Raw genomic sequence first — 140,206 nt, 5'->3', positions numbered from 1 at the left:
AGAGATCTTCACAGTGATGACCTCTGGGAAATGCATCACCTTTTAGTTACTTCCCACCTGCTGCAGTGTGCAAAGTTTCTGGTCACTGGGAAATAAGAAGTGCTAAGTTGGTGAGGTTTGGCTGCTTGAGATGACCAGGTTGAGGAGTATTGCCTCTGGATACACTTATCCAGAACAGGCTGGGTATTTGGTTTGACTCTCACACCTGAACATGTAGTCCTGATAATCCAAATCTGATTGGCTTCTCTTGCATTGTGGAGTCTTTGCTGCCACTTGAGACTGGAATAAGGTCAGGGAGGTTGCTTGAACATAAGCACAGTTAATTGTTTCCCTCAATTGCCCCTGCAGAAGATGCTGGACAGGTATCATTCCTAAACCACAACTTTGGGGAAGGCATATGAAAAACTAAAAGTCTGATCCTTATTGAGTTCTATTAGTCTTATTCCTTAGTAAAAATGTTTTAGTTTGCATACACAGAGGTGACAAGACTTGGTTTTAGAGTTAATGATTCTGGACAGCATAACTTCAAACAATTGAAGACTTCATAAGCAAAGTTGTTGATTCAGCAAAAATGCAACTTGTTGGTAAAATTGACCTCCCTGACTGAAAAAAAGTATGTAAAAGAAGAAAATTAGGAAAGAGCCAAGAAATTTATCATTTGTCCTAAATGTATTGGTGAGAAATTATTTTAAAGGTAGAATTATTAGGCATAGAAACAAGCATGCCTTGTTGAGAAACTTAATAATACAAGAAAAACAGACCAAGGATCTATCAAATACAGCTTCTTTTTCCAAAAGGTGGCCAACTGAATATATTCAGGAAGCCCAAAAGCCCATAACAACTGCTATTCAGTGGCTTTCATTTAGCTATCATACGCAGTCGGCATTGATCTATCCTTCATTAATTTTTATCATTTGTTTTAAAAATCACCTATGCTAGTAGCCATCTCCACATTTCAGAGCAGTGAATTCTATGAATTAGTGATGTGTTCTGTGCAGTATCGTCTTCTGTTTGTTCTTAATCTGCTGCCAATCAATTTCATTGGGTGACCCTAGGATCTACTATTGTAAGAGAGAAAATTCTTCATTTCCAATTTCTTTACTGCTTACGTAGTTTGAAAGACCTCTTGTACACTAATATGTTTTTCTACATTTATGAGAGCAATTGTTTTTAGCCTTTTCTCATAGGGAAGGTGCTCCAGCCTTTTGATAATTTTGATTGTACCCTTTCCAACTCTACAATACCTTTTCTGAGGTGGGGAAAGCAGACTTGTACACAATATTCAAAATCCAGCTACCTTTTAAATATATATAACAACAATATGATGCAGACAGTTTTATTTTCAGTAACTTTTCTCATTCTTAGCATGGATACCTAAAGGAACACCTTCTTCCGTATTTGCCCTCCCGCCCCCTGAGATCGGCAGCAGAAAGATATCAGGAGGCAAAGTTCCCGGAGGAGGGCCTTCTCTGTGGTGGCACCCTGCCTATGGAATGCACTTCCCAGAGAGGTCTGCCTGGCGCTGTCGTTATTTGTTTTTTGGCGCCAGGCTAAGACCTTTTTATTTCAACAATATTTTAATAACTTTTAATATTAGCTATATTTGTTTTAATCTGCAGCCAGGGTGGATCTGAAATTTTATTTGTATCATGTTTTATATTATTATCTTTATTTATTTATGTAAGCTGTCCTGAGGCTCTGCAAAAAGGACAGCATATAAATATTCTAAATAAATAAATTTAAAACTTTCACCTCTGCTGTACATTCTAGTGATGTTGTATTGACAACCGAGATATCAATTATTCATTCCATCATCCAGTTAATCTGTCTTCTGATCTCAGGTTAGCATGCCAACTTGACTTTTTTTTACAGAAACCTGAAATGGGAAGTTTATTTCTTTGTGACATATTTATATTTTATTCCTGCAAGAAATTGAGGGGAGCTTATAGAATTCTATTCCCCCTCTTAGTTCATCTCCACAGTAGCCTTGTGAGGTAAGTGAGGATGAGAGTCAGTGACTGGCCCCCAATCAGTCAGTAAGCTTCAAAGCCAAAGTGGGGAGGATAGAACCTAGAGTTCTCAGACCAACATCTGATGATCATGGAAGAAACAGGGTTGCTGTAGTTCAGCCTTCCACAATCCAGTGCCATCCAAACGTGTTGAATTACAACTCCCATCATCCCCAGTCAAGGGATGATGGGAGTTACAGTTCAATAAATCTGGACTGCAGTAGTCTGTAGGAATCCTTCCTTTCCAGGATCCCAGTTAGCCAGCCTAAGAGTAGGAATATTGAAGGGAAAAGCAGAATATATATATTCGGGTAATCAAGTTAGCAAGCAAAGGAGGACAAAAGATGAACAGCATTTACGACATACAGTTTCTATTAGCCTACTACTAGCATATCCAATTTACCTATTCAAAATGATGCCAGAAACATGCCACAGAAACTGTGGGTTAATGAACTTATGATCCACTGTCATGACATGCAAACAGTGCCATGGAATTGGAAAAGAACCTTGAGGATCATTTAATCCCTAGCTCAATTCAAAATAAAAGTACAAAGTACAAGGCAGGATAAAAGTTTAAGGAATCTCTTGTACCACTGTCAAATGGCCTATATAATTTCTACTAATGTTTAGCTAAAATCTGCTTCACTGAAGATTTTCACCCATTGATTTCCTGGTCTCTGAATCAACAAAGAATTTGACAGACCTTCAGAAATTTGGTGATAAGCCATCATATCTTTCCTTAATCTTCTCTTTGCTAAAAATTCCAGTTCTTTCACCTATTCTACATAAGACTTTGTTTCCAGACCCTTTACCATACCGGTTGTCTTTCCCTCAGTAGTGTAGACAAGTACTGCAACAAATTCACTACATGTTCTATGACGGTTTTTGTGAATCTTTAACATATTTGTTTAATGCAATGTAAATGTACGTTTTACACTTGGACTTTTACAAGTACCTGAGTTATAGCACTGGAAGGGAAATGAACACAAAATGTTCTTAACAAAAGTACATTTCTTTCTTCCTAACGGCTTTTAGATAAGATATAAGAAGCTTCAGCTTGAGAACTGAGGTGAGAAAACTGCAGAAAAAGCTCAGTTTTCAGCTTAGCTGTCAAAGACATCTTAAAGCATGTAGTTAAATGTATTCAAATAGCATTATGATAAAAATAAGTTACATTACAGACAGCTTCAAAATGACTTGAGTAATAGTTTACATCCATTTAATTGTGTTCCAATAATAAGAACACAATTGGTAAAAATAATACCCTGAAATTGGTAGGAATAAGCTTTACTACCAATTTATGTTTACTTTCTTATACATTGTCAGCACATATATCTAAACTAGCACTTTCAAGTTAATAGCCCTCAAAACATGTCACAGACCTGGAATTCCTTTTAGCTGTGCCTGACTTTCTTTTAACTCTTAAATCCCAAAGCAGGCATGTAATTAAAATAGCTGTTATATTTACTTGGTTTAGACTACTTGTTTTACATCCCCATCCCCCACTTATCTTTTCTTTCAGTGATTATAGGGAAGCAGGCTTGGAACAACACAGAAATATTTGTGCAATGAGAACAAAGGGCTGTGTGTTGCAAAAAGTATTTCCTCACTCTAAATTGATCCATTGGTCCTCAAATCAGATTCGCTATACGGCATAGCATTATGATAGATTATGAGCAGTATGCAGCTTTAAACTCTACCCTGCCTCTGAATTGGTTTCATTTGCCTTCAGGAATGCACCATAGAAAAGCAACCTGCCAAGAAATTTCACTGTTTAAAAAAAAAAGACCAAAGAAAAGGGGTGAGTGAAACAGTGCCAGGGCAGCAGTTAATCAGCAAAATGGTCTAAACAAGGCCATGTTCAGAAGCTAGAATTTCACACATCTTATTGTAGTGCTGGTAGCCACACACATTTAACTATGACGGGAAAACCATTAAATTGTCTTAGATCAACAGGGCTCTGTAAGTAGCAGCTGGGAGAAATCTTGTCTATTCAAATTTCAGTGAAAGTTTAAGGATTAATGAAATGTCTATAAAAGTCTTTTCTATTTCTGGAAATCTGTAGCATTTTTACACATTCTAGCCTGAATAATAAGGACAAAGTAAAGGGCAACTGCATTTTTTCTTAGGACTTTGCTCTTAATGTTAGCTTATAAATATTTTAAATGAATAAATATGTTATCATGAATATATTCTAATTATATTATAATGTAGTTATAATATTATTTAGGTGCATAAGTTGTGTTTCTTAGGGTTTTTTGTACGAAGTCAGCACATAGTGTAGAGATAATCTCATCACTCATTTAATTCACTAGCAATGTCCTTCCTCTTGCTATGATGGCTGTGGAATTTCCTTTAATTTATCCTGAATGAAGGGTTTTTTCCCAAATGAACAATGTTCTATTTCTCTTGGCATTGATGCCAATGTTCAATTTCTTTGGTGGGTGAATGGCCAGAGACTCCCATTTTAAAAGTGAGAGCTAGAATGGGAGTTGCATTCACATGTATGACTAAGCCATTTTGGTAATTTCTGAAGGGATGGAATGTTAAACATCAGGCAATAGAACAGTGTCTGAAAATGGAGCATCTAAACTTCCCTCCTCACAGCATAGTTTCATCCAATGCTTGTTGCAAATAAAAGTAGCAAAATGTGTCAGTTCACAAAAAATCATGAAAATATAAATATGAGCTATTTAAGCAACAATTTCTGCCTTATTTGTAGAAAGGATGAGACCTTAATGAGAATAAGCTTAGAAAAAAGCAAATAACAGGACACTTCACAGAATTGTACAAAATCATGCATTGTGTAGTGAAGTAGATTGGGGGGGAGGTGGTATTTTTCTCTCTTCCGTATAATACTAGAACTTCATTACATTCAGCTGGTTGGTAGAATATTCAGGGGGATAAAGGAAGTACATACAGTGTTTAATTCACTTCCACAAGATGTAGAACTGGTTACCTTTCTGGATAGTTTTAAAAGAGGATTGAACAGATTCATTAAGGTTACTAGTCCTGAAGGATATATGCTGCCTCCAGCATCAGAGGCAGTATACCTGTGTACAGCAGTTGCTAAGGGACATGGGTAGGACGAAGATGTTGCACCCGTATCCTGTTTGTGGATTCCCATGGGCAGCTGCTTGGCCACTGTCTGAAAAGAAATCTTGGTAAGATAGACCAAGATATTATCTTCTTATGCTTTTCTTATGCTCTAATACAGGGGTGTCCAAACCATAGCCTGCAGGCCACATATTGCCCAGGATGGCTGTGAATGTGGCCCAACACAAAATCATGAACTTGCAAAAAGTATTACAAATTTTTTTTGAGATTTTTTTTTGTAACTCAGTTGTGTGGTTCTTGAGTGTGAACTTTGTAGATGACAATGTCGTGCCTCAGTGTCACATAAAATAAATGTATGTATGCTCTTACTATATGTATGCACTCATGGCTTCAGTTTTATGGGGGTGTGCGGCTTCCATTTGTGAGCAGCTATTTTCAAGAATAAAGCATACTAAGAGTAAAATTAGAACCAAAATATCTGATGAGCACTTTGAAAACTCACTGAGAATTGCAACTACTTCCATCGAACCAGATACTGATGCATTAGTTTTTCAAATGCAATGTCAAATATCCCACTAGTTTTATGTTGCCTTTTTTCATTTACTTTTATAATAAAAATATCAAAAAAAAACAATGATGTTTCATTACTTAGATATGTTTATGTTCTATATTAGGGATTGCAAACTTGGGACCTGATCAATAATTTTAAAAGACTCTCCAAATGGGGTGCCGCATAATTAGGATTATTATGTGAAGACTTTTTTTGCTTATCTGTGGTGGTGGATATCATGAATATTATGCACAGACCTTTTTTTTTGCTCATCAACTTTCGTTAATGTTTGTGTATTTAATGTGTGGCCCAAGACAATTCTTTTTCTTCCAATGTGGCCCAGAGAAGCCAAAAGGTTGGACACCCCTCCTCTAATACATTAAAGTTAGCATTAGTTTGGTTAAGAAATTTAAAGGAGACACGAAACAGCAGGGAAGAAACAACTGTCCTTAATGTTACCCAGAACAGAATCTTTCTGCTTGCACAAACAAAAAGGACAGTCTGTCCCCATGCCATGTACAGCCGTTTTCATTTGGTTAATTGCAAGGGAGGGAAGTGTTATTTTGATTTATTTTTGCCTAGAACTTGGCAGAAACATCAGAACTCAGCTTTTTGATAGTCTCTTCTCCAGCATAACCATCTGACACATTTTAACTGATTCTGAAAAAATTTAATCTTTATCATTATAATCACGTTGATTCAATTGTAATTTTATTACCAGGAGCTGTTGATAGAACATGGCCTCCTTTACACACACACACACACACACACACACACACACACACACACACACAGAAAGAGAGAGAGAATGAGAGAGAGAGAGAGAGAGAGAGAGAATATGCTATGTTTGTGGAAAGCACTGGGAGAGTTTGCACATTTCTGTGTTGAAATACTTTTATGTAGTCCACTGGTGAAAAACAGTTTCTGAATTCTAAATTATTTCAGATTTAATGTGTTACAGAAAATATGCAAAAAATAAAACGGAAGTGCTTTTTATTTTTTTTTAATTCTGTGAATTGTGAAATTTGTTGGATTTATAACAAGCATAGTTGTAAACACTTATTTATAATCAAATATCTAAATACTGCTCGGGTTGACCACACATGTTATCCTTGTAATACTTGAGTATACTAGTTTCTTCAGCTCAGTATTAAAAACAGTACTAAATAGATTTCAGTCTTCTGAGAATGTTTCTTCTCTCCATGTCTTTTTAAAACGTGTGGCTTATGCAAACTTGCATCCCAATCCAGTAAGATCCTGCTGGTATCATGGTTCCAGTAACATATTTCAATATGCAAATTGAAGAATGCAAACACAAAGTTGCCATCTCTGCTGAAGTGACAGTATAATACATTTCTATTCCAGAAAGCAAACAACTTCTAGACTCCTTTTCAAGATTTTGAGTGGTATGCCTGTATTTACTACATGTTTATCTCACTCTTCCTCCGGAGCACTCAGGACAGTGATAAGGAGCTTGACTGATAAGTGCTGCTCCTAGGAAGGCATTTTCATTGGGGAACAGGCATGAAGGGGTGGGGGGGCTTAATCCTTTTGCCAATCAAAATCATCCCACAACTGCTATTAGCAACAAAATGGAAAACAGGGAGGAAGGATTAGAACACCACACAGGGTGCCCCTTCTCCAATCAAGGTTGCAGGTAACTGTTTTGAATATAAATAAAGATAGGAGATCCAGTGACATCATGCTGACATGTAACTGTTTTGTTTTAAGAAAAGACAGTGCTGAACATATAGCTTAAAATAAAATGAACATGATGCAATTTTCTGAAGGACTTTGGAAATGTTAAGAGGCATTATAATTTTAAGGCATCTTTCTACTATAGATTTTTTAGGGTGCAACCCTAAGCATGTTCAAAACAAACAAAACCAAACCAAACCAATCAACTCCCTGGACAGCCATGCAAAGTCATCAAGTAAATATCATGAAATATAATCTTCAATGCATATTGTTATTCCATAAAGAAATATCCCTAAATTGTATCCCCCACCCTCAATTTCAGAACCAGTATTGTAATATAAAATAAATTTAAAGTGATTGAGAATGTATCAGTTTAAAGAACAGTAGGTAGATTAGGCAGGCAGATAGATTAGAAGATTCAGAAATTAATTGTTGTCTTCCAAATGTATAAAAGTGTAAAGCCAATGTACACTTGTATGCTGTGAGCATACATTTAAAAACTGCAGTCATTAACTCCTTCAAATGTTGGTCTTCAGTTTTGGTGGTTTTAAATCATGCACACATGGGTATCTTCAATTTCCTGAACTACATCACATGACATCTACCCTTTGGCAATAAAGCATCTCCCCCAAACAGAAAGAGCTAATTAGTATACAATTGCAATTGCAAGTGATTATTATTTTTAACTAATTAAAATAGCAAACTTTCTATTTTATTTTATTTTATATGATGTCTAATTAAATAGCTCAAGTTTTAGCAAACTTTCATTCTTCTTATATAAACTAGTTTACTTTCACAATTGGGTTGCTGTCCTACAAATCCTTTCAGGGAAAGATTTCAAAACATGATGTAAACATTAACACTTTATGGAGAATGCCATCACTATGGTAAAAACAACCAAACCATTATCACTTAAATTTTAGATGTTAGAAAAGTGACATCAGTATAGGCACCAGATAAAAAGAAGTGAGAAAAGAAATCTAAATTGCTGGCAGTTAAGGTAAGATTCTCATGGCTGTACTAGAACTGCCATCTCACGCTTGGACTGCTCTCTTACACTTAGGTATGGATATTCATGATAATCTAACAATCAAAATATGCATTATAAGCAAAGGAAAGAGAATTGCATGTCTCCAATGATTTAACACTGATTTAACATAGATACTCCTGTTTGCTGAACAAACTAATTGACAGAGAGACTTATCTGTCACATGTAGGCAAGATTAAAGATTCTGCTTGCCTTTGTTTTATAAAACTACAGCATAAAGGAACAACCCCTATATGATTACAAGGATGTGCCAATTTTTGTAACTTGGCAAAGGTTACATTGTGCAGTGTCCCCACAGAAGCTCTGTTTGTGAACCTAGCAACAGATCACTCACCATTCAGAGCAGAAATTTCATACAATGCACTGAATTTAGAGCACAAATTAGACCTGAAGAATGAATGAAAGGTGGGAGAGGGGAGGGGAGTAAAACTTGGCAGCCTTGACAACAATCAAAATAGTTGAGAAACCACTTTGGTGGTATTATTGTCAGCTCCTTTCAAGGCATAAGAGAGACCTTGGGATCAGGAAAGCGTATTGGACATAACAGCATTTCAAACAAACAGCCTTGATCAAAAGTGCTCTCTACATACTTAGTCATTTTAATAGACAGGGATGAAGCTACCCTTGCCCACAGGCTTTCCTGTTCTAGTCTTCATACCATGATGGATTGTGTTTTCTGTGTTTGGACATTACAACAAGCCACTGTGATAGGGAGAATCCATAGAACAGACTGTTAATTCTGTTTGTAGTTTCTAAAGACAAAGTGTACCACACTGAAATACCACAACAGGGCTGAGATGACACAACAGACCAACAATGGTAACAAAACCGCTGTGTTTTAGTCTTGTTGAGCAAACCTACCCAACAGGTTTACCCATATGCCTGTCTGTCACCACCATAGCACAAAGACTCTAAAACCTGGAGACCTGAAACCTGGTATGCATACTAAGCAGTGTACACCTTGTTTTTGAAATGCCTTAATTTTAATTACTTTAAACATGTCTCTGTGGTTGAACCCTACAGTAAAGTCTTTAGTTTCTAGGAGTTGATTGCTCTTGGATGACCTCCATGATCCAATAAATGGCTGCCAATTAAATCAAGTTCATTATTGGTTTAATGGAATATTTTGACCACTCAATTGACCACTCAATTCAACACTATTTTTCTTTACATGCAGAACAATAAAAAAAAACTGACAGGTTTAATTTGGAATCAGCTTGCATAGAAACTAATGAGACATGGTTTAGATTAAATTATTTAAGATTAAGCTGTAACCTGCTCAAATAGTTAATAGTCTGATTTAATGCATATTACCTATCTTCTCTTCAATTCTTAGAGCATGTCAAAGTAATCAGTATAAGTTCTATAAATAAGTACTCTTTACTATGCAGAACGTTGCAGTAACTTCACACAATAGGTGAATTCTAATTTTTCATATGTAAAGGAGAAAAATCAATTCCAGTATGTAGGCAGGAGCAAAAGCTCTGTACTCCTCTGAAACTTTAGTTTGTGTTACATAAGTACAGGAGATATAAATATCTAGAAATCTTTGTGGATTTTTTTAGTAAGCACTGACACCCAAAATTAACAATCAAATCTTCTGTGGATTTATGTTATTTTATATAATTTTATGAAAACTAGCATATGATCAGATTAACAAACATATTATCAGGTTGATTAGCCATTCAACTATTCAACAAGTATTGTGTGTTGCTAATAAGTTGTAATATTTTGTAAACATTAATTAAAATGTCACAATCCATTGCAATCCAATTCATCTTTAATCCATTGCAATCAACAGGACTTTAAAAGGTAGTAAGCTTTTGCTGGTTTGTGTTTTTTTTCCCTCCTACATATTAAGTTATTGATTTACTTTATCTGTATTCATAACCTATTCCTTAAGAAATCATGGTATAGATTTTAGTTTTACTTTCACTTTGGAAAACTGATATGTGTGTCAACTACGGCAGCAGGAAAACATTTCCATGTGGTAGGATTCTACACTGCATCAGTAATATCTTATTTGGTAATGCCAAGGAACATTTCCTCTTTGCTAAACCATGTGCATTACTTTCTGAACAGTCTTCAGTTCTAACCAGAAGTGTCTTTGTAGATAGAATGAGACTAGTTGGTTAGCCTATGCAGGAATTGCAGCTGGAATCATTTCTGGCCTTGGACCACAGGTACTGTATTTCTTCCATAGTCACCACTTTCTCTACCAAATAGGTAGGGTTTAGTTAATTCCTATACCAAATGCCATAATTGAAAAATCAACATAGGCATCCCTAGTTGGAGAGTAGACCCTTTGATACCTTACAATATTACATTAATAGAAGAACTATATCGGAAGAGATAAAAGGATGAAAGATACCTATGGAGAAGAACCTGCAATATTATAAGTGAATTGAAAGCTGCTCTGAAAGGTTTTACAAGTAGTAAATAACTCAGAATAGACAGACTTTCAATAGAATATTCCAAGCTGCAGAATCCAAACCCTAAAAAGACTAAGCCAACAAATATGCACAAGAAAACAATGGCTCACAGACTGGAAACATTCAATATGCATTCTGATCCCTAAGAAAGGAAACGCTAAGGAATGCAGCAAGTACAGGATCATTGCACTAATTTCCCATGCAAACATTGTGATGTTTGAGGTGTAGGAACAAAACATTTTAGCCTACACAGAGAAATGCCAGATATTCAAGGTGGATTCTGATAAGGAAGAAGCAATTGAGATCATATTGCACATATATGCTGTCCACTGAAACACACCAAGAATTTCAGAAGATTAGTCTGTTTTATAGACTGGAACAAAGCCTTTGGCTATATGGATTGAGAGAAGGGATGGATAGTCCTGAAAGAAATGTGGGTGCCCAGCATTGATTGTCCTGATGCATAACCTGTACTATGGACAAGAAATTACTGTTAGGGCAGAATTTTCGGGAAACAGAATGGCTTTCTACAGAATGGCATCAAAACAGGTGTATATTATGCCCTATCTGTGCAGACTGTATGCAGAACATATCATTAGATCAGATGAAGGGGAGGTGAAAATTGGTGCAAAATACATACGTACTTTAAGATAAGCAGATGACACCATAGAGCTGGCAGATTGTAGCAATTAATTGAAACATCTAATTAAAGTGAAAGAAAAAAAGTGCAAAAGCTTGACTGCAGGACTGCAGCAAAGCTCCTGCAGGAGAATAAAAGGCATGAAGGATTTCTTGCAATAGAAAGCGGAACTTTGTACTCTTAGGCTTGGACAGATAAAGAGAAAAAACATTACTTGGGAGATTCTGTATTGTCTTCTAGTATTGTGACTTCTGGGTGTCTGAAAGGAATTTTGAGCCTTTGTGATTACCATTTATCTTTTGTATGATTCACATAATCCTTAGTTTTTGCAACAAAACTTCTCTGGGCATGTCTGTGAATATGCAAGCTTCAAAAGGTACTTCCTAAAGAAGCCACACCGTGGAATCTTCCCTTCTATTCAACTTATCAATATTACTACATTACATCCTTTTTCCTTTTGCAAAGAACCCACAGTGACTTACACAGTCCTTTTCTCCTCCAACCTGCAAGATAGGTTAGGCTGAGAGTCTGTGAAGGGCTCAAAATCACTCAATTAACTTCATGGTTGAGAGGGGACAAGAAGCTGGATCCCAGTTCAACACTCTAACCACTATACCACATTGGCTTTCAGGAGATGTCATCATAGAGCAAGCCCCACCTATTTGGTAGAGAAAGTGGTGACTATGGAAGAAATACAGTAGCTGTTGTCCAAGGCCAGAAATGATTCCAGTTGCAATTCCTGCATAGACTGTCCACCTAGTCTCATTCTTTCTACAAAGCCACTTCTGGTTAGAACTGAGGACTGCCCAGAAAATAATACACCTGGTTTAGCAAAGAGGAAATGGTGATGTATTAGAACAGCTTATCTCCTTCAACCATTGATACCTGCCATCCAGCATTAAATAAGGTGTGACAATCTATCAAATGGTTAATCTGTCTCCTATGCTATATTTAAGAGCCAAAAGGGTAGAAGAACAGAGACAGAATGGAACTGGAGAACCTGTGGGCCTCCAGATCTTGCTGGACTCGTTACTACCATTCACAGCTGGGCAGGCCAATTATAAGGAATGATGTAAGGAATTATTGGAATAGTAGTTCATTGACATCCAGACAGTCTGAGCCCTGATAAGAAATAGAGTTGAATAAAATGCTCTGTTACAGAGTAGCTTTTCCTGGTGTGCTTGCATTAAATATTAGTGATAGTGGGAAATGCAGATAATTTTCCAGTGTCCAACAGAGCAGCCATTCTGTTAAGAACCATTTAAAATGTAATGCTTAGGATACTGACACATACATCTGTTAACTTATAAAGATCAATGGTTACAGTTCCTCCAACCAAAAAAGCAGGGTTTCTAACCCTTTAGCAGTAGCATGAAAATTCAGCAGGTAAGCTTTTTTTCAGCACTGCATATACATGATGCTAAAAAACCAACAGTCCTACAGACTACCTGCTTAGCTTAGATCTTATCCTCACTCCAAGATATTATCTGATGCTTTCTGCATTCAGAAGTAATGCATTTTTCTATTTACCATTTTTAAGGTTCAAAACAACATGAGGAAAATTACTTTCTTTCCATATTTATTTATTTATTTATTTATTTAAAGCATTTGTATGCCGTCCTTCGCTATTGCATCTCAGGACGGCTTACAAGATTAAAAACAAAACCATAGAACAATCAATAAAACAGTACAATACGATAAAATTATCAAAACAAGTACAAATAAATCCAATCAAAACAAACAAAATAAAAGTGACGGTAAAATGGTAAAAATATTAACTGTTAAAATAATGATTAAATAAAAATGTTTTAAACCTGCTGCCACTGGGGAGCGTATTCCATATCTGGGCACCACTGCAGAGAAGGTTCTGTTCCAAGTAGATGTCCTTTTTACCTCCTTTGGGGAGGGTTCTCGGAGCAGGGCCTCTCCCACAGATCTTAAGGGGCATGAGGGCGTATACAGGAGACGTTTCTTCAGGTATCCTGGTCCCAAGCTGTTTAGAGCTTTATAGGTCAAAACCAGCACCTTGAATTGGGCCCGGACTTCAACTTAAAACCAGTGGAGCTGGTAGAGGACAGGTGTTATATGAGAATAACGACCTGTTCTTTACCAGCTGAAGTATCTAGACCATTTTCAAGGACAGCCCCACGCAGAGCGCGTTACAGTAATCCAACCAGGAGGTTACCAGAGCATGAATCACCATTGCTAGGCAGTGCTTGTCCAGGTAAGGACTCAGCTGATGGACCAGCTGAAGCTGCAGGAAAGCACTCCTTGTCACCACTGCCATCTGGATTTCCAGTGACAGCTCTGGGTCAAAGAATACTCCCAAGCTGCAGACCATGTCCTTTAGAGGGAGTGCTACCCCATCCAGGACAAGGTCAAAATCACTTACCTGAAACCTCAGTCCACCAACCAACAGGACTTCCATCTTACCTGGATTGAGGCTCAATTTATTGGCCCTTATCCAGCCCATTACCTCAGCCAGGCACCGGTTCAGTACAGCCACTGCCTCACATGTCATTGTAAAACATGCATGCTTGGCGAGTTACTTGAAAATAATTTTAAACATCTGTGTTGCCTGCACAAAGCTCTATAGCATGTTTAGAAAGTATCTAGTATCTACCTGTGTGTTTTCTGATGACATTTTATAAAGTATACCAAATGATTTGACACCTCCATGAGCTAGGTATATTTGATTTCTTCCAGACAAAAACACCACACCTAGAATTATTTTAAGAAAATTTGTGTCACTAGGATAGATAATTCAAGAAAAAAATACTATTCTCACATTGCCATATAATCCTCAGTGTTACAAAACAAAATGATAAAAGCACAATATGTTTCTTGCATAGGGACTCAGTTCTCAAGCTATTGCTGTGACACACGATCCATGAATTTAAATAGGACTTCCATGTGGATGTGTTCAGGCCCTACGGAAATGTGCTATAGTAGCATAAAAAGGCTTACATCCACAATAATTTGCATTTTCAATTTCTGAACACAGAGATTCCTTGCACTTTTCTTATCCAAACAATTCAGCTGATCTGTTTACACAACAATAATAATTGAACTGATAGTGTTGAAGCTTCTATTAATAATGTATTCAGAGGATCTCCAGAGAGCTCTTGGTTTCCCAGCTAAAAAATCTCACATTCCTTTAGAAAGTCTGGTCAGTCTGTGGAATGCAGAAATGACTCAGATGCTAGAAACAATTGTTCCTGAGCATTCTTTTTACAACACAGCTCATATGAGTCAATGGTATAACCTGGAACTGAAAGTAATCAAACAAACTGGTGGACAGCCTGAGTGCAGTTGGAGAAAAACCCCTAGTGGATGCAATCAAATCCTGGTGTGATTTGCTGGCTCAATTCTATCCTCTATCTGCTGCCCAGCAGAACTTTTAAAGGTTGTCTGGCGCCTATTACATGCTACCCTAAGAATAGAGACATGTGAGGCTCACTGTTACATATTTTCTAGGTGCTTCCAGAATAAAATATCTTGCATCTGCCTGGACTTAGGCTGTATTGGAGAATCAGGCAACATAATCCCAAAGTGTAACTTGGTCCAGTTTCCTAACGTGCTTGGACAGGTTCATGCAACCTCTTCCATAATAGATCCTTTTTTCTTTTTTTGCCCTGTGAAAAAAAGCAGAGGGAGGGAAGGGAGATTAATGCCTCTTTGTGAGAAGTGGTCCCATGTTGTCTGAAAGAGACACTGAAAACACTGCTGCTGAAGAAATCCTCTATGGGTCCAGAAGAACTTATAATAAATACCACGTAATAGTTCTCTTAAAGGTAAAGGTTTCCCCTTGACGTTACGTCCAGTCATGCCTGACTCTAGGGGGCGGTGCTCATCTCCATTTCCTGGCCGAGGGAGCCAGCGTTTGTCCACAGACAGTCTCGGTGGTCATGTGGCCGGCATGACTAAACACCAAAGTGCACGGAATGCTGTTACCTGCCCACCGAAGTGGTACCTTTTCATCTACTTGCATTTGCATGCTTTCGAACTGCAAGGTTGGCAGGAGCTGGGACGGAGCAATGGGAACTCACCCCATTGTGCAGATTCGAACCGGTGACCTTTCGATCAACCAGCCCAGCAGCACAGCGGTTTAAACCACTGCGCCACCTGCAGTCCCTCTTAAAATTACTTTAATTATAGAAATATTGGGCAAATAAGTTTTTGCCTGGTGCCAAAAGGAGTAGAGGGCCCCAGATGAACCTCTAAGGGGAGCTGATTCCAAAGTTGAAGTGCCACCATCAAGAAGGCCCTTCGCCTCATAGCCCCCCTCCTGCTTCCTTCAGAGGATACTCTGAGAAGGAGCTCAGAGGATGATCTTAGGTTCTAGGTAGGCACATATGCAAATAAAATATGAAGGGGAATTTATGCCAGGTGTCTAACACATCCAAATTCTTTTTAGCTGTTTTAAGTCCTCTTTAATTTTCTATATTGAGATGTTATGTATATTAAATATTATTTTATTATTTGTACTTGTGGTCTGTAATTTTATGAATGGGTGTGAACCATTCAAAAAGCTTCAGCCATTGCACAGTTCAGAAATACATGATGATTCCCAGATGTGTTTGAACCTGCAGTTCACACCTAGAATTAAATCTTGATGGTGATGATGATGCCCTCATAAATACTCCTCCATAGCTATTTGCAAGGGCCCACTGTGAAGCTCAGTTATGGCTATATCTTCGAAACTGAGTGGCTGTGTAATGCTGTTACATGATGTACAGTGGCCATGCCAGTTTTAAACGTGTTATTATATCATGGTGTTGCCTGCTGAAAAAAATATGACTTGCCTTCAAGTAAAGGTATAGAACAAACAAGCTTTGTATCTTTATAGCTTGTTACATGCTTGCAGACAGGTATTTTATTCTACCTGTTATGTGGAATTAATTTTGCAGTGAAACCAAGAAAGAACATCTATTGCATGTTTAATTTTTATTGTCTACTTGGGAGGATTTTGCTCCCTATTCTAATTTTAAAGTAACATAGCAAAACCTGACAAGCAATTAATGGTAATGACTAAACCAAGTAATGACTACAGAGATACACAGCAGGAAATATTTATATCATTAATTTTGCTGAAGTTAAACTTCAACAATACTAGGAATAAACAGCAGATATTTGCCAACATTGTATTGCCTCATTTCAGTGTTAAATTTCTTTATGCAGTATATTATGAAAACTATCTTTGCATGTAAAATATCCGTATTTTATTTTTCTTTAACATTATCCTATATTATAATCCCATTTTACATTCTTCAGAAACATTAGAGAACATGTTTACATTGTAAGCCATAAACATAATATACATCAGCATCTTGAATTCAATCTGCTTACTAATGTTAGGATAGGTTGTCATCTTTGGTGCTTTCTCTTTAAATTGCTAAATGACACTTCTGCTCATAAAAATAATAAATTATGTTGGACAAATGCAATGTCACATCAAAGTTGTTCTTTTCAGACCACAAGCATTTTTCAAATAACTGTTACATCTGTTAGTAAATGATGCTGTATTGTTAATTTTCTGACGTGTAGCCCTTTTTGGGATGGGGAGATAATTTAGTACAAATACCTTTGGTGCAATTTCTTCAGGCTTTCAAGGAGGGAGTGTTAAAATGATTCCCCTGCTGCCTAGCTGAAATTAGTCGGTCTAATTTGGAGACAGTGGAGCTCTGATCTTGAAAGCCTGGGGACTAGATCAACATACAAGTGATTTATTGAATCCTACAAACCCAGTTCCACAAAATGGAACTTCTTAGAGGGAGTGACATCTCAAAAATGTACTTCTTGATATCTTCCATTTGTGTTTCTCCTAATATACAAAGGCATTGAAATGTAGTAACATTGATATAACTCCCATCCAGATATGCAAAAGACAGTCTGAAAAACTGATTCTGTAAATGTTTCCCCTAGTTCTGAGTCAATCAAGGAATTCTTAAAAAGATTGTCTCCCTTGTAAAGATTGTACCACCTGCTAAATCCTACTTATTTTTTAGCATCATTAGAGCTAGCATAACCTCTGTTGCCCTTACATTTAATTAGATGAAAGGAAGTCAATGAGAAAAATTGACACATTTTTCAAAAAAGGAAGTATTTATTTATTAGATTTTTATCCCACCCCATTAGCCCCAAGGTTCCCTGGGTGGATTTAGTCCAACCAATCCTGCTCTTCTGTTATAAACAGCAAAATGTAGCCAACTGGTTACTCGCCCTGTTCAGTTTTTTCAGGTACAAGAAAATGGCCCCATTCACTACCAAATGTTGATGGTAGTGCCACCTTAGCATGAACAGCAGCTGCAGTATGAAGGAAAGGGGCTAGCATGCATCATAGAAATGTATTTTGTATAACCCTCAGATAGCCTGTTTTACCCAACTTTTAAAACAGCTCCATTGTCATTTAGAAATCTGTTCTAAGCTGGGTAAGATGTGAGATATTTTTAAGTTGATTCATTCATTTGTTACATAACCAAAGCTCTCTGAGCAATTTACAAAGAACAGAAACGTTCAAAATGTAATATTGCAAAGAATATAAAAACAGGTGATGCATAAATATATAAATGGATAATAAACAGACACATCTAGACATTTTCTTTAAAAAAAAACATTAAGTTGATGGATGCCTTATTTCAAAAATTCAGACCAACTGAGTCTCCTGTATCCCATTCTCAAGCCATCCAAGATGCTTTTGGTGGGGTTTATTCCACACTTTGTTTGAGAAACAAAATTAATGGCAAAATGATCATTCCCAGCTTGCTTTTCTCTGTCTAAATGTGACAATCATTTAGACAGAGAAAAAAATATTCTGTATTATTTCTACTCCCAATACTAAAAAATGAAAAGGATCCATCCAATTTATCAAGCAACTCCCAGGTGCTCCTCAGTATCTGAGGTCTATACAAAGTCTTCAGTAGCTCCCAAGCACTAAATGTAAGACCTCATCTAATGCGAAACAGTCCCAAGGAATAATGTCTTCCATGTACATAGACAATGGACTGTCCTTAGATTTCAGTCCTATATGAGCATTAAAATCTCCACGAGAGCATGGGTACATGATAGCATAGTTTCCAGAATCTAGTCCAGACTATGTCATAAAGGTAGCTATACTGGAGGAATATAAATATTAATAAAAGTAGTCCTTCTACCTTTCCCACTGAGAATAATCAGTCTGGCTGTACTGAGTAGTTTATTAATTGCAGTTATTCCACTACAGTCTTCAAACTGAGAGAAATCAAACCATCCCATCTCTCATTTTTTTAGTTGTAAAGGCTGATTTTTATTATACATGATAAATCCTAAAAGGTATACATTGGTATTCTCTAAATGCCATGCTTATTGTAGATGAAGATGTCATAACCCTTTAATTTTTTAAAAAACCTTCATACAAATGAATAGTTTCTTGTGTAACAACAAAGCAATTGTGTATGAATTTTACAAGGATTCCATGGAGGTGGGGGTAATAACAAAGATATGAATTACTATTCTGACTGAAATCATTTTAAAAACCAAGAAACCCTTTAATGCCATTATTTTATTAAATACAAAATTATTTCTAAAAGTTATAAATACAATTTTCATGTTTTCAGTCAGTAATTATATGCAACTTCATCAAACAGCACATAAATAAAATGAAATTATAAGAATGAATGCATATCGCCTGTAGGATACATAATATGGGAGGATGTTATACAATGCTTTTATTTTCAGTGAATTAAGCTCGCTAGACATTAAGCAATTTGAAAAAATAAAAATCAGGTTTGTGCACACAATGTCAATTGCATTTAAATAATAGTTGAAACCTATCCATATGGACTATTTTTGCAACATATTTTCTTTACAAGATTGCCCATAATGATGTCAAGAAAGTACCACATGAAAGGTACATTCTGCAATGATTTCCAATTACAGCAACTTATACGGACCCAAACCAGGCAAGTTGTCAGAAGACCCACAAACAAATCTCCCATGTCTTTTTATCTGAAAGTTTAAAGCAGGTACAGGCGGTTTCCAAAATGAATCAAGTCACTGCAGTAGGCTTAACAGTTCGTATCTTTTTACTTTAATTACATAACTTCCTCCAGAAAAAAGGGGGACTATATATCCTAATATACCATAATTATTACCTTTATGTTTCTCTCCATTGTGCAACTTCAAGAGGATAATTCTGATTAGGAAATAAGTTGGAGTAGAAAGCCTCTGTGCCCAGTGACAGCTTCTAACTTTGCATTCTCCACTGTATAACTACCTTTGTGGTGCAGTTTATACAAAAAATGACAAAAATGACCACATGACTCAGTCATTAGCTTGTTAAAATCCATCTCTGTGTTCAAAAAATGTCACAATGTATGTATATATTTCTTTGTAGGATAATTTATATTAAACCTATACTGTTTCCAATTTCAATTGGCAAGTTTTGAGGAATTTTTACAGTTGGCTCAAATCTGTATCTGTTTCACATTCAGTTTTCCATCTTTGCAATTCTCCAGCATCATTAGTATTCCAAAGTCTAGCAAATGCCATTAGTCTTTTTCTAAAAAATAAAAATAAAAAGAATGTTAAGTATTAGAATTTATGAAGCTATCAATTCATCAACATTTAAATCTCTCAGTAGAAATTTTATATACAACAATTGACCAGCCAGGTCATTTATTGTCCCAATTAAACAAAGCATTATTCACACAATTACAATTCATATCAAAAGGGTGATGTGGAAAGAAATGAGAACAAAATCTATCAGGAAGCTCTATGCAAGTCTCATTGAAATTGAGTTTTCACTGAAAACTTTATAACTACTGTTATTGTTGGTGCTTGTTTTTCTGAAGTATTATTACTAAAAGAGGAAGGGCACAATGTAGTCTGCATACTGCATAGGAAAATGGGAAACTTTAAGCAGTCATCAGGAATAGGATGACTGGGAGCAACTGGAGTTTGGATTACCCCTTGAATAGTTATTTCAGCCTCAACTTCCTACTATTGTCTGACAGGAATGAGTTTTCTCAACTCAGATGTTCATTTTTATAACTTTTTAAAAAATCTACATTATTTAATACTACTGTTAATTCACCTGCCAGAATTTACCTATAATTTTGAAATACTGTTTTTTCTCAAAATTGTAGAGCAATGTATCCCTGTCCTATACATGTAACTTCTACAACAGAAAAACAATGTGTTATATTGGCACAATCCTATACATTTTTAGACATAAGAAGGCCTACAACTCAAATTTTTCTCTGTCTTTTACCATTGGAAAACACATGAGATTCTGAAAACACAGGAGCCATAAAAATTGTGATTCTAAATTGCCTACTTCTTTCAAATCATTCAACTGCAAATCTACTAATTGTAAGCAATTTAATTTTGAATTAAAATGAATCCTTACATCACCCCCCCACTAATTATGTATGACAGGACAGCAGTGACTAGATCTTTTAAGGTTTTTTTGAAGTATTCATTTAATAATTTCTTCTTACCCTTGAACCTTAATACTCCTATGAATTATGCTAGTAGCAACTTTAAAATAAAGATGTAATTAATTTTATTATATTCTTTAAATCTTAAACTGTTGTTAACTATTCGGACCCTTGGACAAATGTGAGATGGAAACAAAAATGAATTAGTATTGATCTCGTTCACATGACACATGAGGTTCATGGGGCTTGTTTAACCCAGAACAAACTAGTGTTTGTGGGACAACCTTTTGAGAAGCTGGCCATGGAGGGTTATTTGAGCCCTCACATAATTCTGTTTGTGTTAGGTTTATATGAGAAATGATTCACCCTCAAATAACACGCATGGCCAGGCTTTCATAGCATGGGTTCTTTAAAATGGCACTAAGTACATATCATGAATCATCACTGTTTGAACCATCCCTGATGAGTCCTTTATGTCATGAAAATGCAACCATTTTACTTTTCCTCCAAATTTTTAAAGAGTAAAGCCCAGAAGCGATTCATATTTCTGAATCCTCACTTCAGAATTTAAACATTACATTTAAAGCTGGGCTCCTGTATTGTATCTCTAATATACTTGAGACGTGTGCTCTGGAGAAGGCGACTTCAGCACTGTGTATTTTCATGCACATAGATGACACTGGCCCTGATCCGTGCAATGAAATGTGGAAGGCATTACTAGCTTTAGTTGAGTAATAATTAAGTCTGACTGGATCAGGCTATTATACAAAAGCTCATCACAATTCGAAAAAAAAAACAGTTGCCTAAAAAATTGGTTTTCTTTAACAGAATTTAGGAATGATATCATACAGGAATCCTACTGAAAGGTGAACGGAAAAGAAAGAGAGCCCAGCTTCCACTAACTGTCCTTTCTGCTTTTTTCCTCCTCTAGGTGATCCTCTAAGCCTGTCTGGCTAGTCTGTTTTACCAAGGCTGAGGGGCCATAGGATAAAGCAGATCCAAGCCTCTCCTATCCCATTCCCCCACAATGCCTCTTTTATAACATCTATGAGCCAATTCAAGGTTGCTATTTCTACCCTGGAAACAGCTGTAGTAGTTCATTCTGTGGTGGTTGCGAGGAAAGGGATCAGATCAGTCTCTTTCGCAGCTTTGGGAAAAGCAATAAAAAAAAAAATCTTACATCCAAAGGGCTGCTCTCTTAATCTAATTTATCTGTTTAAATCATAGATCCCAACAGAAGCAACAGCTGCAGTAACAGCAACAACATTACTGTTATTGAGCATTTAGGCATCTCTCGACCATACTTTTTCTGGCTACTCAGAAAAGCCCATCTAGCTACAAAGTTTTATTAACACAAAAAATATGAATCAATTTACTCTAACCTCTTCATATCTGTTAATCTCTCTAGCTGTTTCGATTTTTGAGATGCCTTTTTAATAATTTCTTCAGGAACTTCTGCTAATTTTGCAACATTTAGTCCATAACTCCTTGAAGCAACTTCTCTTGTTAGTCGATAAAGGAAAGTGACAAATTCAGGATTTTCTTCACATTCTAGAAAAAAAATAAAGCACTTAAGCATAATTAAGTATTAAGCACAATTTAATTCAGTACAGTTTATATCAGAAATTTTTAATAACTCTGGAAGTCTCTGAAGTTACTTCTAGCTAAGCCCCAACTACAACCAGTTTTTCAATAACTAACAAGTAAAATTAATTGATGCTAGTAGCCATTCAACTAAACAACATTTAGGAACTACCGGAAAGAAACTACATACCCTTTTCTTGTTCCTTGGTATCTTCGCTCACCATAAAAGCCATATGGTAATTTCCAACTTGCCTTGGGTAGGCTCTTTCTAATTCACACAATGGAGGATAATGGGTGACAAATAGTGTCAATGAACCCACCTAGGAAAATACATTAAAAAATATTAAAAGAGATGTCATAAACAGCAATAATGGACCAATACTAATAATATTTTGTCACCTTTCCTGAGAAGCTGGAGGAGCTTCATCTTGTTCCTACTCCCTATTTAACAAATAATGTCATATCTCTTGCCCAAGCAATCTGATATAAGGATCATCATTAGGCTAAAGTCACATGGCTATCTCTTCCCTTTTCATCCATCCATGTCTTGCAGACTTTGGTTAGGATCCACAGCCCAAGAAAACTTTTCAGTGCTTCCTTTAGAGCAGCATGTATAACTCCCTTCCCTTTAAAGTCTTTGAAAGCTGCATTCTATGAACCACAAGATACTACTAATCAGATGAAAAAAATACCTTCTTCCTGTGTTTGCACCCTTCTGTGTACAACCTTCAATATAACCAATTGTAAGCAAGTAAGCCTACTGAAACAAGCTGCTGCTAGGGCAAAAAAGAAATGACAAACTGGATAAAATGGCTCTACTTGTATAAAACAGTTGGACATAAGCCCATTTTATGTTTAAAGTTCTGCAAGCAGTGGGCAAAAACCTATTCCCACACCTCACTACATGTGCAGTTCATAAACCACAGCCTTGTAGGAGCTGACCATGAGAGGTATAGTGGGTTAGTATACTGGATAGCAACAACTGGGTCAGCTCCTCTAGATCATGCAAGTTTACAGTCTTGTGCTCTGTATAAGCTTGTGAAAGAGTCAACTCGTGCAAAAGCAGTTACTTTGCACTACACCTTTGGCACATGTTTCCTTTTGTCTTTTGGGTGCTGGTCTTGACTTTTTAAGCCCTTAAATTGCTTGGTTCCAATATCCACTTTTCCTATAATTCAGAGGCCTTGTATATTTAAATCAGTGCTGTGCCATTGCTCACATGATCAAGGAATAATAGAATAAATATACTGCCAGTAACAGAAGGAATTTCTTGTTCAAAATACCTGGAATTTCTACAAGGTAGAGTGGAGCCAAAATTGCTCTTCCTCTAGTTTATATAAACCAGGGGACTATGATCTGAGAAGGCAGGTCACACCTGGTCTTAGTACAATAGTTTCAAATGTGATGATACATGTGCTCTCTTTTGTACTACTTACTGGGCCTTAACCGTTAAGTAATTTCTACAGTCATAAATGTGAAATGGAACAGACTGTAGTCATGTATTCTGTTTTTGCAGCAGATGAATTATGTAAGTTGTGCCTACTCACTTGGGCACTTACGGGTTACATTCAAGGTCTGATACACAGTGTGAACAGGTACTGAAACCCAAAACTTGCTGAGCTATACAAACCATAAGCAGCCTTCTGAGTAAAATCATAACTGTACTAATCTAGAAAGAAAAGACTACATACATAAAGAGATGGTTTCTGTGTCTCCTCCACATTTCAACACCCCAGTGGAAGTCTGAGAATCATTGAACAGCATTGCAGAATGAGGTATGAAGGTAGCTGGAGTGAACGCCAGTAGGCCCTGTTTTTAACATGTATTTCTACCTGTTTTACTTACATTAATCTTACTATGTGCTATGTCTTAAATGTGAACTATCTAGAGACTCCAAGCAGGACTGGCTAAAAAATTAAAACACTGAAGATGTTTTCTATATATCATCAGAGATCATTTTCACCCCAGCAATATTCAAAATGACAGATAACATACTTACGTCTCTAATAAAATGCTCCAGAGTAGCATAAGCAATTGCAATCCCATCATGTGTGCTAGTGCCTCTCCCCAGTTCATCCAATATTACCAGTGAACGTGAAGTTGCTTTTCTAATTATCTCAGCTGTATCTGTCAGCTCTTCCATAAATGTACTGTGACCTTTAAATATGTTGTCCGTGGCACCCATTCTGCAAAAGAAAACAAGACCATTCAATTTTATTGGGACCAAATTAAGCAACACTAAACAACACTATTTTGTTCTAGAAAACAAGCACTCATGCTCAAATGACAGCTTACCACCTTATGAACCTCCTCTAAATAATTTTGTTGTGTTCCCTGTCCATTATAACCTGATCTAGTTACTAGAATAGATAAATTTAAAAATAGTATGATTAAAATTTGAAACAAATATAAGGACTGCTATAGTCCTAACACAGAAAAGGGTTCTGAATTAAGAGTTTAATTCAGGTATCCCTACTGTGGTGTCCATAGGCAACCTGAACAATACCTCTGAAGGAATCTCAAATATGTTTACCATGGACACTCTTTTTATATGTTTCACTTCAGTATATGTACATAGATTTATTTGAATGCATACAATTTTCTAGCTATACTCTAACTAGGCTTCAACAAAAGTGGATCAAATATCCAAATAAGTATCTATATGAAGAATGCATTTATATGCCATCTATTAATATATCATATTGTAAGGTCCTTATACATTGTATTATAGGAGGTGTGTGTTTATCATTCCAATTTTTAATATCAGTCTTTTAACTATGAAAAGAACACAAAAATCCATTTCTCCTTTCACTTACTAATTTCTATGAAGCAGGCAAATAATTTTAAACTGACTGAATGTCAGTGAATATTAAAGAAGGTTCTAACACAAAATTATCTGTGTAATATAGTATAAAATGCATCCACCACATTCTAAAACATCATCAAAAGATTGTCATACAAAAATTTTGTTTTACATTTTATATGGCAATCATTTTATGATGTTTTATGATGTGGTATATTGTATACTGTATTTTAATGTGTAGAATGTGGTGGATTTTATACTGTATTCTTAATGTTTTGTAAACTGCCCAGCGAGTTTTGGCTATTGGGCAGTATAGAAGTTAAATACATACATAATTAACCTCCTCCTCCCAAAAAGAAGGAACCACTGGACATTGCCAAAACATGTTTAAAAGAAGCATTAGCAGTACTGCAGTGCCAGCAATTCACTGAATTAGACAATATCGAATTAAACAGACACTGAGGTATCCAACAGATACAAAATGTAAAATTTTGCTGAAAAAAAATACAATAACCAGAAATGTGACAGATGGACTCCAAAGTGGAGATCCACTAATTTTGTGGTGGTGCTGACAGCAGTTTATTAAATTTGCAAATATGCCCACAGGCTCAAAAAGACTGGAGATGCATGGGCTACACAGCAGACAGACTTAACAACAAAACAAAGACAGAAAAAGATGACATAGGGAGGCAGTGGTTCAGTTTGCATGATCAAAAGCCCACTGTGGTTTATTTAAGCAACAGTGAGCTGCAGTGAGTTTGGTGACTACTCTTATTGGTCAAACTGGGACCATAGCTTGTCATGTTATCTGAACCTAGGATCTACAGATAATGCAAAGGTTATTTCTCATAATTCTCACATAACCCTGAACAGGCCATGGTTTAACATTGGCACAACCCACTGCCTCTAGAACAGGGGTCTCAAACTCAACTTACCTGGGGGCCACTGGAAGTAGAGTCTGGGTGAGGCTGGGCTGCATCAAGTATTCCACCACCGTGGTGATGGTGGGCCGCTCATCCCACGGCCGGCCCGGGCGCCGCCGGAGCTTTGAAGGCCGCAGGGCCCCTTCCCCATGCCCCACCCATCCCGGCAATTGGCCCGCGGGCCGCGAGTTTGAGACCCCTGCTCTAGAATGACACTTTAAGGCTCGAATAAACATGTTCAAATCTCCAGGGCCTGATGAACTCCACCCCAGAGTCATAAAAGAGCTAGCAGAGGAACTCTCAGAACCACTATTATCTTTGATAAATCTTGGAAAACAGGAAAATTGCCAGACAACTGGAGAAGGGCTAACATTTTTCCTTCCTTATAAAGGGGAAAAAAGATGACGCAGGAAACTACAGACCACTCAGTCTGACATCAATCCCTGGAAACATTCTGGAGAAAATTATTAAAAGATCAGTCTGCAAGCACCTTGAAGAAAATGCAGTGATTAATAAAAGCCAACATGGATTTACGAGTATCAATAATAAATCCTGTCAGACTAATTTAATCTCATTTTTGGACTGGGTCACCTCCCAAATTGACAGAGGGAACACTGTGGACATAATCTACCTAGATGTTAGCAAAGCTTTTGACATAGTGCACCACAACATTCTGATAAGAATATTAGCAAAAACTGGATTAGTTAGAAAAACTATTAGGTGGATCCAAAATTGGCTGTTAAATCAGACACAATGGCGCATTTTCAAACTGGAAGAAGGTAACTAGTGGGGCACTGCAGGGTTCAGTCCTTGGCCCAGTGCTATTCAACATCTTTATTAATGAATTAGATTTATAATTACAAGGAAAGCTAATCAGATTTGCAAACAATACAAACTGGGTGGAACAGCAAACACCCTAAAAGACAGAATGAAGATCCAGGGCAATCTTGATAAACTTGAACTCTGGGCTGAAAGCAACAGAATCAGATTCAGTAAGGACAAATGCCAATTCCTCCACCTAGGAAAAAGAAATCTAATGCATTGATACAAGATGGGGAATACATGGCTCAACAGAAATGAAAAGTGATTTCATTTCAGAGTAAATTGTGGATAACAGGCTAAACAATGCAATACAGCCACCAAAACAGCAAATGCTATTTTGGGATGCATTAATAGAAGTATTACTTTCAAATCATGAGAAGTGGAAGTTCTCCTATGCTCCTTACTAATCAAACCCCATTTGGAATACTGTATCCAGTTCTGAGCACCATGATTTAAGAAAGATGTAGAAAAAATTGAAAGGGTCCAGAGGAGGGCAACAAAAATGATCCAGGGTTTGGAAACACTGCCCTATGAGGAGAGACTGAGAGAACTGGGCATGTTCACCGGAATAGAAGACTGAGGGGGGACATGATAGCCCTCTATAAGTACCTCAAACCTGAATGTAGGACACAAAATAATCAAATCACTTTGCAAAAGCCCAGGTTCAGGCTAGATATCAGGAAAAGTTTCCTCACTGTCAGAGCAATGTGACAGTGGAACCAGTTGCTTGGAGAAGTCATGGGCTCTCTCCCACTAAAGACATTTAAAAAGAAGCTGGACAGCCATCTGAGTGGGATGGAATACATTGGTGTCCTGCAATTCATACCATCAGGGGACCCAATGGCCTTCCTGACCCCTTCCAACTCTACTATTCTATGACTATGATCCAGCATGCCACCTATGGCACTGCAGCATCATGGCTTAAATAAGCCACAAAGCCCCACAGAAACCATGAGTACCCACTCATTGGTATTATTGACGTGACACGACACGACAGGACAGCCCACCACAGTGAGGCTACACTGCATGCAGCCACCATTTTGAATATGCAACCGCTGATTGGGGTTATGAATTTGGCAAGTTAATTTGGTTAAATTTCCTCACATAACCCTAAAACAGATCACCACTGGTTTTGTAAGGGTTTAACATTTGTATTCACATGCTTTGCCAAGTCTGCATGACATGACAACACCCAAGCCAGACTGCATACCCATGACAAGCTGCAGCATGTTATTAAAAACTGGCCAGCATATGATCTTTTGGTCTACTCCAAGTTCTCAAAATAGTTTACATCACAGTCAAGGAAGATTTTTTTTCAGAATTTCCTGAATATAACTGGCTTTTTTCCATGGTAAGAGACTGCTGTAAAAACAAATATTTCATTCATGATAAGTAACAACTATAATCTGTACTGTATATAACAGTGATAAAAGGTACAAATTATATACAAAAGTCACTGGATAAGAAATGAGTTTAGCTTTAGCATTTATTTCACATGGTATGAACTTGTCATAGAGAAGTGCAGTATTATTCAAAATCTGTAACTTTAACACTAATGGAAAATCTAAATATGTTAAACAAAAATAAGCAATTAACTACTTTATTCATTATTTGCATTGTGTCAAAAAGAATTTTAATTTTCCTTAGCAATTTGAATTAATTACACTCAACGTGTATTTTAAAAATAATTTGTGGAAAGTTAGGACAAGGCTGGATAAGGCCATGTTGCTAAAGCAGATGCTGTGCTTCAAGACTGTAGCACACAGATGAACCCTTTGCCTATCTGCAGATGAGAGAACAAATACCACACAAATTGGCAATACGAAGGGAACTATGGTATAAATTGGAAATAACTGTTTCTTTCAACTGGTTTGAAAACAATAGCAAGAAATCAGAATACACAACATTTCTAATATTCTTTGATACCAAAATATGCATGTTCCATATACATACATCATCTTCCATGTCTCTTTATACTTTTAATTAAAAAATTGTATGAACGTCAACATTAAGAAAACTAAGATCATGGCATCTGGTTCTATCACTTCCTGGGAAATAGATGGGAAGAAATGGAGGTAGTGACAGATTTTATTTTCCTGGGCTCCAAGATCACTGCAGACGGGGACTGCAGCCAAGAAATTAAAAGATGCTTGCTCCTGGGGAGGAAAGCTATGGCAAATCTAGACAGCATACTAAAAAGCAAAGACATCACCCTGACAACAAAAGTGTGTATAGTCAAGGCTCTGGTTTTCCCAGTTGCAAGGTATGACTGTGAAAGTTGGACCATAAGGAAGGCTGAGCACCGAAGAATTGAGGCCTTTGAATTGTGGTGCTGGAGAAGAGTCCTGTGAGTCCCTTGGACTGCAAGATGATCAAACCAGTCAGTCCTAGAGGAGATCAACCCTGACTGCTCTTTAGAAGGCCATATACTGAAGATGAAACTCAAATACTTTGGCCACCTAACGAGAAGGAAGGACTCCCTGGAGAAGAACCCAATGCTGGGAACAATTGATGGCAAAAGGACGGCAGAGAATGAGGTGGCTAGATGTAGTCACTGAAGCAGTAGACATTTGCTTAAGTGGACTCCAGGGGATGGTGGAGGACAGGAAGGCCTGGAGGAGTGTTGTCCATGGGGTCATGATTGGTTGGGCATGACTTCGCGACTAACAACAACAACAAATGAACATCAAAGTTACATTTATTGCCAATTATTTTTGACCTCATATTTTCTTACATGCACAAAGTAATACAGTCACATGTTGTAAACTGAGCAAAGATCCAATATAATGATTTTACATATTGATGAGAGACTTATCAGTTCAAAACAAATCAAATCTGGCTAGAAATAAGGACCTGGATTAAATAAAGTTTGAGCTAACCACTACACTTTCCAACAAAATAAAGCATTTTTAACTATCCAATATTTCAAACTTACTAAATTCAATAAACTATCTGAAAACAAAGTTTGTTTTCTTTGAACGTGAGTGACATAAACCTGTGTTGCATTAGTTTTGTCTTAGATGTTATAACACTGGGATATTACTTCTGACAGTATGGTCTTGTTTCTTTTGTTGATATACACCAAGGGTTAGTTTTCTTCATAAAACAGTGTAGGATAACTGGTTTCTACATTTGGATTAGATGTTGTTGTCAGTCGCGAAGTCGTGTCTGACCCATCGTGACCCCATTGGATTAGATAGCTTGTACAAAAGAGATACTCAGCAGGAATACAGAAGTCCCAAAATGATTAGTTGACATAGCTCTACATTATTTATAAGAATGTTCAATAATCATCACAAGCAATGGCATGCAACTTAAAAAGAACACTTAGGGAAATCCTAATTTCTAAGAAATCTGCTTCTCATTCAGCCAATAGGTATATATCACTTAATAAAATAGCCATGATAGAACCTACATGTCCCTTAAGGTTATTACAGACTACAACGAAAATGCGCTGATAATGTGTGAAGTGCTAACAATAACTCAATCTTTACAAATTCTATTTAAAGTAACAATAATTGCTGAATTTGGCTGCAAGCCAAATTTACACAGTGACAGAAACCTATGTGCAATGAAGCTGAATCTTCATCCAAACTCCAAGTAAATGATCCAGCTGGCACACTGGCTGGAGACCAAATCATATCAAGGGTGTAGCCATGCTCCTGACTTCATTCAGCCCAAGAAGCTGGAAGGGGTGTCATTCAGTCCCACAACAGAAGCAGTTTCCCCAGCCCTGCCCTACCTCGTAAACTTATCATTATCAAGGCTTTGGACGACATGATCTCCATGGTGCCTTCTAACTATAAAATTCTATGTGTCTCTGATGAGAAAGTTCAAATCAGGTTTGCTATGCTGAGTATTTTATTCTGCTGAGCAGCATTCATTCAGTCCTGCACATTTAAATGGGAATTGTGGCATTTTTAATGAATAAATACTAAAATAATACTTTTTTTTAACAGTTCAGTATTGTCAACTTGTCATATATAATAGAACTGATGTAACTGTTATTCCCTAAAACTAAAATAAACTTATATTCTTATACTAAAGTGAATTAATTTCTCCTTGAAATGGTGTAATACATTTTACCACCATACTTGTAATCGAACTAAATAACGAGTGAAAGACATAAATTTAAGTGGCAAAGTCAAATCATGCTTCAATTTGTATTATTCTAAAAAAAGGAGAATGGAAACACACAGGTGTATATACAGTTTACAAATGAAAATTAAGATATTTTTAAGTAAATTTAAACCAATCTAAGTAGATTTCTTAGTAATCTGAACATTGTTCAGACTGAGCCAATTGGCACACAGTGGAAGCAGCAGCCATGTTTTCTTCTTCTTCCCTTTTTTTCAAATCTGAAGCTTTTTCTCAGGTCAGAAGAGAAGACAGGGATGTGACTCATAAAACAGATATTAGTCAAAACAGATACATAGCAAGTGGCAAGCTGCAACAAGTAAATAGCCTCATTGGGCAGAAAGTGGATCTCCTGATGTTTGCACTCCAACTCTGGGCATTCCTGACCACTGTCCATGCTGGCAAAGTTTTCTGGGAGTTGAATTCCAAAATACCTGGAGATTTACCTTATAGCTAGTGAATATTAAATCCAAACCATGCCTGATATCTGAATCTTTAAGTAGGCACTAACTTCCTATTTCTAAACTGTTCCTACAACCTATAGGTGATTTCTTATAAAGTATGAAGCTATCAGTTTAAGCAACCAGTGGATAAATAGGCAAATGCCACTTAAAACAAATGTCCAATAATGTGAAATTATACTTCTATCTGAGTCTATGACCTATTAATAAATACAGCTCATATATCTCACCTGGTGAATATGCCATCCACAATACCAACTCTTGCTTCTTCAGCTGGTACATAGGAACCAATCTGTGCCATTAGAGTTATCAATGCAACTTGCTTTATGTAAGAACTCTTTCCACCCATGTTAGGCCCAGTAATTATCATTACCCTTTGACCATCTGCCTGGAAAAAGGAAAACTGAAATTATTTCAGAAATACACCATTTAACAATTTCAGAACTTTAATGGTCATATGGGGTCAGCTGAACCAAGGTTATTACTTGACAGATTTCTGATTGAGAGTTTTTAGGTGTCGGTTATTTATTAAATATTCATATTAATGTTCACACTCAGAGTAGCTCACAACATTTTAAGTCTAATAATTTTACTCTTTATCGAGAATCCCAAAAAAGTATCCTTTTAAAGTATCATCCATTGCAAAACTGAAAGGGGCAAAATTTTCAGTGATACTACAGTTTGGAAATAAAAACACATATATGGTATTTTGTTTGTTTCAGAATAAAAATGATGTAATATTCCCATCATCTATCCACCTTCTTCCTTTCTTACTTACAGATAAGTGTGTGTCATTTGGAACATACTGCTCTTGCTCTCCCAATAATACATTTATCACTGGATGCTTCCCATTTTTTATCATTATCTCTGACTGTTCATCTTTTATGACAGGTCTGAAAAATAAATTATATTATGTTAGATAGATTATGGGGTGAGAAATCTAAAATCTGACTTCTACCTTCTCCAGTATGAAGGCAGACCACATTCTACAGCAAATGCAACTCCATCAATCCAACCTGAGACAGTACAACACTTTGAGACTCTTGCAAATAATTGCAAATAGGTGCATGGCAGTATTTATTGTTGTATTAATTAGCACAATGATCCTATGACCCTTCTTCAGATTCCTTTACCTGAGCTGAGAGACTGCACTCCAACCATGAAAGTAGAAATTGACCCCACGACATCACTTTGCCCACAAAAGAAGTGATCTCTGAAGTCAGGAAAGCAATCTCAGAGAAGGATAGAGGAGAGATAAAAGGGAATGGTTGGAGACTGGAGTGACAAGCCTCCTTCCGTTCTTCCCAAAACACTCCAGCTAGACAAGCAAAAAAGTCTCTCTAGCAAAATTGCCAAATAGGAGGATGGAAAGGTTAAGACAAAATTGCCAAGTAGGAGGATGGAAAGGTTAGGACAAAATCGCCAAATAGGAGGATGGAAAGGTTAAGACTTCCTCCAGTGCACCTCCTGCTCTGCAGTGGATGCCCATGCCTCCATGTTCAGGGGCTTCTGGGCATCCTAACAAGACATTATCCTAAATCAACAAAGCTTACTCCAGTATATTGTTTAAAAGTAATTACCTGCAATAGTCTCCTTGTCTGGCAACCTCAGCCAAGGAAAAGATACAGTCAACAGTTGCTAGGTGACCCACAGCTTTAGCGATTGAGTGATAATGGTCAGTAAAATGACTGCCATAGGAAAGTCGGGGAGGAGAAGGAGAGAAGAAACCAACAACTGAATTAAACAGTATGGATAAAATGGTTAATATCCAGTGCTGCCATTGGTATGATTTATTACGTTCTTATATAAATTGTTGAAACTAAATGACTTTTCACTTAATGTTTTTGATTATACAGGCTACTTGTAAAGACAGGTGGTTCCTCAAGTGGCTATCTGTGTGTGCACACATATGGGCCCTCCATCTGTTCAGAGCCTTGATTCAGAAGTGCGTATAACTGAGGAATTTTTGTGGAAACCCTACCCACTGTCCCAGTGTTCTTAGCAGGTCCCTGCCTATTCCCACAGTTTCCAGAGAATGCACATTGTACCCTCAGTACCAGTCAAAAGAATTTGCACTCAATGTTGCTACAGAGCCATACAGAAACCTCATAAATGCCTAGAGCATAAACACTAAATCCAACACAAACACTGAAGCAGAGAAAATGGGTGGGGCTTCTGCTGAAATTCCATTCAAAGATCTCACAGGTAAGCAACCTTGGTGCAAATAAGTCACCACCTGCTGTTTCCCAGAGTGGTGAGGAAATCTACGAAGACCATATGCAGCTCTCAGAAAAGGGATGCTGTGATGGATGGGTCCAGTTGCCATTAATGGATAAGGTGACAGGTTTAACTAATAGAGATTTTTGGTGCCAGAGATATGAATAGAAGAAAATATTGACTTCTGATGAATCACCCAATCCTATACTTTGAAAGCAAGATCCGAAAGTTGTAGGGATTCTGTTGCCCCCTTGATTGATTATACACCAGACCACAGTAATATTACCTTGGCGATCTGGGATTGATGATTCATAATGTGGGATCCGAAAGCATGCAAGGTTTGCTGGGCTTCTAAAACTTCTAAGAAATCAATGTGATAGGACTTCTCCAAGCTGGACCAAAGTGCCTGGACAGCTGATGTATCACAGTACATACCCCATTCCATCAGGGATGTTGTGATTGCCCACATTGGAGGCAGCTGTTGGGCAGGACTGCAGCACTGCTCATACCTCAGGGGAAAGATACAGCTAGACTGTCACTGGGTCTAGAGGAAGGGGAATGTCAAAGCCTCCCTGCCCCATTGATTCCATTAGTGGGATCACATACAAAAGGTGTTTCAATTTCTTTTACTGAAGGTGTCTTGGTTACATGCACCAAAGTTCAGTTAAACTTCAAGAAAAGGAGTCATGGAAGACTACTCTATAAACAATAATATTTCAGACCATATATATCATGGCAGGGATCTTCTCCTCCCTTTGAAATAACTGCTGCCTGTAGAAAGCCAGTGGAAAGCTAAAGGTTGCTGTTTGCCTCTCCAACATTGCTTCCTGGTCACTTGTAGCTAATACTTAACTTGATTCAAACCCCACATCTTCCTGATTCTCTGAAACACTACTAGCAAGCAGACTTTTCTGTCCTACCCAGGGTTTATCAGTAAAAGGGCAGGCTTTTTTCTTTTCAGGAGTCAGCCTTAAGAGTACAAGCAGCGTGTGTACCTGTTCTCAGTCTCTCCCAAGTCATGTCTTTGGTTGCTCTCTCTCTTTTACTGTTCTTTCCCCCATCCTGGATTTCCTTTAGTGCCATTGTAGCTTATATCATGCATCTTCCCTCCATCCTATCTCCTTTGCTCACTCCTCTCCCTCTTTCCATTCCTCCCTTACCCACTTCAGGTATTGCTCATTTTGGTCAGGACAGGAAATTGTAATCAAGTCAAAGGATGTGACATCACTGACTTGAGGCACCTCCCCTGCCAGATGTCTGTTCCTTGTCAATATAGGCAGGATCCCCTCCTGGTGACACTGAAGAAGGCACATAGTTTCATAAGCTGCATCCAGTTTAAGCCTTGGCAATCAAGGTAGCGGCTGGAAAAATATACCAAACCTTTGTGCCTGTTGACAGCTTCTGCAAGCACAGAACAGTACCTTGGGAACTCAGACCAAAAAAAGCAGGTTGCTTACCTGTAACTGATGTTCTTCGAGTGGCCATCTGTGCAGTAACACATATGGGTGCTGTGCCTGCGTAGTGCCTTTGGCCGGAAGATTGAAAGCTAATGGTTTTTGGCGGGAAAGCTCCGCTTCCCCTCCCCCTATAGTCTATAAAGAGCGGAGCGTCCGCCATGTTGTTCAGTCTTTGAAGCCTGAACGTTCGCCCCCATGTGGAAAAAATATCCCTACTATAAACAATATCAGTACCATGAAAAAAGGAAATGTTCGGTACCGACAAATATGTCCACTCACCAACACCGAGCGGGGCTGGCGGGTGGGTTGTGTGACTGCACAGATGGCCACTGAAAGAACATCAGTTACAGGTAAGCAACCTGCTTTTCTTCGTTGTGGCCTCTGTGCATCACACATATGGGTAGATTAGCAAGCTTGCCATTATTGGAGGAGGGGAGGTGTCCTCAACGAAGAACAGATGAAAGAATGGCCCTGCCAAAGGAGCAGTCTTGCCTAGCACGAACATCTAGGCGATAATGTTTAGCGAATGTGCAAGGAGTCGTCCAAGTAGCAGCTCTGCAGATGTCATCAATTGGAATACCTGACGCGAAGGCAGAGGAGGCAGCGACAGCCCTAGTAGAGTGGCTTCGAGGAGCTGTAGGTAAGTCAGTCCCAGCCAGCTGATAAGATAGAGTGATCGTATGGACTATCCACTTGGAAAGTCTTTGAGGAATAACTGGAAGGCCTTGATCTCGGACAGAGTATTTTATGAAGAGCTTATTAGAGCATCATATAGACTCAGTCCTTGATCTGTAGAAGGCCAGGCAGCGCCGAACATCAAGTGAGTGCAACAATCTTTCTAACGGATTCGTCGGAGATGGAAAGAAGGCAGGTAAGACAATGTCCTGTCCCATATGAAAGGAGGTGGCTACCTTGGAAGGAAATGATGGATCTAATCACAAGACAACTTTCTCTCTGTGAAAATTCAGGTAAGGAGGATCTATACGGAGAGTGCAGAACTCACTAGCCCTTCGAGCTGATGTAACCACTACAAGAAATGCCGTCTTCCAGGAAACAAGGCGTAAATCGACTGTTGCTAAGGGTTTGAAGGGAGCTCTTGTAAGCGCTTGTAAGACTACAGAGAGACTCCAGGTAGGCATCACTGGTCTGATTGACAGGTTAAGATTATGAAGTCCCTTAAGAAACCTCTTTATAAGTGGCTGAGAGAAGATGGGTGATCAGTCAACTAAGCCACAGTATAGGCGATTGCTGCCGTGTACACTTTAATGGAAGACGGTTTCAGTCCAGACTGGTGCAGTTCTAATAGGAACTGAAGGATTTGATGTATAGATGCAGCATGTGGAGAAAACGAACAAGACTCAGCAAAGGTAGAAAATCGTCGCCATTTAGCACATATGACTTCCGTGTAAACAACTTCAATGCAGAGTCAAGGATGTACTGGATATCCGAATGAAAGGCTGTAGGATCCGATGGGACGTTCCTTGGACCCGATGATGTGGGGGAAACGAGCGAAGACGAACCGCATAACACACCGGATCTGGAGACAGGATTCGAGTCACTTATAGATTCTGTCGGTACCGATACCACACTATGAGTTATCGGATTCGCCATGCTGTTAATTTCAGTGATGTTAAATCTGGATGGCGAAGTGTGCCGTCTCGTTGGGTTATGAGGTATGGAAGCAGAGGAAGATGGAGATATTCTCCATGGGAGATGTAGAGCGGTATCAAAAACCAAGCTTGGCATGGCCACCAAGGGGTAATCAGTAACCCTGTGGCCCCATCGTGTATTATCTTTGCTATCACTCTCATAATAAGGAGAATCAGAGGAAAGGCGTAAAAGTTAATGTTGCTTCAAGGGATCATGAAGGCATCCCCTAGGGATCCCTGCCCGATTCTCACTCTCGAACAGAAAGTATCGCACACCTTGTTCTGTTGGGTGGCAAATAAATCCACATCGGGAGAACCCCAACGATGGAAAAGATGGTTGCGTATCTGAGGATCTAGTTCCCATTAATGAGATATGAGCATGCGTCTGCTCAGAAGATCCGCTTCCACATTGTCCATACCAGCAAGATGAACTGCCATCAGAGTAATGTCCCTCGGAATGCACTATTCCCAGATTTTCATCGAGAGTCTGGGCAGAGTCGGTGACTTTGTTCCACCTTGCTTGTTCAGATAAAAACCGGTAGCTATATTGTCCGAGGTTATCTGAACGACCCGATGTCGGAGAACATCTTCGAAAGAATGCAGGGCTTTGAATACAGCCAGGAGCTCCAGGAAATTGATATGATTCCCGGATTCTTGACGATTCCACGTGCCCTGAGTGTATAGGTCGGAGCATACTGCCCCCCATCCTAGCAGAGATGCATCAGTACCGAAGGATACCGAAGGGCATCGGGGTCTGAATGGAACCCCCATGGTCAGGTTGGCTGGAACTGACCACCACAGCAGAGAGTGGAGCACAGAGGATAGAATTCGAATCATCTTTGTTGGCAGATCTCTTTGTGGTCGGAACATCTTGTTGAACAGGAGTTGTAAAGGACGAAGGCGAAGTCTGGCGTGTAGGACCACAGCAACTGAGGAAGCCATATGCCCCAGAAGTCTCTGGATGGACCTTGCCGGAACCATCATGTCTCGTCACATTCGATGGATGTGGCGAGAGAGAGCCTGTTGTCTGTCCTGAGGAAGGAAGGCTTTCGCCACCGTAGAATCCAAACGGGCTCCAATGAAAGTGATCGTCTGTACCGGGAGAAGAGAAGATTTCTTGGTATTAATGCATAGTCCCAGATCTTCTAACAGGGCACAGGTCATATGGATGGATGCAAAAAGTCCCTCCCTGGATTGGGACACCAGCAACCAGTCATCAAGGTAAGGGTAAATTTGTACCCCCTGGAGCCGTAGGAAAGCACAGACAGGAGCCATACATTTGGTGAATACTCTCAGAGCAGTAGCCAGTCCGAAAGGCAAAACTGTGAATTCAAATAGTTGGGATGCAACAACAAAACGAAGGAAGCGCCTATGACCCGGATGAATGGAAATGTGGAAATAAGCGTCCTTCAAATCTAATGAGGCGAACCAATCCTCTTTCCTCAGCAATGGTAGAATATTTTGAAGGGTGGTCATTCGGAACTTTTTTGTTGCAATAAATCGATTCAGATTGCGTAAGTCCAAGATCGGACGCAGAGCACCATCCCGCTTCAGGACCATAAAATATCTGGAATAGAATCCGTGAAGTCCGTCAGCCGGAGTCACTTGAAGAATCGCTCCTTTACGAAGAAGTTGTTGGACTTCATCAAGCAATACCAGCGAGCATGAGTTAAACTGGATCAGACTCGATGGAGGAATGATGTTGAATTCTATCCGATAGCCGTGCTGTATGATGGACAATACCCACCGATCAGATGTGATGGACTCCCAGATGGGGAGTTGGCTTCTCAGTCAGTCCCCAGATGAGAGGAGGGTGGGTATGGTAGGAATCAGAGGAGTGGTTTGCCCGTCCCGTCAACGCTGCCTCCTATCTCCGTCGAAACGGCGACGGCCTTGCTGATACCGTTGTGGAGGCTGTTGACGGTGGCGTTGCTGTTGCTGCTGCCGGTGTTGGGGCTGCTGTCTGGGCTGATACAACTGCCTATAGGACGGACGGGTCCATGAACACTTACGCCTGGTCTGAGTCTGAAGTTCCATCCGCCAGGCCGTCATGCAGGACTCGGGGAGTTTCTTCAGCTTGTGGTCGGTTCCCAAGTGGAAAAGCCTGGACCCGTCAAAGGGTATTTCCTCAATACATCTCTTTGTCTCCTCCGGAAAGTTACAGTTACATAACCAGGCGTGCCTCCGGAGGGAGACGGCACCGACCAAGGTCCTCGAGTCCATGTCCACATGATGTCGAGCAGTTGTACTGTTGGACAGCGACTTGCATTTCCTCCTTTACGAAGACCTTAGCCAGGTCACCTTGGTGGTCTGGGAGGGCTGAGATGATGTTAAGGAGGCACTGCATAATGAAGTATTGGTACCTCGCTAGCATCGCCTCGTAGTTTGAGATTCTCAGCCCTAGGCCAGAGGCAGCGTACACTCGCCTGGCCAGGGAGTCGATCTTCCTTCCTTCCTTGTCCCTCAGAGCGGTGTGACCTCTTGCCTCCCTGCCCTGGGAGGACTCCACCACGACCGAGTTCGGTTTGGGGTGGTGGAGGACGAAGGGTATGTCCTCCTCCCGAACCCAGTACATGGATTCGTACCTCCACGAAGTCGGCTGGGGGTGGGCGGGCAGGTCCCACAGTTGTGTCATGGCCTGTCGCAAGGTGGTAATCAGCGGCAGCACAATAGATGTAGATTGCTCCCCGTGGACGACATCGTAGAACTTATCTGTACTGGGTCCCGGACGCTGCACGGCGTCAATCTCAAGAGACTGGGCCAGGCATAACATCAACTCCACGAAGGAGATATTAGATTCGTCGGGTGACGCAGGGCCCTGGGAGGTCACAGCGGCATTTGGGGAGGTGGAATCAACCTCCGAATCATCGGATTCGACACCATAGTACGGAGGGGCCGATGATGAGGACTCCGCTGGAGAGAAGGATCGACTACTCTCCTCCCTAGGTGGTACCGGGGACGCATGCCTCGGGCCCAAAGACAGTGTAAGGTCACGAGGAGATGGTGGGGAAGATCAACCCCTTGGAGCAGGATAGTGTCCAATAGAACACGGGTCGCCCCATGCGTGGTAGTAGGGGCAGTACCATCCCTCCGATCGGCGTTTCAAGGAGTGATTCCTGCAGCTCCTAGGCGGGGACATTTCCACATCTGCCTCCAATGTGGCTGTGGGCATAGGTGTGGGGGACCTAGCCCTAGGGGGAGAATCCCGGATTTCCCCATCAGAGATTGACTCCCTCGGCAGAGTAGGGAGAGGCTCTGTGGGAAGCTCAGCCACGTGGCGAGGGGACCCTTGGGGGGTAATCCTCATAGCCGCCTGAAGCACTGGGTCAGGTGGAGTTGGTACGGTGACTGCTGTCGGTACCGAAGGGGCCATCGAGCCCGAATCTCAGTGCCTAGAACGCTCCGGATCCTTGGATTTCTTAGGCGGCTTCAGAGCCTTATCCTTCCTGGCTTTCTTGTGGTCGGCCAGTTTGTCAGTACCGGCGTGCTTACGCTTCTCATGTTTCTTCTTAGGAGAAACAGGCCAAGTGCCCATGGTAGATGCGCCTTCATCGGAAGGGCATGAGGGCGGAACCAGTGGAAGAGCCAGGCTTCGGAGCAGTCACTAGTGGGTCAGACTGAAGGAGAGCCCGATCCCACAAGAGCCTCCGTAGGTGGTTCTCACGATTTTTCCTGGCCTGCTTAGAGAAGGCCAGGCAGTGAGAACATTTGTCAGTCCTATGCCCTTCTCCCAAGCAGAGGAGGCATAGGTCATGCGGGTCTGCAGGAGACATCTTAGACCCGCATTCCGTGCACCTGTGGAAAGCCGCTAGCTGCGCCATCGTGAGAAGAGGAAAAAGAGAAGATAGTGCAGAGGGTAAAATACATTTCTGTTTTGTTTTTTGTTTTTTTTTTTAAGAAGATAGAAAGAGAGTGAGAACGACAGAAAACGGAGAACTACTAGGAGGTGATAATAACGAGGAAGGAACAAGAACTACTAAATTACTGAACAGGGCTATTAAACTTAGAGAGAAGAACGATTGAAAACAGCATGAGCAACGGTCAGAGCGAGAGCAAAAGCGGCCCGAGGCACAGTGAACGGAGGTCGCAAAGACTGAACAAAATGGCGGATGCTCCGCTCTCTGTAGACTATAGGGGGAGAGGGAGCAGAGCTTTCCCGCCAAAAACCGTTAGCTTTCAATCTTCCAGCCAAAGGCACTGCACAGGCGCAGCACCCATATATGTGATGCACAGAGGCCACGATGAAGAATATCTGTTATGCTTATGTTGAAGCTCCTGGGCTCCTCTCATATCCCAAGAATACAATTTATAGAAAAGTAATGACCTCTCTGACTGCTGGTTCCAATGTGAGAGAGGGGGCCATGCCTGCTTTTGCTATTGATACTGATCTCAACTTCGCTGATGGAACTAGGTCAGCCTAGGAAACCAATTTCCAGTATTCTGAAGTTGTACAGGGTGCTTGGTATTGCGTGACTGCTCCTTACAGTTTCAAGGAAGGGTATCGTTTATTTATTTATTGGATTTTTATCCCGTCACATCAGCGAATAAGGCTCCCTAAGCAGATTACAGGTTAAAAGTATACAATAAAATAATATTTAAAATGAAAGTTAATATAACAATAAAATCCAACAATCCAAAACCAACGCCATTATACTTCATGGAACCTCAATTTAGGAGATTAGATGAGGCTGGGGACTTAGGGGCACAGATTAGAGTCACCTTCCTAGAAGTCAAGGGGCTCCTCAGGGCATTGGACATTACAAAGGTGCCAGACCCTGACGGGTTACATCCGAGAGTACTTAGTTGGCAGGGGTTCTCTCACGCCCACTGGCCTCCATTTTTGAGGCCTCGTGGAGAAAGGATGAAGCTCCAGAGGACTGGAGGGTGGCGTCAGTGGTCTCAATTTTCCAAAAGGGTAGTAGAAAGGACATGGGGAATTAGAGACCAGTTAGCCTTATGTCCATTGTAGGAAAACAATGGAAAGGCTCATAATAGTGAGAGATCTAGTGATGCTAGATGGGGAAGGGAGACTGGCAGCCACACCACATGGCTTCCACAAAAACAGGTCCTGCCAGACAAACCTTGTGGAATTCTATGACAAGGTTTCAAGATGGCTACATGGAGGGGATGCAGTGGATGTGGTTTACCTGGATTTCAGCAAGGCCTTTGACAAAGTGTCCCATGATATCCTGCTTGAGAAACTGAGGAGTTTTGGGATACACCAAAGCACTGTCCGATGTATTAGGGCATGGCTGACTGATCGAAAGCAGAGGGTAACCATTAGTAGGGAATCATTGGGATTGCACCAAGTGACAAGCGGGGTCCCCCAGGGCTCTGTCCTGGGGCCGAACGTGTTTAATCTTTTCATCAATGACATGGAAGAAGGGGTGAACAGTCTGCTGATCAAATTTGCAGAGGATACTAAAACTGGGGCAGTGGCCACAACTGAGGAGCAGGTACTCCAGATCCAAAAGGATCTGGACAGACTATGGAAGTGGGCAGGAGACAACAGGATGGCGTTCAATGTGGATAAGTGCAAGGTCTTGCACTTGGGGCATAGGAATAGGTGTCGTAAGTACAGGTTAGGAGACAAGTGGCTGGAGAGCAGCACTTGTGAAAGGGACCTTGGGGTGCTGATTGACTGCAGGCTAAACATGAGTCAGCAAGGTGATGCGGTGGACAAGAGGGCAAATGCCACTCTTGGTTGCATAGCCAGAAGTGTGGCTTCTAGATCAAGAGAGGTATTACTGCCACTCTATACAACTCTGGTGCACACGCAACTGGAGTATTGTGCTCAGTTTTGGGCCCCTCATTACAGAAAGGATATAGCCAGGTTGGAGTCAGTGCAGCATAGGGCAGTTTGCAGGGGATGCCTCATGAGGCGAGACTGAGGGAACTGGGTCTCTTCAGCCTGGAGGAGACTCAGAGGGCATCTGTTGGCGACATACTGGTATGTGAGGGGATGTCACATGGAGATGGGTAGAGACCTGTTCTCCCCTGCAGAGGAAGGCAGGACGTGCTCCAGTGGAGCAATGCTCAGGGAATCAAGGTTCCATTTAGATGCCAGGAAGCACTTCCTGACAGTCAGGATCCCAAGGGTATGGAATGGCCTTCCACAGGAGGTGGTTGAGGCCCCATTGGTGAGGGTGTTCAAACATAGGCTGGACATGCACATGGTGGGCATGTCGTGAGCGGAGCCAGGGGTCAGACTAGATGGCCCGGGAGACCCTTCTGACTTGCTTTGTTTCTATGTTCCTATGTTTATCCAGCCATAGACAAAATAAAAGGCACAACAGCAGATTATAAACCAGATATATTAAAATAGCTTAACAATTAAAATATCGAGAGAATATAAGGTCTTTGCCTGGCACCGAAAAGAGTACAAACAGAGCATCAAGCAAACCTCTCTGCGGAGCTGGTTCCAAAGTTGGGGTGCCACTACTGAGAAGGCCTTTTTCCTTGTTGCCACCCTCAATATTTCCTGAAAAGGAGCTCCTTGAGAAGGACTCCCAATGATGATCTAAGGGACCAGGCAGACACATATAGGAAGAGGCACTCCTTTAGATAACCTGGCTCCAAGCTGTTTAGAGCTTTAAACAAAAGTGTTAACACTTTGAATTGGACCCAGATTCCAGTTGATAACTAGCGGAGATGGTAGAGGACTGGCATTATATGTTTGTATCTGCCAGTCCTCATCAGTAGCCTCACTGCCCTATTCTGTATCAACTGATGTTTCCTGACTATTTTCCAGGGAAGCCCCATGTGGAAAACACAGATGAGAGCTTATGAGTATGTGAATAACCATTGCCAGGTTCTGCCTGTCCAGAGAGAGTTGTAGCTGGTAGATTAGCCTTAGCTGATATAGTTCTGTATTCTTCTGCTGTTAATGTTAATGTGACCAAAGCAGATTCTAGTGGCAATGCGGCCACAAGTGTTGGTAGGGGGTGGTGGTAGAGGTGAGTGTGGGAGAAACCATGGGAGCAGTTCTGAAGCATGTTCATGTGCATTCTTTGGATCCTTCTTTCTTTTATTTTTCTACAGAACCAATGAGTTTCGTGTTCTTGCCTTTTCCAATAGTTTCTTACCATGAAGGAGTGGCCTGAAGTTGGAAGAACTGCACTGCCCATGCCAGGAGTTGGGATAATTAGTGAAGCTGGAAACAGATCTGACTTTGAACAAGGCAGTTGTTACAGGAGAGGCAGTTCATCCACTGAAGGCCTCAGAAGTGTGTGTGCATGCATGTGTGTGGCGCGTGGTTTTTGGATAAATGGAGGATGAATGGCTAAGGGTGTATGCTGTGTGCTTGCCTTCTTTGAAAGAGATTTTTCTTGGCACTGAGTCCAATGGAGTTGTTTAGAGTATTGGAGCTCAGATTCACTTCTGCTTTGCATTCAAGCTCCTTTTGGGGCAGATGACTGATCATTTATGACTAGGCCTTATACCTAGTGAAAGTCATTTTGTGGTAATGTACAGGACAGTTTATCAAACTGCCAAATGTGCTAATGGACCCAAAAGGCTGTACCCCTGTTCTAGAGAGAATGCCTGCTCATCTCAGCTCTAGTTCCAGAAAAGACATGAGGTATGCTAATTGTTACTTTTCTTTTTGTTCCATAGTTATGGATCTTGTATGGGTACAGTACTGTGATTGGTGGGAAGGGACAGGTAGTTTGTCACTACAGAGTATTATTTTGAAAATAATTAAGTCAGTCACTATAGAACTGTCATAGTTCTTAAATTAAATGCTCTTTTAATGTTGTTACTGTGTTAGTACTATTGATTAGCTTAAAGTACTAACTAGGGTACAGAAATGAACTGCCCCTGAAGTGGATAACGGTTTAGGTTAGCTTATAAGAATTGCAAACAGTGATAAAACCATGCAATAAAGGTCATGACTTCTAAAATACTGGCTTTATGTATTTTAAATTTGCCAGCTTTTGAAATGCAGCCAACTCTGTAAGCAAGCAAAACTATGTACAAAATAACATTTGCTACAACAATAATCAGCTTGAAACTTATATTTTGAAAGCTGCATTATAGTCTTATTTCAACAGCAAAAACTGAATTTGTGAACTCACTCCAAAAAGTGTAGCCATTCAGCACTGCAGTCAAGGACTAGTTGCTCACGTAGCTGATTCAGATGTCTGTAATTTTCTACAATAAAAGGAGTGTGGAAACGGCTGATGGCATTTGTGCTAGAAGAAAAAAAGCCAAATGGGAAATCAAGGTTACTAAGCAATCAGTCATACAGCAATGTGTTAAATTAGACTATTTATTTCTTAGAACTAGTGTACATAGTGTGTTTTTTGTATACAGTGGTAATCTCCATACAGAAAAAGAGTATGGATCATATTATCTGAAGTGGGATTATTTTTGTTGAAGCAGCTGCTGCTCATATCTACTCTCCAATTAGTGTACCTGTAGCACCACATGTGCACCATAAATAAACCTTTACTACAAAGGAAAGGGGGAGATTCCATAGGAGAAAAGTACAGTGTGAAGTAGACAATTCTCTATGTGTCTTATCAACAGATTTCAAAAGGAAAGGCTACTATGCTTTACTCAGTAGAAAATCACAATGGAAAAATTCAGGACAAGATACCAATCAAATGAAATGCTATTTCAGAATGGAGAGTATTACATAAATCTGTATGAAATTTGGCCTCCTCATTCACCTAGAAAGCATATAACTAATTAAAGTTTTCAGTCAGTTGACCTCTGGAGTTTTCATACCAAAACTACAGTAATGGAAATGCATTTCTAAAAATATATTAAGAGATGTCACATTAAGAATTAAATAGGTTTCTACAGAAATATGACAAATAAAAAATGAATGCCAAGCATCATTATTAGATTCTTTGAGCATCAATAACTAATAGTTGGTCAAGAAAAACGTTACTGACTAGCTTGTTACTAAGACAGCCAAGTGAAACTTAATTGAAACAGTGCTGGACTGCGAGTCACTGTACTACTAGCGAGCCACCCGGCTTCAGAGCAGACCAAACAGATCCAATTTAGGTAAGAGAGCTGTGAGCTTGGTGTTTTTAGCACTGACCTTGGCTGAAGCAGGAAAACACAATCAAATGAACAAGCTAAGCTATTATGTTATATATGCAAGACTAAGGCATCATCAGATTCTAATTAAACCTGCAATTGTGCATATGCACAAAAGCAGGATGGGGTGTATATGTGCAAGAAATGAGAGAGAGAATTACGTAGCAACAAATGAATCCCTACGTAGAGTTATTTGTCTATTGAATACTGCAAACAACTTGCAATATGTCATGAAAGGGTTTTTTCAATGTTCACCACTGAGACAACCATCTTTGTAAAGTGCTCTTTTTTATTAGAAATAACTTGTCAGGCCTGGTTCCCTAAGACACCAACACCCAAACATGTGTTAAAGAAACAGTACATTCCTTTATTACAGTGGGGCACAAAGACACCCCACAAGAATCCATATCACAGTTTTTAGTGTGCCCAAATAAACAGAGATAAAGGAAAAAGGAGCCAGAAATAGAGACTTGACAAGTCTCCAACAGTCTATTTCAAGATATATTTCCGAGGCATACGATTAAAGGCATGTTTTAGTTCAGGAGAACAAGGGAATTTTTGGCTCTGGCCTCTTGGCAGGGCAGCAGAAGCACAGGCTGGGAGCGAGTGCTGAGTGGCCAGGGGACTGGCAAAGGCAAGGTAGGAGCTGGGCAGGGGAGCAGAGGGCCAGGAGCAGCAGAGAGGAAGGGGGCAGGGCCAGAGAGGCAAGAGCAGCCAGGAGGAAGCGGACAGGCGTGGCCACCGGCCTGAGGGACTGATAAGGCCGCGCTCAGCCACTGCAAGCCCTTTTGGCTCTGGCCTCTTGGCAGAGCAGCAGAGCAGCAGAGGCACAGACTGGAAGAGAGTGCTGAGTGGCCAGGGGACTGGCGAAGGCAAGGTAGGAGCTGGGCAGGGGAGCAGAGGGCCAGGAGCAGCGGAGAGGAAGGGGGCGGGGCCAGAGAGGCTAGAGGGGCCAGGAAGGAGCAGGAGGTGGGGCCACCGGCCTGAGGGACTGATAAGGCCTCGTCCCTTGTCTGCGTCCCTTAGCTGCAGCCCGGGCTGTCCGGAGACTCCCTTCCCTGAGACACAGAGGTTTGTTTGTTTATTTGTTTGTTTTGTTTGTGCTGTGCTGTGCTTTGCTTTGTTTTTCTTCTAATTTAAATTTAAGTTTATTTTAGCCTTGTGTGTGTGTGCGAGTGGGTTTTTGTCTGGGAGAACTGGGCGAGTGAGAGGAACTGCAGGACAGACAAGGCAGGTCCCAGGTAAGGTCTCGGAAGGGATACTGATGGCAGACCAGGAGATGGCCTTGGCAGGAGTCACAGGTGTTGCTGTCCGCTGCGAGAGCTGCGACATGTTCGCCCTTCTCCCCCAGGAGAGGCAGGGATACACTTGCCCTCGATACAAGTTGGTGACCCTGCTAGAAGAGGAGGTGAGGTGCCTGAGGGCCGAGAGAGCTCTCCAGGCCCCCCCAGAGCAGCCCCCCTCTGGACAGAGGGTTGAGGGAGAGGCCACGGGAGGAGCAGCTGCGGAAACATGGAGGTATGTCATCCACAGGAGGAGGAGGCCAGCACGGCCTCCTCCTTCTCCTGGCACCAATCTGGAGCTGGGAAACAGGTTCTCTCCACTTGGGGAGGCTGGGGCAATGAGGCCTCAGGGGACCAGCAGGACCCCCAGCCTGGGATGTCAGGCGGCAAGGGGGCCACTGCAGGAGAGGCAAGGGCCAGGGCACGGCCGCCCACCAGCACCGGGAAGGTACGGCGGTGGGTGATTGTTGTTGGGGACTCCCTGCTGAGGGGCACTGAGGCAGTGGTATGCCGCCCCAACCTGAAGACAAGGGAGGTTTGCTGCTTGCCGGATGCACGCATCCGGCATGTGAAGGACAGAGTGGAGCATCTTGTTCGCTCCGGGGGAGCCACTCCTGGTGATCCATGTGGGCAAACGATGTGGCCAGGCAGGGTGTGGTTGGGACCACCAGGGACTTTGAGGCTTTGGGGAAGAAACTCAGGGAACTGAAGGCAAAAGTGGCCTTCTCGTCAATCTTACCTGTCCGGGGATTTGGGCCAGGAAGGGACAGGAGGGCCTCCAAAGTGAATGACTGGCTTAGGGTGTGGTGCCAGAAGGAACACTTCGGGTTCCTCGACCATGGCACTTGTTTTCTTGCCAATGGACTTCTGGCAAGGAATGGGTTACACCCCACGAGGATGGGGAAAAGGTGCTTTCGAGATGCTCTAGCGAGCTTTGTCCAGAAGACTTTAAACTGAGCCGGGGGGGGGGGGTTCAGGCCCCCCAGAAACATGTCTGCACTGGACAAGTGTGGGGGGAGGATCAGGGCTCTGGGAGCAGAGTTTTAGAGATACTGCAGGGACTGACAGGACTCCTACAGAGAGGGGCCAGGTATCAGGGAGGATGGGAGGAAGGAGGAGGCTGGGAACTCCAAGGAAAGGAAGCGGTGGGAAGGAGTTGAGGTGCACGTACACCAATACTAGCATGGGTAATAAGCAGGAAGAGCTTGAAGCTCTCCTGGGAATAGGAGGGTATGATCTGGTGGGAATCACAGAAACTTGGTGGGATGAAAGGCAAGTCTGGAATGTGAACACAGAAGGGTATCACCCTTTTAGAAAGGACAGGAAGGGAAAGAGAGGTGGGGGCGTGGCTTTATACATCAGGGAAGGGATAGGATGCAGTGAGATAGATTTCAGTCTCCCGGATATTACTTGGGAGACTCACTTGGCGGTGACAGCCAGGTCACGTCGCTTCCTAGAAGCTATTGAGGGAGCGTTTTTCACACAGAGGGTCCGAGAGACGGCAAGGGGGGGAAACATTCTTGACTTGGTCTTGACTAGTAGGGAGGAGCTGATTGTTGAAATACAGATTAGGGGAGCTCAGGATGCGAGTGATCACTCCATCCTTTGCTTTGAGATTAGGAGACTGGGGACGTGCAGCAGGTCGAGCACTAGAAGCTGGGACTTCAAGAGGGCCAACTTTGACCAACTGAAGGCCAGACTGGGGAAAGTCTCCTGGAATAGGTTACTGGAAGGTAAGCGAGTTGAGGAGGGGTGGATAGCACTCAAAAGGGAAGTTTAGGAGGCGCAAGCCTTGACGATACCTCTAGTCAGTAAGGTGGGGAGGCGGAGGAGAGTGCCGCCATGGATGCAAAAGGAGGTGCTTAGAGGGATTAGACGAAAGAGGAACCTCAGTAGGAAATGGGCACTGGGGGAAAAAGACAAAAGGGTATACCAGGAGGAGAAGGCCCGTTGCAGAAGGATTCTTCGCAAGGCTAAGGCTGATTATGAGCTGAGACTTGCCAAGAATATCAAGAGCAACAAAAAGGGCTTCTTTCAGCATGTAAATAGGAAGAGGAAGGGGAGACAAGTGGTGGGACCACTAAATAAGGAGAAAGGAGATCCAGTGACTGATATGAGGGAACAGGCACAGATGCTAAATGACTATTTTGCCTCTGTGTTTTCCCCAAAGCAGGATGGGGGATATCCGCATAGATTAGATGAGGCTGGGGACTTAGGGGCACAGATTAGAGTCACCACCCTTGAAGTCGAGGGGCTCCTCAGGGCATTGGACATTACAAAGGTGCCAGACCCTGATGGGTTACACCCGAGAGTACTTAGTTGGCAGGGGTTCTCTCACGCCCACTGGCCTCCATTTTTGAGACCTTGTGGAGAACGGGTGAAGTTCCAGAGGACTGGAGGGTGGCGTCAGTGGTTCCAATTTTCCAAAAGGGTAGTAGAAAGGACATGGGGAATTATAGACCGGTTAGCCTTACGTCCATTGTAGGAAAAACAATGGAAAGGCTCATAATAGAGAGAGATCTAGTGATGCTAAATAGGGAAGGGAGGCTGACAGCCACACAACACGGCTTCCGCAAAAACAGGTCCTGCCAGACAAACCTTGTGGAATTCTATGACAAGGTTTCGAGATGGCTAGATGGAGGGGATGCAGTGGATGTGGTATACCTGGATTTCAGCAAGGCCTTTGACAAAGTGCCCCATGATATCCTGGTGGAGAAACTGAGGAGTTTTGGGATACACCAAAGCACTGTCCGGTGGATTAGGGCATGGTTGACTGACTGAAAGCAGAAGGTAACCATTAGCGGGGAATCATCGGGATTGTGGCCAGTGACAAGCGGGGTTCCCCAGGGCTCTGTCCTGGGGCCGATCCTGTTTAATCTTTTCATTAACGACATGGAAGAAGGGGTGAACCGTCTACTGATCAAATTCGTAGACGACACTAAAACTGGAGCAGTGGCCACAACTGAGGAGCAGGTACTCCAGATCCAAAAGGATCTGGGCAGACTATGGAAATGGGCAGGAGACAACAGGGTGGCGTTCAATGTGGATAAGTGCAAGGTCTTGCACTTGGGGCATAAGAATAGGTGTCGTAAGTACAGGTTAGGTGATAAGTGGCTGGAGAGCAGCATTTGTGAAAGGGACCTCGGGTATTGGTTGACTGCAGGCTAAACATGAGTCAGCAGTGTGATGAGGTGGTCAAGAGGGCGAACGCCACCCTTGGTTGCATAGCCAGAAGTGTGACTTCTAGATCAAGAGAGGTATTACTACCACTCTACATGACTCTAGTGCTCCCACAACTTGTGTTCAGTTTTGGACCCCTCATTACAGAAAGGATATAGCCAGGTTGGAGTCAGTGCAGTGTAGGGCCACAAGGTTGGTGGCCGGTTTGCAGGGGATGTCGTATGAGGCGAGACTGAGGGAACTGGGTCTCTTCAGCCTGGAAAAGACTCAGAGGGAATATGTTGGTGACATACTGGTATGTGAGGGGATGTCACATGGAGATGGGTAGAGACCTGTTCTCCCCTGCAGAGGAAGGCAGGACGCGCTCCAACAGAGCAAAACTCAGGGAGCCAAGGTTCCGTGTGGATGCCAGGAAGCACTTCCTGACAGTCAGGACCCCAAGGGTGTGCAATGGGCTTCCACGAGAGGCCGTTGAGGCCCCATCGGTGTGGGTGTTCAAGGACAGGCTGGACGTCCACATGGTGGGCATGTCGTGAGCGGAGCCGGCTGGTGCTGGAGGTCAGACTAGATGGCCCGGGAGGCCCCTTCTGACTTGCTCTGTTTTCTATGTTTTCTATGTTTTTGTATGAAATGAATGTCCAGCACCATAGAGAGTATATCCACAAAGTTCTCTTGCCTCTTTTATGCCAACTGTTATAAAGAGGATGCAGCTACTATGGTTTACTTTCACTCTCATCCCATGGGAAATCCAAACCTGGACTGACAAACTTTGCCTTTCTCTTGCCTTCCCAGCTGTCTATATTGCTCATTTCCCAGCTGAGTCTAGCTCTTATCAAAAAATAAGACTGTGCAACTGAGATGTTACTTCCCAGCCTAGCTCAGGCTGCAACTCATCATCATTTTATTCTGTACCACAGAAGGCAGTGTTCTTTGAAACTAGGCAGAGATTAATTCCAGCATGCTGACATCATACACTCTGACTATGCCCTAAGAACCAGATTCTTCTATCTGTAAATAAGATTCCTCTTCTGAGACCACAACATCAAGGAAAAGAACCAAATAGCTTTTGCAGGAAAGATAATCAAATCCTCCATCAAGTGACTAGGCACCTCCGATTTCTTATACCTAGGCAAGTCTTGGGATTTAGCACTAATTGTGATGTCTATTCTTTTGTTCAACAAAGCTTTAAAAGTCAGATTTTTAGTAAAAAATGTGCTAGTTTCATTTTTTCACCTGCCATGGTTGACTAAAGACACTTTCCACTGGAGTATTCCCACCAATGCCATCTCCTGGACTTCTGGATCATCCCTAGTTTCTCTTTGAGCAAAATTCTAGGGCAATAGCTTGAGATGGAAAGCCAACCAGACATCCATTTACTCTTGGACTGCTGGAGCCTCAAGCAAGGACTGGATATTGTGGTCATGTGTCCCGCTCTCTCCTATATTCCCAGGTTTTTTTCCTATTTTTCATATTTTTACTAAAACCAAGTCTCTACTGGGAGTCAATAATCATAATGTAATTCATTCTACAAAGAACTGCCACCGAATACAACATTTTTTAGGATAGGACGATTATACATTTAAATTTAAGAAAACATGCATAAGAGCAGATTACATCATTTTTAGTGGTAACAATTATTCTTGTTCTGAAACAGAACAAAAATTCTATCAGATTGCAGAAAGACTAGTTATTTTTAATCTAAAAACAGAGATTTATTATACTTATATCTCCATCTTTTTTTCCAAGGAGGTCAAGGTGGCTCACATAATTCTCCTCCTCTTCCTCTGAATCTTATCCTCACAACAACAACTCTGTGAGGTAGGTTGGGCTAAGAATCTGTGACTGGCCCGAAGTCACCAAGTGAGGATTTGAAGTCACCCAGTGAGCTCCATGCCTGAGAAGGGGCAAGAGCCCAGATCTCCTGAGTCCTAGTCCTGCACTACAGCATACTGGCTCTCTTAGATAAAGATTTGAGCTGCCCTTTTAATAGTTTTAGGGCTCTCTGAACTGTTTTATCAGATCTTCCTTATAAACACAGGAATATTGGAAACACAGGAATATTTTTCTTATCATATTTCTTTCAAGTCCTTTTACAAATATTCTCCCATTAGTCAAGTGCTTGAATTATTTATTTGTTTATTGGGGGTGGGGAGCTATAAGCTACAGGCAACCTGGTACACTCTAAATACTTCAGGCTACAACACCCATAATATCTGAGCATTGACTATGATGGCTAGATGTACTGGAGGACACCAGATAGCACAGTCTTGATGTAAATGATAAAATTATTCGTAAACCCATTAAATTCTATCATCTTTACCCACCTGCTAACTTTAATCCAGTCTGATGGTACAGAAGACACACGGGAATTTTTAACTTCAATCTGAAACTAAGACATATATGATTTAAATATCAAATGGAAAACTGTGAGTATATTGCAGAGTTTTTTTGCAACTCTAAAGGCTAACATATTAATTGTGAAATAATGTTTGATGGATCAAGGCTTGCCTGATATATCTTTGTCCACAAAAACTTATGCCTCAGTAACTAACTGTGCTGCGCATTCTACTTTGTTAATGAAGCAAAATGCCCTATTTTACAATAAACCCCACAATGATTTCAGTTCATAAGCAAATTATAGGTAATCAAACAACCACAGGATTAAGAGGAGTACCACTCTAAATTTCTATCACCTAATTTGGCTGTGTTTATCCAGGCAGGCAATGTATGACCCATTAGCTATCTCTACCCTACTTGGTTCAATTAGGAAGAGGCTTTTCATTTTCATATCTTAGAGTCCAGGGTTTCCTGAACAAACCAGGGTAACAAGAGGCTGTAAACTACACTTTTATTATTATGAGAAAAAGACACAGTTAACTTCAGGCTGGTGTGCTTGCTACCTGATAAACTGGCTCAATCAAATGGAGTTACTTTCATGGTTATCATTGCTTGTTGTTATGCCTCAACCTAGACAAACTGTGGTTAACCTTCACTGTGGTGTCCTGAAGCAAACCAACTTCAGACTTTGGTTTATCATTACATCTGAATGGAGCCCATAACTGAAGGAAGTTTCTCATCAGATACAGTATATTCAAATAAACTACTCAATTGCAAAACTGGGATCCAAATATCCATTTTTCGGCATAAGAATAATCTCACACTTTAAGTGAAAAAAGGCAAAATGGGACTAATATTGTCCATTTCTATCTTCATCACTAAAAAAAATGTGCTGTTTACCCTAAGTGCTTTATTATGTTATTTTTTCCTGGTACCACATAGATAAAATGTAGAACCAAAATAGTTTTTCTGTGAAACTTCTTGATTTCTTGTTTGTAGAAATGCTAATCTTCACCAGTGGTTGTTCTACTGAAAGGTTTGAACTGGGCTGCAAATATAGTGAAGACAACAATTTTATAATACACGTGGTTCTTAGATATGTTGTTCTTTTCAGTTTGACTGACCAATGATGTATGCTTTGTATATTTTCAAATGGACAGATCATAACTATTTTTAAATTACCATATTCCTCTACTGCACTGATTTTTCAAGCACTTCAGTTCTAAATCCCGTATTTATTTTCCAGACTTCTCACCAGTGTAGGCACATGTAACCAGCCTAGCTGCATTAACTTCAAATCATTACTATTCATCTAATCCCAGATATTAAAAAGTTCTTTATAAAGAGATTATCTTCCATCAATAAAGCCTTTTTCAAGGGTAACCAAAGAGCAAGCAAGATAAACTCTGTCTGTGGTTCTGAATTTGGGAATGTTTTTTAAAAGGCAACACTGATGAATCAACCATTCCACTGAACTTTTTAGAAGCAAATAACATAATACTTAAAAATAAGACTGAAAAACAAACAAAAAGCACAAGAGTACCTGTGTGAATTCATTCATTAGAAAGTTCTTAAAATAGTTTTTCCCAATCTGGTGTCCTTCAGATATACTGGACTACAATTCCCACCATTCCCTATCACAGCCAAAAGTCTGGGAATAAAGGGAGTCACAGTTCAACACATCCGGAGGGCACCAACTTGGGCAAAAGTGCCTTAGTATATTCTATAATATTCATTGTTAAGTTGAATGGATTTAAAGTGTCCTTCCACAACATTTTGTGGGTGCTCAGTGGTCTCCTGTTCTCATTCTTATCATTTTAGTAACTGATATTCAATACTTATAAGCTACATTTCAAACAGCTTAATCAGTTTTTCACTTGTTATAAGATCCCTTTCAATCACATTCCCATACAATTATATTTTCAGAACAAAATTATGATATTTGGAAAGGTTTTTTTCCCCAAAAATCCTAGCAAATAAAAACAAGGGTCAAAGCCAGTTATTCTTTTGCAAACCTACTACTAAAAGTAACATGCTAACAGTCCTGAAACATTTCAGGGAACAACATAAGATGGCTAAATATTAAAGACATGAACATAATTATACAGTTATTAAAATTATAAAATGTCAGCACACATAACACATAAAAGGAAAAATAAATAATCAATATTTATGTTACCTCTTGTCCTGATACTGTTACATAATCTACAGAGGGGGAATTTAGCATTCTTCGTATATCCTGAAGGTGTGTCCGCATCTGACAAACTACTGCCTGAATCTCATCCTTCCTCTTCCTTATTACAGGAAAATCTGCAAGATCCTTGAACAATTCCGCTTTGTCTCCAGTTCTAATTACAGAAAAAGCTCACATATTGCTTAATACTAATAAAAGGTGGTAAATATTCATGTGCCTAACAATGGTATAATGATTATATTTATTTTATTTGCATCCCAGCTTTCTACTAAAAATGCATTCAAGGAACACTTAAAATTGATTTTAAAACAAAGTACAACAAAAACATAACAATCATAGGGGAACGACAAATTAGAAACAGCATCAAATCCAGTAGACCTGCTTATAGACCTAAGTCCTTCTTCAACAAAGCAGTCTTTGCATGGAGAGGAGAAAGAGGGAAAATCTAGTCTCCCTTGGGCAGAAGTAAACACCAAAAAAAGCTCTGTCTTATATCACCAAACACAGCTCTAATGGTCACAATCTCAAATGAAGGGCTTCTCCAGAAGATGTTAAAGATCTTAAGACAGGAGAAGGCATTAAATCTGATGAGAAAATGATTAAAAGATTGTACAATTTCCTACTGGAGAGGAGAATGGAAGATGAACAGGTTAAGGAAACTATGATAACGTGAGCACAAAATTTTGGATATAATATTGAGTTAGAGAAATGGCAAAAACTGTGGGAAAGAAATATTAAAGTAACATTAGCAACTTCATATAAAGAGAATTTGTATAAAATGTTTTACAGATGGTATTTGTCGCCAAATAAGTTAGCTGTTTCCAGATATATCAAATGAATGTTGGAAATGCAAATACAAATTGGGTACATATTATCATATGTGGTGGACTTGTGATAAAGCAAAAAACTATTGGATTAAAATACACAAATAGCTTGAGGAAATGTTACAAAAACCGTTAACATTTAAACCTGAAGTTTTCTTATTAGGCATTGTACCTGATGATCTTAGTAAACAAGCAATGTATTTGACTCTACATGTAGCTACTGCGGTGAAGATTGCATTTGCCCAACACTGGAAGAGTGAAGAACCACCTTCCGATGAACTGATTCTAAAAAATATTTTGGACTGTGCAGAAATGGATAGACTGACTTTGTCTCTGAGGGAAAAAGAAGATACAAACTTCTATCAAACCTGGGATTCTTTTTATTATTGGCTAGAGAAATGGGACTACGCATAGGCTTAAACATGTTTATACTTTAACATAAAAAGAAAAAATGTGGGGGGCTGACCCAGTAGGTCTGATGTTTTCGATGACTGATGCTTTTTAGTTTTGTTGTTGTTGTTGTTGTTAGGTATATTAAGAATAAAACTTATTCCAAAAAAAAAAAAAAAAAAAGACAGGAGAAGGCAGTGTTTCAAGTAGCCTGATCCCAAGATCATAACCATTACTGCCTTTCTGAGCTGATTTTGAAAGGAGTCTTACATAGAGAATGTTACAGTAATCCAAACAGGATTTAACTAAGACATGCATGATCTTGGGGAAATCAGACATAGTAAGGAAAGGCAGGTTGCATACCTTTAACTGTCATTCTTTGAGTGGTCATTTGTGCATTCACACACATGGGTGCTGAGCCTGCCCAGTAACATGTTCAGGAAGATTCCTCTAGCTAAGCCTAGAAATTTAGCAGGAGCCCCAGCCCCCTTCCCTGCTATATAAATAGGCAGGCTCCCACCATTTTCCCAGTTCACTTTCAACTGTCGTTTGCCCCTGGCTAAGATCCTAACTTTCTTATCACTGTGTAAATAGGAAGGAAGGAAGGAGGAAAAGAAAGAAAGAAAGAAAGAAAGAAAGAAAGAGAGAGAGAGAGAGAGAGGGAGGGAGGGAGGGAGGGAGGGAAGGAGAAAGAAGCTACTCATGTGGGGCCAGCAGATGGGTTGTGTGAATGCAACAGAAGACCAGTCGAAGAACAACAGCTACAGGTATACAACCTGCCTTTCTTCATCATGGTCTCTGTGCATCACACATATTGGTGATTAGCAAGCACACCATTAAAGGAGGTGGGAGATGTCATTACAAGATAATAGTTGACAACACAGCCTGACCAAAGAAGCAGTCCTATCTGGCTCTCACATCGAGGCAATAGTAGTAAATTGCCTTGATGTGAGGTATTTATCTCACATCGAGGTAAATACATGGGTAGTATTTACCATGTATCTGCTCTGCACAGTGCATTTAACGATAATCCCATGTGGAGGGCCATTGATATCACCCTGGTGGAATGAGCTCTAGGGTGGTCCAGCAAGTCTAAGTCTGCTAGCTGATACGCTAACTTGATTGTTATCTGTGATGCATGAGATGCTGGGAAACAACCAGTTTGTCTTTGGAATGGTCTGCATATTTGATGAACAATTGTTTTGTTTTGCAAACTGACTCGATCTGGGACCAATAGAAGGCTAGGGCATATGAATAGCTCTTCCAGTGTCTGTAGATGGTGACAGGTAAAATGCTGGAAGCACTATTTCTTGACTGACATGCAACAAGGATGATAGTTTAGGGAGGAAAGACGGGTCAGTGCAAAGGAGCACCTTTTCCTTTATGAAATGTCAAGTATGGAGGATCTATCCATAATGTGCTCACTCTGCAAGCCGAGGTAATCGCCACCAGTAAAGAGACCTTCCAGGAGGCGCAGGTCCACAGTCACACGTAGCTGAAATGGTGAAGGGAGGCAGGACTCCCACCAAAAATTCTAGCCTTAGCTAGAGGTATCTTCCTGAACATGGCACTGTGCAGGCACAACACCCATATGTGTGATATGCAAGCACAGAGACCACAATGAAGAACCACAGGAATAATTAAATATAAAGCACTATAATTACAAATTTACTATTTACAGGAAGGGAAAAACAAACATCCATTGGCTTTCAAATTAAATATCATACTTTAAGATTTTTGTGCAGCCAGATTAAAAGTACATAAATAAGGTGAGCAGGAGAGAGAAATAAATTCTCTCTTGCGATTACAAACAAACTTTCAGTAATTATAAATGAACTTCATGACAGTTTTCAGTATTGTTAAATGGGAAACTTGGGAATTGATTTACCACACGGTAAGCAATATTAACCAATTAGCATTAATATGTAATTTTTACTTTGTTCTTGCATGATTAGAAATAATCATTGAAGCATAATCCCACAATTTTATAATATGTACCCTTACATTAGGTAGACTGAATGTCTTCCAGTATTTTTGCATGAAAAACTCTCATGGCCATTAATATAAGTAATACATATGCAATGTTGTATTGCTATTACCTAAGGATCTCCACTGAGCAGCCTAAAATTATTTTTCTCTTCATGTTTTCCTATTCCTCCAATAATTTTCAGCTAATGGACAAACCTCATCACATGATAGAAACCACTTCACTTGTTTTCACATTTGTAGCATGCTAAGCAAAAAATACCAATTTGTGAATCTTTAAGACTATAATATATCATTCTATCTATGTTCATATACAAGAAGACAATGTATATGATGTCTTCATATAGACATTAAGAAGACATTAAGAAGTTCTTAGCATGAAAATTAATTCCATCCCATTTAAATTTTAATCAAGAATATAATTCTTTTTTTAAAATACCTATGTCTAGTATTTCTCATAAAACTCAGATAGTCCTATATCAAAATCTAGAACATGAATCATTGATACAACTGGAGATTTAACAGGCCTAATTTATCCCAAATATTTGGATTGCCTATTATCTTCATGGAAAATATGAGAAGTGCCATATGACTGGAAAAGGGCTAACGTTGTCCCCACCTTCAAGAAAGGGGAAAAAGAAGCACCTGGGAGTTAAAGACCAGTCAGTCTGACATCAATCCCTGAAAATATTCTTGAGCAAATTATTTAAAGACTCAGTCTGCAAGCCCTTTGAACAAAATGCAGTGATTAATAAAAGCCAACATGGATTTATCAAGAATAAATCCTGTCAGACTAATTTAATCTCACTTGTTTAAAAAAACTGGAGTGATCAACACTGTGATATGCCAGGAACTACTAATAATTGATCAACTTGGACCAATATCTTGTTCCACTATCTTAGGAAGGGCCTTTGATTTCTCATTTCTCTTTCTTGACCTGCTATTCACAATGGAAGAAACAGGTGCTGGGAAAGGGTGTATCTGACCAAGACTGCAGTGAGACAGAGGATTAAATACCTTTCTCCCCACATCATGATCTCAGTCTGATTCATGCCCCTTCACCAGAAGATTTTTCAAGGGCAACAATCTTACTTTACCAGATGCTTGATCTATGGCCACTTATTGGTCCAGAGGTTTCCCTTCCTGCTTCACAGAACTCACAAACAGGCTAGTTCTCAAGTGAGTCAATCTAAAATCACTCTAATATATAAAAAGACTTTGATGTATGTTAGATTAGATTAGGGTAAATGTAGGTGTTCCTCTACAGGTGTGTGAATATAAAATCTCATTTTTTGTTATGTATCCTTATTCCTTGCACTGCATTAAAGCCATTAAACTCGTCTTACTTAACTTGCTTCACCATGTATAAGCTCATTTTCTTCATGTACCAAATAGCATGTCAGAACTAGTGGGTTAACAGACAAAAGTGCTTTGCCTGATGATAATTAAGGGGGTAGCAGGATGGTAATAGTAGTCTCATTCCTTGGGGTATCATAGCAGGGAGAAAGGATTAGAAAGCGTTTGTAATTTTTTATTAGAATTATTGGTTGCCCTTCAAGTACAAAGCTATCAAAGACATATAGGAATATTAAAAATACTAAAATCAAATAAACAACATTAACTCTTTCAGAAAAAAGCAGGAACCTTATTACAGTGCAATTGATAGAATTTGGCACTGGGCCAAGGAGTGTTCAGATGGAAGGGGAATTTTTTTTTCCCCTTTCTTCTCTTCTTTTCTTTAACTGCTTTTATAATTGTATTCTGTTTAATCTGTTTTATGGAGTCGTCCCTGGCCATATCGACGTTTATGTTTCCTGGGGAGCGCGCGGGTGCTGCCATTGGCATGGTCATGGGCAATGGACGTAACAGCGGTGGGGGCTTAACGTGTCTGCGTAGAAGAAGGCGAGACAGATGGTTGACACCTGTCCCTCTTTCTGGTTCTTCCCCCAGCCAGAGGGTGCCAGGTAGCCTTGTCAACCGCCCCTCAGGCCTGAGTGCTGCTGCTCAATGCCAGGTCGGTCAATAATAAATCTTCCCTCATCCATGACTTGATTGTGGAGGAGGGGGCCGACCTGGCTTGCATAACAGAGACCTGGGCGGGAGGGGGGGGATGTTGCCCTCTCTCAACTGTGCCCACCCGGGTATCTGGTTCAGCACTGTTCACGCCCAGAGGGGAGGGGAGGGGGGGTCGCTTTGGTTTACCGAGCCTCCATCTCTCTCACAGGACTTCCGGTCCCTTCGAGGCCAGGGCTGGAGTGCCTCTACTTGGTGTTGGGCGAACGAGACAGACTGGGGATTCTGTTGGTGTACCATGCACCCTTCTGCCCAACAGTCTCCCTATCTGAGCTGACGGAGACCGTCTCAGACCTGGTGTTGAGGACCCCCAGGATGTTGGTCCTGGGGGACTTCAATCTCCATGCTAAGTCTGGTCTAACCGGGGCGGTTCAGGACTTCATGGCCTCCATGACGGCCATGGGCCTGTCTCAACATGTCTCCGGCCCAACCCATGAACGTGGACACACTCTGGACCTGGTTTTCTCGACAGGGCAGGAAGAGGGTGACCTGAGGGTGAGGAATTTATGTTTGACTCCCCTGTCATGGTCAGATCACTTCCTGGTGAGGTTTGTGCTCGAGAGCAACCTCTCCCTCTGTAAGGGTGCGGATCCGATTGTGTGGGTCCGCCCCCAGAGCCGGATGGATCCAGATGGATTCCTGAAAGCCCTGGGGGAGTTTCCAGCTGATAAGACTGGTGCTCCTATCGAGGCTCTGGTCGAACTGTGGAACAGGGAGATGACCAGGGCTGTGGACACGATCGCTCCTAAGCGTCCTCTCCCACCGGGCAGATTCTGCTCTTCCCCTTGGTATACACCTGAATTGCGGGCGATGAAGCAGGTAGGGAGACGGCTAGAGCATAGGTGGAGGAAATCACAGGATGAATCTGTCCGAACACACTTGAGAGTCCACTATTGGGCCTATGCTGTGGCGGTGAAGGCGGCGAAAAAGAAGTTTTTTTCCGCTTCCATTGCCTCCTCACAATGCCATCCGGTGGAGCTTTTTCGAGTGGTGCAAGGCCTGGTTCGCCCGGATCCTAAGAAAGATCCGGTTCCACCCTCAAAGGCCCGCTGTGACGACTTTGCCAGGCATTTCAAGGAGAAAATCGCTCAGATTCGTCACGAGCTGGACTCCACTAATGAATCAGAGGTTTCTGGGGAGACGCCAATGCTGCCGTCTGGTCCAGAATTATTGGATGAATTTCAGTTATTGCGGCCCGATGATGTGGACAAGGTGCTTGGACAAGTACGTCCCACCACTTGCCTATTGGACCCTTGCCCGTCTTGGTTAATAAATAATTCCAAGCACGGGATTGGGACCTGGATCTTGGAAGTGGTTAACGCTTCTCTGAGGGAGGGTCGGGTGCCTGCCCCTTTAAAGGAGGCGGTAGTCCGACCGGTCCTGAAGAAAGCGTCACTGGATCCAGAGATGGCCACTAACTATAGACCAGTGGCCAACATCCCGTTTCTGGGCAAGGTGTTAGAGCGGGTGGTGGCGGGACAACTCCAAGCACTCTTGGATGAAACTGATTATCTGGACCTATTTCAGTCCAGCTTCAGACCCGGGTACGGTACTGAATCTGCCTTGGTCACCCTGTACGATGACCTGTGCAGGGAGAAGGACAGGGGGAGTGCGTCCCTGTTGGTTCTTCTGGACCTCTCAGCGGCTTTCGATACCATCGACCATGGTATCCTTCTGGATAGGCTTGCGGGATTGGGGGTTGGAGGCACTGCTTTGCAGTGGTTCCGCTCCTATCTCAACGGCCGTTTCCAGAAGGTAGTGCTGGGGGACTATGGCTCTGCGCCATGGCAGCTATGACATGGAGTACCACAGGGGTCCATTTTGTCCCCTTTGCTGTTTAACACATATATGAAACCGCTGGGAGAGGTCATCAGGAGGTGTGGGCTGCGGAATCATCAGTACGCTGATGATACCCAGCTCTACCTCTCATTTTCCACTAATCCAGGTGAGGCAGTGGCTGTGCTGAACCGGTGCTTGGCCGAGGTAATGGGCTGGATGAGAGCCAATAAACTGAAGCTCAATCCAGACAAGACGGAGGTCCTGTTGGTTGGCGGATCTGGCTTCGGAGAGGGTGGATTTGACCTGGTCCTGAATGGGGTTGCACTCCCTCTTAGGGACAAGGTCCACAGCTTAGGAGTACTCCTCGACCCGGAGCTTTCATTGGAAGCTGGTGACTTCCCGCCTTGACTTCTGTAACGCGCTTTACGTGGGGCTTCCCTTGAAGACGGTCCGGATACTTCAATTGGTTCAAAATAGAGCTGCCAGGTTACTGACGGGGACGGGGGCGTTATGTTCACATGACTCCAGTCCTCCGACAGCTTCACTGGCTTCCCATTGAAGTCAGGGCCCAATTCAAGGTGTTGGTTATGACCTATAAAGCCCTAAACGGCTTGGGACCTGGCTACCTGAAGGAGCGCTTACATCCATATATGCCCGACCGCCCCTTGAGATCTGCGGGAGAGGCCCTTCTCCAGGAACCCTCCGTGAAAGAAATTAGGAGGGTAGGTACTCGGAGGAGGGCTTTCTCTGCGGTGGCGCCCAATCTATGGAATATGCTCCCCAGAGAGGTCTGCCTGGCGCCGTCGTTGTTTTTCCGCGCCAGGTGAAGACCTTTTTATTTAAACGTCATTTTAATTGTTAACAATATTTACTTATTTATCTAGCCAGGGCGACTTCTTTTCTTTTCTTTTCTTTTCTTTTCTTTTCTTTTCTTTTCTTTTATAACTTCTTTTATATCGTTTATATTTTTTATTTATTTTATATTATTAATTTTAATTTTATATTGTTATTTTTGTATTGTATTTTATTGTGTTGTAAGCCGCCCCGAGGCTTCGGCAAGGGGCGGCATAGACATGTTCTAATAATAATAATAATAATAATAATAATAATAATAATCTGCTTCTCTCTCTGTCACTAAAGGGCAGCTAATGGTAGATGGCCTTTTGGGTGAGTGGGATCAGTTCAGAAGAAGTAGGCTGTGCAATCTTTATTTTTTATTAACAAAAACTACATAAAAATTATATGAATAACATAAATTACATAATATATAGACTAAAAATTATACATAACAACATAGGTTAAAAATAGATGTAACCTCATAAACTAAAACTATACATAACAACATAGTGCTCCCATCACCCTCCGGAGTAAAGCTTACTAAAGATCACTGATATATCCTGTGTCTATCCAAAAAAGCAGCAAATCTTTCACTGGATTTTTCCCTTTATGTTTCTCTAATACATATAGTTAAAAAAAACGCCATTTACTTGTAAAATCATTTATTTTCCTTTTCCCTCTCCTAATTTTCAAATCACATGTTAATTTGTCATTAATGGTTTCACATTTCATTATACTAGTCAACAATGTTGATTAAATCTATATCTTTCCAGTTTTTAGCTATTAGTAATCTGGCAGCAGTAACCATAATAATAATTAATTCTTGTTGTGCTCTATTTAATTGTGAATCCAAAAAAGTATTGAAAAGCGCAATAATCGGGCACATCAAAATCTTTCTATCCATAATATCACTAATTTGCTTAAATATCATTGTCCAAATTAAATTTAGTTAATTTACTTATTTCACCAAGTGTTTTCCTCATTTCCACCACCCTGTTTTGTAACTGAATCATCTTCTAACCTGAACCCTTCAATTCTGCACATATTTGACCCATTTTCTCTTTGTTATCCAAAATGTTTAACTAGTCCTTCAATCTAAATATGTTCTGTTCTCTTAATACTTAATACTCTTAATATGTTCTCTGTAACTCACCTTTCAAATTCTCAGGAAAATTCTTCATTGCAGTTACTGGAGTTAATGGGGAAATTACCAGGCTTAAAATCTTCCTACTATATTTCCACAATTCCAACATGTTTTTTAGAAATGTATTTTCTATTTTCTTTAAATCTAGAAAAGCAGGCTGCTTACCTGTAACTGATGTTCTTCGAGTGGCCATCTGTGGATCACACATATGGGTGCTGCACCTGCGCAGTGCCTAAGGCTGGAAAGATTAGAAAGCTGATGTTTTTGGTGGAAAAAACTCCGCTCTCCTCCCCTCAGTACTATATATACAACGGAGTGTCCGCCATTTTCCCCAGTCTTTGAAAGACCGATCGTTCACCTCCTTTCGGGAGAGAGAAATATTGCAATAAGTTCATTATATACCATGACTATTAAGGTATAGTACCGACAGAGGAATCCACTCACCGACACTGAGCGGGGCCGGAGGGTGGGTTGTGTGAATGCACAAATGGCCACTCGAAGAACATCAGTTACAGGTAAGCAACCTGCTTTTCTTCGTCGTGGCCTCTGTGCATCACACATATGGGTAGATTAGCAAGCTTACCAGACTCAGAGGAGGGCGATGTTGTCACTGAAGGACAGCAGAGAGGACTGCTCTACCGAAGGAGCAATCCTGTCTGGCACGCACATCAAGGCGATAATGCCTGACAAAAGTGCACGGAGCAGCCCAAGTTGCAGCTTTACAGACGTCTTGAATCGGAATTCCGGTGGCAAAGGCAGAAGAAGCTGCTACTGCTCTTATGGAGTGACCCCTCGGAACAACAGGTAAGTCTATCTTGGCAAGTTGATACGCCAATACAATAGTTTGAACAATCCATTCAGAAAGTCTTTGTGATGTGACAGGAGAGCCCTTGTCCTGTTCAGAATATTTCACGAAGAGTCAGTTCAAATGCCGGAAGGACTCTGTACGCGATCTGTAGAAAGCCAAGCAACGGCGCACATTGAGGGTATGTAAAGATCTTTCAATCGGGTTTGATGGTGATGGAAAGAAAGCAGGTAAGATGATTTCCTGATTCATATGGAACGGAGTGACTAGGTAGAAACGTTGAATCCATTCGAAGAACCACCTTCTCTTTATGGAAATTCAAGTAAGGCAGATCCACCCGGAGAGCACAAAGTTCACTAGCTCTTTGAGCCAACGTGACAGCTACGAGAAAAGCCGTCTTCCAGGATGCAAGACGTAAGTCTATAGTTGCCAGAGGTTCAAATGGAGCTCTGGTAAGCGCTTGAAGTACCACTGAAAAACTCCAAGTAGGCATGACAGGTCAAATTGAAGGATGAAGATTCTGCAGCCCTTTGATGAATCTTCTAATAAGTGGTTGTGAAAAAACCGATGAACCTTGCACTGCACCACGGTAATAAGAAATCACAGCTGTGTAAACTTTTATAGATGATGGCTTAAGTCCCGAATGATGAAGCTGTAGGAGACCCTGCAGTATATTCTCGATCGAGGCTGATTCCAGAGCAAACGAATGGGAGTCAGTGAAAGATGAGAATCGGCACCACTTTGCTGCATAAGATTTCTGCATTGATGGTCGTAGAGCAGATTCAAGAATTCTCTGAGTATCTGGATGGAGAGTTCTCGATCCCGAGGCAAAGTCTATCGGATCCGAGGAAGTAAGCAGTGCCTCGGTTCCATAAGTGTGAGTTTCAGATAGTTGAGATGTTGTCGGTATCAAGTCAGTATCGATGCTCAGCGGATTCGCCAAGCTGTGAGGTTCAGAGAAGCAAGATCCAGATGACAAACCATTCTTTGTTGCGTTATTAGATGTGGAATCAATGGAAGACGAAGAAAGGTGTTGTCTGACATCCGCAGAAGAGTGGAAAACCACGGCTGACAGGGCCACCATGGAGTTATCAAGATTCCCGTGGCCTCGTCGTGAGCAATCTTTGAGACTACTTTCGTTAAGAATAGGATTGGAGAGAAAGCGTAAAAATTGATATCGTTCCACAGGATCATAAGGGCATCCCCTGCTGATCCCAGTCCGATGCCTGCCCTGGAGCAGAACATCTCGCATACCCCGTTCACATGGGTAGCAAACAAGTCCATGTCCGGATGTCCCCAATGACAGAAAAGTTGATTGCAGATCTGTCGATCCAACTCCCATTCGTGGGTTGTTGACATTTGTCTGCTCAACAGGTCGGCTTCTTCGTTGTCAGTACCGGCTAGGTGAACCGCCAGAAGAGTTATATCCCTTGGTATACACCAATCCCAAATCCATATCGACAGCCAAGCCAGGGCAGCCGATTTGGTTCCGCCCTGTTTTTTCACATAGAACACAGCGGCTATGTTGTCGGAAGCGATCTGAACTGCTTGTCGCTGAAGAATATCCTCGAAGGATCCAAGAGCCTTGAAGATCGCTAGCAGTTTGAGGAAGTTGATGTGTCTGGCTGATTCCTGTCGGTCCCCAGTGCCTTGAGTGCGAAGTCCTGCACATACTGCACCCCAACCGATCAACAATGCATCAGTATAAAGAGTCACGGTTGGTTGGGGCGGTCAAAATGGGACACCCACAAGCAGACTGACTGGAATTGTCCACCATGTCAAGGAATGTAGAACGGGCAGTGGGAGCCGGATTAGTTTGGTGGGCGAATCCCGCTGTGGATGAAACATTTTGTTGAAGTGTAGTTGAAGAGGTTGAAGTCAAAGCCTGGCTTATGGAACGATGGCAACCGACGCGGCCATATGGCACAGAAGTTTTTGAATGGAAAGGACCGGTACAGTCCTGTCTTGTTGAATCCAATGAATCCATGAGCAGAGACTGTCTTGACAATCTGGAGGAAGAAATGCCCTCACTAGGGTAGAATCGAGACGGACTCCAATGAAGTCGATCACCTGTGTGGGGACAAGGGATGATTTTTCGTGATTAATACATAGTCCCAAATCATCCAGCAGAGCACAAGTTGTATGGATGGCTGACAGAAGACTATCCCTGATCTGGGAAACTATTAGCCAGTCATCTAGGTAAGGATATACCTGGACACCCTGGAGTCGAAGATGCGCGCATACTGGGGCCATGCATTTTGTGAAGACTCGCGGAGCGGTGGCTAATCCAAATGGGAGTACATTATATTCAAATATATCAGAGCCAACAGTGAAGCGTAAGAGACGCCTATGACAAGGATGAATTGAAATGTGAAAATAGGCATCCCTCAAGTCCAGGGAGGCGAACCAATCCTCTCTCCTCAGCAGCGGAAGGATATTTTGACGTGTGGTCATTCGAAATTTTTTAAGCTTGATAAACCTATTAATACCTCGCAAGTCCAGGATAGAACGGAGACCACCATCCCATTTAGGGACTGTAAAATATCTTGAATAGAATCTGTGAAGTCCCTCAGAACGGGAGAGGTGACGAATCGCTCCTTTACAAAGTAGTTGGCGAACTTCGTCAAGTAACACCGGCGAGCATGGTGTAAATTGAATCGGGCTCAACGGAGGAACCATGTCAAATTCTATTCTGTATCCGAGCTGGATGATGGATAAAACCCATCGATCAGATGTGATGGACTCCCAAATGGGGAGTCGGCTTTGCAGCCGATCTCCAAATGAGAGGGGGAAAGGTGGGAATTGGAGGAAGAAAGGTTCGCCGGGCCTGTCAGTGCCGACGCTTGTCGGTGTCAAAGCGGTGATGGCCCTGTTGGAAACGCTGCTGCAGCTGTTGTTTTTGGCGCTGCTGGCGTTGCTGGTATTGCTGCCTGGGTTGAAACTGTTGGCAGTATGATGGCCGAGACCAGGACCACTTACATCTCTGTTGAGGCTGAATCTCCATACGTCGGGCTGTCATCTGTGACTCAAGTATGGATTTCAGCTTATGGTCTGTCCTGGCATGGAAGAGCCCCGATCCATCAAATGGCATCTCCTCAATCTGTCACTTCATCTGCTCTGGGAAATTACAGCTTCTTAGCCAAGCGTGTCGACGGAGGGAGATGGCACCGACCAGAACCCTGGAACTGGTGTCAACGTGATGCCACTCTGTCGAAAGCTGCTGGATGGCAACTTGCATTGCTTCCTTAATAAAGACTTTGGCCAAGCCTCCCTGATGGTCGGGCAGAGAAGCGGAGATGTTGTCCAGTTTCTGCATTATAAAGTATTGATACCTGGCAAGCGTCACCTCATAATTCAAGATACGCAAGCCAAGTCCAGAGGCCACATAGACTCGGCGTGCGAGTATATTGATCTTTCTGCCCTCCTTATCACGCGGAGGTGTATGGCCCCTCGATTCTCTGCCCTGTGACGACTCAACCACTACCGAGTTCGGCTTCGGATGGTGCAGGAGGAATGGGATATCCTGCTCCCGAACTCGGTACATGGCCTCGTAACGTCGAGATGTGGCCTGCGGTTGGACCGGCAGGTCCCAGGGTTGGAGCATCGCCTGACGCAGTGTTGTTATCAGGGGCAGAACGATGGCTGCTGACTACTCGCCCCTAACGATATCATAAAACCTGTTGGTGCTAGGATTGGGCTGGTGTTGTGCCTTGATCTCTAGCGACCAAACAAGTCTAGACATCAATTCCCTGAAAGTGATATGGGGTTCTTCCGGGGATCCTGGGCCTTGAGATGTAATAGCCACATCTGGGAAGGTAGAGTCTGCCTCTGACTCATCCGAGTCTATTTCGTAGCGAGCAGGTCCGCTAGATGAGGAATCCCTCGGTGACATGGGGTGTCTCCACTCTACACGTCCCAATGTAGACAGTGCATCTCTCGGGAACGATGGTGACGGATAGTACCCAAAAGACTGGTAGTCCTCCCAACCCGAGTAGCTTGTACAATGGGGTTGCTTCCAGTCCTTGATATGCCTCTCAGCAGAGCAGTGTCGGTACCGTGGCGGAGACATAGTGGGCTCTGCAGTTGGCCTAGACAGCGGCATCGGCGTGGGTGAGCGAGCTCTTGGTGGGGAGTCACGGATTTCCCTATCCGAAATTGACTCACGCGTTGGCCCCTCAAGTCATTGAGGAGACTCGTTTTCAGCCCGTACAACCCGTCTAGGGGACCCCAGTGGGGTAACCTGTGTGGCTGACCCCAATGGGGTCAGTACCACGGCAGCCGCCGGGACCGAGGGCACTGACGAACCCAAGTCGCGATGTCTGGCATGCTCGGGTTTCTTCGCCTTGCAGGCCGGCTTGTCTGCCCTGTCCTTTTTCGCCTTCTTATGGCTGGAGGACTTATCAGAACCACTGTGCTTTCTCTTCTCCCGTTGCTTAGTAGGGGGAGAAGGAAGCTGTTGAGCCCCCATCACTGAAGTGCCCTCGTCTGAGGGACGCGGTGGAGGCACGGATGAGGCAGAAGCAGGGCGCAGTAAGGGCACGTCTGAGGCAGAGGCCGAACGCTGTACAGGCATGTCCGAGGCAGAACCAGGTTTTGCAACCAACTGGTCCAATTGCATAAGGGCCTGGTCCCACATTAACTTCTGCAGGCGGGATTCCCGGTTTTTCCGGGCCTGCTTTGTAAAGGCCAAGCAGTGGCCACACTTACCTGTTCTGCGCCCTTCGCCTAGACAAAGGAGGCACAGATTGTGCAGGTCCGCAGCAGACATCTTAGACCCGCACTCAGCACATTTGCGAAAGGCCGCTCGCTGCGCCATCATAAAAGGGAAAAGAGAGAAGATAGTGAAGAGGGAAAGATAATCTTTTTGGGTTTGTTTGTTTTTTTAATAGAGAAAGAGAATGAGAGAAATAGTCGAACAGGGGAGGAAAAAACTTGGAAATGCAAGAGAACAATTAATGAGATTAACAAGAACAAAGAAATCAGTCAATGCGAGAGCAAAGAGGCACAGTGAACGGCGGTCGCAAAAGACTGGGGAAAATGGCGTACACTCCACTCTATATATAGTACTGAGGGGGAGGGGAGCGGAGTTTTTCCTGCCAAAAACCGTTAGCTTTCTAATCTTTCCGGCCTTAGGCACTGCGCAGGCGCAGCACCCATATGTGTGATGCAAGAGGCCACAACGAAGAATATTCTCCTCCCTAAGTAAAATTTTTCCATACAAATTCTATCCTTTTGGAATTCAACATCACCCCAACATCACCCCTAAAATATATCTTATTTGACTTGCTAAATAGTATGTTTTAAGCCTAATCCTCCTTCCTTTTGGGGTTTATACCATAAATTTTTATTAATTCTAGCTTTTTTTTTTCATTACAAAAGGAATTAATCATATTCTGCCAACTTTTCACATCAGAATCTGCAATCTTAATGGGTAGCATCCAAAAAAGGAAATTCATTTTGGGAATAATCTTCATTTTGCATACTGCAATTCTACCAAACCAAGATAGTTTGACCTTATCAAACTCCTTAATATATTCCTCTATTTGTTTTTTAAGACAATCCATATTCAGTTTTGCCATTTTGTGCATATCTCATGTAATATAAATTCCGAAAAGGCTGTGCAATCTTTTGCACCTGTCTTTCCCCCTTTTTACAACCACTACTTAACACGTCGTTGCATCATGCTTGCATACCACCAAGTAACTAATATACTGAATTCACTTACTTTGCTGCATCTTCATTAAGTCTGCTTAAATACTTTTTTGTTGAACAAAGTAATTCAGGAATTTCCAAGAGGCTCTCACGTAATAAGGCTGCTTGCACCTGAGTACGTATAGCTGGAACCAGTGCTGTGATTGCTGTTTCCAACTGGGAGAGTGTGTTAACCACCAGATAGAACTCTTGAGTGGAACACTGAAAGTAGAAACAATTGTAACATGAAGATTAATATTTTAAAATGCATTATTCTTAATTCTGTCTCTATTTTGGATCATTGATGTATCGTATTTTTGTCCTGAAAGCAAAAATGGCAAAATGAAGACAATCATACTTCAGTCACATCATGAAAAGGCAAGACTCACTGGAGAAGAAAACCATGATAGAACAGTCAAAGCAGAAGAGGAGGAGGAAGATGAAATGTGAGACAGATTGATTCCATAAGGAAGCCACAGCCTTGAGTTTATAGGACCCAAACACGACTGTCAACATTTGGAGGACATTCATTCATATGGTCATCATGACATAATAATTAATATTATTTTTGGTATCCCAAGCCAGAAGGGAACTTACATGTATGTGATGAAACCAATCTGATGATATTTAATTATTGTTTTAAATAACACTATCACAAATATTTTAATACATATTTTATTCAGTGGAAACCCAAAACATCCATACTTTTTTATACATTTTTAAAGAGTTCTTGACTTTGACACTGCTAAAATTAAACATGATTTCAATCATTTCCTGCCTTACAATAGATAAATCTTAATTATACACTAAATTTCAAAAAATAATTGCCTGTGAAAGCTGTATTTAAATATAATGGATTAAAGTTTTAATCATTTGTAGCTCACTTACCTTTTTGTGATAAATACTACAGATTCCTCTCTCAACATCTGGCACCTTATACAGGAGAGTCTTAATTTGACCAAGGACACTTGATTCTGACAGGAGAACCTCAGACACAGCTTCAAGTCGAGAATTAATTTCACTGTAAAAAACATTTTTAAACCAAAGTGTTCATTCCAGGACAATGTAAAAGTCTGAATCTTTGTGAAACTATTAGTGGGGTAGGTAGACAGAAGGTAATATTACTTAAAGCAGTAACAATGTATTTAAATATAAAAAACACTCAAAGTAACTTCTTATGAAATCTTATTAAAATACCACAAAAAATCAAGTAACAGTTAATCTACTATGATTCTGACACTCCCTTGTCATTCCAAATATTTTAAACAATATAAAATGTTTCTTATGTTAAAAGACCTATGGGGGAGGAAGGATGAATTTATTCTCTAAATGCAGAGAAAACAAGGCTATCCATGTACAACAGGGATATATCAACAAGCATACAGGCATCCAAGATTTTCAGAAGCATAAAATATTTAGGAAATAATATCCTAACAGTTAAGGGATGGGGGTGTTTGTGAAACAGCCCAATTATGAAAAATCAGAGGACAGAAAACAGAAAAAAGAGCATACTGGAAACGGTTCTATGTTCCCCATTAATTTCTTCCAAACCTATATAGATATTGAAGATATTTGATGCTGAACACAGATTTTCTACTAAATAACTTCCTTGTGGTACCCAATTTAATGCTTCTGTATGCTCATGCAAATAATGAGAGAGAAGAATATTTCAAAATGTATCTTTATTGTTAATATTACATTGTATTTCTATCCCTACTTCACTGCTGTTTTGAAGAACCTGAGATGGCTTTCATAGCTCCAGTTTACCAGGCAAGGTCAAGCATTGTTCCATGTATAGTTTCTTCTATCTCTCTACCTTATTCAGAGTTACCATTCACCTCTTTGTTGCTGAATAAGGTACAGAGATAGGAGAAACTGTACATGGAACAATGATTCTCTGGAAAGCTGGCCTTTATGAAAGAGTGATAAGAAAAAAAGCCATTGCTGAAACAACCCTATATCAAATCCTGTTTGGAGTTTGCAGAAAGGCATTTGGGAGACACAGCAAACACATCGTAACGGTTATATGCTCTGATGATAACAAAACCAACAGTGCTCACTGACTGAGAACACCATATGCGTGATCAAGCATGCCGGGGCTAGCATTACGTTGTGGGAATGCTTTTCTTTGGTAGAGATTGTGCAATCATCAGGCTTGAGGGCAAGATCTCTGGAACCAAATACAAGCAATTCCAGTGGAAAACCTGCTTCAGCATGCAAGAGACGTGGGATTTGGGACAGAGGTTTACCTCCCAGGAAGACACTGACTCTAAACCCTGAGCACTCTAAACACTGAAGTTATACTGAAGTTGTGTAACAACAAGAAACAGAAGGTCTGAGATCGGCTCAGTCAAGGACTCGACCTCAGTCTGATTTTGATTCTGTGTCGTGACTTGACAGTTGCTGTTACCAATGTTCCCCATGCAAACTGATGGAACTGGGGCAATTCTTCCAGGAAGAATGGGCAAACCCTGCAGCCTCTGATGCACACAGCTGTTCACTTGTGTGTCACAACAAAAATATTTTATGCACATGACATTGTAACTCTGCCAATTGAATCCAATTCCATTACAGGTTTTAACACAGGAAAATATGAAAAAGTCAAAGACTGATGAATACTTCTGCAAGACCCTGTATAACAAACTGTTTCCTTAAATCCTTTGAGGAACGTTTTTCCTTATTAAACAACCATGTATGTTTTTCAACATTTCTGAAAAAAAAATCCAACATTTTTGGTTTGTTAGCTTTATTTTAAAAAATGCATTTAGTTATCTTGCCTCAAAATGTATTTTTTCCACTAAATAACAGGATATAAAACGTATATCTCATCTATCACCCAGTCATATTTTGGTAATACTAGTATTAGTGTTAAAACAAAAAACAAAAACAAAAATTGAGAAGCTTTAGGTAAGAAGATTCAGTCTGAACTTTTTCGCCCTTCTAGCCAAAGTTATAGGCAAAATATTAACTTGTTTCATGATACATAGGCTCTCAAATATCCTGCTGCTGATTTAGAAGTTTACATTAGATGCAAGATGAATAAATTCATATGCCCAATTGGCTCAGGCTTCCTAACCTGAGGAACCTTCAATTTAAGCCCATAAAGAAAAAAAAACTTATCTGTATGTTGTGTCAGGTACATTTATTTCTCCTTCAAAAGATTTGCAAGGAGTCACACAAAATACACTTTAGCAAATAGTGAGATAAATCAGAACTCTAAATGTGCCAATAGAACAGTAAAGTTTTCAGCCACATAACATTTTTAAGCACTTCAATACATCATTTCTCTCTCTTTTTTTGAACATGGCTTTTCTTTCTCCTCTTTCTTCACACAGCCCTTCTCACATTCTGAAAGTTTGCTCCTGGAAGTTGAGGGAATCCTTGGGAATCGGGGTAAGGAAGACTGTAGATTTTGGAAATTGCCTCCTTATGTGAACAAGGGAACAATTTCAAATACAAGCCAAGGTCTCATTTAGCTATATTGTCTAGATATTCGCTACCAATTAGTTTGATTTCTCTAAGCTGGAGCTAAACAAGTTTTTCTTTAAAAAATTCTAATGATCACAATGCTGATGAAATATCCGTTCCTCCTTTTCAGTTTTGGAATGGACATATTACTTTGAGCCATTTTTGTTCTGACTTAACAATATTTAGTTTTTCTTGCCTTTTTAGGTGGGCTCTGCTACCACAGATGCTGTGTAGGCTATGGAGATGTATCTATTCCTGGTGTATACCAGATGACCAATTCTGCAATCCTTATCTATCATCTTTTTGCTATTTTTGTGTAACTTTAAAACTAAAGCTTTCACTTAGCTTTAGATGCAGAGCACTGATCAACTGTACTGTTCAAGAGGTATAAGCACTCATCTGGTCATATAAGCAAATATAAAATGTGAAGAATACTAAAAGAATTCTTTTGCTTTTCCCACAGCAGTGGAATGCTTACAATTTCAAGACAGTGGTTTTTGGTTTTTTAAGCTGCATGATTCCCTGTTGTCATGCACATCTCTCCTGAATGACCAGGGTCAATTTCCTAGCTTGCTAGCAGGAAAATTGTTAGTAACACAATAAGGTATCCTTCCTCTGCTCTCCAAGGAGCTGAGATGGATTTTCAGAGATATCAGAAAAATGAACATTTGTGGCTATACACATTTAGACAATCCAGGCAAGTTCTGCTTATCTGTAACTGATGGTCCTTACTAAGCCTGGACCAACAGAGATGCCACTAAGGTTTAGAAAACTATGCACAGATCTTGGGCCCTGCAATCCTGAAGTCCCCAAATGCATTCACCACAACAGAAACAATGTATTTTTTAAACACTTACAGAAAAAGTTGGGCATGCTGCAGAATCAAGTTGCAGTCATACTCACTATCTTAATTTCCCCAGAGGGTCCCTAAGACCCATGGATGTCCAGAGCCATTCTGGGAAAAATTAAGATGTCAGGCAGGACTCCAGCATTGTTCTAATGTTTTCTCTTATTTTATTTTTTGTTGTAAAAAGAAAGGTACTGCCGACCGAATGGGGATGGACAATGCATCAAGGAGATGGGAAGAGCAAGGAAGGGAAGAGAAACCATGGAGGCAGAGCAACCAAAATGGGAGCAGGAGTAGAGCACCTTAAACAAGGCACCTTGACACTGGCTGTACTGCTATGTGCCATAACTGCAGCTAGCCTTGACTGCTATAGCATAAAACGGAAAATAGCTGCAAATAAGAAATACAAGCTAAGGTATTTTTCATTTTATATTCTGTTAACCATGCTGATCATTATCATTATGTTTAGATGAGCAGAAAATAGCAGGGGAAATAGAATAATGGCTGTACGGCTTGCAAAAATTTAGAAACCTAATTCAACATACCTAGCACACACCAACTTTTTGTATGCTGTTTCCAAAGTTACTGTCTAAAATGGTTTAAATATCTAGAATCACTACTTGTATTAATTATGCAATATACTGGAACTGAAAAACATTTTTTGTTATTTATGCATGCTTAATATAGCAACCTGAAACAATGCATGCAAGCATACAGTGACAGAATATACAGATGCAACACTCTGCTCTTGAAAGATTAATCTGTACTTTAATCATTTTCACATATGGCTATGCTAATATAGTTCCAGTAATCTAAAACAAAAGAAGCCTTCATACACTTTGTCTGCTCTAATCTTCAATATTAAAAAGGAGGTCAGGAGAACATCATCCAATATGAAGTGACCTATTTTTTCACCTTACTAGCATAAACACATTTTTGAAATACTATTCCAAGAATAATGAAATATAAGACCCTATAGAGGATTATCTTCAGTTTACATATGAATATACCAATATAGAAAGACATTTTAAAACTTTTTTACTTTTCTTTTAACTTGTTGCAACTATAATACAGGAAATATTATGAAAAGAACAGTTCAGATTATTCCATTTTAGTCCTTGGCTAGTACTTGAATCATATCTGTTTGAAAAATTCCATAATGCATATAAACCCAAACTGTGATGCAAGTTCCTTCAGACTTTAAAAGATTTACAAATCTCTTCTGCTGAACTGTGATACTAGTAATGTCACAACAGAACATGTCTGCTCTGGAGTATGGCTACATGAGGATCAATTGAAATGACGACTCCACCACTTCCTCACTGCAGTTGCTTGGCATTTTTCTTAGTACTGAAGGACAAAGGGGAAACATTTAAAAGAGCCCTTCCAATCCAGAGCATAGGCAAACTAATTTACCCAACCCAGTACTCACACAGATCCTGAATCAGCCCATTGCTCCTGCTTTATTAACATTCATAACAGATTAAAGTATTGACCTTCATATGGAACTGCCTCTGAAAAGTGAAAGCTACAGCTAGTCCATAATAGGGTTCACTTACCTCCCAGCACCTTCACATCTCTACTCCAGAATGAGGTAAGAAAAGTTAACAGGAGGATGCAGCATGGAGCACAGCACTGATTTTGAGTTAATGTCATTGTCTCCAAGTTGATTTCTTAATCCAATCCTTGACTCTTAAGAATTAGGAAATTTTAATGGCCACTTTGTCCCTAAATAGATTTACCTACTGACTCACTTCATCAGAGGCCTTTATAATATTCTTTATATGCTTGCTTATGTGTTTGCTATAAAGCTACTTTGTCATCTTTATTTTTAAATCAGTTCAAATTCTATCACCCATCAAGTTTTCCATGGGCTTATCACCATTAATATCCTGGATACAGGAGGCTTTTATGCAAGTCCAGCATTTTCAAACACAGCCCTTTACTATTTGTGGCTTTTATCCCTAAAACAAGTGAGAATAAATCAGGAATCTAGCCTGAGGGAGAAACCACAATTTTTAAAATGAGCTTTATGTTTGGAGGTTGCCTATCCATGTTTCTCACAAATGGACTAGAGATAATATAATAATCCAGTAGGCAGCAACAAATGAATCAGGATTTCTCATCTTTTTTGAACTACTGCAGTGACCTACTAAGTTTCCCTACTGCTTAAAAAGTAAAAATATTAGTGTCTGCAGTGTTTTACCTTTCTGAATAGTTCAATAGAATGTGCTTGCTAAATTTCACACTGTAAAATTGGCCACCTCCCCAATTTTCAACATCATGTTATACACAATAATGTAGTGTGATACCTCACACCACTCAGACCAATATTCCATGTTTTTCTATCTAGCATAATAGACAAAATCATAATCCATGCTGAGCTGCATTCTTAATTGATTTGTAGTAGGAGAGGAACTATTCTAACCATGCTTGTATGACAATAAACCCATTCATGTTTCTACAAAAAACAATTCTTTGCACCATGATTCCAGTGCTGGCCTAGATGCACTGAAAATAATTACAACTAACCATGAAAAACTGACTAGTTATTAATCTGGACAAGTCCATCCGAATATTGGGGAGAGCAACTTGATCATTTCACACAAGACTCTTAGCTCAGACAGCTTAGTTTGTCTCCCAGGATAAAACATCTCTCTCACACATTCTCATCAGCAGTCTTCGCTGCAAGCTATTTATGTTAACCCAATTCTCAGCAAAATTTTCTACTTTATCTAGAACAAGCTTTAGCCATATTCATTCAATCTCCTGGAGAGAGAGAAGCCATCTAGTAGAATGCTTGTATAATGAAAAGCTGGTATTATGATAAATGATTCTGAACTACAATTACAGCATATTTAACTGCACCCATTCATGATGTTAAGTTAGGAGAGGAAGCTGCTGAATGTACACTGATTAGGAAAGAAACAGATAAAAGAAACAGCATTCCAACAGACACAACAACCAGTATCATATTTTTCACTCTCATTCATATATTACTGTAAATAAACTGCTGACTAGTTAGTACTTTATATACAGTTTTAAATTCTGAAATGTCATGAGGTACCAAGCAACTACAAGCTTCCACCTAACAGAATGCAGCCCCCCTCCATATCAGTAATAAAGGATGATTTTACCACTGATTCTACCTATTTCATATTGTAGTTTCAAGTTTACAACCAGAAAACTGATTTTCTTTGGTAGTTATTGTTCCATAACTGATCATAGTTTCTAAACTGAGAAACATATGAAACACTATGGAGCAAGCCTCAGTGAATACAACAGAATTTATTTCTAAGAAAACATGCATGGGATTACGAGGCAAGAATCTCCTATGCAATTCCAGGAAAGTGGTTTGACACCTAAATAACAAAAGTCAATTTGTTTACCGTAAAATATAAAATATAAGAAGTGACAGGACACTGCCAAGATATTTAAAGAACAGAAAAGAAATGCCCATTTGGTGATTAGCCAAAATCAAACACAAAATACATACATACATAGGTTTTTTTACATAACTAAAGGCTGTTAGAAGTTCTTTCATTCCAAGAAAAGCTAAGAGTGGCAGTGACAGAATTGGTCTGACAGCTAAGACTTCCTTCCTCAAACTGACATTCTTCGTCTAAGACAAGCCAAACCCACATTTTTACCAAACAATACAAGATAAAAAGTTTAGTTGATTCATCTCAGCAGTTGACAATAATAAAGCTATTCTGTAATACATACCTCGATTTCAAGAGAGGATGCATTACCCATTTCTTTAATCTTCGCCGGCCAAATGAAGTTTGTGTATGATCCAAGACCCAGAACAGGCTCCCCTTTGCTTTCATATCAGTCTACAGCAAAGTTTTATTCAATGAATTAAAAAAAGTTCAAATAAAGGATGAATAAACTGAACAATCTGAGGATCTCAAATCTTTTAACACATTCTGTATGTTTCAATCCCATTGAAGTACAATAATAAGGCATGTAACAAAATATTTAAGCAAAACAAACTGTCCTTTCTCATCAAGAAAGTAATTTCCCTGATTCCTTATGGATCCCTTTTTAAAAAGTAGCTCTCATTCGCAATTGTGGTCCTCTGATAAGGCTGATCTCTGTGACAGTCACATAGTTGAAATATTAATACGTTCACATTGGAATAGTTCAGGAACTTTGAGCTAAATAATATTGCCTGCGGTTAAAAATTATGTAATATGTTATCTGCTAGATCTACAACCTAGTCATTTTTCTGAGCAGGAACATTTTGAAGGGTCTCAGTGAAATTTGAGCAAATATTTTGTGACTTGTGTTCTTAATGCTTCACTATTACTTATGCTTCCAGACAATCCTCATTCTTCCAAACATTCTTTAGTCAAGCTTCCTAGCTCTTTGCTCTCAAGCCATTCATTCAAATCCTGATCTTTCCTACAGAAATTACATTGCATTCACTGTAGCCTGTTACTAAGTCTTGCTATATAGGCCATGTCACATCTATCCACCCATCCCTGCCCCCTCCCTCCAACAACATTTTGACTGTCATTACATCAGTTAGGTTTTAATTTGAATCATGCTGTGTGTTCATGGTTTTACTATTAACTATGTCAGTAATATATATTTTACTATTTTGTGTTTTTTTGTATTGTGGCAGTCTCTTACATATGCTTGTTGTGATTATTGTGTGTAGGTTTTATTTTACACATACCCAGTGCTGCACCCTTCTTTGGTCAGCATATATCTACAATCAAGACATTCTGAAGACTGTTTATAGAGGTGGCAAAGGATGTGATGCTCCGAGGGTGCGAGATGAAAGCAGAATTGCTGCTGTCATTGCCCATGCCCAGCTTTAAGTGTCTAGGCATTGCAGATAGGAGCAGCTTCACCCCAGGACTGAGAATGTTAGTAAAGGCCACCCCACAGCAGAGTGGGCTACACCGCTAAAGGACGTAAAAGCAGGCCAGAATCCCTGCTCTGGCAGCACCATTGATGGGAAGACACCTTGGTAAGCACTGGCATTTCTGTGGAGCTCTCTAATGCAGTGGACACAGTGACACAGGAGAGAGGTCCTAGTAAGGTCCTTTCACAGTCCTAGTAAGTTCCCTGCAAGAAGCAGCAATGTTTCTGTGGTGAGGATCCAACTACTGCAACAGGAACTATCTGTTTCTGAAGCTTGAAACAAGCAGCTATATAATTTCCAGAACAGGAAAGGAAAGCTTTGCTGACTTGTTCTGTTCATGAAATTAGCATTTTTGCTCACTTCTGGGCTTATTTCAGGAACAGCTAGTTCCAGTTGTGCTAAGCAGCTTGTTTCACTAGAGCAACATAACTGACAGAGGTACGGCAGCAGTTTAAGATACTTCCTAATGTCTGTATTGGGAAGGAAATGAATGATCTTCACTATGGTCCCACTTTGAACCTCTTTGGTCAAATTTGTGTTAGACCAACTTGTGAAAGACCACCTTCTCCCATATAAGTCCGAACAGTCCCAAGAACTTTTGGAGAGACACTTTTTCCCAAGACCACCAGTATGAGAGTCATTTTTGGTGATGACATGAGAGGGGGTGTTTCCAGTGGCTGTTCCCATAGTATGGATCCTCCCCTGTCTCTGCTAACCTTCTGAAAACTGCTTAGGATGTTGAAACTGTACTTAATCAAAAGCAAAAAGAATACATTTTATGTAGTGGCTTAAAAAGTGTAGATAAACAATTCACATTCTTTGGAAATGTAACCGTCTGTTACTTGTTTCTTTATTAGACATATGCACAAGATGAAGCACACTTCCTTACTTGATTCTGTAAGATTTCAAGATTCTTCAGTGTGATCCCATTAAGTGTCATGTTTTCAGCTTCACTTGATAACTGTTTAAAATTACTAAAAGAGAAAAAAAGCATAAAACTAAGGACAAATTAGTTGCTGTTATGCCAAAAATCTAAAAAAATTACACTGTGTGTTGCTGGGAAAACACAGTAAACTCAGGAATCAATTCTTCAAGTTACAATTGCTGTAACAACAAACTAGAACCCACAAACAAAATCCATACACCAGCACACACACATGCTTTCTATGGTTTCCACTTCAAAAACCTGGCCTTTAAAGATGCGAAGGACTCTCCTCTCTTGCTGGTGCAGCAGGGGACTACTGTCTTATTATTAATTTTTATAAGCCACTCTGAGAGCCATTCTGACTGAAGAGTGGGTTGAAAACAATGCAGATAAATGAATATTTTTGAGGTGGTCTACAAAACTGTGACAACATATTGATTAGGAAAGGGAGAATTCATAAATTAAAATCTAGCTCAGTATCACCAACTGGAGGAAGAGCGCCTATCTTCCTCCCATTTAAAGGATTTTGCTCACCTGAACAACCTGACATGGTTTGGGGACCTGACAGGCAACACCAAAACCATAAGGCAAAAGAATGAAAAAGCAGTAAACCAGCTGTGATTGTTCAGTAGTAGCTGGGGAAGCAAAATTGTGAAGTTAATCCTGACAACCAAGGAAGGTGTCAGCCAATGGACAGTTTTCAGTCTCAGTTGCACAAGTCTTAAACAATCTTTTTACAAACAGCTTGAACTCAAACATATTAAAAATGCAAAACATGTAAAAAGCACTTTAAGACCTTCAATTTACAGAAACAGCAAGTAAGTGCAATTTCATAAAAAGCCAAATATTTTATGCATGGGTATCATAGAAACATCAGAAGCATCTGTCCTGTCCCCACAAGACATGCACAGCGTAAAAGAATATTTATCTTAGTATTTATCTTAAGTACACTTTGTACAATGTACTTAATGGTAAACCTTTATCTGGATCATAATATTTCTTTGCCTGTTCTGTATTAATCATCATCAATAAAGTCTTAGCTATTCATTATTAGGCTGGACACAATATCAGAATTTAGATTTTCTTTTAAAAGCTTAATTTACTTTTGCATTTCTACATTTTAGTCTTTCATATTCTGTTAACAAATTATTTATTTCAGATTATATTCCTGAACAAATTGTAAACTTATAAATTCCATTTACCTAAGCGATTCATTAATTTGCACAACACTCATTGTTAAATGTTTTCTTCAGATACTAACTAGGGAATGAAATATGGTATCTGACACACCTTAAATTAAACTCAGCCCAATAATCTGTTAAAAAACATACCCAGTTACAGTAAGTGTGTTGATCTATGAAACAGAACAAAAGCAGATCTATGATAGAACAGAAAGGATTTAAAAAAAACGAATTAAAATCATTTTCCAATAGCAGTTCTGCACTTAGTTTGGTTTTAATTATATCTAGTTATTGCAGAACTTCAGTGAACTACTGACAACACTAACTGGAAGCATAAAATTTAATGCTTCTAACTCCCCTCCCCCCTTTTTTACCTTTAATTGAAATTATTATAGAATTCTGTGTATGCAGCAAAGGTGTACCACAACCATGGTGCACTAATTTTGTGAAATGAATTTGCCAAGTATGCAGAAATGATATTATCACAATACTACTGTTTATTCAGGATTGGTTTTCTGAAATTAAAATGACTTACCCAGGGCTGTAGAGTATTTTTTCTAAATTGAATTCTTTAAGATACATGAGTACAGCAGCCAAAGAGCATAACACCGGTTTATCCAAGTTTAAAATCATAGACAGTGCTTGGGAACCTGAAAAATACAATCATAATCTTTTGTAACAATTGTCCCAGAAGCTTTTATTGCAGCTGTGTATAAAATTCAGCTTGCAAGAATTACTATAGTCTTCCTGCACTGTATTTCCACCAACTCTCCAAATTGGCAGCCTAATCACTACCACAGCAAGTATTTCTTTTGCTACCCCATATATTTGGACAGTTAAACCAGAATATATCCTACAGAAACTTCTATGTAGTAATGAAAAGAACAGAACAGAATTGCTAATGATAAAGTTTGTGACTGACATGGCTAATGGTTTACATTAAGGCCTGAAATATTAGATTTGAATATACCCATTAAGGTATATGAACTGTGTTGCCCAACTAGATAAGGAACATTATCAAATTTAGCATATTTGAAATGTTAATCTGTAGATCTAGATTCAGCATTTCTACTTGTGTGGAGGGAAGCCTACACACTGTAACCCAATGCGCCATGTGCGAAAAAGGAAGTGCACATGTATGTAAAAGACAGGGAGACATGTGCATGTATGACTATGTACAGATTTGTCTCTGCCCATTATTTTCAATGACTCCATCAAATACAAGATAGAGATCCTGGCCAGTTTCTGTCTGCTTCCATGTACATGCCTTACAAAAGTTCCAGAACACTAGTTTAAAATCCTGTTCCATAAGCTTAACTAGAATAATTTTTCCTTTATTTCTATGCATGCATTAGCCCATATTTGGACTAATATCTAACTCACTTGTAATGGATTGGGCAGTTTTGTATACAGGACTGTGTAAGTCAAACAACACTGCAGGGGAGACAATAGCACTGAGAAAATGATACTCCCACAAAGCATTGTTTTGTTATGGTTAATCTTGTCAACCACTTAATGGCTGGAGTGCAATCACAATAATCTTTGTAAGGGAAACTGTCTGTAGCTAACGGAACAAGTAGCTAAGTATTCGTTGCTTGAAAATTTGGCTGCAAGAAATAACTCAAGGTTATCTTATGAATACCTTGGATTAAACCTTACTAAATGCAATTCTTTTAACTTCTAAGTAGACATGCAGAGTTCAAACTAAGAAATAGCATGCCTGCCAAAATGACCCAAAACAACTAATATCCTGGAGTGCTTATTTTGCTGTTTTATTCAAAATTAAACCAGGTCCAACATGCTATTTGATTTAATGTTGCAGATTTGACTTCTTGCATTATATTTTCATTTGAGGTTTTTTTTGTTTGTTTTTTGTTGAAAGTGAATTTTTACTGGCTGCTATTATTATTACTTTGTGTTTATATGCCATTATTCCCTCTTGCAAGAAGACCAAGTCAGTTTATACTTTTTTTCTCCATTTTATTCTAACAACCACCCAATGTGGTAGGTTACGCTGAGACTGAGTGAGTGACCAAAGTCATTCCACTTTCATGTATAGTGAACTTTATGCTTGAATGAAGACTAGAACCTGGATCTCCCAGAGCCCCAGCCCATCACTCTAACCACCACACCACACTGTCTATCAAGAAATAACAACTTCCTCTTTCCACTACTTACACACTCCTGTTAATAAAAGAAGACACTATCTCTAGACACTGCAACATCTTAGTGAGTATTGTCTCCGACTATTACTTCTTTGAATTATGCATAACTAATAATAGGTCACTGAAGTACACTTGACAAAAAAATTAAGTCATCTTCAATACAAGTAACAGATAATTTGATAAATCTCAAGGACTTGCTGAATAGGGTACCTGTGCCAACAAGTGTGCGACTGCTGTAGAAATCTGTAAGAAGCTGGAAAGCATTGCTGTACTCAAAATTCTTGTTTTCCATTCTCTCTATTCGAATTCTGTCATCTTGTAAACTGGAAAAGGTAAATATTTTTAACTTTGTTTTACCCTTATACAAATAACTAAAAGAAAAGTATCAGAAGTCATCTTTTCTTATTTCACTGCCAGTAAAAGGGAGACTATGAAATGTACTCCCCAGAGAGTTCCACCTGGCGCGGACTCTACTCTTTCCAGCACCAGGTAAAGACCTTTTTATTTAGCCATCATTTTAATAATTAAGGATTTTAGATGTTTTAAGATCTGATCACAGTCACATTTTCTTTCTGTTCTTCTTCCTTTACTCCTTTTCTTTAGTTTTTTGAAAGTGGTTGTTTTATGTTGTGCTTATTACTTAATATTTTTATTATTGTTTTATTGTATTAATATATTACTATTTTTAACCTTTGTAAGCCATCCTGAGGCATGTTTCACAATAGACGGGATAAAAATGTTTTAAATAAATAAAATAAATAAATAGTAAACAAATCAAGAAGAATCAAATAAATCACTTATCTAAATGAAACTTTTAAAAACCAAATTTATGTTTAGTGTGCTCTTTCTTCAATGCAGTGTGATGGAATCACTTTGTAATGCAATAGAGTTGATTCCTGAACAGTTTAATATCACTATCTTTAGATTGTAGAAGTTTTGCTTTTTTTTTAGCCTAGCTAGGGCCAGCAGGGTTCATATATCCAGAATAACTATCTTAATTTCACTCTTATTTAGTTACCTTGACTAATAGTGTGATCCAACAGAAAATAATATGTTATCATTTAATTAATCTTTACCATCACTGGGATGAAACTTGAGTAGAATTAAGTCTGCCGAGAACCTTCGCCTACTGACCAATGCTGATCCTTCTTTTTCTTTTGTTTTGCCCAGGGGAAAGAAGTCAATTGAAAGGAAAATCATGCCTGATTTTTATTACAATTTTGTTCATTTTCAAAATTGTATATTATTTGCATGCACTTGCAAGCTGTCCAGACAATATCTGCTGATGTGCAGCCATATAAATTCAATCACATCAAATGCTTAGCAGTATGTTCTTTTGTCAGCAAGCATAAAGAAAGCAAAATGCACTTAAAACATGATATGGGAAATCAAGATCCCTGTGGCCAAGAACAAATGAAATACGTGGGATCCCCAACTGTAGTTAAGTGCTAAAAATAGTTCTAGCTTGAAAAATGAACCATTGATAAACCTAGTCAGAATATAAAACTAGCATGCAGGGCAGCAGCATGCCAGGTTCCCAGTTTTTTAATGTTTTAATTAAAAAATGCATTTAAAATAATGTAAAAGTGGGAGGAGCAGAGAGCATAGTGGAACATGTATCTGGATACATTGGTGCCTTCAGGGATCATATGAGGAACTCCAACTGTAGATAACTAGTACCTGAACAGTGAAGGTTCCAGAGAGGAAAATATTACCAAAAAGAGTAAAACCATAAAGGTATTTATTACATTTCTATGGTAGCCAATAGCCAAAGCTCTTTGGATGGTTCACAACAATCAATTAATAAACTATTGCACTGTTATATAAAATAACACATTCAAACCTGAAATATAAAAATTAAAATGATATCCAAGTAGAATCTAGCAGCAATGGGAAGATTTAAAATGCAGTGATAAATGAAAATTGGAAAATTAAAATGCCCAGGAGACTAAAAAGATCTTCACAAGGTACCAAAAAATGCTCATGCCACAACCAGGGTGCAACAGCAGAAAAGCTACTCAACCCACTTCCTTTGGCAGGGGATTATGGAGAGGGACTGCTAGAAATGAGCTCAGGGTCCAAGCAGGTTAATACAGGAAGAGACAGTCCTTCAGGTGACCAGGCTCAAGGATTTGAATGTTAATGTCAGCACTCTGCATCAGGCCAGGAAACTGACTGGTAGCCAGTGTAGACTGAAAAATACTGGCGTACTATAATTGTATTGCCGAATCTGAGCTAACCATCTTGCTAACCTGTTTTGGATCAGTTGAAGTTTTCAGATTGTTTTCAAGGATAGCCTCATATATAACTTATTGCATTGCATTTAGCCCCACATACAGCACAAGCAAAAGGTTATTTGAAAGAGTTATTTCAAAGTAAGTAAAACGATTTTACAAGTGAAATGGCAAGCCAGATGAAACCAATGAAGAAAAACTGTAAAGAAAGCCTACAATAGTGTAGCATGCAGATAAAGAACTCAAGCAGGGCTTAATCAAACCATCTGATAATACTTCTATGCATTTAGACAAATTTAATTGTTGGGCTGCAGAAACTATGACAATCTGCATGGTGTACAACACCTTCGTACAGTCAGCACCAATGAAAATATTCACTAAGGCAAATAACTTAAGCATCTTAAATGCCACAATCCTCCATCACCATTACAAAACACTTTCCAAACAACTCAATGCATTGATCATCTCTGCAAAGTTTCAAGAATATATTGCCTACCTACAGTGCATATCAAAAATCATCATGTCTTTCTAAAACATTCTCATAGTACTCAAGCTTTAATGAAAACACCCTTGCTCTAGCATTCTCAAACACATCAAGCACTAGACATGGAATGTACTATGCATCAATTGGTATCATATTTTAATAGATTCTGTGGCCATTTTAGCCACTCCCTATTTCTTAATTATGAATTTTGAAATATGCAGTCAACTAGGAGTACATAATATAAATCAAGCTGCTTGAGGGTGATCTGACACAGAAAGGTTTTAATTAGTTGCAAAAAATTCTCTTCGCAGCTTCCTTAACAGAAGGCATTGGACAGGAAGCAGTGGACAGCTGGTTATGCAATTACTTTTCTAATTAATGCTTCCTTTGATAAGCTGGTGCAGATTTAAGAAGGCATTACAAGTGAGGGAAATACTCTTGTCAATTTTGAATTAATGTTTTTAAGCTTTCCTGGCACAATGTTGAAAATGTTTTAAATTATATTGGTTGTTTAATTTCTTTATCTTAAGTCCTAGCAATAGTATTTCTCAATTAATCTATGTATTTTAATCCACTTTATATAGGTGCAATAAAATGATCATTTTAGATAAACAGGTAGTTTTGTTTGTATGTTTCATTCCAGTATTTTCCAATTGCAAACAATTTTTGAACATAAGAGATCTGTTCATGATTCGGAATGCAAAGTAAGACAGAACTCTAGGAGCTTTACATCATGCAGAAAGCCTACATGGAAACAGAAAGTTCTCTGTCACAGAAGTTCATCCTGAACACAAAGGTGGGGCAAACTAATAAGCTTGTGCTCACTTCCTTTCTATCATCATCATCTCCATACCACCTGTAGCTAAAGCTCTCTGGATGGGGTCCATAGCATTTAGGTCACCTATCTAGATTTCTGATGCTGCTTAGCTTCCAAGATTAGGCAGGATAAGGTGCTTCCGGCTATATGGAAGCTATGTTGTATGCATGTTGTATCTTGAATGTTAATGCATGTTGGATTCAGAACGCCTGAAGAGGGCCTTAATATCAGGATTAATTGGAACTTGCACTCCTACACTTAACCACAGAAGGATGAAGAGTGTAGGAAAACGGACACACATACTGTACTGCTAGGTCCCAGATTGGTTCTATTCTTAAATGGTCCATTTTATCTTCCTGGTCAGGCCATGAAAGCTCCTGCCTCACAATAAATATCTACCTGGGCAATGCATTTGGCAATGATTGTGTAGTTCCTTAGTTTTGTCAGAGGTGTCTCTGCCTGCTTTTCTCTCAATTCTCCCTTCTCTGTTTTCGTCTTGACTGTTCAGATATTTGTCTACAATTAGCTCTGCCTCTACACTGAAATTTCTTTGAATCTGCTCCAGTGCCTTATCCAAATCTGATCCCAATTCAACTAGAACTCTATTTTTGCTTTCTATTTATTTATTTATTTATTTATTTATTAAAACATTTTTATGCCGCCCCATTCGCCGAAGCCTCGGGGCGGCTTACAACATAGATAAAACAAGTTAAAATCCATATAAAATAATCTTAATTAAAACTCACATTATAAAATAAGCCGCCCTGGCCAGATAAAATTCAATTGTATTTAGCATTTAAAATGTTGCTTAAATAAAAAGGTCTTAGCCTGGCGCCGAAAAACAAATAACGACGGCGCCAGGCGGACCTCTCTGGGGAGCGCATTCCATAACTTAGGCGCCACCGCTGAGAAAGCCGTTCTCCGAGTAGCCACCCTCCTAATTTCTCTCACGGAGGGCTCCCGGAGAAGGGCCTCTCCCGCCGATCTCAGGGGGCGACTGGGCAAATATGGATGTAAGCGCTCCTTCAGGTAACCAGGACCCAAGCCGTTTAGGGCTTTATAGGTCATTACCAACACCTTGAATTGGGCCCGGACTTCAATGGGGAGCCAGTGAAGCTGACGGAGAACTGGCGTCATGTGAACATAACGTCCAGTCCCCGTCAGCAGCCTGGCAGCTCTATTCTGAACCAATTGAAGTATCCGGACCGTCTTCAAGGGTAGCCCCACGTAGAGCGCGTTACAGAAGTCAAGACGGGAAGTCACCAGCGCATGAGTCACTGTTGCAAGGCAGTCGTACTCCAGGTAGGGGCGCAGCTGATGAATCAGCCGAAGCTGGAGGAAAGCGCTCCTCGCCGCTGTTGTCACCTGAGCTTCAAGTGAAAGCTCCGGGTCGAGGAGCACTCCCAAGCTGCGGACCTTGTCCCTAGGAGGGAGTGCAACCCCATTCAGGACAAGGTTCAGGTCACCTTCTCCGAAGCCCGAACCGCCAACCAACAGGACCTCCGTCTTGTCTGGATTGAGCTTCAGTTTATTGGCCCTCATCCAGCCCATTACCTCGGCCAGGCACCGGTTCAGTACAGCCACTGCCTCACCTGGATTGGTGGAAAACGAGAGGTAGAGCTGGGTATCATCAGCATACTGATGGGTCCGCAGCCCACACCTCCTGATGACCTCTCCCAGCGGTTTCATGTAGATATTGAACAGTAAAGGGGACAAAATGGAACCCTGCGGTACCCCATGGCAAAGCTGCCATGGCGCAGAGCCATAGTCCCCCAACACCACCTTCTGGAATCGGTCGTTGAGATAGGAGCGGAACCACCGCAAAGCGGTGCCTCCGACCCCCAATCCCGCCAGCCTATCCAGAAGGATACCATGGTCGATGGTATCGAAAGCCGCTGAGAGGTCCAGCAGAACCAACAGGGACGCACTCCCCCTGTCCTTCTCCCTGCACAGGTCATCGTACAGGGCGACCAAGGCAGATTCAGTACCGTACCCGGGTCTGAAGCCGGACTGAAATGGGTCCAGATAATCAGTTTCATCCAAGAGTGCTTGGAGTTGTCCCGCCACCACTCGCTCTAACACCTTGCCCAGAAACGGGATGTTGGCCACTGGTCTATAGTTAGCGGCCATCCCTGGATCCAGTGACGCCTTCTTCAGGACCGGTCGGACTACCGCCTCCTTTAAAGGGGCAGGCACCCGACCCTCCCTCAGAGAAGCGTTAACCACTTCCAAGATCCAGGTTCCAATCCCGTGCTTGGAATCCTTTATTAACCAAGACGGGCAAGGGTCCAGAAGGCAAGTGGTAGGACGTACTCGTCCAAGCACCTTGTCCACATCATCGGGCCGCAATAACTGAAATTCATCCAATAATTCTGGACCAGACGGCAGCGTTGGTGTCTCCCTTAAAACCTCTGAATCAATAGTGGAATCCAGCTCGTGACGAATCTGTGCGATTTTCTCCCTAAAATGCTCGGCAAAGTCGTCACAGCGGGCCTTTGAGGGTGGAATCAGCTCTTCCTTTGGCCCTGGGTGAACCAGGCCTTGCACCACTCGAAAGAGCTCCGCCGGACGGCATTGTGAGGAGGCAATGGAAGCGGAGAAGTGTCTCTTTTTCGCCGCCCTCACCGCCACAGCATAGGCCCGATAGTGGGCTCTTAAGTGTGTTCGGTCAGATTCATCACGTGATTTCCTCCACCTACGCTCTAGCCGTCTCCCAACCTGCTTCATTGCCCTCAATTCTGGAGTGTACCAAGGGGAAGAGCGGGCTCTGCCCGGTGGGAGAGGACGCTTAGGAGCGATCGTGTCTACAGCCCTGGTCATCTCCCCATTCCACAGTTCAACCAGAGCCTCGACAGGAGCACCCGTCTTGTCAGCCGGAAACTCCCCCAGAGCCTTCAGGAATCCTTCCGGATCCATCCGGCTCCGGGGGCGGACCCACACAATCGGGTCTGCACCCTTACAGAGGGAGATGTCGCTCTCGAGCACAAACCTCACCAGGAAGTGATCTGACCATGACAGGGGAGTCAAGCATAAATTCCTCACCCTCAGACCACCCTCTTCCTGCCCCGTCGAGAAAACCAGGTCCAGAGTGTGTCCACGTTCATGGGTCGGGCCGGTGACATGTTGAGACAGCCCCATGGCCGTCATGGAAGCCATGAAGTCCTGAGCCGCCCCGGTCAAACTAGCCTCGGCATGGATATTGAAGTCCCCCAGGACCAGCATCCTGGGGGTCCTCAACACCAGGTCCGAGACCGTTTCCGTCAGCTCAGGCAGGGAGACTGTTGGGCAGAAGGGTGCACGGTACACCAACAGAATCCCCAATCTGTCTCGGTCGCCCAACACCAAGTAGAGACACTCCAGCCCTGGTCTCGAAGGGACAGGAAGTCCCGTGAGAGTGATGGAGGCCCGGTAAACCAAAGCGACCCCCCCTCCCCTCCCCTCCGGCCGTGAACAGTGCTGGACCATATACCCGGGCGGGCACAATTGAGAGAGGGCAACATCCCCCCCCCTCTCCCGCCCAGGTCTCCGTTATACAGGCCAGGTCGGCCCCCTCATCCACAATCAAGTCATGGATGAGGGCAGATTTGTTATTGGCCGACCTGGCATTAAACAACAGCACCGTCAGGCCCGAGGGGCGACTGACAAGCTACATAGCTACATAGCTCTACATAGCTTCTGCAGAGCAGGGCAGGACAACATTTTTAAGTAAAGTAGCACAGATTAGTAGCACATTTGTCTTATATATGCAATACTATATCATATCCAAAGGAGATACTGGTTCTTGACTCTCTGACTGAACTTATAGTGGTACCTTGGCTCACAAACTTAATCCGTTCCACAACTCTGGTTGAGACTCAATTTGGTTGTGACCCAAGTCAAATTTCCCCATAAGGTTGATCTGTTCTGTAACTATTTATTTTTAATCGGAAATTTTGAAACAAAGTAACAAAGTACTGTACAGTACAGTGGAGAACACTAACATAGGTGCGGGGGAGGTTATTGTTTTGAGGGAGAGTCCCCTTCCATAAGGACATTGGGGAGATCTATTTCAGGCGTTTCCTCTTTTCTATGTCTCTTAGCTGCAGGGTCAAAATTGGTGAAAATCTGTCTATAGTCACTTGTTTTTTCCTGAGCTGCATAACCCTTCGGAAATGAGAGACCATGGTATCATTCATCAGATTCCACACTCTGTTCGTTTCAGTTATGTTGGGGTGGTGCTTCTCAAAGAAATCCTGGCACGGGTGCACTCCTGCAGGAAAGACAGACATAATCTCGGTCATCACCCCTCCCCGCTGCAACCAGCACGATTGCGGCCATCTTCCTACCCCCCAAGGGGGGAGATGGCCACAATCACAGTTGCATTCATGCAGGGAAGACGTGTGTGATCACAGGCACGCTCCTGCAGGAAAGACGGGCACAGCACAGCTGCGATCACGCACGTCTTCCCTGCATGAACGCAACTGCGATCATGGCCATCTCCCCACTCGGGGGGGGTGGGGGGGGAGATGGCCGCGATCTGGGTCGCCACCCAATGCGGAGTTCGCGACCCAAGTCAATATTTTCATGAAATTTTTGTTCGCGACCCGATTTGGTCGTGAACCAAGGTGTTCGTGAGCAGAGGTACCACTGTATTTACTATGTGCACTGTTGGTTTAGAAGTTATTCTGTGACAATTTCACTTCTAGCTATTATAGTCATTCTGCTAGCAGAATGAAGATTTCCTTAAATCAAACTTTTTGTATGGACTACAAACATTAGCTATAAATAAGTCAAAGTTGCTAGAAATCAAAATTAATGTATATTTCCCAGGGCTTTATTTAAATTCTGCATCAAAAAAATTAAAGTATTTTTCTTTCAGAATAGGAATTCACATATACTAGGCTTCCGTGAGGTAAAGGCCATCTTTTAACCATTATTCATAAGACTTGGTCTTCACTCTACATTTCTTCAGTCTGCTGCAAAGCCAAGCAACAGGTCATACTTTCCATTCTTTTTATAGTCTTATATGCATAACCATCAGCCTTGAATCTAAGAGCAAGTTAAGCATGATGGACTTCTCCAAGCTGCTCTTTCAGTATCAGCAATTCTAAAGCAATTCTAGTCATACGTCATTACTGGTGAGTTAAGAAAAACTGCATGTTTACAGATGGGGCCAGTAAGAGATCTAAGAAGCATGGAAGTGCATTACATGAGAAATTTAATAGGGAAGCAGAAAGGAAAAAGTGTAAGTGTCCAACAAACACAACAATGCTTAATAACTGAGAGCAAGTAACTCTACTGTTCAGTAATCCACCCATCTCTTAGTATAAATGGCTCCTGCAATTTCCCTCAGTTCACATGCAGACCAATGTTTGGTCACAGATCCTGGCTGCCCTAATGTTTAGAAGAGAATTCCTAAGTAATCACCAATACCATAGTGGGGCCACTGGATGGGTTTTATGAATGCACAGATGACTACTCGAAGAACAGTTACAAGTAAGCAACCTTACTTTCTTCTTCGTGGTCTTTGTGCATCACACATATGGGTGACTAGCAAGCTTACCGGATATGGAAGTGGGAGGTGTTGCCACTGAAGAATAGAGGACAGTACTGCACATCCAAAAGAGCAGTCTTGCCTTGCCTTAACATCATGTCAGTAATGTTTCCCAAATGTTGGTGGCATTGACTAGACAGCCACTTTACAGAGGTCTTGTAAGGGAGCACCCACATGGTGAACCATGGATGTTGCCGTAGTTCTGGCTGAGTGGGCTTTGTGTTGGTATGGTATGGGAGGTCCAGTTGTGACAAATGGTACGCTAGTTTAACTGTTTTCACAATCCATTGGACCAGACATTGTGGACAGATCAATTCACCTTTGGAACAGTCAGCATATATTACAAATAGTCTTTTAGTCTGTCATATCAATTCTGTATGGGTTCTGTAAAAGGCTAGTACCCTCTGTACATCAAGTGTATGCAATGTTGATTCAACTGGTGAGGATGGTGTCAGAAAGAAAGCTGGGAGCACTATGTCCTGATTTATGTGGAAACATGAAGAAACTTTCAGAAGGAAGGAGGGATCTAATCAAAGGACTACTTTTACCTTGTTGAAGATCAGGTATGGAGGGTCTACTCGTACAGTGCACAGCTCACTGGCCCTCTGGGCTGTGATACCCAAAAGGAATGAGACTTTCCAAGAGAGCAGCCTTAGGTCCTCAGTAGCAAGAGATTCGGGGGAGGGGGGGTCTTGTCAAGGTTTGCAATGCAACTGCAACTGGGTACTACCATCTGGATGGGAAGATTTAAACTGTATAGTCCTTTCATGAATCACCATGAGAAAGGATAAGAAAATACCAACCATCTGTTGATTGGACACCTCATGGAAGGGATAGAAGAGAGGTAAACTTTGATGGAAGAGGGTTTAAGCCTCTGACATGTAAGGAATGAAGGAAGTGTAGAATTTTATTTATTGGCATCTCATCCAGATCAAAGGCATGTTCCTTAGCATGATTCTTGAACATTCCATTTAATAGAGGATTATCTGTCTAGTATTTGGCCACAATGCTGCTTGCAATATGAGTTGGACTTGTAAGCGCAGGTCAGTCCGTGTCGCTACCAAGAGATCAACAAGTGGAGCATCTTCACATCAGGATGCAGAATCCTGCCCTGATCTTGTGATATTAAGTCTGGTGTGTTCAAAAAGTATATGAATGTGTGGTTCAAGATGTGGAGAAGTTTTGGTGCACCTACCACTGCAGATGGGACATGCATTTCCAAGACTTCCTGTGATGTGACTGGATGATCTTTGGGTTCCTCTATGATGGCCCACATACCGAAGAGAGTCCTCGTCCACCTCTCTATTTTCAAGCAGTCAGTCATATTTTTTCTGGTTTGCTTCACAAATGCCTGGCGATATGGGCACAAGTCAACTTGGTGCTCCTTGCCAAGGAAAAACAAGCAGAGCGAGTGTTCATCTGTGGATGGCATTTTCATGCCACACCTTCTAGACACACTTTCTAAAAGTCACTTTGAAGGTCACTGAGAGTGAAAGAAATGAGAAGGGAAAGAATTTCTGGGGTAAAGGGAGACAAAGGGAGGGTTTGTTTTTTGAGAGAGAGAAAGAAATGGTGAGGTAGGTTTAAAAGGGGGGATATGAAGGTTTTGAAAGTTTTGAGGGGAAAAGTGAAAGAATAAGTTGAGAAAAAGTCTAAGAAATAACTGAGGCAAGTAAAGCTAGGAATCCCAAGGCCCTACAAATGGCGGTCAAAAGCGAACTGAGAGAAATGGCAGGAGCCAGTCCCTTTCATACTAGCAGCTGGTAGGGCTCACACCAAAAATTCTAGGTTTAGCTAGGAGAATCTTCCAGAACATAGGCACTGTGCAGGCACAGCCCCTTATGTGTGATGCATAGAGACTACGAAGAAGAACTACTATTACTTAAAGCATGTCCTAAAATTGGACCAATGAAGCAATGTGTTTAATACACTTGGATACTGGATATTCCAGACAAAGGCATATTGGAGGCAGGATACGCTTAAGAGTGATCCACAATATTTGTTAATCACCCACATTTAGCTCCTTCTTCATGAGAAAAAAATAAGTTTGCTTTTATAGTATGCACTACACTTTATTATTTAATTGCTATGACTTGTTAAACAACATGCTTATTATTCATTGGTAGAAGAACTACTGGACATATTGCAGGTAAGTTACTCTATTATGGTTTTAGGTTATGATAAAAAAGCAAAGAAATGATTTGAGCTTTGTCCAGGTGTAAGCCTGCCCAATTAAACTGACTATAAGACCATCATGGTTACTCTAATATTACCACTGGTCCCTCAATTGTGGTTAACTATGGCTAGCACTGTTAATGACAACAACAGTCAACTCAAACCATACAACTATGGTTGAAAACTAGGTTTGGTCCTATGAAAGAAGTTCTGCTGAACACCACAACCCATTAAAAAGGCACCATTGCTTTCCACAACTATAATGCTGATTTCAACCTAGAAACCCTCCACAGCTTGGGACCACAATGCTTGATGGAATGCCTCTCCCAGTTGCAATTTATGCAAGCACTATGACACACATCTAGGGCCTTCTTCCAACTACCATTTCTGGTCCAGTTGGTTGCAACAAGGAGGACCTTCTCAGTGTTGCCCCCCGCCCAATAGTGGAAGCAGCTTCTCATGGAGGCTTGCCTGCTGCCAACTCAGCTATCCTTTTGGCACCAAGTGAAGCTGCCCTCTGTACCAATGCAATCAGCAGCTCTGTGCATGAGGACATTATGTCAGCGGGTTTGAGGTCTTGTTTTAACCTGTATTAGCTATTTAAGCTGTTTAAATTTGGTTTTTAAATTCAGTCTTACACTTTTGAAGTAATGAAATTTTTCTGTGTTTTTACTGCTATCTGGATTTTATATTTTATTGTATTTAAAGATTGGGCTTGCTTCTCCAAAAAGAGCATTCCAAAGTGAAAATTTCAGACTTTGAATCTGAACTGGAAGAAGGAGAGACAAAATCCTTAGCTGAAATGCCAAGATGAATGAGTTTTGAAATAAGCATTGCAGCTAGACAAAGGACAAGGGATGTGACTTTATCAGCTCAGTGGTTTGAAATTAACTTAAATGAACAGACTAATTATGTAATGTCCAACTTCCCACTGTCTGGCCCACAAGTAGCACAACCCCCCTGAAGCTGGAGCCAGCTCAGTTGTGGCAGGAGGGAAGGAAGGGACAGGAATTCTATTTGGAATCAATCTTGGTATATGCAATAACTAACTCCTCAATTAGAGGGTCTTAACATGATGAAGGGACTGCAGGTGGCTCAGTGGTTTATACCGCTGTGCTGGTTGATCAAAAGGTCGCCGGTTCAAATCTGCACAATGGAGTGAGTTCCCATTGCTCCATGCCAGCTTCTGCCAACCTTACAGTTTGAAAGCATGCAAATGCAAGTAAATAAAAAGGTACCACTTCAGTGGGCAGGCAAAAGCGTTCCGTGCACTTCGGTGTTTGGTTATGCCGGCCACATGACCACGAAGACTGTGCGGACAAATGCTGGCTCCCCCGGCTAGGAAACAGAGATGTGCTCCGCCCCCTAGAGTCAGGCATGACTCGACTTAATGTCAAAGGGAAACCTTTACCTTTACCTTTTTAACATGATGAAAGGTTCTTGCCAACAACCTTTATGTTATTCTATTTGCATCACAAAGGAAGTCCTGACTGGCTTTAACATAATAAAGATTGCAGTTAGAAACCCCTGGTGATGGACAGAGTTACAGGCTCATAACATAGCTACACAGAAAGCTTTGGTTCTTTGATGGTATAGAAATAAAATTAATGAGGGTGAGGAGGATGTGCAAGAGCCCTCCAAATTGTCAAAATTCTGGCCCTAAATTTGCCTGCTGCAAATTGTGTGAATTTGGGCAAGGGGGAATTTTCTCTCATCCCTAATTAATGTCATTCCTAATTAATGGTAATTATACTTAGATCAAAAATTGAAAGGGAGTGAAATTATCTATGTAAGGAATAGAATATACAGAATTACATCTGCAGCAAACTTTACAAAACATTATAGCTTTACTGAAATATAATGATCTGCTGCTTTGCAAACAGTTCAACTTACATGTTAACTAAACTCTCTCCCTTATTTCAGTTGCTTGAGTATTGTGAGGTGATATAACTGTGCTATTTATATACATAAACTGTGCTACAAAAGAATTAAGTGCTTTAGAATTTAAAAAATACAATACAACTTCTTATCAACCACTTCTGTTAAAGAATTTTGGCAGTCATTCTTCAAGTATAATAGCTGCCTTGAGTTCCTTGAAATAAAAAAGGCAGGATATAACTAAAATAAACAAGCAAACAAATCTATCTTGACCCCAAGTGTGCCAGTTGCAAATGGAATAGTGAATTTGGAGGAGGGGGGAGACTAAACATGCCCTTATTCTGTTTCCGTTCTCAGTTCTGAGCAAACTTGCATTTCATTCTTGCAGCTCATCGTAACCAAGAGCAGAATGCATAATAGAAAGTGAAATGGATGTCACAACTTAGAGCTGGAAGGTTCCAGGACTGGAAGAAGCTGAGTAGCATATACTTAGTTCGCCCCAGTTTAACTACTCCAACATCCTAACCCAGGTAAACTGCCAGAGCAGGGTTGTGTGAGCAGGCATCTATGGGAATCCAGGTGGCATGGATGAACCAGGAGTCAGAACCAAAGACCATGTCAGTACCAAACAACAAAGAAGGCAAGGAAGAACATGTTAAAGGTCAGGAAGACTTTGCTGTTCAACTAAGATGTAACCGGAACAGGAAGTTCTGCTTTGTGTTTCCAGGCCATGAGGATCCAATAACCAGCCTGAATGGGCAGGGTCATTCCAAGCCAGAGAACAACAAAAATATTCACTCACTTCTGCTACTGGCTCCCGCCCTCTCTCTGCTGCTTCTTCCTCTCCATCCCTGTCTTTTCCTACTATTGTGTACAAGGAGAAACACTAGGAAGAAGTGGTGACAAAAGTAATACCAGGAATGTCCAAGGCACTGAGCAGAAAAGATGTTATTGCAGGCAATAACCTAGTTACACCTGGTCTGATAAAGTTGATGATTCTGGCCTGACTTCTCAGTCTGAGCACCTTGTCAGTCGGATACAAATTGAGCTGTTACACTGTAAGGGTACATGCCTGAATCACCTCCAGGCAAACAGCCTATATAGTGAAACTGGAAAGAAAACACACAAACACTATAGAAGGGATGAGTAACTTGCAGGGTAGTGAAAGAAGAAGGTTCAATTAATGTTATCTCTCATTTAGCAGAATACAAGAACAGCCATCCTGGATCATACCAAAGACCTATCTAGTTCAGCTTCTTATTCCCCACATGGTGCATATTTTATAATATATTGTGTAAGTATCTTTAAAGTTTTCCCAACAGTCAAAAGGTAATGGAACTGAAGATTTGATTGTGGGAAAAATCAATAACATGCAATCAATATGGCTTAAATTGATATATGACTACAGCAGATTGTGCAAATGTAAACCAAATAAAGAGGCTCTCAGATAAATCAGTGATGCTGATGACTGTCTTTATTATATAAGACATTGACAACTAAATCACCATGGATATGCTGCAGTGAGGACAGATCCTGGTCACAAAAGTACCAAACGGGCTAGTGAAAGCAACTACTGCCAGCAGTTCAGAGGAGAATGAATTAGAGCAGGGGGCCCCCATATCCACTGAGACAGGTTCCAAGCCCTCCCAGTGGATATAGTGAACCTGGTACTCATGGGGGTTGGGGGCACAAGACCCTCACAAAAATGGAAAACTACAAATCTCTCAACGAAAACTGTGAATGTCTCTAGAGTCTTTACACCCACTGAGAGACAAAACACATGAGGGCAGCTGGCTAGTGCCATGACAAAGAGCAGGGTGTCTCCAAACAGAGTATGTCATGCCCTAGAGATATTCATGGCTTTTCAGGGAGACCTGTGTCCCTAACTCTGCGAATGTGGATGGCTGAAAGTCAACCTTGGGTAAGGGAAACCTTGGTAACTGGGACAGCTGTGGGTGTGGGGGGGGGGGGGTCCTGCTGTATCAAGTATTTGAAGGATGTAATAGGTGACCTTGGTGGCTAGGAATGTTCTTGATCAACTTAATATATCAACTGTGACTCCTATGCAGCCTCAGAAAAGCTATTGGCATTCTGATACCTTCCCAGTTGGATTACTGTAAATATGAGGCAGGTTTCTGGAAATTCTTTTCATTCAAAATAACAGATAATATGCTACTAACCTAACCAGGACTAGTCAATGATCTCATTTTTGCCAGTAGTTCATCCATGTGCTGGCTATCAGTTCATTTCCAAGCTCGAAGCGTTAGCATGGATCTTTTGATCCCTAAACCAGAGTATTTAATGGAATATTTAAATACACCGCTCAAGTAACAGCGGTGGCAAGGAGCGCTTTCTTCCAGCTTCGGCTCATCCATCAGCTGCATCCCTACCTGGAGAACAATTGCCTGGCAACAGTGACACACACATTGGTTCATTCCTGATTAGACTTCTGTAATGCGCTCTATGTGGGGCTGCCCTTGGAAACGGTCCAGATACTTCAGATGGTGCAAAATAGAGCTGCCAGGTTGCTGACAGGGACTGGGCATTGTGCTCACATGACTCCAGTCCTCTGTCAGCTTCACTGGCTTCCCATCGAAGTCCAGGCCCAATTCAAGATGCTGGTTATCACCTACAAAGCCCTTAACAGCTTGGGACCTGGTTACCTGAAGGAGCACCTGCATCCGTATGTGCCCTCCCGCCCCTTGAGATCAGCGGCAGAGGCCCTTCTCCGGGAGCCCTCCATGAAAGATATTAGGAGAGTGAGTACCCGGAGGAGGGCTTTCTCTGTGGGTGGCACCCAACTTATGGAATGCGCTCCCCAGAGAGGTCCGCCTGGCGCCGTCATTATTTGTTTTTTGGCGCCAGGCCAAGACCTTTTTATTTAAACGTTATTTTAACTGTTGATTTTATTTATTGATTTTAAATCTGCTGCCAGGATGTTTCCAGTATTTTATGTATTTTGTACAGAAATATATTTATTTATGTCCTGGAAGCCGCCCCGAAGCTTATGTGAATGGGGAGGCATACAAGTTGTCCAAATAAATAATAAATAAATATTTCCTCCTATATAGTAGCTGCTCTGACCCTTGGGTTATATTCAAAGGACCTACTGTGGTTGTCCCATCCAAGAAAGCTGGGTGGGTGGCTATGAGAGAGGGAGCTTCTTGATTACAGTCCCTGTTTGAAGAATACTCTCCCCAAAGAAGCTAGCTTGGCACCTACATTATTATTTTTGTTGTTGCACTAGGCTAATACCTTCCTTTTCTTTCAGACATTGTGAATTTATGGCTGTCTTTTTATATTTTTATCTACTTCCATGCTGTTTATTATTTCCTATTACAACTTACAATTTTAACTTTTCTGCAGTATATTGGACTAGCTTTGGTAATCTGCCCAGAAAATGTCTGTGACTTGGCAGATTAAAAATCTTAAAAATAAGTAGTTATAAGAAACCTGAAAAGTGTGTAGAGAACAACAGTGCTTATTGCATGAACTAACGTGACCAATTAATAAGCAGCTGACTGTTAACAGCTGGTTCAAGTAATGATGACTGCAGGCTGTTAGATGCCAATTAATAGCATAAAACTTAAAAAAACCTTGTGGCAAATCTTAATGTCACACAGTATATATATTTTGCATAGTCATATTTTTGGTTTATTGCAGCTTGATTAAAACATACAAAACATTCTGCTAGCAATGTCCTATTTCCAGAAACACATCATCCCTACTAGTATATAAGAAAAAAGCACTGAGGCACCCTTCCTAGAATATAGAATTTCACCACCTACAACCTTAAAACAGGCCATGAGCTCTAGGTGGTTTGTTAACCAGCACAACAATCCACCCAGGCTGGATTCACATGTAATGAATGATGACCTGTGGAGCACCCCTGATGGTGCTTGGATTTTTAAAATGCAAAATGCCAAACCCCATGGGGTATTCCACTTATAGCAGCTGCAAAAATGCAATGGTATACATAAAAACATCAGAAAGGAATGAGTAAGTTACAGCTAAAAAAAAGATATGGAAGAACATGCTAAAAAACAGTCAGCACAGATGAGAGAGCAACTTACTAGAAAATTGAACATAGCAGACTTTACCTTCTCTGGATGTAGAACTTGGCATCATGCTAACCTTTTGGTACCATATTAAAACTGCCATTTTCTTCAACACATTCAATAGCATCTAATTGTATATGGGCTACTTTTTTGCAAAACTAGCTATACTGAAAAATTGTTTACTGCTGCTCAAAGATTTTTAAATTCCATCTTAAGTTTGTAGATTGAACTATTAATGCTGGCTGTATTGTATTATGATATGTGTTTTCACGCTGCAAATTGCCCAGAAAGCTTCAACTATTGCGCACTATAGAAATGAGATGAGTAAGTAATAACAAAAACAACTGCTGAGATTTCATGAAGTAATGCATTTTCCCCAATATCAGAAACAGGGATATTACAGTTGATGTTAGTTTAATACTGTTCTGCAATTGTTGTTGTTTTGGTAAACTGTTCTTAAACTGCATAAGATTTCTTTCTGAATATCTTCTTCTATGCCCCCACCCAGGAAAGTCTTTGAAAGATGATATAGAGAGCCCTAGAACAAATAAATACTTCAATTCTTCCATTAAAAACAATGATTTGAAATGAGTACTTTAGAATAAATTGTACCTACAGAATATACTTAGGAATAAAAACAGTATAAGATGCCCTCTAGTGGGGAATCATGTGTGTGTGCACCATTAAGTCATCTCTGACTTGCGGCAACCCACATACTCCCAGAATGTCCAGTCCATGACAGCTCCTCCAAATGCAAGGCTGTGTCTTCCTTTATGAATTCAATCCATCTCATATTTGGTCTTTCCTTTCCTCCTCTGCCTTCAACTTTCCCTAGCATAACTGCCTTCTCCAGTGAGTCTTGCCTTCTCATGGTGTGCCCAAGTATGACAGCCTATGTTTTGTAATTTTTGCTTCTAGGGAAAGCTCTCGCTTGATTTGATCTAAGACCCACTTGTTTGTCTTTCTGTCAGTCAAGGGCATTTACAAAGTTCTCCTCCAGCACCATGTTTCAAATGCATCCATTTCCTTGTCAGCTTTCTTTCAGCTTTCACACCATGGTGTGTGATTCAGAATACATAGTTTGGATGCTCTTTTCAGTAAAACATTCTTACATTTGATAAACTTTTTAGTTCCTTCATTGCTGCCCTTCCAAGTCTCTGTCTTCTTTGAATTTCTTGACTGCCACCTTACTTTGAACTAATTACTGGTTTTGGTTTGGTCATTCAGGTGAACTTTTAGATGAATATGATTTTTAATGAATATGTTATTCTATATTGTTTTTGGTGGGGTTTCTTTTGCTCTGATTTTTCTTGAACTACTTTTAATTGTATAAACTGACACATGAATATAATCAACTAATTCATTACCTAGCAAACCATTAATTTTGAGCTAAGGTTCAAATTTTAATTTTAAATTTAAACTTGTTAATACCTGTACATTTCTCTGGGTTAATATTATTAATAGAAACAACTTAACAGTCTTACTCAACAGACTGCAAGTGTCTTGACTACAGTTTTCCATTTCCTTTCAAATTCAGCATGTTTTCACCTAACCTCGGTTCTGAGCTTAATTTTTACTGCATCTTCTCAACGTTGACTTGGTGTTCCTCAAGACCTAGCACTGTACTGACATCAAAACATCAAATTTATTTACTACTTAGTAGTTTACCTTACAGAAGTCACAGAGTTGATGAGCTTTTCAGTTTGATCTGATACATTTTTAGGAAGAATAATCTCAACAGGCCGCAAGCGAAAAATTAGACTTTCCAACTCTAAACGAACTGCAGAATCCTTAAAACTGTCAAAGATAACTTCTCCTGTAGTAGGCTGGACAGCCTGAAAAAGCAAATTTAAACATAATCAAATATTTGGCTGCAATCCTATATCCACTTACCTGAGAGTAAGCCCCACTGAATGCAACAGTATTTCTGAGCAGCAAGGTAAGGGATCACACAATTAATTTATTAAGGATGCAATCCTATGCATGTTTAGATAAAAAAAGTTTACAATTCACAGCATTCCACTACTAGCAGAAGCCTATGCAATTCAATGGATGTGTGTATGTCCTTTGTAACTGTTACTGAACACAGAAATGTAGTAGGCTTGAAGATAGCTCTAATAATTCAGCAGCAAAAATATCATACTTTTTCATTTTTTTAAGAAAATCCTTGCTTTCTTATTATGCCAATTATGAATGTAACAGAAAACAAAAAGAAAACTAAGACACAAAAAATAAACAGTTTAAATAAGTTTGTTATCACAAATACACTTCATATAATCCTACAAGAGTGTTTTAACAGAGACATCTCAAAATATTAATACTGCACCACCAGAAATAAATTATGCAACACATAAATTCAGTTACTCAGCTTGCATGACACAATAGCTATTATGGATTCATTTACCTGTTAGAAGCCAGGACTAGATCACACCACATGACAAGTCACAGCAAACCCCAACTGGGACTTGCATATTCCTAAAAGCAGCTGGCATGCACTGAGGGAACTCAAGGATAGATTAACCCATGGTGGGCTGTCATGTCATGTGAACTGATCCTATGTTTTCTCCAGGTTCCTGTTATATAGCCAAGGATAAATAAAATTGGTCCCCTGAACATTATAAAGCTTTGGCACTAACTGGCCTTCCTTAATCTTTGTGTCTCACGCACACAAAGGTTTCACTCCTAAATAAAAGAGGCATAACACCCTATTATAGGTATCGGGCATTATGAGAAGCCTAACCGCATGCAGAACTTTAGCCTGTGATCATAATCTAGGTGCTAAGTGCCACAGACAGGAATTTTCCACCATTCACTAAGAAAAAGCTTCATATACACATTTTGTAGTGAGAACAGATTAGCAACTATTTGCTACATCAAAGTAAACCACTTTTAATAATTATGTGCACTATCACTAAAAGAGTTCTGGCTTCTTCATAGAACTAAGATAGAATTGGACTAATTTATTAATTCCACTATTTTGCTTCTGGTATCAGCTAGCCTTTGGGTGTTCACAGGCAGCACTAAGCATTCACAGGTTTCATTCTGCTATCATGACTAATATCCATTATCCAAGACCAGGTAACAAAAGAAAAGTGCAAACATGTAGCACAGAAGTGCAGGAATGACATCAGGAAGGCTAAGGCTGAGAATGAGCTGAAGCTAGCAAGGAACACAAAGAACACAAAACTTTTTTCAAGTATGTGTACAGTAAAAGACAGAGAAATTGTGGTTCAACTTCTCAGTGAGAGCACATTGATAACAGATGACAGAGAAAAGACTGAAGTGCTCAATTCCTACTTTGGCTCAGGTCTTTTCCAAAAGTAGGTCTATGATTGCACCCCCCCACCCCCCAACAGTGGAAATTAAGTAAAACCGAAGCATCAGGTCTGAAGTTTCAATTAATAAACAACTGGTCAAGGAACACCCAAATGCTTTGAATGAGTGCAAATCTCCAGGGCATGATGAAACTGCATCCTAGAGTAATAAAGGAACTGACAGAAGAATTCTCAGAACCACTGTCTATTATCTTTGCAAAATCATGGAGGACAAATGAAGTGCCAGATGAATGAAGAAGGATTTTCTTCAAAACGGAGGAAAAGGAGGATTTGGGCAACTATACACCAGTTAGTAGGACATCATTCCCTGGGAAAATTTTGGAGCAGATAATAGTCAGTTTGTAAGCACCTTGAAGACAATGAAACAATTACATAAAGCCAGCATGGATTTATCAAGAACAAATTTAAGCTCATTTTGTTTGACCAGGTAATCTCCCTGGTGGACTGTGGGAATGCTGAGTACATAACACATCTTGTCTTCAGTACAGCTTTTGATAAAATGCCCCATGACATTTTGATCAGCAAACTTGCTAAAAGTGGGCAAGATGAAACAACTATCAGGTGGTTTCACAGCTGGCTACAGATGTGTATTCAAAGAGCATTTCTGATATTGGTGGAACAGTTATCCTTAGCAAAGACAAACTTGGTATCAGCAGAAAAATTTTGCTGCTGTTGCCAAGTGGCTCACTTACAACTTCCCACAAGTAAGTGCAGCTAGTTGTTCAGGTTCAGATAATACTCACTGTGAAGTCAACAACCCCAAGAACAAGTCGTGAGTTGTCAGAGTGTCCTAGTTCTCAAGAAAGTCACCCTACAGGAAGCAGTCCAGGTTTGCATAGCACAGCTACCCTGTGACCCATGATAAGCTGTCATGTCCTGCAAACCCCCAGTCACTGTAAACTTTTTCATGAACCCCTTCAAGCTATGAACAATTACAAATATAAAAAGTCTCTGAACCACAGAAATGCCTCGATAATACTTACCACTATGCCTATGACAATGTTCTGATTCTTATTCCTTACATTTTCTTTGCTTTCAGAAATACAAAGAAGATAATTATCACAGACATCAGTTAGTATTTCTTCAGCTTCCAAAAGATTATCATGCTTCAGAAGAGGATTCACATTTACCAAATGTTAAGAAAACATGTTTTTAAATAAGTTGTAGCTCTTTATCTATTTGAGGTAATGACATCTCAACCAAGCCACTATGCTAAAAAAAAACAAAACAAAAAAAAACCTCTTCTTCACTCCTATCAGGATTCATTTGGGTCACCCTGAATTCTAGTATTATAAAAAAATAGAGAACATATTCTGGTTTTCACAGGACTTGTGGTAGAAAACTATTCTACTATTTTTGTTTTTCTTGTTTACCTAAACTAAAAGTCCCCACATGTATTTGCCTTTTCCCAGAGCCAATCCTACAGATAATTTTGGCTGACTTTCTCCAGCTTTATGACCTGGACAAAAATATATGCAGAATATTGGTATGACAACATCACCAATCTATATAACATGTTTCATTATATATTTATAAAATGCAATAGTGTTTGACTAAATAACATGTCAGGTGTGGGAAGGCCTTGATTTCTAGCTTGACAAAGCTGGTGGGACAGCGGGGGGAAAAGGAATGAACATGTTAATATGGTGACAACTCACTACTTCTTTACTCAGGAGTCACGTAAGTTCAAGTGCACTTATTCTGAGATGCAGAATTGTAGCCAGAGAGAATATGTAAAGCAAATGTTGTAGGTATAGAAATACAAACTGGATATGTTACATTATTTTGACTTTACTGCAGTTGCTCCTGATTAAAACATCCCAATCAATTAAAATATAAGGATATCTTCTCCTAGAAGGGTAGATTTTGTATACAATGCAGTTAATTTTCGCGCAAAAAGGGAACTTCTCTTCTCTCCAATAGACTTCAAAGCAGCAGTTTCCATTTGCTTTATAACTCCTACCTGAAAAGCAAAAGTAAAGCAACTAAGAAACAGTGATTATGAAAAATCTTTATTTAATACTAGTCAGTCAATCAGTTTATTGTATTTAGCCATAGGCCGTTACAAATTAACAAAGTAAAATACTGAATTAACAAAAAAACCATAAATCAAACATTAAAACATAATAATAAAAGACAGACCAGATGTGATTCAAGACAGTGTCCCCCTCAAAGCCTCCCTAGCTCTTATCTTTTTAGCTGCAAGAGCAAAAAGAGAGACTCGGTAGGACACGTGCACATCAACATCTGACAACTTTTCAGGATCAGAGTAGGCATTGGAGGTGGATAGTATACTAGACAAAAATTTTCCCTAAGCTCACAATATAATGAACAATGAAGAATACAGTGCAAGAGGTTCTTTACTTCAGTGATCCACAGATGCAGACACTGCTCCATTGGAATATGGGAATAACGGCCAGTTAATAAGGCTGTATAGTTTGGAAACCAAGGGCTGTAAAGGCCACCCTAAGGGTGTAATTAGGGATGGAAACTAAGTAATCAGATCTTAGATGGTCATGTTTAATTAATTTAAACCAAGGAGCGGCCTTGGAATGCAGAATTAAAAAACGGTCAATATTTAATACTAATACACTGTTATAGATGGGTAGGGACAAAATGAGGTCTTTTAAATCATTCTCATTGCAACTTCCTTGTCCTGCAGTCCAAATATACACTTGAAATGCACCATGTTTAAACAAAGGAGCTACTATTTTTTATTTATTTTAAATACTGAAGCTCACCATTCAACAGAAAAGATACAAGGAAAAAAAGGAAATGTGGATAGACTACTAGAGCATAACAATATTTGCTAACTTCTATACTGAGTCCAAAATTAGCACATTCAATGTAGCTAAACTAATTCTCTGTCAATTATATATAGTTTGGTGATGTTCTACATGCAGTGATGTGCTTCTTTGGTATCACTGACTTTTAATCTAATTAACTGTGGTGTCTTTATGCCTCTGTTTTGTTATCACACTGAGAATCTGACAGTTTTGCTCACCTTCCTCTGAGAAGGCCTCCTTCCACATTAGATCTCCATCTACTCCACAGATATATTGTCACGTATGGCTGGCAAAAGAACGAATTCAAAACAAAATCTCCACTCCCCTTCTCTAGCTCTGAGCTGGAAGAGGATACCTGAAGTGTGTCAACTTGTATTTGTGAGTGCCAAGTAGCTGAAGCTTCTACTGCCCAGCAGGTGCAAAGGTCAACAAAACTGCTATACCTCTGCAATGTCTAACCAACTTTGAAGTAGAGTGAACAGCAGCATCATGATGGTTTGTGTCTCTACTTCCTGTGATGTGAAAATTCCAATTACTTGGAATGCCCAGAATCTCACTTCTAATGAACCTAACCAGCTTCAAGGTGGGATAGTGGAGGTGCAACAGGTTATCCATGAACTTTGCTGCATTGGAGAGATACAACATAAAACTAGGAACCACGTGCCTTGGGACAAGGGTAAGGCAAAAAAATTACTACAAAATTGTGTCTGTGTGCCATATTTGTTAACATGTTACATTTATTGTAACATTTATTGTTACACCAACTGCGCCCGGCAGCAGCAGGGCCGGCGGCTACAAAGCCCGCGGGAGGAGCGCGCCAACAGCAACACCAACTGCGCCCGGCAGCCTACGCCGGAGGAGGGCCGCCTCCTCGCTGTGTAAGACTGCGCGGCGCCGGAGGGGAGCCGCTGCCTGGCCGCGTAAGACCGCGCCGCCATCCACCGCCCACTTGGCTGCTCCGCCACGCCCCAGCACGTGTGGCAGGCGTGCTTCGGACGAGGCGGGGGACGCAGGGCCGGCGGCTACAAAGGGCGTCGGCCAAAGGACGGTCGCCACCGTTCGGGTGGCCGAGCAGGGGGCGGGGCTGGCCAGGGGCTTGCACTTGGCGATGGTAGGCCCTCCTGCTGGGCTGTGAGGGGTGAGTGTGTGTGTGTGTGTGTGTGTGTGTGTGTGTTTTTAGTAGTATTTTAAATCTTTTTATGGAGTCGTCCCTGGCCATGCTGCCGCTTATGTTTCCTGGGGAGCGCACGGGTGCCGCCATTGATGTGGTTATGGGCAGGGGACGTAACAGCGTTGGGAGCTTAACGTGTCGGCATAGAAGAAGGAGGGACAGATGGCTGACACCTGTCCCTACTTCTGGTTTTGCTCCCAGCCAGAGGGTGCCAGGGAGTCTCGTCAGTCGCCCCTCCGGCCTGATGGTGCTGTTGCTTAATGCCAGGTCGGTCAATAACAAATCTGCCCTCATCCAGGACCTGATTGTGGATGAGGGGGCCGACCTGGTCTGCATAACGGAGACCTGGGCGGGAGAGGGGGGGGATGTTGCCCTCTCCCAAGTGTGCCCGCCCGGGTATCTGGTCCAGCACTGCTCACGGCCGGAGGGGAGGGGAGGGGGGGTCGCTTTGGTTTACCGAGCCTCCATCTCCCTCACGGGACTTCCGGTCCCTTCGAGACCAGGGCTGGAGTGTCTCTATTTGGTGTTGGGCGACCGAGACAGACTGGGGATTCTGTTGGTGTACCGCGCACCCTTCTGCCCAACAGTCTCCCTGCCTGAGCTGACGGAGACTGTCTTGGACCTGGTGTTGAGGACCCCCAGGATGTTGGTCCTGGGGGACTTCAATCTCCATGCCGAGGCTAGTCTGACCGGGGCGGCTCAGGACTTCATGGCCTCCATGACGGCCATGGGCCTGTCTCAACATGTCACCGGCCCCACCCATGAACGGGGACACACTCTGGACCTGGTTTTCTCGACGGGGCAGGAAGAGGGTGGTCTGAGGGTGAGTAATTTATGCTTGACTCCCCTGTCATGGTCAGATCACTTCCTGGTGAGGTTTATGCTCGAGAGCGACTTCTCCCTCTGTAAGGGTGCGGACCCGATTGTGTGGGTCCGCCCCCGGAGCCGGATGGATCCAGAAGGATTCCTGAAGGCCCTGGGGGAGTTTCCGGCTGACAAGACGGGTGCTCCTGTCGAGGCTCTGGTCGAACTGTGGAATGGGGAGATGACCAGGGCTGTAGACACGATCGCTCCTAAGCATCCTCTCCCACCGGGCAGAGCCCGCTCTTCCCCTTGGTATACTCCTGAATTGAGGGCGATGAAGCAGGTTGGGAGACGACTAGAGCGTAGGTGGAGGAAATCACGAGATGAATCTGACCGAACACACTTACGAGCCCACTATCGGGCATATGCTGTGGCGGTGAGGGCGGCAAAAAAGAGATTCTTTTCCGCTTCCATTGCCTCCTCACAATGCCGTCCGGCGGAGCTCTTTCGAGTGGTGCAAGGCCTGGTCCGTCCAGGTCCAAAGGAAGACCTGATTCCACCCTCAAAGGCCCGCTGTGACGACTTTGCCAGGCATTTCAGGGAGAAAATCGCTCAGATTCGTCACGAGCTGGACACCACTATTGATTCAGAGGTTTCAAAGGAGACACCAACGCTGCCGTCTGGTCCAGATTTATTGGATGAATTTCAGTTATTGCGGCCCGATGATGTGGACAAGGTGCTTGGGCGAGTACGTCCAACCACTTGCCTTTTGGACCCTTGCCCGTCTTGGTTAATAAATGATTCCAAGCACGGGATTGGAACCTGGATCTTGGAAGTGGTTAACGCTTCTCTGAGGGAGGGTCGGGTGCCTGCCCCTTTGAAGGAGGCGGTAGTCCGACCGGTCCTGAAGAAGGCGTCACTGGATCCAGAGATGGCCACTAATTATAGACCAGTGGCCAACATCCCGTTTCTGGGCAAGGTGTTAGAACGAGTGGTGGCGGGACAACTCCAAGCACTCTTGGATGAAACTGATTATCTGGACCCATTGCAGTCCGGCTTCAGACCCGGGTACGGTACTGAATCTGCCTTGGTCGCCCTGTATGATGACCTGTGCAGGGAGAAGGACAGGGGGAGTGCGTCCCTGTTGGTTCTGCTGGACCTCTCAGCGGCTTTCGATACCATCGACCATGGTATCCTTCTGGATAGGCTTGCGGGATTGGGGGTTGGAGGCACTGCTTTGCAGTGGTTCCGCTCCTATCTCAATGGCCGGTTCCAGAAGGTGGTGCTGGGGGACTATGGCTCTGCGCCATGGCAGCTATGCCATGGAGTACCGCAGGGGTCCATTTTGTCCCCTTTGCTGATCAACATATACATGAAACCGCTGGGAGAGGTCATCAGGAGGTGTGGGCTGCGGAACCATCAGTACGCTGATGATACCCAGCTCTACCTCTCATTTTCCACCAATCCAGGTGAGGCAGTGGCTGTGCTGAACCGGTGCCTGGCCGAGGTAATGGGCTGGATGAGGGCCAATAAACTGAAGCTCAATCCAGACAAGACGGAGGTCCTGTTGGTTGGCGGATCGGGCTTCGGAGAGGGTGAATTGAACCTTGTCCTGAATGGGGTTGCACTCCCTCTTAGGGACAAGGTCCGCAGCTTGGGAGTGCTCCTCGACCCAGAGCTTTCACTGGAAGCTCAGGTAACAGCAGTGGCGAGGAGCGCTTTCCTCCAGCTTCGGCTAATTCATCAGCTGCGCCCCTATCTGGAGAATGACTGCCTTGCGACAGTGACACATGCGTTGGTGACTTCCCGTTTGGACTTCTGTAACGCGCTCTACGTGGGGCTACCCTTGAAGACGGTCCGGATACTTCAATTGGTCCAAAATAGAGCTGCCAGGCTGCTGACGGGGACTGGACGTTATGTTCACATGACTCCAGTTCTCCGTCAGCTTCACTGGCTTCCCACTGAAGTCCGGGCCCAATTCAAGGTGTTGGTTATGACCTATAAAGCCCTAAACGGCTTGGGTCCTGGTTACCTGAAGGAGCGCTTACATCCTTATATGCCCAGCCGCCCCCTGAGATCGGCGGGAGAGGCCCTTCTCCGGGAGCCCTCCATGGAAGAAGTTAGGAGGGTGGTTACTCGGAGGAGGGCTTTCTCTGCGGTGGCACCTAAGTTATGGAATGCGCTCCCCAGAGAGGTCCGCCTGGCGCCGTCGTTATTTGTTTTTCGGCGCCAGGCGAAGACCTTTTTATTTAAGCAGTATTTTAAATGTTAATATTATTGAATTTTATTTGGCCAGGGCGGCTTGTTTTATAGTGTATGTTTTATATTATATATTTGTATTTTATTGTATGTATTTTAAAATGTTATTTTATTTTTTGTTGTAAGCCGCCCCGAGGCTTCGGCGAATGGGGCGGCATAAAAATGTTTTAATAAATAAATAAAATAAATAATAAATTGTGAAGTCACACACATCTGTAAACACCATCAGACTGTCTGCCAAAACCAGTAATTAAATCACAGTGAGAAGAAATGAGGGAAGTGCTATAGCTCAGTGATAGGAAACATGCTTTGCAATCAGCAGGTCAGGAAACCCCCCCCCCCCCCCCAGCCCTTGAAATCTTAGAGTGCTTCTGCCAGTCAGATAAAACAGTGCTAAACTAAATAGTCTGATTTGCTATAAGACAGCTGCTTATGTTCTTAGGCCAAGGGCATACTAATAAAAATTATAGAGAAAAACAGAAGTAGCTTTGGAAGGAAAAGGACATCAAATAGCATTGGAGCAACACAGATAAGTTTATAAATAAAATCAATGAGATTTTTGATCTCCTTTTGATTTTTCCCAAGACTAACTATGAAATTAGATACATAGTTTGACTTTAATTGTAGCTTAGGGCTCCAAACCAACCAAGACAGCTGAAACAGAAAGTACTAATATGACAGAGGCATTTATTTGAGAAACTGCAGTACAATTTATTTAGCGGAAAAAAGGAACCATTAAACACAAGTAAAAAAATAGATAGAGTCAAACCTTATATCCTTTTGCTACAAGACGCCGAATATGAACAAATAGTCTGTGAGTTGGAATGCTTGCAGTCATAAAGTTGTGATTTTTATGACAGAAGATGTTCAGCTCCTTAGCAGCAATCTATAAAACATGACAATAATTACTAATTCATTCTGTCAGCCCTACAAATGTCATGGAACTCTTGTGTGTATATAGTACCTACTTAATGAGCAGGTATCCATGAAATAGAGGTAAAAACACAGTCCACAAAACAGTGAAAAAATAGAACCTTGTTAACATGTTACTAGGTATGAATTATGGATTATTCTACTTGAAAATTCAGCAGTTCAAGGCAGGCTGTTACATGAACTTAAAAAAAATATTTTCCCTTGTCAATATTAATCTTATCCTCCAAACAAATTATGCCATTTAAGAAAACATGTGGACAAAATTAATACAAAGTGAACTGCATTTCACCTAGCAAATATTTAGATTGTAGGTATGCTGTTAAAATAAATGCAATGCCAAAGCTTTTAGGATAATATTAGATAGAACCTGCCCAAGCCCCTACAATCTGAATGTAACTTTCTCTGGCCTTGCTGTCCTGCTCCAGCAGATCCATACAGTTCCTCCTTCTCTTGTAGAAAATATGTGCAAAACCTTTTCAGCACAAAGGGCTCCATCCAGTGACTGCTGGGATATGCACATGCATACACATGAACACCATCACCACTAGCAGGGCACATACTGCATCTCAAATACCAAATTTCTGTATGTCTACACAGAAGGAAGCATGTCTTCTCAAAAACAGCCAGTGCAGCAAACCTCTGCAGTATAAACCTCAGAAGCAACCACAAGTAAACTGAAGCTCAATCCAGATAAGACGGAGGTTTTGTCGGTGGGTGATTCGAGCTGCTGGTAGGAGACTTGGGCCCTGCTCTGGACGGGGTTGCACTCCCTCTAAAGGACATGGTCCACAGCTTGGGAGTGCTCCTCGACCTGGAGCTGTCCTTGGAAGCCCAAGTGACAGCGGTGGCGAGCAGCGCTTTCCTTCAGCTTCAGCTAATCCATCAGCTGCGTCCCTAACTGGAGGAAGATTGCCTAGCAACAGTAACACACGCATTGGTTACTTCCCGATTAGATTTCTGTAACGTGCTTTACGTGGGACTGCACTTGAAGACAGTCCGGATACTTCAGATGGTGCAAAACAGAGATGCCAGGATGCTGTCGGGGACTGGGTGTTATTCTCATATAACCCCAGTCCTCTTTCAGCTCCACTGGCTTCCCCTCGAAGTCCGGGCTCAATTCAAGGCGCTGGTTATTACCTATAAAGCCCTAAACGGCTTGGGACCAGGATACCTAAAGGAACGCCTTCTTCCCTATTTGCCCTCCCACTCCCTGAGATTGGCAGCAGAAGCCCTCCTCCGGGAACCCTCTGTGAAAGACATTAGGAGACAGAGTACCTGGAGGAGGGCCTTCTCTGCAGTGGCGCCCCGACTATGAAATGCGCTCCCCAGAGGTCTGCCTGGCGCTGTCATTATATGTTTTTTGGTGCCAGGTCAGGACCTTTTTATTTAATCAATATTTTAATATATTTTAATATTGAATTTTATTGTTGTATTTTATCAATTTGCAGCCAGAGTGGATTGTCAATTTATCTGTGCTGTAAGCCATCCAGAGACGCAAGTAATTGGACAGAATACCATTTTTTAAAAAATAAATAAAAATAAACCACTCATCAGCTTCCTGCTTGCCATCCAATGCACACGGAGAAAAGCTGTTTTCCCAAATTAGGGGAAAATTGGAGATAAGAGCTTTTCCACACCAAAAGAGAGGACATGTCCTATGGTGGAACTGGTGTGCAGATTACTTGCTGCTGGGGAAAATATATAGGGTGCCACTGACTGGACATGTTGCACTGCGGGCAGCCAAGGGCTGCATGTGGGCTACAGGCTCTACATTCCTGTTACAGAAACTTCACATTATACTGTCATGCATCCTGTCAGTAATAGCTACAGATAAATACAACACCAATGCACTGATGAAATTGCTTTACCTCGGCATCATCTCCAAAAAATCTGTACTTATAACCACACTCAACAAACAAAATAGCATCCTTATACTGATTTTTCATTTCTAAGAACTGGAGCTCAAGTGGTGTATATCCAGTTTTGGTTGTTTTGTTCAGAGTTGCATCAGATTTATTTTGAGTGTCTTCAGTATTTGTTTTCAAGACAGAATATGGGCTTATACTTAGCCTGATTTCTTCCTACAACAGAAAAAGAGCACATAAGCATGAAGAAAAACATCATTTAAACACACTCTAGAAAGAACTAAGAAATTAATCTAGTTCTGAATTTTAGCCCAACATTTTAACTTCATAACACCGTTCCTTTACAAACCATACAACATGGTAAGAATGCTGTAAGCTGTTAAATAGTAACTGGACAGAAAAGCAACTAAAGCCACTAAACTAACCAGAAAATAGTGATGCAGCGATGGTAGACATTGTACAAGATGCTGAATGCCCAAGTCATTGTTGGGAAATACCTAGAGTAGAGCAACACCGTCAGGAGAAACTTAAGGCCTGATACATGGGCAGTATAATTATTAACGCTGGATCATTCAGTTTTGGTATGAAGTCTGGAACACAATGAGGGTCAAGGATGAAATCCAGAAATTTCCCAGTTTGTGCTAGTGTTGGACTGGGGACCAGGGAAACCTGGGTTCTAGCCCTCACTTATGCATGAAGCTCACTGGGTGATTTTGGCCCTCAGCCTAACTTAAATTACAGGGTTGTTGTTGTAAAGACAAACATGGAGTGGAGAACTCTGTAACCCATCACAGGTTCCTCGCAAGAGGGAAAACAGTGGGACATAAATGCAATGTAATAACTACTACAACAACAACCTCTAATAGCACATGATTAGATTGTGCTGTCAAAGACAAATAGTGCCCATCTTTTATTTAGCATCATTTTTAGAAGATGGGAAGTTCTCAGGAGTCACACCCTTATCTTTATATCAGCACTATCAAATATATGGGTGAGAGCAGAATTAAGATGCAGCTCTTCTACAAATCCCAAATCTGTTCTGGTACACAGATGTTCTGACTAGCCTGCCTGCTTACAAATACACTTGTTATTTGTTTCCCATAACTTTTTGCAAGTTTATGAAACTTATTCTGTCCAGACCCCAACTTGTATTTTAAGCACATTATGCACATACTAAAATATGTTTACCATCAGACAAAATTTTTGCATTACAAAATATATTAGATGTTCTATAAGGAGTGGATGAAATATTGTAGACATTTTTCTAGTGATGCATGGAATGGACAGTGTATATTCAGAAAACCTTAACAATAATGACTTGGACTGCAATCCCATACCCACCTGCCCGGGAGTAAATCCCACTGAATAAGGAAAACCATACCATCAAGTTCATTGCTTTAGCATTAATAATCACATAACAATTAACAAGCAATAGCAAGTGGGAAGGGAGACAGATCTCCCTAAAAATTGAGCTATTGTTTTTCTTGTCCTTTTATCCCAGCAAAGTAGAGGTTTCCCATTTTCTCTCTCACTGCACATAAGTTCTAGTTCCACTATCTACTCTTAAGACTGAAAACTAAGATTTGGGATTAACAGCAATCTGATACTTTAGGGAACATTTTTAGATTATGATATGCATCAGGATGGTGTTGTTTTCAGCTTAGCATATTTCTTCAAATGTCTTCATTAACAATGCACTTTTCCAACAAATCATGAACTACAGAGACAGGCTAAAGACAGGTTGAAATCCCCCACAGATTCATGTACTTACATTTTCCTCACCAAACCATCCAACAGTATTTTAAAGAAAGTGAAGGCTTCAAAGTAGTTGGAGATTACATTTTAAGATCTTTATATTGCTTATTTTATTAATCAGACTGGATTTTAAAACTATTAACTTGCGTTGAATTTTAAAGCGAATAAAATATTTTAGAAAAAAACAAGTTTGAAATTAAGCAAAGGATCTGCTGAAGCAAAAAGGTAAAGAGAGACAAATGTGTGCAAATTGCTTTTCTTCTCTTTCATGCACAGTAGACTCCTCTGAACTCTAACCAGTGTAATCCTACTCATTATCTTTACTACACTAAAACCTTAAATATTAAACAAATTTAATACTACTATACTGCTGACCTTAAATTGCTTTGATAATTAAGAGGTATTGGGGGAAAAGTGCTTACCTTACTATTGTCTTGAGGATATGGAGTGTCACTCATTTCATTAGTTTCAAGCACAGAATGCTGGCATTTTTTCAAGTCCACAGAAGGGATTTCCTCTGAACGAACCGTACTACTTGAATGTTCCGAATGATTAGAGAACGCTCTCAATCTATCAAGGGTTTGTGCACATATTCGAGGGCTGGTATATTTCTTTGGTTCTCCTTTATTAGCAAACATATACAAAAAAATCCCCTTCTTTCACCTCAAGTTCAGTATGCCCAAGTCTAAAGTTTTCATATTTGCTGCCAAACCCATCCATTTCCTGCCAAACCCATCCATTAGGAGATTAGATGAGGTCAGGGACTTAGGGGCACAGACTCAGTCACCCCCCCCCCCCAGAAGTCAAGGGGCTCCTCAGGGCATTGGACATTACAAAGGCATCAGGCTCTGACAGGTTATACCAGAGAGTACTTAGAGTTGTCAGGGGTTCTCTCACACCCTCTGGCCTCTGTTTTTGAGGTTTCGTGGAGAACGGATGAAGTTTCAGAAGACTGGAGAGTGGCGTCAGTGGTCCCAATTTTCAAAAAGGGTAGTAGAAGGGAAATGGGGAATTACAGACCAGTTAGCCTTATGTCCATTGTAGGAAAAACAATGGAAAGGCTCATAATAGCAAGAGATCTAGTGATGCTAGATAGGGAAGGGAGGCTGGCAGCCACACAACATGGTTTCCGCAAAAACAGGTCCTGCCAGACAAACCTTGTGGAATTCTATGACAAGGTTTTGAGAGGGCTAGATGGAGGGGATGCAGTGGATGTGGTATACCTGGATTTCAGCAAGGCCTTTGACAAAGTGCCTCATGATATCCTGGTGGAGAAACTGAGGAGTTTTGGGATACACCAAAGCACTGTCCGGTGGATTAGGGCATGGTTGACTGACTGAAAGCAGAAGGTAAACATTAGCGGGGAATCATCGGGATGGTGGCCAGTGTCAAGCGGGGTGCTCTGTCCTGGGGCCGATCCTGTTTAATCTTTTCATTAACGACATGGAAGAAGGGGTGAACAGTCTGCTGATCAAATTTGCAGACGATACTAAAACTGGAGCAGTGGCCACAACTGAGGAGCAGGTACTCCAGATTCAAAAGGATCTGGACAGACTATGGAAGTGAGCAGGAGACAACAGGATGGCATTCAGTGTGGATAAGTGCAAGGTCTTGCACTTGGGGCATAGGAATAGGTGTCGTAAGTACAGGTTAGGTGATAAGTGGCTGGAGAGCAGCACTTATGAAAGGGACCTCGAGGGACTGGTTGACTGCAGGCTAAACATGAGTCAGCAGTGTGATGCGGTGGTTAAGAGGGCGAACGACAATAGCCAGAAGTGTGGCTTTTAGATCAAGAGATGTATTACTACCATTCTATACAACTCTGGTGTGCCCACAACTGGAGTCCATGAGGCATTTGAATGAAGTAAGAAAGGTAGTATCAAACAGGTGTTCTGGGTGGCATTTCAAATGCCTCATCAAAACCAACCTTTTATAGAAAGACTTTGTTCTATCAAACTCCCTATTTCCAATAGCTTTCTCACTGAGACTAAGCCGAGGCACATATAAAAGAAGTAACCACATACTGCATCCCTGATTATCATTGCTTTTGCTACCATGCCCTTCCTCTGGTATTTACTTAAGGCAGATTTTAAAATGTAAGCTCCTTGGGACAGAGACGTGTCCTCTTGTACACTAAGCAGTGTCATAGACACTGATGACACTGTATCTTTATAATACTCTCATTAATAATAATATGATGTGATACAGTCCATATCAAGGAGTTAGTATTACAACGTAATTGGGGGTTCTAAGTCCCTAGTAAAACATTAATTGTTTCCCTTCATCTCCATGCACAGTAACATCAGAAGATGGTATTAGGTTCACACAGGTACATGGAATGAGGAAACTATGATCTGAATAACTCCCAAGAAACTTTTTCTTTAAAAAGCTTTTTACAACCTAGAGTTTATACTTTAAATTTATATATAAAAACCTAGTTACATTATTTGTGATCAACAGAGTGAGTCAGAAGGAACCTCCTGGGCCATCTAGTCTGACCCCCAGCTCCAGCCAATTCTGCTCATGACATGCCTACCATGTGCATGTCCAGCCTATCCTTGAATACCCTCACGGATGGGGGTTCAATCACCTCCCATGGAAGCCCATTCCATACCCTAGTGGTCCTAACTGTCAGGAAGTACTTCTGGGCATCCAAATTGAACCTTGGTTTCATGAGCTTTGTCCCACTGGAATGTGACCTGCCCTCCTCCACAGGGGATTGCTGCTCAAATGTTCCATAATCCCATGCAACTTCAGGTTACAAAAGTGGATACCGTTCCAGAATTATCTGTCTCACCTGAACTTTCTGGATGGATGGAAAGCTACATTACAATAAAAGTGGAAAGTCTCAGTACTCCTACAGTAGAAAAAAGGAGTTTCATTCCTGGAATCTACTCACTGAATGACTGGGGATGGGGGATGTCTAAAACAAACCCCAAACTATTATTATAGCCATACATTTTATTGAAAACTCACCAGTGTTCAGCATACTCATTGTATTTCCCTCTTCCTTTTTTCTGTTCTTCAGAGACTCTGAACAATTATCTGTATGTTCTTTAATTTCCACACCTTTTCTCTTCTTCCCACTGGGTTCATGACTCTGTAGAATAGCAATTTAAATTTATCTGTACTATAAAATAAATTAAAATATAAACAGAAGGCAAATATATATATCCAAGAGGAGAAAAAACTGTATCAACCTACAAGATAACATATCTTTGTTGTATAATACAACAATAAAATAGTTCATAAAATGAATGTAAAATGACTAGTAAAAGATGCACAGTTTTTACTATACCAAGTAATTAAAGCTTGGGCCAAAAACAGAGCTCAAAATACAATGAGTTTTATACTCATTATACTGGACATGTTGAAAGTTGTAGCACAAAAAATCTAGAACCAACAAGTACAGTGTTCTATAGATTTATTCTAAGGGCAAAATATTTATTCTTTTACAAGTTCCTTAGAAGAACTTTATTAGATGAGATGAGTGTCTATGTTGTCCACATCTTTGCTTTCCAGACTAGTCAATTTGAAGCTTCTTGGACGCTCACAACCAGGGCTTGAAGACAATAGTCCTTCTTTTGCTGCACCTCAGGAGCTAATATTCAACAGCATGCTGCCTTTGAACATGATGGTTTGACTTAGCTGGCACAGACAATAACCACAGATCTGTCCTCTATTAATTTGTCTAATCCAGATTATCTTCTTTTGTCTACCCTGAATAAGATGTCAAATCAATTTTGTTCTCATCTTAGGGGATACTTCTGTGTTAAAATAGCCAGAATATAAATGTCAAAATCATATTGCAAGTTTTCAACAAAGAACTTTTCAAAGTAGTTAAGCAGTTCTCTACAGTCACTTAGACTGTCTAATACCACTTCTGATTATAGAAACAGAAAGAGTCAGAAGGGGTCTCCTAGGCCATCTAGTCTGACCCCTGCTCCTCCAGCTCCGCTCATGACATGCTCACCATGTGCATGTCTAGCCTATCTTTGAACATCCTCACCTATGGGGCCTCAGCCATTATCATTTGGCATTGATCTACAGGGCAAGTGCTGTGCTCAGGTTCTGCCTGTAAAAAACAAAATCAAAACAAGAACTACCACCAATGGAAATATGCAGAGATTAGAATGGAAAGTGACCTCAACAAGAGTCCAAACACCCCAAAATTACATTAAGGCACGAACTATATTTAGGAAGAGTACTGTCACCATGGAAGCCCCAAAGGTATTACTTGTGGGGTGTGAAGAAGGACTGGCCTTGTAGACTTCCAGAAAGAGAATTCGGGCAGACTTCTCCAACTGGCACTCTCCAAATGTGTTGGAGTACAACTCCCAAGATCCCCCAGCTAGCCGCGGCATCTCTGTAGAGATTCGAGCTGGAAAAGGCTAATTTAGGAGAAACCACACTTGAATGGGTGTGGGCAGATGATGGGAATCCGCTTCACTGGCACAAGGAAAAGAGGGCAACCTTAGATCACCGACACAGCCAGACACACGCACAGGACCGCCCGCTCCCCCATCAGCCCGATCCCGGGTGCGCACCGTCTGCAGGGCAACCGCGGGGACTGCCAAAGAGCCTTCACTTCTCTCCTCATCCGAGTTGACAGCAGCAGAAAGAGGAGCCGAGGCAGAAGCGGCTGAAAGCAGGCATCCCACCGGCTGGAAGAATCTACTCAGCACCGGCTGCCCGCGGGACCCGCTGCCACGGCTGGGCCTTCTTCGCCCCCGCGGCATTACAAACTCGGGAGGAGGCACCACAGCAGAAGAAACGCGCAAACTGCTTCTCGTCGAGCGACAGTCTGCTGCCGGACTGCTCGCCCCGCCTCCTCGCGGCGACAGAAGCGCGCACGCGGAGGGGCGGTGCGAAAAAGGTCGCCAGACGTTCGGACTTTGGATTCGTCGAAGTAGCTTTAGTCTACTTTATTCCCCGCTTTGGAGGGGCGCGTCACCGTGCGCATGCGTAGAGGGTGGACTTTGCTCCTCTCGCGGGCAAATTTCAATCTCCAAGCTGAGCGTCTCGTTTCTGCGAGCGGATCCGGCAAGGAACAGGAAGGCGTGATGGTGCACTGTCTAAATTCCATCGCGGCGGTGAGCAAGAACATGGGCATTGGGAAGAACGGAACGCTCCCTTGGCCTCCTCTCAGGTAAATAAATACCTGTTCCCATGCCTGGTTTTCCTTCGCGCGCTTTGAGCGAGGGCATGAAGACTACAATTCCCGGCATGCATTGCTCCCTTTATGCAGCGTGAGCGTATCGAATGGTAGCAGCGTAAGCTTGGTGTTGTAGTTTCTGCTGTATCGTCTACCTGCTAAAATGGCAGTGAACGTTATCTAAAAAAGACCAAGACAGCGCAACTAAAACACAGTACTTAATTATAAGCCATTATCGGTGCCAATTCCAGCTTGATTCAGGTATACTGTCGAGTCCTCCCCCCTCCCCCAGCAACAATGCCATTGATGTCCAGATAGCGGCCTCCTGGCCCAACTCGTCTAGGCGGCGATCAATCAACGTCAGAGTTTTGCGGTGAAACCAAGACAGCTGATCAAGGTCCAAATGCTGCTGCTACCTGTAGTCCATGTATTTAGGGGCATAATCTTTTCGAGATTCCTGCGGCCCCCTGAACGCAGAGCATGGAGGTGAACATTGCCCGTCACTCCACACTGCAAAGCAAGTGTGGTCTTTTGAAGCTGGAGGGAAGGAGCCTGAGCCACTGGCATATGTTGTATCTTGGTAGCATCGATATCCTCTTGGAATACCTCCAAATTTATTCTTTTACACGTTCTTGCTTAATGCACCAGCTCCAAGGTGCAGAGGAGGATCAAGTCCTAGGTACAGCAGTGGAGCCATTTTGTCACCTCATAGGTGGGAATTTGAAAAAACCTGCAGCGATCTAATGGCATCTTGCCTGTTATTTTGCTGCCTGAAGTGAAGGATAAAATGGTCTCCCTTCCACACATAGAACTTGAGCAGTGTGGTACTTAAATCTTCCACAGTGATGATGGGACAGTGCCCTCTAGCACATCTGAGGACAACAATTGAACAGCAGGTTAGTTTAGGAGGTACAGTGCAGGTTGTCCTGGGAGTGCATTCTATTGCTGGACTACTGCTTTCTTTCATTTAACATTATCAAAATATCTTGATACCTTGTGAACTTCAGATTTCTAATAGCTTATGAAACAAAATAATAGTCAACAGCATGCACTTAATGTTATATTGCATACATAAAAATTAAAATGTTAGTATGAAAAAGCAGAAAACAGCTTAAACTTGTGTGAGCTCCAGTGGCAGAATTTACCAAAACAGATTCCAAGGACTAGAGGATGGAAACAAAGGAGGGAACTGTATTAGTATCCATGAAGGTGATATCATCTCAACCTGTTTGCTTCTTAACAGGAATGAGTTTAAGTATTTTCAGAAAATGACCAAGACTGCTACAAAAGAAGGTAATGGTGATTGATTTTCTCACTTTTGGGGGTGGGGCTGAGAGGGAGCTTGCTTGCTTTCCCATTTCTTTTAATTACCAGAAATTGTTTATATATTACTTCAGCTGATAGATAACATTGGTCAAGAGTAATATTTTTTCTTATGTTCAGAAAGTAAAAATCAGATAAAAAACATGGAATCTACTTTCAAATCTAGGGACTAAGCATAATTCAAAAATTTGCGTATATAAGGTTAGTGATAGCAATACTGTTGATGGTATCAGAAAGCTACAAGTTGCTAAGGAAGAGGGATGTTGTATGTGCTATATGACTGCAGTCCTGCTTCAGTTAGTTGCGCATATTTTTTGTGGAAGTTCTTAGATAAGGTCTGCTCCCTAAAAAGGTGATTTAATAATAACATTTAGCATTTATATTGCACTGTTAGTGCCCAGACAACAGACATGTTATATCTATGTATATTTCTGCAAGGTAAGTCAGCATCATTATTCCCATAATGCAAATAAGTATGGGTGATTTTAGTTAGGGCCAATTAATGAGTTGACTGCAGAGAAATCTGCAGAAAAAGACTGAGAAATCTTTAACTCGTGTGCATTTCTGCAATAAGTGAAACACAATATGCATTTCTGTTAAAATCTATCAAGCATTTGCTGTGTATTGACTTCCATTGACTTAAATGTTGTTACTTGAACACTTTAAAGATCTTGATTAAACTGGAGTTGTGTGGCAACATTACACCACTAGATGTCACTACATCATCATATCAAGTATCTTTTTCTATACAGGAAAACAAAATGCTGTAATAATGGGTAAAAGGACCTGGTTCTCTATTCCTGAGCAATCTCGCCCTTTAAAAGGTAGAATCAATATAGTACTCAGCAAGGAACTGAAGTAAGTGCCTATTTTGATAATCTTGGAGAGAGATTAAAAAAAGCAGCTACAGTAACTGAACCAGCATAAAGGGGGCAGTGTTAAACTGAGTGGAAGCACAGCAACTTTTAACAATGGTACCAAAGATAGTTGTCCTCATCCTGTGAAAACTATTCACTAGTAGTAATAATCATGTTCTCTTCACCTTGAATGTTATAGTGTTTGCTTATAAATACTTGCTTCCAGTATTTCCTTGATTTGATGGGACAGATTTGAAATTTAACATAATGTTAACCTGTCGATTAGATAGCCGTTGGCTTTTGAACAATTATAGAAGATTGACCAAGATATGACCCTACAGATGTTTCTGGATTACAATTCCCTTCTTCCCTCACAATTAACTTATGTTGGCTGGGGCTCATGGGACTTCTCATCTAATAGCATTTGGAGGGCCACAAACTACACATCTGTCATTTTAAACTAGTAAGAGAATAACATAGAAGCCAAATATGCTTACAGCTGTGCTAGGATTAATATGTAGTTACTAAGTAAATATATACTATTTTTATTACAGCATTAAGCAACTTCATAGTAGATTGCACTAGCAGGTTCAAGAAAACAGTGTGCCTCATAAAGAGTAGATTCATGCCTGCTTATTGAACCACTTTTACCCCAAACTCTCTGGATTCTTTATTTTTATGTGCTCTGAATATAATGAGCCTATACCAGGGCAGTTAATCTGTCCTTTTGTGTCTGGTTAAAATATTTGCTATTCCAGCATCAGGGTTACAAATACTTTGACCCTAGTCTGCCTGTAGATTGGCTGTAGATAAGTAGGATCTCTGAGGCAGAAATGCAATAGAGATAATTGTTCGCTGAAATGCTAGAAAATGTGTAAACTTTATGATGGTATTTTTACTTTTATATAAGAAATATGTATGATGTTCAACTGCTGCATGAGATAAGTTGTATAGAACAATGGCATGTGATATCTGGGGAAATGCACACAGCAAACGTCATGTGGATGACCTTTAAGATGGGGTTGATTGAGATGTTTGTATCTAAGCATATGTGTGTTCATTACAGCATATTACTCAAATTCTAAAACTGTAGCAATATTTTAGAGCCAAAAAAGGGAACTGTTTCTGATATAGCTGCATTCAAATATTGTGTTCAGATATCTGGCTAACGATCTGTAATTGCTTGTTCTAGGGAAATTCCTAAAGGAGCCCATTACCTGGCCAAAAGTCTAGATGAGGCACTTGATCTTATAGAATCACCTGAGTTGGCAAGTAAGGTAGACATGATTTGGATAGTTGGAGGTGCGTCAGTTTATAAGGTAAGAGTCCAACACAAAATAAATACTTCAAAATAATAGAACAAAAGATGTACAAAAGATGTATATTCATATTAAAACAATTTATAAGTCACTACATTAGACTGTCAGTTTATAGTAGTTTTCATAGATTTGGGCTGGGGAAGTCAAGTACAGTTTTCATGTTCACTTCAAATCCAACTCACAATTATGACTTGATAAAAAAGAAAAAGCAAAAAAAAGTTTAAAGTGTTATCCAAAATTTAAACTATAAAACAGACTAAATGCTCAGCTTCCACTGAGATAAATCAGATCAAAATGGAAGCAATGCTATATTTTAATTTAAATAAATAAATAAAAATAAACATTGCAATAGTAAAATGTTTCAAACTTCTTCTTATATTCTGTTTAGATTTACCTATTCCCTTCTTTTTCTGAATCTTTTTTTATGTTGTATATTGAATAGAGAAAACCCATCTTCACCAATCCTCTGTACATGTGCTGATTAATTTCATAGCTCTCTCAATCCAAGTCATAATAATCAGATTACTGAAAAAAAAATATTGATTAGCTCCTGGAGCCATTATAGTCTTGGTCTAATCCAAACATAATCTTAACTGGAATACAGATGTTGCATTGGTAACCATCAGTTTGATGGCCTCTACTAGCTTCTATCATAGTTCTGAATTAGTGCTAATATTTGGTGATGTTTTACTGAACATGTACATTAAACATATACAAGCTGTAACAAATAGTTTCACTGATATCAGTTGGATGTGCTTCAATATTTTGAATGCTTTCATAAAACATGATAATTGTTTTTGTACATTAAATGTCTCTTTCTTAAGCTACATTGGCTGCAATCCTAATATAAACAGTCACTATTTATTAATTATAAAAGCCATTGAACTCACTGCGATTTATTTCTGAGTAAAGAAGCATAGAGTTCTAACTAGAGTTGTCTTTTCATTATTTGATGCTTCACAGTTGGATTTACTGTAGATAGTCAGTGTGGATTTGAAAGATGCAGCCATTATGCAAAAGCTGCAAAAATGCTTCTCCTCAAGTTAAATCACTGAGACTACCAACAGAGTGAGGCAATTCCTTTGTTTATTGCAATAGATGGAAAGAGCCTCCTCCATCAGAATCTTTCTGAAGTACAAACACAAAGCAGTTCTTATCCCTCGATCCTTCTGCTTATGTCTGTCCCCTGTTCCCTCATTGACTAGGCACTAGGACATTATAATTTCTTAGTCTGCCTAGTTCATACTTTGCTAGTTCCTCCTACTTCATACTTCTACAGACATTGCCTGTTTATTATAATTAGCTCATCCATTCGGGATGCGTTAGTCATCAGCTTATTACTCTTGCGTGTCTACAAGCTACTTCACAGTCACCATCTTAGCCTACATTCCTGCAGTTGGGGGAGTCTCATCCTCTGCTTCTTAATCACTAAACCACTTCCCTCATAGCTATAATACTGAATTTTGCAGAATCCAAGGTTTTGTATCAAAAAAGTATATTGTGCACTCTAATTGCTTTCCTGTTAAGGCTGCAATCTTATACCCATTTACCTGAAAATAATCCTTTTGGAACTCAGTGGAGATATTTCTAACTAGACTAGTATGAGATTGCACAGAGTTCTCCATAAGACTTGAGTGAGGGATTAGAGAATTCACAAACAGTGTTTGACATTGTGGCTTGCTACAGTCAAGCATGTGCTGTGCTATCTGAAGGTGGACAGGATGGCTTGTTTGGAATGGTCAGAAAACCTGGAATAAATTAAAAGCAGCCTATGGCTTGTTTAAGCCATCATGATTGTCTGAGCTGGGCCATGGCCATTCTAACTAAATAGGGAATTGCTTTAATAATTAAAATTGTCATCTCAGTTTGTCCAGGAACTTGGATGAACGGTATAAATAGTAGTTTTACATATATAGGTTTCTCTTTCTTCCTTGTAAATATGACTATTTCTCCAATCCTAAACATGTTCATTTCAAATTTTATTTTAAATCAGTAGAGTTGCTTTTAGGGAAATGTGTTTAGGATTAAACTGCCTGTATGCCACCCACCAAGCAAATAATTTTTGTTTTTAAAGTTGTGTATTGCCTTGGTAACTCAATGAGTTGTAAATGTTTCAATTAATATTGTTTTCTGGTTTTTCTTATGTTTTGATCATCCTTAAATAGGGCTCTTTAGCAAGCTTTGTTAAAATGAACAGAGATTAAACAAATGCAATCCCTAGTGAATTGTTAAAGAAAGAGAGAGAAAACTATTTTCAACACATTTTCTTCTCCAGGATCCTGATTTGTTTTTTCTTTTTTATTACATAATTTGCACACATTTAGTCTTCCTCCTGGTAATAAAACTGTTTCATTTCTTTGGCCATTCTTTAAACATAGATATTTTCAGTTTTTCACTTCTCGTTTAGATAGATTATTGTAAACACAGTGTTTTTCAGAAGTGTACACTTCAGTTAATAATTCATATTATTCATGTCTAAACTAATTGTTATGCCTTGTGCGTCACTTCCCATTACTTCAAAGAGAGCAGTGTCATTCAGTATTATAACACTCAGGCATCAGTGGTATTGTTTAGTTTCTGTTTTATACAGGCGGGGAGAGGGTTAATGCCGATGTAATGAAGTGCAAACTTTATTATGTTATACAGATATAGAGAGCTTTTAGAGCATATTTCTTTAGTAATCAAAGTAATGCAGAGGACTTCTTTATAAATCCTGTCCATAGCTTAAAGTTGCAATAATAAAGGCACTTCCTGATAACTCACAGGAAGAAAATAAACTGATTTTTAAGACAGTTTTATATTTGATCTGGCAGTACTATTAATAGCTAGGATTAAATAGTTTTAGTGGATTTATCGGGGATGTATGATAAGGATTTCTGAAAAATTGCCTTTACGCTATGAACAGATATGTGAACAGGAAATTAACTGTGGGTACCAGATAGCTGAAATGAATAGTTTTATTTGAAAATCAGCAGGGGTTTGCTTTTGAAAGCTTTGTTTTTAACATCACTTTTGCTGTAAGAAAGCAACAGGGCCAAATCATTAGGAAAATACCAGTTTCACGATCAGTGTGACATAAAACTTGCCCAGTGAAAAGTTAGTTTGATTAAGCTTGTAACCCCTCCCAGAACTCTGTCTGTATTTGGGATGATAGTATATACATTGCATAGAATGTATATATATATTAGCCCACCCTGGAAAAAAGTTTCATATCCGGGAAAAAGGGAAGTCCAGTATAATTATAGTGGCCATTGGGTAGTATCCAGCCAGGCTGAACCAGTGGGACTCGCTATTTGCACAAGGATTTAGTACTTCATAAAGCAAATCCCAAATGAGCAAAAACTTCCTTTTCTGTATCAGGAAAAGTAAGTGGTGATCTCCTGTACAATTTCCAGCCTCATTCCAGAAATAAGACTTTTCACTTTCTTCGAGTTCCTAACTGAAGCACCAAATCCCTATTGTGCTGTTATGACTCATTAGGGAAGTCCATCAGTGTGCTGGGTTTTAGCAAATATCCGTCACGAGAGAAGCCAGTCCACAGTGTGTAGGAAGTGGTCTTCTCCTGCTGCATCTAGATGAAAATCCATCTGTAATTGCTCTATTAATCTCAGAATGGGGGCTTAGCACTAGTTACAGATACTGCCCTTAAGCTTTAATTTTTTTATAGCAGTGGTAGGGGGGCTATTTTCATCAGGACCATGACAGAATCACAAAGAATTAAATCTACCAATGTACTGTAAGACCTGATGAAAAACAAACCCTCCTAGCCCTAAAGCCTTTTATTAATTAAAAAACTAAACATACTGTCAGGCTTCCTGATGATACACATTGTACATAGTATGCAGTTTGATTCTTGGGATGAAACTAAGCAGAATCTGTTGTATTTATGTACACTGGTATTGAAAGTGTACAAGAACAGAGTGCAAGTGGAACATGATGAAATTCTGCAAGATATTATTTGCTTCATGAATATATACTTGTAAAAAAGTATAATTTAGTCTTTTAATTCATTGTAGCTCAAAAACTGGTAGACAACTGATTACTGTTCCCGAAACTGCTGCCACCATTTTGTTACATCACTAAAAATGTTATATAGCCTCAACAGATTTTATACAAACAAGGGAAACTACCGATTTAAATATGCCAGTTGTTCAAATATACTGAACAAATTTTCTGAGTTCATAAGGAGTTTTGAGTGGCAAATATACTAGTCAAGGCTGTTTTATACACTTAGGAAGAGCAGCAAGGAAATGCATTTTGAGAAATGCATTGTGTAAAGTGTTATTCCTTTGGCAGGATAACAAAAGCTGTGATGTTTAGCTTATCAGTCACTGAACAATGGAAAATGAAAGCTCTTTGCACTTGTATACAGTGCTTCACTCCATTTTTAGTGTGCAATGTTAAATATAAAAGTGTTCAAAATAGCATATTTTATTCTGTAGTATTTATCCTGGCTTTCAGCTTTTTGCTATAATTTTTCTTGCATTAAGAAACATATATTTGCACTTAATTATTATATCAAATCTCTAGCACATGATCAACTGCCTTTTAACAGAATATTTATTGAAAAAGCAGTCAGAACAGAAGCCCATAGCCAGAATGGTAGGGGAGTGAGGAGATGGCATTGTTAGGTTGGACAAAACAGGAAATATCTAAATAGAATATCCAATATGGTTTAAATCATAATTTATGAAATTTTGATAACCCAATTTAATTTTAAAGAGTTCCATGTTGTTGTCAATAATGCCAGTTCTATTATGTTCATGTACCAGAAGACTGGCAGAAGCAGGATTGCTTATTACTGATTTAGTAATATGCGGAATTACCAAAGACTAGAACCTGTCCCTTGCTCTTCATAAATAACAAATCTAAAGCATTACTGGTATTACTTTGTTACTAAAGAAGACACACTGAGAATTATGGAATACCATTGCCATGCTCCTGCTTAAGCCACTGTGCATACAACAGAAAGTGGTTGTTCAATATTTAGAAGGACTGGCGCTCTGTTGCACTGTCTGCGCATCTTGCTGGCTCATGGACAGATATGGATATTGCTATCAGGGAAGAAGTTTCAAATACTATTGAGCCTGACAGCCCTCACCTCTCTCCTAAAACTACTAAATCAAATGTGAAATGTACAGTTCTTGTTTAAATATAATCTTGGGTTTGCATTAATTCTCTCGTTTCCTCCCTAGCGCGATAACTGTAAAAGCAGATAAGAGAAACAGGAGAAAGGAAGGTGAAATCTTGCCTTTCAGTTCCTGTCTGTTAGTTATCCTGAGAATAAAGCATGTCTGGCTCACTCAGGATTGCTTGGGAGAGGTGTATATGATGGCGACTCTGAGACTGTTTCCATATAACAATTACAAATCATAATTAATTACATATAATTAATTTAATTGTAGATTAACACTGGGTAACTTAACCCACAATTAACTGATCGTTTTGGATGTCACTTAGCAACCCCTGATGTACCTAATTGGGTGTGGGGAGGTTGCATATTCACAATGGCCACCAATGTACTCAGCAAATCATGGCTTAATGGACCAATGATTTTCCAGTATTATGTGCAAACTATACCACAATTTATGCCAGCTTTTCTATGACAGTGTATATCAAGAGAGAGTTTTACCAATTGCCCGCAGGAAGTGCTGGCCAGCTTCAATAAGATGGCTAAAATATAGATTTGGTTGCCAATCATTCTTTAAACACTAGAGGGCTGGAACCAACTGCTCCCTAGTCATTTAAAAACTCAGCTTCTTGGCTGAGGCTGGACATCACCAAAGCATTTGCTGCATCTTTTATTCCACTCTCTCCTAATAATGCAACATACGTGATGGTGCACCATAATCCACATTTCTGACTCAGATGAGAAGATTCACAGTGGAATGATGTTGTATCACACTATTGCCCAGGTAAATGATGGGTGCATGCAACTTTTACAGCAGTTAAATCTGATCAGAAATGTGTAGGGCCGTATTTTAGGCAAAGCAGAAGCTTGCTCCTGGGGAGGAAAGCTATGGCAAATCTGGACGGCATACTAAAAAGCAGAGACATCACCCTGCCAACAAAAGTGTGTATAGTCAAGGCTCTGGTTTTCCCAGTTACAATGTATGGCTGTGAAAGCTGGAACATAAAGGAAGGCTGAGTACCAAAGAATTGAAGCCTTTGAATTGTGGTGCTGGAGAAGACTCCTGTGGGTCCCTTGGTCTGCAAGGTGATCAAACCAGTCAGTCCTAGAGGAGATCAACCCTGACTGCCCTTTAGAAGGCCAGATACTGAAGATGAAACTCAAATACTTTGGCCACCTAATGAGAAGGAGGGACTCCCTGGAGAAGAGCCTAATGCTGGGAACAATAGATGGCAAAAGAAGAAGGGGGCAGCAGAGGATGAGGTGGCTAGATGGAGTCACTGAAGCAGTTGGTGTGAGCTTAAGTGGACTCCGGAAGGTGGTGGAGGACAGGAAGGCCTGGAGGAATGTTGTCCATGGGGTCGCGATGGGTCGCACACAATTTCGCGACCAACAACAACAACATGCCAGGAGAATAGCAGTTGTAAAGAAGGCTGCTGCCCTAGGATTCTACTGATCCAGGACTTCCTGGGAACAGTGCAGCATGGGATCGTATTGTGTCTTGAAAAAAGCAAATACGTGCAAATTGATATTTTTGACGTAGTCCAGAATTAGCAGTCTTCTCATTTGAGCAACCTTATTGATTTGACACTCCCTTGAACAAAACTATAATGGGTGGGGGAAGGTTAGAGTGACTCACTGATAGAAACATGTCAATTAAGCCATAAGTCTTCTGTTTTTAAGGGCATTTTAGAAGTGTTTACTAAGATAGAAGTGGGAGGATTTGAACCTTTGCTCTGAAGAAAAAAGGTTGAGATATAAAATGGAAAGAAATGTAGAAACTTCTTTACTGTACTAGAGCTGATGCTGAGTAACAGACTGTGGGCTCATTTAATCTGTGTGTGTGTGTGTGTGTGCGCACGCGCATGCTGTAATGGAATCTATTTCCTTTCTTCCAGACACAGGAACTATATGAGAGTAGTGGCTAAACATTGTCTGCTGTTGTATGCAAACCAAGTATGTGCAATTCGATGTAGGGTTTTCACCTTTCTCTCCATCATTATATTAAGCTGCATGTACTTAGAAGGGAAGATTTGACTCTACAAGAAAGGTGAATTAAAGCAGAAATTCTTTAAATGGTTTAATAACATTTTCTAGCCCTTTAAATTTGTTTTACTTTGTCAGCAGAATTAATCTTTTCTGAAAACTGCAGTATGTACCCAGAGGATCATAAAACAAATATTAGATATTTGATTCTATCTGAAGCATTTTTTTGCCTAGCAGAATATTCTTTGAAAGTTGATTGTCCCACTTAGCAGTGACTTAAGTTTAAAGTTGAATTTACAAGAAATCCTTAAATTTCCTAGTTCTAAAACCAGTTAAGGATACAAGATAGGAAAACACTGTTTGTAATATCTGTAATTAAACTAGGTCTTGTTCATGTGACTTCATTTCCTCCAGGTGGTTTTTCCAGGAGGCAGAAAACGCATTTTTTTAAAATTCAAGACTCTGCCTTAAGATTTTTATCATCTTGTAGGAAAAGAGTCCATTTAAAGTTCTGATTATCAAACTGGCCAAATTGTTTATTTTAAACAGGGCAAATTATGTATTTTAATTTTTTGCATTGTATGTATTGCAGATGAAAGTGAATATAAAGCTATCTTCTATTCTAATAGTTCCCTCCCCCCAAAAAAATCAACTCTTTTATGCCAGCTGAACAATAACATGTCTTTTCACATAGCTTTCAATACAGAACATTCCATCTCTTTTCAGAATAGCTTCCTTTCCAAACTTTTCATCTAGGTAATTCTTAAAAAGTCTCTGCCAATCATAGCCTAAACGTGTATAGCTAACTCTGTATACATAACAGGAGTGTGATTCAACCAGATGTGCCACAACTTATGACCTAGTCTTCCATCAGAACGCTCTTTCCATAAAATGTACTTGCTGAAACTTCTCTTGTTACTGGTTTGTCTATGTGTTGGACTTACTTGCATTGAATTGTGCTTTTTATAACTTATTTTAATAAAAAGTATAAAAAGTTTGCATGGAAAGCAACCATCAGAAGGGCAAATCCAGAGGTGGAAAAAAATTACTGTAATTTTGTATTTTATTGCATTGTATTTTTTCCTCTGTAAATAGAATACTGCATTTTATTGCATTGTAGTTTCTCTCTGTAAATAGAATACCTAGAGAAAAAACATACCTCTGAGAGTTCTCAGCTATGTCCAATGTCAGGTACAATCCTTTTGAAAAAAATATTGTCAGCCTAGCAGTTGGTATAACTACTTCAACTTGTTTCATCAGTTGTTTTTAGCCAGACTTCAATGCTGCGTGATTTGATTTTGTTATCATGTAATAATGCTTCTGGGAAACAAATAGGTGCTATACTCGTATCTATGTCCTGAATTTATACAATCTTAGCAGGCAAAGCTGTGGTGTAAAAGTAAAAGGCTAATAAACTGAAGCCAATGCTTAAGATGTGTTAGTAAAACTAATAATGTTATATAATAAAATAAATAAATAGCATCAATTTGTATGGAAAGGTCATAATAGATGGCCTGGCTAGAAAGACTCTTCAGCTTGCTTACGTCCCTATAGTCGGTTACAGCATGCATATCTACTCAGAAGTAAGCCACAATGAACTGAGACTTCCATGCATAGGATTGCAGCTTTGGTGCAATCCTGGGCATGTGTATTGGGGAAGTATGGCCCATGGAGTCCAATGGAACTATCTCCCAGGTAAACATGTGTAGCAGGAGTAACAGTTCTACGTTGGAGGCCAGATTGCCCACACCAAGACATATTGGCTATAGCCATTCCTACTACAGTCATCTGCCTTTCATTCAGTTTTGCATCTTCCCTTGCTGAGAGAAGCACAGAGTTCTATGGAGCTATTCACATGTCACAACAATTCATTGGTTTAAAAACTAATTGATTGTCAGGGATGCATGAAGATATTGCTAGAAGCACACCTGCATCTTCTGCTTAAAGCAGAACCTATAATTACTGCATAAGTGGTGTGGCATGATGTATAAACCTGGATCACTGGGCTGTTTAGCTGCCAAACAAACCAGCAATCTTAGTTTGCACATTACCCTGAGAACAGGAAGGCATGAACTGTTCACTAGTAGGAATGTAAGTACTGCTGTTTCCTGTAAGGGCTTTTAAAATAACTGTTGGAAATATTGGGGGGGCGTGTACTGGAAGAAATTAAAATTGAATGACTAGGAAGTAAATAGGAAATTAGTGCACCTATAAGGATCAGTTAGTGTACAGTTAGTGTAGGTGCATAAATGTACCAACTGGCAGCAATTTTTCTTTCAATATTACATTTAAATGTATAGCATAGATTTCTGCATTTGTTTAGAAATATAGGTTGAAATAGGGGAACCACACCACACTAAGTACACTAAAAACGAGCCACAAGAGGCAGGGGGTTAACTATCTCTCATTTTGGGAATGACTGGTGATTTAAGAAAGTGTTGAAAAGGTGAAGAGTCAGTTCAACTTAAAATCAAGAGAATTGCATTGCAAATCAAAGATACTGCCTCCTCCCCTCTCCACTTTTGATGTACCTACTTTTGCAGATTTAGTCCCCTTTTCTGGTACTTTTCAACGGACGGTTGGGCAATTGATTCCTCATAAGTGGGCATAAATTATCCTATATACAGTACACCTTCTCAATTTCCATATGTATTACCTACTGGATTTCCATTGTTTGCTTTGTCGGCAGAAATGTACAAGAAATTGACCAGCCAATTCTACACATATCAGCCCTAAGAGCGCACTTCACCAACAAGGCAATAATAATGAAATGATGGGCACAAGTGTGCAATTTTCTGTGGCCAGAAAAAAGAAAAAATGTACATGACCCCACCTGTGCCTTTTTGGAGTTCCAGGAAAAAAGTAGAATGAAAGAGGGGTAGTGATTAAAGAGAGGAAAAGATAAGATGGGTTCTACCTTGAAGGACACTAGGATATCAGCTGGAGGATGAAGAGAGGGAATGGAGAGAATAAGCCACAGTAAGAACCTAATCATCTGTCAAAAGAGCCATATGAACAACCCAGTCTGCATAATTTATTTGCAAGGTGGCTTAGCATGACATGCAAAGGACCTCTTAAATAGAAACTGGCCAGTAAACACTGGAAGAAGTCTAGCTCACTGAATATTTTGTCTTTTTACCTTAAGGCATTCACAATTGTAGCAGTTTCTTTAGAAATGCATTTTCCCAGCAAGTGCTGACTTAAATGATTGGATTACATTTGCATGAACAGACATTTGTCAAAGCAGTAGTTAGGAAAACAATGTTAGGTGAATCATCTTTAGAAGAATAAAAGTGGGAGAAAAATGTGGAATAGATTTTTAAGTCTGTATATTGGTAACCAACTGTTGTTAACAGCTGTTAATGGTCATGGTGTTTTCATAAGCACTTCTGGTTCTTTTTATGTGTTCATAAACGAAAAAGTTTCAGTGATCAGAATGCACATGGCCAGAAAATAGACTGCTTCTGGTTAGTGTGTCACATTGACAATTTTTGAAACACATTCCAGCCTAACATGCTTTCCACTTGCAAATATATTCTATGCTTCTTAAATAACCTTATTTTCCCTTCCCCATCAAAAAAGCAAAAACAAAAACCTCCTTCCATTGACATTTTCTCTCCCTGTACAAACATATGTTGAAGTGCCATCAGTTTATAGAGACATATCAGTAAATCATGAAAAATGCATTCTATATACATGAAAAATCTTTGCATTAAGTGGTCTGGATATGTACAACAGGACTAGTCCCATGTTGTAAGCTTTCAGAGGCATCAAGGTAGCTATTACTGGATCAGATTCACCTTATATTTCAGCCAGGCAGTTCTTGTGCTCACAGAGATTCTTACACTTTGAGAATCTTATCAAGTTCACATGACATGGCAACCCATTTTGTCAGTCTGGGGAAAAATTGATTGCTTAGGCTCTGAAAAAACATTGAAACCTGGTGGTGAACCAAAGGGAAACAGGGAGGCGACAGCAAATGCGGCCTGCTGCAAAGATCACTGGGATACGAGTTGGAGAACCAAGGGGCAAGTAGAACAACCCACAGTGAGCCTATTTGTCTAGTGGGATGCAATGTGGTTGCTCCATGGCTTATGCACTCGTATACCTTAAGCGTATTGTGCAAACCTTCCCTCTGTGTGCTCACTTTGGCTTTCAAGAACCTATTTGGCTTGCAATGTTTCTGAAGTCCTTTGCCTGGAAATCACTGATAAAACATTAAAACTGTCAATCAAAATCTATGTTAATTTTCAGTATACCAGCATCTTTGTCAGTGGTGGACAATTAAGAGAACAGATATTCATCCAGTTTGACTTGCTTTCTTAAAGGCAGCAATGGACAAACCTGTTTTTCAACGACTGTTTTTAACAAGAATCTTCCATGATTTTGAAAGTGATACATTCTTTCCAGAAATTGATCTTGAAAAATACAAACTTCTACCTACGTAAGTATAGCATGAACAATTCTTGATTACTATTATTGGGATAACAAAAGTTTACAGATTTAGGCGTACAAGCATGGGGGATTTAGGTGTACAAGCAAGGTGTGACTGAATGTATGGGCAAGACAAAATAACTTCTTCATGTTCTTTCTAGTTTATCATTATGTATTTAATGTTATTAAATTAAATGTAATTTATTATCTTTCTATAGCTATGACGGTGTCCCTGTTGATATCCAGGAAGAGAATGGCATTCGGTACAAATTTGAAGTCTATGAAAAGAACATTTAGACCTTAGTTGATATGCTTCTGTACACCTATTTCTTAATCCACCTATTTTGCAGAATGAATTATAATCTTTGCCTACTTTGCATGTTTTCTATGAGGAAAAAGAAGTTAAGCTAAGCATTTCCCACTCCCAGCTGTAGAAGCTACCTATCTTGACAAAGAAGACAGCTACTACTGTAGCAAAGCAACAAAGAACTTTGCAAAAGATAGCCTAACTGCAATTAAGGAAGCAGCAGGTGTTTCTCCTTTTTTATTCCAGAGTGCAGGTGAAAAACATGATCCTATGTAAAATTGCATAGGGTACTGAGATTTATTTCCAAGAAAATATGCATAGGCTCAGTTGTAACCAAATCTCTTTCACATCTCTCACATCTCTGGCTCTATCTTTCTTCCTCTTCAGCTTCCCAGGCAAATTTAAGTGCTGTTGTGGACAAATCCATAATACAGAGAATTTAGAATGTAAATGTTTTATTTTGTACGTATAAACTTTTCAAACTTTCCACACTTGAGCCAAAAGAAGCATTCCATATTTAAGCCAACTGAATAAAAACATTAATGAAAAAATGGTTAATTGTATAACTTTGACTGAAGACTTCATTTTTCTGTCTCCATGCTTCGCTCCCTTGCTACAGCTTAGATGCTATGTTTCAGCTGAGAACTTCTGTCTAGCCAACTTTATGTCCAAAGTTATGTCCAAATTAAAAGAAGGGCCTTATCTTCCAGCTACAGCCAAGTCAGTTTTCTGTCTTGATCTTTATCATGAATAGCAATACCAACAAAAAGATTCAGGATGCATGACTAAGGAAGCAAAAAGGTTAAAAAACAGAGATTGACTGTTCCCCCATCCCAGCTCTGCTATATTCACATACGTGCACAAAAAAATACAAAAGAAGCTGGCATGATGACAGCTGGCATTCCACTGTTTTCTTAAGTACAAGTTGTTTATACAAAGCAACATTCTCAAAATACCATAATGCACCCAATAGGGAAATAAAATGCGGGGATAGAGAAAAGATACAGTATAAAGTAGCCATCTTTTTATATCTTTCAAAGCAAACACAGTATTTTGTGAATTAATCAATGAGTTTGTCTCCTCTAGTAACTGCCTCACTCCTTTAGGAAAGGCTCACCACACTTTCTAATAAGCCTGGTTATTTTTCATGGTCTCTGTGCATCACAGGATTCCAAAGTTGATTAACTGCTATTTGCCTGGCCCCTGGGCATGCCTACTGTGCAAGGAGAGGTTCCCACTGAGACCTCCTTGCACAGGACCTCCTCCAAGTGCCATCATGAGAATATTGGGACGTTCTTCCTCTACTACATACCTCACAAACGTTGCCTATTTCTGTCATCTTCCAGGTTTTTCCACTTTGTTTTATCCTCCTTTCTTTAAAAAATGCCTTTCTGCCTTTTCCCTCACTTTTACCAGCCCTTCTATCATCCCCTGTTCAAAAAAATGGCAGTCAAGGTCTGTCAATCATAGTTGTACAGATTGTGGAAGCAAGCCACCATCTGCTAATAGGCCTATGCTTTTTTGTCTGAGAGAGACTCTCATCATTGATGTCTGTTACTACAGGCGATAAAACATCTGGCCAACTGCCTAAAGGCTGAACTGTGGAGCTGTGCCCTGCATGCAGGTAGCTCCCTTCAACCATCCACTGCAGGAGGAGTAACCTCCACAACTGCAGTGAAACATTCTGATGTCCCCCAGAGAAAAGATCTAAACCTGGAGAAGCTAAAAAAAATCAAACCAGCAAAATAAGGCTCCCAAAGTGTCCAGCCATGCAAAAGGGCAAGATGGCAGCAAGCGCACCAAAAAGCACTGCAATATGCCCCCTCCCAGTGACCTCCCTTATACCTAAGACACAGTACCCAAACAAGAGCCGCAGCAGCATTTCTCTCCAGTATTGAGACCGGCACAGGAACCATCAATTCAGCCACTGTCACCAGCTCTGAGCACTTCGTTCTCAGAAGGGAAGATCTACAAACTTGTCTCTGGTATACCAGCAAACTGATACCTTCCCAGGACTGAGAACCAACTCACCATCCTCATCAATACTGAGTGTGCACCTTTGCACCGAATCTGATAGACGGAGATACAAAATACATTTCCTGATTTTCAATAGGTACCATAGATCCTGATGGCTGACTCTTCCATCCTAGCACAAATTCAACACTGATCTTTACAGAGAACTCTGCGGTCTGTCAATTCCATGCAGGAAAGGCATCACAAGCCCAGTCAAATCAATTAGTTTTCTACCCATACTAATCCTATCCTTGCTGTACAATCTCAGGACCATTTCAAGGTGCCAGGGAGATGGCAACACAGTGCTCCCCACCATCTCACACCAGACAATGCACACCATGTCACCGAAGCACCAACTTTTGCTAAATTGATGAAAGCAGTCTTGGGCCTTACACTTCACATTTGGAACCACCCTCTCCGGACTGGTGCTCCATTCTGCCTACCAACCCACCTGTACCCACACGTGATCTTCCATGTGCCACTGAGGACACTGGAAATTTTTCTAGCCACATCCTTCATATAACACACAGTTTAGGGCTCATGTCCTTATAGGACCCTGGCAGTGCAAAAGACCTGTGGTGGTCTATGCAGAAACAACTGGTCCTGCCATCATACCACTCCAGGCTGCCCCTGCCTGATGCTGTACCTCATGAGTGGAAAATCTCTGGCATTAATAGCACAACCATCTTGATGACTCAAAAAGTTACTGAAAACTAGAGAGGGACACAGAGTTCCTGTTTCAACACCTGCACCCCAACTCTACCATTATGGAGTCCTCTCAAGGTCTGTCCAAGAGAGAACATTCCACCTCAGACACCTTGGCACAATCAGCTTCCAATTTTATTCATCTGCTGCACTTTCCATTAAAGTGTCAAATTACCAGGTCTCCAGGGCCAGATTTCACCTCATGCTAAGGACAGAATGGTCTCACTATGCTCATACCTTCCTAAAGACTCCCAAAGCCTTGCTAATGAAAACAAGAATGAAGCTATTCACCTGGCAAGACAAGAAATTCATACTGCCAGACCTCAGGCAGAGGGCGGTGCCAGGAAAGCTGCAGGAGCGATAGGTGTCCATCATTTCACCTGGCGTCTCTATGGTAGCAAAAGCAAGGATTGAGGACATGTCCTTAAACAGCAATGGCCTGTTCCATGAAGCATCAGACAACTGCATGGACTCCATACAAATGGGGAGGAATACCACCCACCACATGGGACTGAATCAGACCCCACCTCCCCAACCCTACATTCCAGCCTCCAATTACTGGGCCTAAGCCAAGCTCATTCCACCAGTGACAGCAGCCTCCACAGTCTTGCACACTGAAGTGTCCCTCACTGATCTCTACAGAGCTGCAACCTGGTCAAATCCATCAGCCTTTGTCCCCCATTATCACCCTGATGTTCAAGTCAGAACGGACTGTGCATCCAGTAGAGCCATCCTCTTTTCTCTATTTCATTGAGTGACACCACCCTTCTCCAAGAGGTAAGCTTGCCAGTTGCCCATATGCGTGAAGCACAGAGACCACAAAGAATAAATACAGGTTTCCTATCTGTAACTGCCATTCTTTGAGTGGTCATCTGTGCATTCACACATACCCTCCTGCCATCCCCGCTAGTGCTGCATCTTGACATGGATTTGGAGAAGTCTCCTGA

The 140,206-nt window shown here is 40.8% G+C and overlaps 3 protein-coding genes across 6 annotated transcripts; 1 reads left to right on the top strand and 2 right to left on the bottom strand.

Annotated features, from left to right (window-relative positions):
* Nucleotides 1–18,954: 18,954 nt before the first annotated feature.
* On the bottom strand, nt 18,955–120,803 carry MSH3 (mutS homolog 3). 3 transcript variants are annotated; one of them, XM_044446506.1, is made up of 24 exons: nt 120,577–120,803; nt 119,006–119,129; nt 116,452–116,651; nt 114,278–114,490; nt 112,246–112,362; nt 106,302–106,419; nt 105,440–105,582; nt 102,790–102,956; nt 84,153–84,265; nt 82,313–82,427; nt 80,561–80,645; nt 78,522–78,631; nt 71,369–71,501; nt 70,515–70,702; nt 54,937–55,105; nt 52,745–52,809; nt 44,982–45,098; nt 33,164–33,271; nt 32,362–32,476; nt 31,814–31,971; nt 24,437–24,623; nt 22,628–22,757; nt 22,236–22,404; nt 18,955–19,973 (listed from the first exon to the last, which is right to left on the bottom strand). In XM_044446506.1, exons 1-24 carry the CDS (start codon nt 120,766–120,768, stop codon nt 19,868–19,870), a joined length of 3,342 nt encoding a protein of 1,113 aa, XP_044302441.1. In that variant the 5' UTR covers nt 120,769–120,803; the 3' UTR covers nt 18,955–19,867. The 3 variants fall into 3 exon arrangements, with proteins under 3 accessions (XP_044302441.1, XP_044302442.1, XP_044302443.1); XM_044446507.1 differs by lacking the exon at nt 120,577–120,803 and having other exon boundaries at nt 116,452–116,599; nt 119,006–119,100; XM_044446508.1 differs by lacking the exons at nt 116,452–116,651; nt 120,577–120,803 and having other exon boundaries at nt 119,006–119,125.
* LOC123031483 lies at nt 64,678–69,596 on the bottom strand. The gene is made up of 2 exons (XM_044446509.1): nt 69,497–69,596; nt 64,678–66,859 (listed from the first exon to the last, which is right to left on the bottom strand). Exon 2 carries the CDS (start codon nt 66,129–66,131, stop codon nt 65,289–65,291), a length of 843 nt encoding a protein of 280 aa, XP_044302444.1. The 5' UTR covers nt 66,132–66,859; nt 69,497–69,596; the 3' UTR covers nt 64,678–65,288.
* A 190-nt stretch (nt 120,804–120,993) lies between the features above and the next one.
* Nucleotides 120,994–137,104, top strand: DHFR (dihydrofolate reductase). Of its 2 annotated transcripts, none has more exons than XM_044446877.1 (6): nt 120,994–121,178; nt 122,428–122,477; nt 123,260–123,365; nt 124,557–124,683; nt 136,129–136,244; nt 136,453–137,104. In XM_044446877.1, exons 1-6 carry the CDS (start codon nt 121,093–121,095, stop codon nt 136,529–136,531), a joined length of 564 nt encoding a protein of 187 aa, XP_044302812.1. In that variant the 5' UTR covers nt 120,994–121,092; the 3' UTR covers nt 136,532–137,104. The 2 variants fall into 2 exon arrangements, with proteins under 2 accessions (XP_044302812.1, XP_044302813.1); XM_044446878.1 differs by lacking the exon at nt 120,994–121,178 and adding an exon at nt 121,402–121,445.
* The last annotated feature ends 3,102 nt before the right edge of the window (nt 137,105–140,206 follow it).

The sequence above is a fragment of the Varanus komodoensis genome, unplaced genomic scaffold (assembly GCF_004798865.1).
Source record: "Varanus komodoensis strain SLA01 unplaced genomic scaffold, ASM479886v1 scaffold5, whole genome shotgun sequence".
NCBI lineage: Eukaryota > Metazoa > Chordata > Lepidosauria > Squamata > Varanidae > Varanus > Varanus komodoensis.
This window is presented reverse-complemented; position numbering and strand designations above follow the sequence as displayed.

Coding starts and splice junctions, on each gene's coding strand:
- LOC123031483 (XM_044446509.1), bottom strand. CDS start 66,131: ATGGGAGTTGGATCGACAGATCTGCAATCAACTTTTCTGTCATTGGGG.
- MSH3 (XM_044446506.1), bottom strand. CDS start 120,768: ATGCCGCGGGGGCGAAGAAGGCCCAGCCGTGGCAGCGGGTCCCGCGGG. Junction 84,266..102,789: donor AACTCTGTGACTTCTGTAAG/GTAAACTACTAA, acceptor TACCTTTTCCAG/TTTACAAGATGACAGAATTC. Junction 32,477..33,163: donor AGACAAGGAGACTATTGCAG/GTAATTACTTTT, acceptor TTTATTTTTCAG/ACCTGTCATAAAAGATGAAC.
- DHFR (XM_044446877.1), top strand. CDS start 121,093: ATGGTGCACTGTCTAAATTCCATCGCGGCGGTGAGCAAGAACATGGGC. Junction 123,366..124,556: donor GTACTCAGCAAGGAACTGAA/GTAAGTGCCTAT, acceptor TGCTTGTTCTAG/GGAAATTCCTAAAGGAGCCC. Junction 136,245..136,452: donor AAATACAAACTTCTACCTAC/GTAAGTATAGCA, acceptor ATCTTTCTATAG/CTATGACGGTGTCCCTGTTG.